General features: G+C 54.7%; 6 protein-coding genes across 10 annotated transcripts in view; 2 read left to right on the top strand and 4 right to left on the bottom strand.

Annotated features, from left to right (window-relative positions):
- Window positions 1-15,578, bottom strand: part of KLHL22 (kelch like family member 22) — a 23,731-nt gene extending 8,153 nt beyond the window's left edge. The window contains exons 1-4 of the mRNA XM_079717197.1: window positions 15,337-15,578; window positions 9,886-10,051; window positions 6,846-7,564; window positions 2,356-2,548 (exon numbers count right to left, since the gene is read on the bottom strand). Of these exons, the coding sequence (XP_079573323.1) occupies window positions 2,356-2,548; window positions 6,846-7,564; window positions 9,886-10,051; window positions 15,337-15,563 (1,305 nt within the window). The 5' untranslated portion in view covers window positions 15,564-15,578. The remainder of the gene's footprint in view (window positions 1-2,355; window positions 2,549-6,845; window positions 7,565-9,885; window positions 10,052-15,336) is intronic.
- Window positions 15,579-30,330: 14,752 nt separating this feature from the next.
- Window positions 30,331-93,265, top strand: MED15 (mediator complex subunit 15). 4 transcript variants are annotated; one of them, XM_079717616.1, is made up of 17 exons: window positions 30,331-30,419; window positions 56,068-56,155; window positions 71,616-71,667; window positions 73,219-73,248; window positions 74,661-74,873; window positions 80,919-81,130; window positions 82,233-82,565; window positions 83,626-83,754; window positions 88,804-88,940; window positions 89,019-89,146; window positions 89,248-89,382; window positions 89,461-89,524; window positions 90,358-90,424; window positions 90,869-91,029; window positions 91,112-91,278; window positions 91,681-91,779; window positions 92,284-93,265. In XM_079717616.1, the coding sequence occupies exons 1-17, from the start codon at window positions 30,352-30,354 to the stop codon at window positions 92,418-92,420; spliced, it is 2,220 nt and encodes a 739-aa protein (XP_079573742.1). In that variant the 5' UTR covers window positions 30,331-30,351; the 3' UTR covers window positions 92,421-93,265. The 4 variants fall into 4 exon arrangements, with proteins under 4 accessions (XP_079573742.1, XP_079573743.1, XP_079573741.1 ...); XM_079717617.1 differs by having other exon boundaries at window positions 82,227-82,565; window positions 88,855-88,940; XM_079717615.1 differs by having other exon boundaries at window positions 82,227-82,565.
- Window positions 93,266-94,114: 849 nt separating this feature from the next.
- Window positions 94,115-98,616, bottom strand: LOC307062253 (coiled-coil domain-containing protein 74A-like; the record flags this gene model as incomplete). The annotated part of the gene is given in 8 exon segments (XM_079717880.1): window positions 94,115-94,253; window positions 94,353-94,424; window positions 94,503-94,622; window positions 94,624-94,842; window positions 95,663-95,825; window positions 96,703-96,759; window positions 97,715-97,759; window positions 98,364-98,616. Coding segments are annotated over 8 exon segments (1,068 nt in total).
- Window positions 98,617-105,296: 6,680 nt separating this feature from the next.
- On the bottom strand, window positions 105,297-123,103 carry SMPD4 (sphingomyelin phosphodiesterase 4). Its single transcript, XM_079718001.1, has 19 exons — window positions 123,050-123,103; window positions 121,317-121,403; window positions 119,446-119,588; window positions 119,239-119,314; window positions 118,594-118,702; window positions 118,437-118,489; window positions 117,818-117,969; window positions 115,919-116,051; window positions 113,998-114,069; window positions 111,330-111,416; window positions 109,563-109,708; window positions 109,001-109,091; window positions 108,623-108,723; window positions 108,087-108,250; window positions 107,587-107,792; window positions 107,133-107,366; window positions 106,874-107,005; window positions 106,654-106,782; window positions 105,297-106,572 (listed from the first exon to the last, which is right to left on the bottom strand). The coding sequence occupies exons 1-19, from the start codon at window positions 123,086-123,088 to the stop codon at window positions 106,243-106,245; spliced, it is 2,484 nt and encodes an 827-aa protein (XP_079574127.1). The 5' UTR covers window positions 123,089-123,103; the 3' UTR covers window positions 105,297-106,242.
- Window positions 123,104-126,551: 3,448 nt separating this feature from the next.
- MZT2B (mitotic spindle organizing protein 2B) lies at window positions 126,552-132,894 on the top strand. 2 transcript variants are annotated; one of them, XM_079717551.1, is made up of 4 exons: window positions 126,552-126,997; window positions 127,099-127,247; window positions 128,107-128,286; window positions 132,635-132,894. In XM_079717551.1, the coding sequence occupies exons 1-4, from the start codon at window positions 126,834-126,836 to the stop codon at window positions 132,790-132,792; spliced, it is 651 nt and encodes a 216-aa protein (XP_079573677.1). In that variant the 5' UTR covers window positions 126,552-126,833; the 3' UTR covers window positions 132,793-132,894. The 2 variants fall into 2 exon arrangements, with proteins under 2 accessions (XP_079573677.1, XP_079573678.1); XM_079717552.1 differs by lacking the exon at window positions 128,107-128,286 and having other exon boundaries at window positions 126,580-126,997.
- Window positions 132,895-133,679: 785 nt separating this feature from the next.
- On the bottom strand, window positions 133,680-137,315 carry LOC307061966 (tubulin alpha-3 chain; the record flags this gene model as incomplete). Its single annotated transcript, XM_079717365.1, has 4 exons — window positions 133,680-133,976; window positions 135,535-136,215; window positions 136,511-136,659; window positions 137,195-137,315. 4 exons carry the CDS (start codon window positions 137,313-137,315, stop codon window positions 133,680-133,682), a joined length of 1,248 nt encoding a protein of 415 aa, XP_079573491.1.
- Window positions 137,316-138,551: the final 1,236 nt, after the last annotated feature.

Genomic DNA, 138,551 nt, shown 5'->3' with positions numbered 1-138,551 from the left:
ATGTTTGTCACTTTCCACATGGAGCCCCTCCTTTCCTGTTCACTCCCGAGCCCACCTGTGCTCTGGGGGAGCAGCCTAGTCACCACCCAGCTGCTCACACGGGTGGCCTGGGAGTCTCCATGGCCTCTCATTCCTAACCCATCAGCAAGTCTGGTCAGTTTACCTCCAAGTGACAGGTCGGATCTGCCTGTCTCCCTCGTCCCCCATAGCCTCCACCACAGCCCACACCATCCTCACCTCTGTCCACATCACCCAAGTGCCCTGGCCCTACTCCCCTAACACCCTCTCTTCACATGTACTCCCCATGCTTCCCCTCTTCCTCCCGGCCTGGAAGGTCCTTCCTGCCTCTCCCAATGGCTGCCTGTCTTCCGTGGACCTGGTCTCACTGACATCTCCTCAGACGGACCCTCCCCAAACAGTCCAGCGAGGTCCATCCTGCCGGAGCCCCTCCTTAAGCACCGCTCAGCTCGGCCCTCAAGGTCCTTTACTCATCTGTTCAGTGGTTGAGAGTGGTCTCTCCCACTAAGTTGCAAACACCATGGGAGGACCCTGGTCACTTTTTATCACCACTGGATCCCCAGGACTTGGTATCCAGAAGGTGCTTAATAAATAGCTGCTGAAGGAACGAATGGATGAAGGAAGTTAGGAACCTGGACACCAGGGAGAAGCTGGCTGAAGGCCGAGGCTGCCCCTCTGTGGCTAGGCTGAGAAGTGCAGCCTCCCCGCTGTCCAAAGAGCCTCTGGAGCCCCTCCCCCACTCCCCTCCAGGACAGAGCTCAGGGTCCACCACCGCCCACTAGGTCTCAAGGACCCCTGGTCTCTCCCAAGAAAAACCTGTCCTCTTCTCCTGAACTGGCAGGGAGTGCCCTCCAGAGGGGCTTCCTCCCCAAAAAGGCCAAGGAGCAGGGGGAAGGCTGGCTTTCCCTGCCTGGGAATAACTGCAGTGGGAGCCCCTGGCCTTCCTTGGAGCCTCGCGGACTGTGGAGAGGAGCTGGGCCCATCAGGGAGACCTCTGGGCTCCCGAAGTTGGAGTCTAAGGCCCTGGGGCTCGGGAAAGGGTGAAAGGTAAGGAGGGGAGAGATGGGGAGGGGAGGGGAGGAAAGAGGGTCAGGGAGGCAGTAGCTCCTGCCAAGGCCTCGGAGCCAGTGCAGTGGAGCCCGGAGGAGAGCCATCCTCTCCTCTGGGGGAGTCAGGGTGCCCAGTGGTGCTCACAGGCACTGGGACCCGAGGTGCAGCAGGGACCAGCAAGGCCACCTCTTGCCCTGGGGTCTAATGTCTGGTTTGGGGGCCAGGGTCTCAGCACTGCAAGCCCATAAGGTGAGAGAGGTACCCCCCTTAAAGCATCACTTTTGCACAATGGACGTATTTTTCACATCTTCAAGCTGGAACAAACCAAAGTATTGTGTAGGAAACACATGATTAAAAAAAAAAAACATGTAAAATATAACTTCTAGGGCTTCCCTGGTGGCGCAGCGGTTGGGAGTCCGCCTGCCGATGCAGGGGACACAGGTTCGTGCTCTGGTCCGGGAAGATCCCACATGCCGTGGAGCGGCCGGGCCCGTGAGCCATGGCCGCTGAGCCTGCGCGTCCGGAGCCTGTGCTCCGCAACGGGAGAGGCCACCAACAGTGAGAGGCCGTGTACCATAAAAAAAAAAAAAAAAAAAAAAAAAATATATATATATATATATATAAAACTTCTAAAGTGTTTCTGGCTTCTTGAAGGCCCCGTCCTTGGTGGGGGGTTGGGGGGGGAGGTCTGAGGCCGCTGGGCCCTGCCTCTCGCATCCCTCAGGTTTGACAACATCTCTGGACTTGTTCCAGCTCATCTCAGCCGTGCTGAGGAAGAGAAGGGAAAGACTTCTGTCCACATTTGACTGCAGGGTTAAAGCAGCTACCCGGGGCCAAGGTGGCGAGACCCAGATGGGGGTGGAATTCTGGGGAAGGGGGTCTCTCCTGAGGCGGCTGGCTCAATCTCAGGAGTCCCCCACCCCAATCTTAGGGCACAGTCCAAGGAGGGAAGAGGGCTCTGATCATCGGCCGGTTTCCCTGGCCGTGCCTCCCACTCCCTCCGCACAGCCCAGGAAGCAATGCGGCCGAAGAAGGGTCCCATGGGAGGGGTTTCCTTACCTCCCTTTTTTTTTTTTTTTTTTTTTTTTTTGTGGTACGCGGGCTTCTCACTGCTGTGGCCTCTCTCGTTGCGGAGCACAGGCTCCGGATGCGCAGGCTCAGCGGCCATGGCGCACAGACCCAGCCGCTCCGCGGCATGTGGGATCTTCCCAAACCGGGGCACGAACCCGTGTCCCCTGCATCGGCAGGCGGACTCTCAACCACTGCGCCACCAGGGAAGCCCCTTACCTCCCTCTTGAGCGGGGCCACGTAGGCCCAGGAGTTGGTGGCAGGGTCGTAGCGTTCCACAGTGGTCAGGTCATTGTGGTAGTCACGGCCGGCCACTGCGTAGATGTACTTGCCCACGACGCACACGCACAGGTCGGCGTGCTCCTGCTGTAGCGACTGAATCTGGAACCATCGGTTGTGCCTCGGGTCGTACCTTGTGGGGACAGAGGACAGCATGTCACCGAGCACCCCCTCCCCCAGCACCCCCTCCCTCAGCCTGGAGGGTGGGGCCCGGAGCCTCCTGGGTTTCCGCCCACAGCGCCAGGCCCTCCAGGTGTGACCTCACGGTGGTTTCTAGACCCTCCACTGTCCACCCCAAGCTGCCCAATGGCTGTTCCTACAGCCACCTCGATCTCACCTGTCTCACCTCAAAATCCCCATAGCCCAGCTCTCAATCAGGAACACCCCCAATTACGGCCTCTCGACTGGACGACTGGGCACAACAGCCTCCAGGCCTCCAGCCAGCACTCCCTCAGGCTGGTCGCCAGGCTCCCATCACAGCCCACCTGACCCCCGCCCCCCACTGCCTGTGCATCTCCTGTGTGCAGTTCCTGCCCTCCCCAGCGGGATTCCAGGACAGACGCCCACGAAGAGGGGAGGGGAGAGAAGCCCACCTCTGCTGAGCCCAGCACCATCACCAAAGCTCGCTCTCCTGACATCGGGCCACCTCCACGCCCCTTTCAAGGGGACGCAGCTCCCTGCCTTCACCTCACCCCATCAACCTTCGTAAAAGAGTCTAATCCCCATGCGACAGCTTCCTCTATGCCCCCAGAATGGAGCTGCTCCTCCCCCCAGCCCTGCCCTCTCCTGCCTCCAGAGGGCTTCACTTTTCAGCTGGGTCTTCTCGGCCACTCCAGGACAGCCCACAGCCACCCCACGTTCTCTTCTCACACTGCTAATGCCTGTTGCCACCTCCAGCCGGCTGCTCACCGGTCCCACGTGGACCCCCGGGCTCCCTACATCCCACCCCTCGCTCACCAGCCAAGCCCCCACTCACACCCAAATCCTCACATGCCCGAGCCCAGCAACTGAGGCCCTTCAAAGCCCAGACTCAGCCCCTGCCCCAGGCTGGCCCCCTGCCCCATCTCTCCAGGCCCCAGGCACCCTGCTGGGCATGAGGCCAGTGTGCTGTTTGAGTGGACACAGGTGACCACAGAGCCTCGAGGGCCAGGGCCCGCGAGCCCGAGGCCCCAAGCCCACTCCTCCCCGACTGCGTCCACCCTTCCCCTGGCTCCCCGCCAACCCGGCCCCCAACTCCGGCACTGGCAGCTAAGGCCAGCCTCTGGAGCCCCCTCACTCCATGCATGGCCCCTGCACACTTACAGCCTCTCTCTGATAAGTGTTTATTTCTCCACCATAAGACCAGCTCTGAAGCAGACAGTTTTCTTTGGCCTGTGCCAGATGCCCCCATTTCAGCTTTCACCCCCAAAACAAGTTAAGTGCACTCAACAGCCGCTTCTTCCCGCCGCAGCCCCTCCCTGCCAGCCAAGAATACAAGAAACGGGCCGAAGGGAGAGAGAGGACAGGCACCTGGGCCACACAGACCCAGGTCTGGGCACATCTGGCCATCAGTTTTACTGTCCCGACGTTCACTCAGCTCCACACCCAACGGGGTTATGCTGCCTGCCTAGAAAAGCTACCATGAGGGATCACGAGGGTCAAGTCATGTGACAAGGGTTCCTTAAAGGACCGTGGTCCATGTCTGTCTTCCCAGACCTGGTGGCGCACCTGGCTCAGGGCAGATCACACACTGTCCGCTCAGGGAATGGAAGGAGGGGCGAGGTCACCAGTGGTGGACTCACTCAACAAACATCACTGCCCCCAACGTGGACCAGCCATGGCTCTTGGCGCTGGCACCCAGGGCCCCCCTTTCCACTGTAGGTTGGGAAACAGGCCAAAGGGAGCAGAGTAGCCAAGTCTCCACATAAGGACAGGTGCCGGGGAGAAGTGACAGAAGGAGAGAGCAGGGCCGGGAGGGCGCCTGAGAACGAGTGACCGGGCCCTGCCAAGTGGAGGTCCAGCTGGGCCAGGCAGCCCAGGGCAGGAAGGCGCCTCCCACAGCCTTTCTGTGCACAAGGCTTGCTCACATTTCACATGCGTCTCTTCTGCCCCATTTTCACCAGGGAGACGAGTCCCTCCAGATGCTTCCTCTGGCCTCCTGCCCTCACAGCTCCCTGGGCTGGGTTCATCTGGATTTGCGGTGTCAGTTAAGGAAACACACACACATACACAAACACATACATACAGACACCACACATCAATAATTCAGACATAACCACAGTTTTGCTGATTTCTTATCTCTCCACCATGTTCTGTATCCCACATTTTCCTCTTTATTGGTTTAATTTTCCACTTTGTCAGAGTAAGTCCTCAAGTAATCTTTTTTACCTAATAGAAATAAACTAAACTATTGCATATAAGGATTCAAATCCTTCAGTCACTTTAATGCTGACTCTGGACCATCCTACTGCAAACTCAGAGGCAAAACCTAGGGTTGGCATGAGAATGTTCTGAGGCCTTATTAAACTTAGTGATTGCTCTCACGTGTTTCCATGACTTAAGCCTTCCCATGATTATTGATTAAGTCCATTACAGTTAGAAACATTTTTTGAAACATACTCTAAAATATTAATAGCCATGAAAATGCCTAAGGACAAAAACAAGTTATCACTCTATGTAGGGTCGGGGCATCTGGCAACATGGACTGGCCACCACCGGGTAGGGGTGCAGAGCTGCAGCTGTGGGAAGGTGCCCTAGCCATGTGGGCGACACAGACGCAATCAAGGAAAGAAAAGAGAAGTGTCACAGCTCAGAGGCAACGTGCTCCGACAGAGCTACCTTTTCACACGCTACAACCTGTTAAGTCCCTAACTCCTCAAAACGGTAATGCTAATTTACTGCAAAATCTTGTTTTCTTATATTCTGACAGCCTGTAGATTCTAAGGGCGGTGAACTGAGAGGAAAGGGCAGAGAACCAGACTCTTAACTCAAATTAAGATCTACCTGGCAGTGTGAAGAGTCCACCAGGAGATGAATGAAACTTTCACTCTGTAGAGATGAGACCCCGGGGTCTCCCCACAGCTCACCAGCCGCTCCGCAGCCTGCCCGGCAGGTCTCCCTGACCCCGCCTCCAACAGTGACCCAACCTCCGACTGGAGTCTGAGGCTGTGGTTGTCAATCACGGAGGCTGACACCAGCACCTTCCAGAGTTCTGGTGGGTCTCACAGCACATGTTCACAAAAGGGAAACAGACCGGGTTTGAGAGACAGATGTCAGCAGCTCATGACAGGACAGACTCTGGAGAGTCTGCTTTGAAGATCTGGCCTTGGCCCTCCAGCTGGAAGTGGCAGCCCTTCGAGGCCTGGCAGGAGGGAGGCCTGAACCTGGGACTGCCACCACCCCCACACCCCCCGAGGACACATCAGGTCAGGGAGACGATGAAGGCATGGTTTCCTCCCTTCTGAACTGGGCCCCCTCCCGTTTGACCACAAAGAGCTGCCAAGCTCTGGGTCTCACCAGTCTGACAAAAGTGATCACTTCCTGGGGTGGGGAGAGCAGAGGTTGACGGACGGGGGTCTCCTCTTGGCTTGGGGTCCCCAGGCTCCCATCCAAGGGGCATGGCCAGGCCTGACCCCACCCCCAAGACGGAGCAGGAACAGGAACGCAGTTGGCTTCAGCTCACCGCTGCCAGAAACAGCTGGCAACCCCTCTCTCTCTGCAGTGCCATCTTTCAGCTTGTGGGGGGCAGAAACTTCCCCCAGGCACCAGACCCTAAGATCAAACCAAAGAACAGGGGAGGGGGCCCTGGAAACCTCTTGGAAGTGGAGGCCGTGGAGATTTGCCCCACTTCCCTTGCTCTGACCAACGAAATGGATTTGTGGGATCCCAGCCTCGCAGACTGACAGAAACCATGGCCTCCCCTGGGGCCTCACACCCAGCACATGGCTGATGACAGGGCCTGGGGGGTGGGGGGTGGGGGGGATTTGGTCTGAGGTTCAGCATTGCCTGTGGGCCTTCCCTGCCCCCCAGGCTGAGGACTGTGCACTCAGGGGAGCAGGGCGACAGGAAGCCACCCTCCACCAGGAGCCTGTGCGGTTACGAGAGCAGAGCTAAGTGGATAGGCGAGGGGAAGCCGGGACCAGGGGTGTGAGAGCAGAGAGAGGCAAGGTGGCCATGGTCCCCTCCTTCCTGCTGCCAACACCCCCTCCCAGCCCCTCAGCCACAAGATGGTGGGGTGTGCTGAGGGGTGAGGGGGTTTCTGAGGAGGGGGGACAAGAGCGGGAGGAGACATCACGGGCCCCCTTCCTCATCTCACCGCCGTCCATGTTCTTCCCATCAACCTGTGCCCACAGAACGGGTGCAGACCTGTTCAAAAGGCTGACAGTGCTGGCCAATGGCACGTGCCTGGCAGAAGCCACCCTCTGGGCAGCCGCCCGGCTGAGGGCCCCTACCTCCAGCATCGGGACTCAGCGCGGAAGCCCTGGACATTGTTGTCCCCTCCAATCAGGTACACGAAGTTGTTGAGCACGGCGATGCCCTGGTTGGACATGCGGGGCGCCAGGGAGGCAGTGAAGTGCTTCCACTCCCCCAGCAGCGGGTTCAGGTACTTGGCCTGGTCGCTGAGGACAGTGGACGGCGTGGAGTGGATGCCCCCGAAGCCCACGACACACTGGAAGTCCGAGCGCAGCTCGGTTTGTGGGCCCTGCAGGCTGGGCTGCAGGCTCTCGTTCCGGTGGTACATGAGGGCTTCAGCCACCGTGTCCCTTAGGGGGCTGGGGTCCAGCTTGTCGTGCAGCCGCTGCAGGACCTCGGCTTCCATGAGGGGGAAGCGCACGGTCTCCAGGAGCTTGGGCGGCTCATGCAGCGGCAGCCGGTCAGCCTGCACCTGCTCTGGAGGGTAGTGGTAGAGCAGGGCGCCCTCATACACCTCCGTCTCGCAGGACACCTCCAGGCGGTTGCTGCTCAGGAGGGCATAGACCTTCTCCAGGGGCAGCTGGCGGTACTTGTCAGTCCGCGAGAAGGCCACAAAGTTCTTGAGGATGTAGGCGTCCAGCTGCTCGGTCAGGCGGCTCAGGTCAAAGAGCTCGGCCAGCCGGTAGACGTCAAGGATGTTGTCCTCATCCACCCAGGGCGTGAGGAAGTCACAGCAAAAGTGGATGATCTCGGGGATCTGTGAACAGAACACACACATTCAAGCCCAGGCAAAGCGTCTGGGTGCGGGACCTAGCGCAGAGGCGTGGGTGGGGCTCACAGGCTCCGCCGGCCCTACTCCCCGCCACACTGGACACGCCCGGGGCTCACAGCATTTCAGGGCTTAAGTCTGGGCTTGGAGGTGGTCTCTGAGCCTCAGCCTCCTCGTCTGTAAAACAGGGATGACGTGGCGAGGAACCACCTGACACAGGGCGGACCCCGACACACACCAGCTGCCTTTTGAATCAAAAGCACGGGATCTCCAAAGAAGTGGAAGCAGCAGGACAGCCACCATGCCGCGGGGCGAGGACACCCTGCGATTAGGTAACCAAAGAACCCAGGAGGCAAGGCAAGGGCCCGGGAAGGCTGCTCAGGGGCTGCTAAGTTCTGCAGGAAAACTGGATTTTAAAATTTCTCAAAATGGGAATCCCTCTCTTATCCAGCACCATCAACAAATTCATTACATGTAGACTAATGCTGCTGGAATTTGAAGCTTATTAATAAATGTTTAAAGTCTTTTTATTTTTTCTGGTTCTAGACATTTGGTGCTTGCCAGGTGACATGCTGAAGGCTGAATGGAAACCTGCGAAGTGCCAGGCGTGTGTCCCCCCACCAGGAACGTCCCCATAGTGCTGCTTCCTTAGGTCCTGAGGGTCTTCACTCGACCATCCATTTCCTCCCAAGCAGGTGCTTCTGCTTGGCCTCTTCTGCCTAAAATATTACCTCTGACCTCTCAGAGACCAAGAGCTGAGCACCAGGCTCTGGGTGGAAGGTGAGGGCTGATAGCCCTGAGTGGGCCTGAGGAGCAGCTCCTGAGAACCAGGGACTGTCTTGCCCTCCCTGGCAAGGTCAAGGTCCCTCATCCTTGTCTCAGCGCAGGGACCTCTGGCAGGGAATCTCACCAAGGAATCGCCCGGCCTGCCCCGTGTAGGAGGCCCACGAGAGGCCCAGAGAAGGGAACTCATTTGCTCGGGGTGACCCAGTGGATACGGTCTCACCAACACTCAGATCCACGTCCCTGGGGATACCACAAAGGGCACAGCACATGGGGGACAGGCCACCAACAGCCACTGGCTACATGAACAAACATGACCTGGTGGGCCTGTGGGCTCCAAACTGTTATGCCAAGTAAAACTTGCTTTAAACACAACATTGCGGGGCTTCCCTGGTGGCACTATGGTTAAGAATCCGCCTGCCGGGGCTTCCCTGGTGGCGCAGTGGTTGAGAGTCCGCCTGCCGATGCAGGGGACACGGGTTTGTGCCCCGGTCTGGGAAGATCCCACATGCCACGGAGCGGCTGGGCCCGTGAGCCATGGCCGCTGAGCCTGCGCGTCCGGAGCCTGTGCTCCGCAACGGGAGAGGCCACAACAGTAAGAGGCCCGCGTACCGCAAAAAAAAAAAAACAACAACATTGCATAGAAGCCCGGTATGTTAAAAATAAAACAAAACCAAGCTGGGCTGCCCCAAGCACCAGCCATGGCTCTGCCCTGAGGTCTGAGGGGAGGCAGCAGGTCTCTGAGCCAGCGGGTGGCAGAGGGAGAGGGGTGGGTTTGGGGAGGTGGTTTGGTGTTGGTGTGCGCGACAGATGCAGCAGAAGGCAAAGTCCAGCTGGGAGGAAGAAACGGAGAGAAGGAGGCCGGGACAGAGGCGAGGGCAGGGAAACAGAGAACACGGTCACATTTACAAGGATGACTCGTCCAGACATGGACCCAGAGGACGAAGGTGGACACAGAGGAGAGCCTGGTGCTGGAAGAGTGGCCGTGGGATACACGGTGCAGGGAGCAAGGCAGTGTGCAGTGTGCTGGGGAGGGGGGGGTGATGCCGACAGCAAGCACCGGGGGAGAGGTTCTGGGGGCGGCTGGCTACTGGAGGTAAGTGTGGTCCCCAGAGCAGCAATGAGGGGACAGGACATGGGGACAGAGGAGCTCTCTGAGTAAAAGAGGGAACTTCTGCGTGAAGGCCGCCCTGGCTCAGCTCCACCTGCCCACCCACCACTGAGGGTAAAGGCACAGGGCTACTAGGGCCCCGCCATGCAGGAAGCCTCCAGACACCCCCAAATAGGCTGCTTTTCCTACTGCCCCAGACGTGCTCTGACCTCATAAAACGTCAGGATAAGGAACTCTGCATAAGACTCCGTTCCAGTTTCAGGACACGAGGGAAAAGCTGTCTTCTGAGCCAAACGAGGAGCCTGCCAACACTCTCGAGAGCAAAGGGCTCACCACCCACCCTCACACCACTGCCTGGCGGGCACCCGGGACCCATCTGGGCCTGGCTCTGCCTGCCTCAGACCAGGAGCCTCACCTGAAGCTGGCAGGCGGCGACCAGCGTCTCCTGGACGTTGCTCAGGCTGAGTTCCAGCTCGGACGTGTAAATGAAATGCAGGATTTGGCACATGGCGTTGTAGGACACGCCGTGGATCAGGACTTCTTCCTGCTCCATCTCCTTCAGCCCCCCAGCAAACATGCCTCTGCAAAGGGAAGAAAGGAGATGGCAGGGTTACACCCATTAGGATGCCAGGCCGCAGAGGAGGGACACCCAGAAGCGCCCACAGCTCCTGACCAAGCTTGGCAGCTGTTCTGGAAACCTCCATCTAATGTGCCCCAGGAGCCGCACGTGAGTCTCTGCGGGCAGGACCACGTCCAGCGTGCTTTCTGCTGCATCCACCCGTGCAATTCCTGGGCCACAGCCGCAGCCCAGGGCACGCGGTGAAAGGATAAATGAATGGGAAACAAATAGTAAAAGTCCTCTGCTCAGCAGCTCCGTACCCAGCAGCCACTAAACGCCAGGAACCGTGCACAGAGCCAATGCGACAACAGTGAAGTGAAGCGGCAGGATCCCTACGTGCATGGAGTTAATGCCAGAGGACAGACACGAAGACACAGGGCACTTCCGGTGGTGGAATCACTGTTAAGGACCACAACAGGGCATCTGACGGAGGAGTGCCCAGCGCGGGAGAAGAGTGGGTGGAGAGTGATGGCAGAAGGGCCCACGATGAGGAAGTGGAGGTGGCAGGCGCCCAGGGCCAGGAAGAGCTTGCAGGCAGGCAGGCAGGCAGGCAGGGCGAGGAGGAAGAGGCAGGAGGTGAGCCTGGGCCAGGTCCTGCTACCCCCGGGGCAGGGTAGGGTCTGGACCAAAATCAAGGCAACTGAGGTGCTGTCAGCGAGTCGTACACAGGCCTGAGCAGAGGAACTTCAGATCTTGGGCTCCTTGGCCAGAGTGGAGAGGCTGGAGCAGAGGCAGGGAGGCTCCTGCAGGGCTGGGGAGGCCACACGACTGGGGAGCTGGAGTAGAGACCACCCTGGGGCCGAGAGGAGAGAACAAGCAATGGAGGGAACCCAGGAGAGCACAGGAGGAACCCAGGCTGGGCAGGAAGGGACTTGGCGGGACCGGAGTGAGAGAGGGCAGTGGGAGTCCCACTGTGGCTCCAACACTGTGGGTGCCCCAGGACATCCCAGCAGGGGTGTCAGTTAGGTGTCTGGAGGGAGGAGGCTGGCAGTCAGGGGAGGAATCTGGGCTGAAATATGACAGCAACACGGAGATGACAGAGTGGCTATTGTTACATTTTATATCACACACACTCACACACACGCACACATACTCTCTCTCCCTCTCCCTCCTTCTCTCTCTCTCTCTCTCTCAAGACCTAAATTACATGAAAGGGTGCTCTGGTCACCAGCCCCCCTCCAAGGGTGGCACTATCCCCAGAGGCAGTGCCCACGCCTTAATCCCCACCTGGTTTCGACTTCACAGGACACCTCGGAAACAGCCCCGATCATCCGTACACACAGCGCTGCCCCTCTCTGTAAAGGCGATCACAACTGATTTAACCGTTCCTGCCGGGGTCCACCTGGGTTACTTCTAATCTCTTGTTATTTCTCCCAGTGGATGGCTTTGCGCCCACGAGCTGTTGCTCATATGAACGCCAGGATTAATTTCAGGAGAGCAACTGCTGGGTCAAAGAGTTTCATACACACGCACTTGGATGGGACTGCCCACAGCCTGTCAGGTAGCGCCACCAGTGTGCGGGGAGCCTGCCCCCCACACCCTCAGAACCAGAGGAAGACGCCGCTCCAACTGCCAGGAGGTGAGGGAGAAATCTTGTAAACAATGGGACAGAGGCTCTCTTGACAGGTTTAACAGCTGTTTCTATATTCTTTTCCAAACAGTCCAGATGCTTTGCCCATTTTCTGTTAGATTCTGTCTTGTCAATTTAAAGAAACTGGAACCTCTGTGCATCGGTGGTGGGCATGTAAATTAGTGCAGCTGCTGTGAACAGTATGGGGTTCCTCAAAAAATGAAAAACAGAATTACAGAGTGCGATCCAGGGAATTCTCTGGTGGCGCAGTAGTTAAGAATCCGCCTGCCAATGCAGGGGACACGGGTTTGAGCCCTGGTCCGGGAAGATCCCACATGCCACGGAGCAACTAAGCCCACGAGTCACAACTACTGAGCCTGCACTCTAAAGCCCGTGTGCCACAATTACTGAAGCCCGCGCATCTAGAGCCCGTGCTCTGCAGCAAGAGAAGCCACAGCAACAAGAAGCCCGCGCACCGCCACAAAGAGGAGCCCCCACTCACTGCAACTAGAGAAAGCCTGCAAGCAGCAACAACGACCCAGCACAACCAAAAACAAACAAACAAATAAATAAATAAATTTATTAAAAAAAAAAAGAACACTACTGATCTGTACACTTAAAAATAGTTAAGATGGTAAATTCTATAGGGTTTTTTTTTTTTTTTTTTAAAGGATGTTCACCAAGTCCCCAGCAGGCGGGCACAGATAGCACAGACCACAAAGAGAACCCGGGCCACCTCTACTGCCAGGATGTCATAATCAGATGTTACAAGGTGCTAATAAGCTGCCTCGGATATGAGGTGGGGAGAACATTTCCTGTGCCAGCTTGTACCAGCCCCCAACCCCTCTTCCAAACCTTTGAGGTCAGGTGTGTTTCAGAATTCAGAACGTTTCACCTGAAGAAACCCTTATCTGTGCCACGTATGATGTCACGCTGCCCCCCATAGGGTCTGAATCAAATCCAAACACCTCAATATTTCCAAACCAAAATGTACAAAGACCCATGCTAAGTAGGACACATATAAAAGTACCCTCATATCAGTTCAGGGCGGGTTTCGTGGTTTAATGAATTTCTGCCAGACTTAGTCTTTTAAAAAGTAGGAGAATCCAACTTCTGCCTCCCCCCTCAAAGATCAACGACTGGACAGATTGGACAGCTATCCACAAACAAAAGAGCTCCAGGAGGGACTTCCCTGGTGGTCCAGTGGGTGAGACTCCACGCTCCCAATGCAGGGAGCCCGGGTTCGAGCCCTGGTTAGGGAACTAGATCCCATGTGCCGCAACTAAGATCCCGCATGCCACAACTAAGATCCGGCACAGCATGCATGCATGCAAGCATGAATGAATGAATGAATGAATAAATAAATAAATAAATAAATAAGAAAAACCAGCTCCGGGAGACTTCCAGAGGACACTTGACAAGTTTTAGCAACACATTAGAACAAAAACAAAACAACTTTGTGTATCAGAGCTTTGCGGTTTGAGTATTATGAACTAGGATTTGCAAGGGAAAACAGCGTGGATGATAAGGAACGTTTATAAATGGTTACCACAAGGCTGAGGTGGGAGGGCAGGGATAAAGTGGTGCTTTCCACGATTTCCTACTCCAGCAGCGTTTCAGCTGTGGCAGTGGATGCTGGATGTGACCACATGCCTGCTGACCTGTCTGTAGATGGCCACACACCAGGTCGCCTCAGGCTGATTAGGGCCTGGCACTGGAAGAGAGGTTTCCTAACACGGAACCAACTGTCCTTCCACAAACAATGCCCAGCAGGCGGGGGTCTACTGCTCCACGTGCCCAGGTCTCACTGAGCATTTCACACACTCTGATTCATAAGGAACTACAGCTTTCCATGTGTTGGCTGGACACCGCTCAGCACCTGGCAGACACCCCACAGGGCGTCCCCTACAGGGCCTAGCCATGGGCCCACTGCCCTCCAAAGCCCTTCCCTCCACCCCTGCCCACATCAGATATCTTCACCAGCCTCACTGGGAAAAACCCTTCATCATTTCAACCTGAGTCAATAACTGAAATGAATAATAAGGAAATAAACCCGCTAAAGCTTGGGAATCATCATTTCATATGCACATACCAGAGATGAGTCTGGGTTCTCCCTGGTCCCAGTGGGAGGGGGTGTCATCCTGCACAGTGACCGGGCCTGAGAGGGGAACACCTCCCAGGACAGGCCCACTGGAAGTGGCTCCAAAGGGCCAGGAATAGCTCCTGGAGGATGTGGGGAGACACAGGAGGTTTCCACCAAGAAGGGAGAGGTGGCGCCAGTAACTGTCCTTTAGGAAGATGACCGTGACTGTGACAGTGACAGGATGGCCTGCGTGGGGAGAGGAGCTCCACCTGAAGGGCTTTGACAGTGTGTCCAGGAGGCCCTAAGCCAGGAGGACTCCAGTGCTTGAACTTCTGGGCCCTGAGGCCTCCCACAACTCTGCCCTGCCCACTGCCCTGTCTTCTCAAGGCTTGTAAAAGCTGAATCCCCATGAACTGAAGGGACACTGTTGTCCCTGGACATGTTTGCTCTAAGGCACCACTAACCACGGGGTCACCCTCTCCATAAACTCCTTCTGGAGAACAGGAAGCACTTAACCATAAAGAAATATTTTGCTCATTAGTTCCTGAAGTTAAAAGATGAGAACTAGGGCTTCCCTGGTGGTGCAGTGGTTGGGGGTCTGCCTGCCGATGCGGGGGGCACGGGTTCGTGCCCGGGTCCGGGAGGATCCCGCGTGCCGCAGAGCAGCTGGGCCCGTGAGCCGTGGCCGTTGGGCCTGCGCGTCCGGAGCCTGTGCTCCGCAGCGGGAGAGGCCGCGGCAGTGAGGCCCGCGTACCGCAAAAAAAAAAAAAAAGATGAGAACTACAAATGAGCCTTGAAGACAAAAGAACCAAACAGAATGGGAGACAGAATAGAGGGTCTCAGGTCTCAAGTGGGATGGTGGCACCAGCTCTGCCCAACGTGCTCAGGGCTGGGCTGGCGTCACATAGGAGGTCATGAGAAACTCAGGGGACACAGAACCCACAGGGAGGGTGGGAGGCCGAGGCCCAAGGGATGAGGAGGTGAGAGCAAGAGGTGGATGGCCAGGTGAGGGTGCAAACGGAGTGACTCCACATCACGTAGCTGTGTGGACGACATGCATATGGTACTGACCACCTGCCTCGGCCCCCACAGAGGTGCCTGGGCCCGTATGGGCTTCCTGACGGTTTTACAAGAACACTGGGTGGGGCTGAAAAGTCTAAGGCATAAAGCATCGTAATGTCTTTTTAAAAAGGCATGTGTTACAAAGGCAGTGAAAGCAAATGCGGCAAAATGGTAACAACTGGTGTCCAGGTGTTTGTGATACTATTCTTTTCAACGTTTCCATAGGTTTGAAATTTTTTTAAATGAGATGATGGGAAGCCAGAGTAAAGTAGAAAGAAAATCTGTTTCACACCAAGATACTGTACTTATAGTAGAAAATTCATTCTAGAAAATACAATATTATAAGTAAAGCCAAGCATACCGCCTTTAAAAGAAAAAAAAAGGGAGCACATGCCCCAGAGATGGGGCAGCTGAGAGAAAAACAGACCCTGAACCCCCTCTGCCTGCACAGCGAGAAGCGGGAGAAGCCCGGGGTGCCAAGGCGTCCACCTGGTGGAGCCAGCATCCCTGCTACCTTACTATGCAGACTCACCTGAAGTAATCGCAGGACGCAGCCAGTAGGATGCGATGGGCCTCGATGTGCCTCCCCTCCACCACCAGGACCACGTCAAAGAGGATGCCGCTGTTCCGCAAAGCCAGCAGCCCCCGGAGCAGCGCCTGAGAGTGCTGTGCGCTCCGGTAGGTGTTGCTGACACAGTGCGGGTGGGAGGGCTGTGCCGGCAACTTGCAGAGCTGGGCGAACTCCTGCTCCTCCGCCATCCTGACCACCGCTCCCAACCTCAGCACCGCGGCTGTCAGCTGCCAAGACACAGGGGCAAGGAATGAGCCTGGGAGGCAGCCCCGGCTGTGCAGGGCTGGCCAGCTGCTCGGGTCCCTCCCTCCTGCTCACCTGTGCTTTCCCCGTGGTCTCAAACCTCTAATTCCCTCTCCCCTCCCACTGCTGTCCAAACCTGGGGCCTTCTTCCTCCTGACCTGTGTCCCTTCATTGCCAAGATTCTCCTTTCCATTTTATCTGCTTCAGCATCGCCATGAAACAAAAGGGTTCTAGAGACAGACCGACCCAGGCAGGAAACCCAGACCCACGGTGGACTCAGTGTGGTGAACCTGAGTGTCAAGCCCCTCAGCTGAGAAAAGGGGACTACAAGCACCCAGCCCCTCGGGGCATTCTCAAATTTCCTAAAGGACGAACACAAAGCACCAGCACAGACCAGGTTCTCAAGGGCTCTTCCTCTCTTCTATTGGGAAAGAACACTGGGTCCCCCCCCACAACAGGAATGGATGCATAAAAAAGACAACAGGCCTAGGTGGTGGTACAGGGGAGGGTTCCAGGCCCTACCTTCTTTTACCGAGATTTTGAGTCAAGCACTGTAACTTCAAGTAAATTTGGTACATTCAAGATTGTCTGCATCGTCTTTTAAATTCAAGCTTAACTTCTAATAATTGAGTCAATATGTTCAAAAAAATGCAAACTGATTTGAACAGGAACCTCAGAAACCCCATGAGTAAAACCAGCTAATGCAAACACATTTTGGCCAAGCACTCCAAGCCAACCACAAGTGACTGTGGACAGCTGGCTGCTCCGGGTCAGGGGGCAGCCAGTCCTACACCGAGCTGTGGGGTCGAGCTGTGCACTCTCCAGGCCACAGCACTGCCAGCCAGCGGACCACTTGCCACATCTTCCTTCCCCACCTCACGTTCCTCCACTATCCCCTCCCAAAATGTGCTTCTTTTTCAATCCCCTACTAGACCCTTGAAAGAAAAAATGAAAAATAGACTCTACTATAAAACAGAAAGGTATACTGTATTATGAAACTTAAATTTCCCTCCCATTCATGCCCCCTAACCAGATCCTCTCCCAGAGGAAGCTATTCTACTTTCCCGTCACCCTTCCAGGTAGCACCTATGCATTTGCAGGCAGAGCTGTAGAACAAAATTTCCCCCTTTTTATTAGCTTTTACACATGATATCCTCGTATCCCACCCACAGTCCGTTGTATGTATAACCATATTTTATTTAACCGATCCTTTTCAGAGAGACATTTGGGTTTCCTTCAATTGTTTGCTGTTGCCAACAGTTTTGCACTGAAATTCACTGAGATCTGCCATATATGTAGCAGTTAAATGAGGAACATTTACTAGATACAGAACTGCTGGATCATCTTAATTTGAATGTGCAGTTGACATTTCAATAGATATTGCCAAATTGCCTTCCGTAGAGGTTGTACCAATTTATTCTCCACCGGCAAAGTATGAGAACCGGATTGCAACCACTGTCTAGCACACCAATAGTGTTTTTTTTTGTAATCTTTGCTGACTTAGATGAAAAACACCATTTCACAGTGTAACTTCGTTTTGCTAATTCATAAAATTTCAAAAAATAAAATATTAAGTGGAATGCTGCACATCTTTTGCGATTGCCTTCCCATGCCTGTTTTTCTGAAATAAAAAATGTTCTTGGGGGCTCACTCTCTGGCACCCTCACCTCCTATTCATTTTACCCAGGTTCCTCTATGATGAAGCCCTTCCCTAGATTAACTACCCTCGGCCCCATAATGTCCCCGATTCTATAGTCATGGCAAGCAAGGCCCTGCGTTCAGTGCTGTTCAGTTCAGAGCTTTGGAGGGAGCAGGAAGGAGGTTTTATGTCCCAAGTAGATACAAACTGAAGGACGTAAAATGAATTTTCATGAATTCATGGATGACAGAGTCGGAAGCATCTCTGAACAATGTTCAACTCAACACAATTTACTGAGTAGGCACCCTCAGTCCTCTGCAGGACCCCAAACAGTGTCTGCCGTCCACGAAGCCCAGTCCCTGGCAGCACGAAGCAAGGTCTGCAGCAAAGGGAAAGGGGGTCCCACTTCCCAGAGGACGGCCCGCGTCGGGTGCGGATGGGATGCATTCTGGACCATCGCGGCGCAGAGGCCGGAGCGCGGCAGGGACGCGCCCGGGCGGAAGGCGCTGGGCTCGGGGCCGGGGTGGGAGTGGGCAGACCAGCGGCCAGCGCTCCGGGCCGAGGCGTCGCACTGACAGCGCGGCCGCCGGGGCCGTCGGGGTCCGTCCAGGTCCGTCCTTGCAGCAAGTGGGAGCCGAACCTGGGCCGGCTGAGGGGCCGAGGCTGGCATGCCGGGGTCCAAGGTCGCGCCCGGGGGACTGCGCCCGACCGGCCGCCTGTTGCAGGGCCGCCGGCGCAGCGCCGGGGCCGCGGCCCCAAAGGACGCGCGCGGACCCGCGGAGGCGAAAGGCCCACCGAGGCCCGGACGCCGGCGTCCTCGCGGTCCCTCAGCTCCGACCCCGCAGCGCCCGGGGGTCCCGCCCGCCGCCCCCGCCACGTCAGGCCGCCGGCTCGCCTCAGGCCGCCGCCCCCACCCCGGCCCCGTCCGCGCCCGGCCCGCGCCCCCGCCCGCGTCCTCCCGCGCCCGCACCCCGCGCGCCCGGCCCGAGCCCGGCCCGAGCCCGGCCCCGGCCCCGCGCCGAGATCCCCGCCGGCCCGCGCTTGCCGCTCACCTGGCGCCGCCGCACGCTGAGGCCGCACTCGTGGAGGCGGGGCGGGGCGCGCGAGGCGGAGCCTCTGGCATCACGTGGCCGCACTGCGCAGGCGCCGGACGAACGCGGGCGGAGGAGAGGCGGGGTGGAGCGGGGGGCGTGGCGCTGGCAGGGGCGGGGCGGGGCGGGGCGGGGCGGAGGGCGGGGCCCGGGCGGAGGCTAGACTCCCTGGAGGCCGAGTCTCCGAGCGCTTCCCGACTCCGACGCAGGGGAGGCAGAACGCAAGAAGAATGAGGACGGGAAGGAGGACGGGAAGGAATGCGTTCTGGCGAGGGTGGGGCCCTGTAAATCTATTTCCTCTTTCCTCCCGTCGGTCCCTCCCTCGCGGTCCCCTGAGTCGCCCGCCCCCTGCTGGATGCTGGCAGGGACATAAAACACCGCCAGTGTGAACAGGTGTTTTCCTGTTTATAGAGGTTGTGGAGTAAATCCGCTCCCCATCCCGCAGCCGGGTCCCACCACTACAACCGGCGGCTCTCGCGTTCATTTTTCTCCGCCTCACCCCCAGAGGACCCCATCCTCCGAGGCTCATGGGTGATGGCCGCGTCCGGAGGGTGGGGAGCTGTGGAGGAGCATGTGGCTGGGGATGGCTCGAGGTTAAAAAGAACGGTGAGCGAACGTGGAAGAGGGAGAAAGTAAGTGAAAGAGAAGCACTGTCCTGGCTGAGCGTAGACAGCTGCGTGTGGCTCCAAAGAGGACTCGGAGACAGAGCCAGCCGAGGAGCGGAGGTTCCCAATGGGAGAGGGCTTCCAGGAGGGCTTTACGGAGCTGGTAACCCTCCCGCTGCGTAACAGATGAGGACTTTTGGGGAGCGGGAAAGCATTCCAGGAAGGGGACAGTGTTAGCAGAGGCATGGAGGACAGATGCAGCCAAGCGAGTGGTTGGCAGGCTGCCAGGAGTTTCTGAGCCTGAAGGGAAAGTTAGAGACCAGACCCGGACCTCTAGAGATGGATGTGGCCCTGAAGGCAGCCTTCAGCCTTCAAGCCTGGGCGGCAGATGCCAGCACCTGTTGCAGAGACTGGACTGGAGGGGGCATCAGGGAAGCTGTGGCCTCAGGTGGACAGGTAGTGAGGTCAAAGGACAGTGCTAGCTGGAAACTTGGGGAGGGAGGCAGGTTCCCCAGTACCACGGAGTGATGGGTGAGGAGGGGTGAGACCAAGACATGGCGGTGGACAGTGGGGCTACCCTTGTCACAAGGAGCCTGGAGCAGGAGCAGGTTTAGGGAAAGACAAGACCCACCATGGCCCCAGGACGATAAGGAGGCTGCGGATGTCCAGCTGAGGGCCTTTCTGGGGGAGTCATGCACTTCTGGAGGTGATACACCGAGTCAGAACAGGTGTGGGGAAAAGGAGGGTGGGCTGAGTGCAGAGCACAGTGGTGTTCTGGGGCACCCAAAGGGGACAGGGGAGGAGTCATCTCAAAGGCCCAATGGGGCCAGGGATAGGGGAGGCCTTTCCTCGGGGTGGCAGAAGCCAGCCTGCAGTGACTGAGGTGTGAAAGGAGGTGAGGACAGAAAGACAGACTTCAGAGTCCCAACCTCTTAGAGGACAGATGGGACGACAGTCTGAGGGGAGAGGCTGAAGGAGGACACCGCCAGGATAGGAGAGAGGAGCTGGCGGGTGGGGAGCATGAGGATGAGTGAGGGGAGGAGGTCAGGAGCAAGGGGGGCCACTGGCCAGGACTCAGGGGCGAGGACATGCCCCAGTCTTCTCTAAGCTGGAGGGACCATTATCTCAAAATCCACCTGGATCAAGTCTGTGGTTCCCCCACAGTAACGTTCACAAGGAGAGGAGTGGCAAGGTGGGGGAGGCCTCAGAAGTGGGGTGTCCTGCCAGGGGTGTGTTTGCTTCCTAGCAAATCCTCCATTCCCCGAGGTTACGAGCTTTATCTGCTCCTTCATATCTGTATTCCTGCACTGCACCGAGAACAGGGCTGGCCTGGTGCTCAGTAGGTGCTAAGTAAATACAAGTTGAGGGAATTGGAGTAGAGAGAAATCAGAAGCAGAGAGACTGGTTAAAGGGCTGATATAGGGACTTCCCTGGTGGCACAGTGGTTAAGAATCCACCTGCCGGGCTTCCCTGGTGGCGCAGTGGTTGAGAATCTGCCTGCTAATGCAGGGGACACGGGTTCGAGCCCTGGTCTGGGAAGATCCCATATGCCGCAGAGCAATTAAGCCCGTGAGCCACAACTACTGAGCCTGCGCGTCTGGAGCCTGTGCTCCTCAACGGGAGAGGCCGCGACGGTGAGAGGCCCCCGCACCGCGATGAAGAGTGGCCCCTGCTTGCCACAACTAGAGAAAGCCCTCACACGGAGGCGAAGACCCAACACAGCCAAAAATAAATAAATACATAAATTTATTAAAAAAAAAAAAAGAATCCACCTGCCAATGCATGCCACGGAGCAACTAAGCCCGTGCACCACAACAACTGAGCCTGTGCTCTAGAGCCCATGAGCCACAACTACTGAAGCCCGCACGCCTAGAGCCTGTGCTCCGCAACAAGAGAAGCCACCCCAGTGAGAAGCCCACGCACCGCAACGAAGAGTAGCCCCCACTCACCGCAACTAGAGAAAGCCCAGGCGCAGAAATGAAGACCCAATGCAGCCAAAAATAAATAAATAAATAAATAAATAAATTATTTATTTATTTAAAAAAAAAAAAGAGTAGCCCCACACACTGCAACTAGAGAAAGCCCAGGTGCAGCAACAAAGACCCAACACAGCCAAAAATAAATAAATTAATTAATTAATTAAAAAAAAAAAGTGGAGCACTGTTGTTTAAAATAAATAAATTTATTTTAAAAAATAAAAGGGCTGGTATAGATAATGGAAGATTTGAAGTCTCAACACAACAGAAACATCTTAAAGGAAAGGACCAATGCATTTGCCTGCACAACAGTTTGATCACAGCCATCCTAAACAAACAGAAAACAATTGAGGAAACTGGCAGCGAAATTGGGAGCAAGTGGCAAATAGTATATAAAAAATCCATACAGCGAACTCCCTGGCGCTCCAGTGGTTAGGACTTGGCGCTTTCACTGCCAGGGCCAGGGTTCAGTCCCTAGTTGGGGAACTAAGATCCCACAAGCTGCGTGGTGCAGCCAAAAAAAAAAAAAGTTTTTTTTCATACAAAACAATAAGAAACGATATTGATTCCATTAATTAAATGGAAATGAACATGAACAGTTAACACTCAAAAGAGGACAAAAACAGGGACTTCCCTGGTGGTCCAGGGGTTAAGATTCGACGCTTCCAATTCGGGGGTCACAAGTTCAGTTCCTGGTTGGGGAACTAAGATCACACATGCTGTGTGGCACTGCCAAAAAAAAAAAAAAAAAGGAGGGACAAATACATAACTTAATACCTGGAGAATCATCAGTATCAGTGAAAGTAAAAAAATGCAAATGACAACATATATCAATGAATGTATTTGCAACATAACCTACAAAATATTATTATTCAAAATGTATAAGGGATTTTTTTAATAAAGAACTTTTAAAAATCAATAATTAGAAAGTCAACCAACCAGAAAAATGGTAAAGGATCTTTACTGCGAACTCACAGAAGAGGAAGTCCCAGAGGGTGTAAACAAAGGAAGTAGAGTTCAATCACATTAATACTCAGGAAATGCAAATGCTACACCACATTTTCCTACATTGTTAAAGAAAATATTATTCTGACATTTGTTAAAACAGTAAGAAAGATTATTCAGGAAGACTATTGCAATCAGGGGTTGTCAGTAGGGGAGAGCTCAGGCTCAACTCTGGATACAGCAAAGATAGCTGGGGATGTAAAGCAAAGGAGCAGGCTGAGGGGGTCGTTGGATGTAAAGTTACTAACATGAGGGACTTCCCTGGCGGTTCAGTGGTTAAGACTCCGCGCTTCCACTGCAGGGGGCACAGGTTCGATCCATGGTCGGGGAACTAAGATCCCGCATGCCGTGCAGTGGGGCCCACCCAAAAATTATTAACTTGAGACATCAAGGGTGGGGGATTCTTACTACACTGGCCCAGTGGGGTTATCCAGAGTGGAGGACGAGGAACTTGATCAGATTTCAGGGGTGGGGGGGGATTCTCCTTGAACTGATTGGACAGAATGGTTTGCCTAGGCTGGGCTAGGCAGGCCAAGAACGGGACAAGTGCCACAGCGGAGGCCTAGTCAAGAGCACTCAAAGGAGCTGACTAAAGTTTGCTCAAGGAGAGTCTTTGTCAACATCAACATGGCAAAATATAAAGTAGGGGGAGATGAAGCAGCAGTTGGTGAGGGTGGGAAAGTACGTACATTGCTGATGGAAATGTAAGTTGGAACAGCCAATTTGGAGCTTAGTAGTGGTTTAAAAACATGCCTGCAGGGCTTCCCTGGTGGCGCAGTGGTTGAGAGTCTGCCTGCCAATGCAGGGGACGCAGGTTCGTGCCCCGGTCCGGGAAGATCCCACATGCCACGGAGCGGCTGGGCCCGTGAGCCATGGCCGCTGAGCCTGCGCATCCGGAGCCTGTGCTCCACAACGGGAGAGGCCACAACAGTGAGAGGCCCGCGTACCGCAAAAAAAAAACAAACAAAAAAACATGCCTGCAAAATCTTTGACTCTCCTCCCTCCAAAAGGTAAAACCCAATCTTCCTTCCTCCCCTTGAATGCGGGCTGGACTTAGTGACTGGTTCTAAGGGACAGAATGAGACAGAAGGAAACATGTGTGACTATAAAAGGCATTGCACCTTGTGTCTTCCTCTATCTGTGGGCCATGAGCCACCATGTCATGAAGACACTCAAGCAGCCCTGAGGAGAGGCCTGCATGGACCCGAGACCTCTGTCAAAATCAGCACCACCTTGCCAGCTAGGAGCAAGCTGCCTTGGGAGCAGATCCTCTACCCCAGCCAGGCTGTCAGAGGACTGTGGTCCTTGGAAGGAATCCAACATCTGCCTGGAACCTCAAGAGAGACTGAGCCAGCACCCGGCTCAACCTCTCCTGAATTCCCCACAGAAAGGGTGGAAGATAATGAATGTTTATTATAGTTGTTTTAAGCTACTTGGCTGTGGTGTAATTTCTTATGCAGCAGCACTAGATAACTGATACCTAGAACAATTGGTAGTAGCTATTAACATTTAAATAAATGTACAGTGGCTCTCTGCAAGCCAACAATGCCACTTCTGGGTATCTACATTGGAGAAATACCCCAGATGGAAGTGAGACAGCGTAGTGGAGGATATTCACTGTGGCATATTTTCAATTGTGAAAAAGCAGAACCAAAGTGGATGTGAGACAGGAGGGAAGGGGGCAGGGCACAACCTTTAAAAGAATGACACAGCCATCGAGGATATAAACTGGTTAGAACCAACTAGGTCCAAAACAGTGGCAAGTGTGTCTTCCAGTGAACCTTGAGCCTCATTATAGGCTCAATATAATACATTAGCTAACTGACACAGCCACCAGGGCCAGGACAGTTCCCAGGCCGACCATAAAAGGCCAAAATGTGGGCAGTGGTCTAATTCCTGGAAATCCCCGCCCCTTCCCCAAAAGAATTGAAATAATCCTCCTACTTAGCCTTTGAAATTACCCAGCCCTAAAAACTAACCACTCCCACAGCCCGGAGCCACTCTCACTTTCTGAGAGGGACACATTCTGTCTATGGAATGTATACCTCTCTAAATAAACTCGCTTTCACTTTACTGTGGCTCACTCCTGAATTCTCTCCTGCATGAAGCCAAGGACTCTCACTTGGCGGCCAGTCCCAGGGACTCGCCCGATTCCTGGGACATGACCATCCTCTCACACCCCCTTCTCCTGCAACATCTGTCCATAAATAAACCGGGCTGCATCGGTTCTGTGGGATGACTTGCAGCAGGTAATCTACGGGCTGTGATGTAGCAATGACTCTTTTTTTTTTTGGCCATGCATTGCAGCTTGTGAGATCTTAGTTCCCTGACCAGGGACCAGGGATTGAACCCTTGCCCCCTGCAGTGGAAGAATGGAGCCTTAACCATTGGACCACCAGGGAAGTCCGGCACCCACCCCCCAGCCTTTTTTTTGGAAGCTCAGGTTCTTTATGTCTTATCACAGAAAGAATTCAGTGAGAGACAAAAAGTGATAGGTAAGAAGTGGATTTATTTAGAGCAATACACACTCCACAGAGTGTGGGCCATCTCAGAAGGTGAGAGGCCCTGAAATATGGGGTGGTTAGTTTTATTTTTTAATATAATTTATTTATTTATTTTTTAAATTTTTGGCTGTGTTGGGTCTTTGCTGCTGCGCACGGGCTTTCTCTAGTTGCAGCGAGCGGGGGCTACTCTTCGTTGCTTCTCATTGCGGTGGCTTCTCATTGCCGAGCACGCGTGGGCTCTAGGCGCGTGGGCTTCAGTAGTTGTGGCTCACAGGCTCTAGAGCACAGGCTCAGTAGTTGTGGCGCACGGGCTTAGTTGCTCTGCAACATGTGGGATCTTCCAGGACCAGGGCTTGAACCCGTGTCCCCTGAATTGGCAGGTGGATTTTCAACCACTGTGCAACCAGGGAAGCCCCTGGGTGGTTAGTTTTTATGGGCTGGGTAATTTCATAGACTAAGGAGTGGGAGGATTATACCAGCTATCTTGAAGAAGGGGCGGAGATTTCCAGGAAGTGGGCCACAGCCCACTTTGTGACCTTTGATGGTCCACCTCAGAACTGTCAAGGTGCCTGTGGGTGTGTCATTTAGATGCTAATGTATTACAATGAGAGTATAATGCGGCTCAAGGTCCACTGGAAGTCAAATCTTCCACCATCTTGTGCCTCGTCGGTTCTAACCAGCTTTTGTCCTGTCCTCAATGGCTATGTCATTCTTTTTTTTTTTTTTTCCCCCCGGACGCGCAGGCTCAGTGGCCATGGCTCACGGGCCCAGCCGCTCCGCGGCATGCAGGATCCTCCCGGACTGGGGCACAAACCCACATCCCCTGCATCGGCAGGCGGACTCTCAACAACTGCACCACCAGGGAAGCCCCCATGTCATTCTTTTAAAGGCTGTGCCCTGCCCCCTTCCCTCCTATTTCAGATTGGCATATGAACTTTTTTCTTCTTTTTAATTTATTTATTTTATTTGTTTATTTTTGGCTGCTTTGGGTCTTTGTTGCTGCGCGTGGGCTTTCTCTAGTTGTGGTGAGCAGGGGCTACTCTTTGTTGCGGTGCGCGGGCTTCTCCTCAGGCTCCAGGTGCCCGGGCTTCAGCAGTTGCGGCTCGTGGGCTGTGGCGCACAAGCTTAGTTGCTCCATGGCATGTGGGATCTTCCTGGACCAGGGTTTGAACCCGTGTCCCCTGCACTGACAGGTGGATTCTTAACAACTGTGCCACCAGGGAAGCCCTTGGCATATGACCTTTTTTTTTTTTTTTGCGGTACGCGGGCCTCTCACTGTTGTGGCCTCTCCCGTTGCGGAGCACAGGCTCCGGATGCGCAGGCTCAGCGGCCATGGCTCATGGGCCCAGCCGCTCCGCGGCATGTGGGATCTTCCCGGACCAGGGCACTAGCCCGTGTCCCCTGCATCAGCAGGCGGACTCTCAACCACTGCGCCACCAGGGAAGCCCTTGCCATATGATCTTGCTGTTAAAATTGTGTGTATTTTACACCCATTACAGTTGTCTGTATATAGATTTGCCCATGATGTAGTTCTGTACTCTAAATTATAATTAAAATTCTGGTTAATAAAGAGTTGTTAATACTTGAGACAATGCTTCTGCTATGATGTAGGTTTCTTTTCTTTTTTTTTTTTTTTGTGGTATGCGGGCCTCTCACTGTTGTGGCCTCTCCCGTTGCGGAGCACAGGCTCCGGATGCGCAGGCTCAGCAGCCATGGCTCACGGGCCCAGCCGCTCCGCGGCATATGGGATCCTCCCAGACCGGGGCACGAACCCGTATCCCCTGCATCGGCAGGCGGACTCTCAACCACTGCGCCACCAGGGAGGCCCTATGATGTAGGTTTAAATACAGGATCCAGATGGCATCCAGCTCATGACTTGTTTTATTTTTTAAACTAATGGTGGGGTAGGGGGAAAATTTATCTAAATATGAACATTGGTTGCCTCAGTGATGGGATTTATAATGTTTGGTCCTTTCTAAAGTTTCTACTGTGTGTTGCTTTTAGAAGCAATAACTTCCCCCCAATACCACACTCATAAATGATTTCAGGCTCCAGGCCAAACACAGAAGAGGGGTTACATCTAGCAGGTGCTGGGATGGAAGTGAAACAGGAGGGAAGTGGGCAGGGCACAACCTTTAAAAAAAAATGACATAGCCATTGAGGACAGGACAAAAACTGATTAGAACCAACGAGGTCTAAGATGGTGGAAGATTCACTTCCAGTGGAACTTGAGCCTCATTATACGCTCATTGTAATACATTAGTATCTAAATGACACACCCACAGGCGCCATGACAGTTCTGAGGCTGACCACGAAAAGCCAACTTCCTGGAAACCTCCGCCCCTTCTTCAAGATAGTTGGAATAACCCTCCTACTCATTAGCCTATGAAATTACCCAGCCCATAAAAGCTAACCACCGCATATTTTGGGGCTGCCCTCACCAGATGGACCACATTCTGCCTATGGAATGTGTATCTCTCTAAATAAATCCACTTCTCACCTATCACTTTGCCTGTTGCTGAATTCCTTCTGCGCTGAGACATAAAGAACCTGAGCTTTGTTAAATCCTCAGACCAGGTGTGCGATATCAATTAAAAGACAGTGGGTTTGAGTCCCAATCTGAGTTTTGGCTGGGTTCAAATCCCATCTGAGGTGTGCAGTTTCAGGAGGGGCAGGTCAGCACCTTCCAGGGACTGAGCACCAAAGTGAGGAGGAGTATCAGAGGGGTCCCTACGTGAGGCTGGAAGGAGAGAGCCAGCGCCTCTGAGAGGGTGTGTGAGGCTCTCTAGGGGGAATATTCCTCCACCTGTGAAGCTTCCAGCTCCTGCCTCCTGCAGGGCCCAGGATGGTGTCCACCAAATGTGTGGCCAGTGACAGGGTCTAGCTATGGCAAGGTAGCCTCAGGAACCAGCAGAACAGAGATTTAGCCCAGCCAGGAGCCCGCCCCAAGTGGTGTGGGATACAGTCACACCTCTGGCCAGCTTCAGCTTCCTCCATCATTTCCTCCCCAGGGTCTAAACCATGCAGGTCCAGTTCAGGATCGACCTTCCTGTGGCCTCCCTCTTTCCCCAAGGCCAAGAGGTCTGTAGCTGTCTCTACGTCTCTTTCCCTAGTCACCATCCAAACTCTAACCAAGGTATCACCACCTCTGGGCCCCAGAGGAAGGGATAAGTAGAAATAGAAGACTGGAGCAAACACCAAAGGGGGTAGCACTTAAGTTTATCCCGATGACAAATTCTTGACAACATTCTGGACCTGTTTGTCTCAGGGCCCAACAGTAAGGACAGGAGAGAATCACTGGATTGGAGACATACAATATCCATAGCCAATATTTAATTCATGAATCACTCAGTTTATTGCACACAATTAGCACACGACACAGGTTAGTTGAAGTAGGGAAAAGAGGGTCACAAACCACTCTGAGGAGAAGTCAGGAAGGAGGTGTCTCTGCACAATCAGGGTCTCCAGTCCAGCAATGGGTCTCTGGATAAGCAGAGTGGGAAGTATCTCTCTGGCAGCCTCCATCTGGAACACTTTGAGTTACTCAGCTTGGTGGTCTCTTTTTAAGGAGCAACGGTTATGCCCAGGGGAGGGGATCTCGCCTTCATCAGTTGCTCCTTCTATTCCAGTGACATAGTTGCCCAACAGCTTTCTTATCTAAAGTAACACTCTCAGTTTATCACAGACACTCCCAGTTCTTTAGTGATGTTTCAAAACAACTAATATGGAAATTCACATTGGCCACTGTGACTCCATTTTGAACTACTAAACTTAGCTTAACATACCTTAAATCCTATAGGTTCCATACACGATGAGTAGGAATCATAACATAAAAGAAATCACATCCTAACAGGGCCTCTGTCTGTCAGTCTGTCTGTGAATCTATGTGCCGTGCTCTCTCCACCTTCCTAGAACCAGAGTGCAGGGACTTCCCTGGTGGCGCAGTGGATAGGACTCCACGCTCCCAATGCAGGGGGCCCGGGTTCGATCCCTGGTCAGGGAACTAGGTCCCACATGTATGCTGCAACTAGGAGTTCGCATGCTACAACTGAAGAGCCCTGGAGCTGCAACAAAGAAGCCTGCCTGCTACAACTAAGACCCCGCGCAACCAAAAAAAAAAAAAAAAAAGAAGAAGAAAAAGAACCAGTGTGCAGAATAGGGAGAGATGTCCTGGGGTCCCCGTTAACAAGCTCACTTGAGTTGGATGTGAGGTCCATCCTCTTCTTCCAAAAGCCCCAAGGGTCTAACAGTGAGGACTGGCTTTGCCAATGGAGTTATAAGACCAAAGTTTTCCATAAATTGGTGAATGGAATCTGCAGGGCTGAGGATTTAAATAACAAAATGCATCTGAAGTCCAAATACAGTATAGGACACACCGCAGTTACACCTTTCCAGTGATTCACAGAGAGACATTTATAGGTCAACTTAAAAATGTTCATGACAGTGGTGATGGTTGCACAACCTTATGAATATGTGAATATAGCAAAAAACACTGAATTGTACATTTTAAAAGGGTGAATCATATGGTATGTGCATTAGATCTCAGTTTTATTAACTGTGCAAGGGGGATAGAGACAGGGTGATGAACCATTCTGGTCAGCCTGGGGGTCGTCAAAACACGGACTTTCAGAGCTAAAATCAGGAGAGTCCTGGGCAAATCAGGACAAGTTGATCACCCTAGGGACAGATTTTTTTTTTTTTTTTGGTGGCCACGTGGCTTGTGGGATCCTAGTTGCCCAACCAGGGATCGAACCCGGGCCCTGGCAGTGAAAGCACGTAGTCCCAACCACTGGACAGCCAGGGAATTCCCAGGAAAGAATTTTTAAAAATTATTTTATAAAGAATGAGAGCAAAAATGTTTGAAGCTGTGAACAGCTCTCCTATCAATGCAAAACCTGAAACCTGAAGGCAAGAGGGGCCCCTTTGGGGAACCTGCTCACTCCTTTCTCTCCCAGTCCCTCCCCCCCACCCCCTACTCCTGCCTGGGGCTCAGGGACACGGGGTGGACACAGCCCCTCCTGGGCCAGGCACTTATTAGGTGTCAGTAGGTGCCAGTTCACTTTCTGTGAGGCCCATCTTGGTGACTGTCTATTTAGCACTTGGGGACCTAAGTTGGGCTTAGGATTTTTGTCACCTGCCTTCCCTCCGCAGGGCCACAGACAAGGACGCATAGGTTCAGTCTGGCAGAACTTTTATCCTCCTAAAAGTATCCTCAGGCTTCACCCCCTGTCCATTCCCGCCTGCCTCCAGCTCCCCTGCCTCCTCCACTCAGCAAGTTTGTGCGCTGTCGGCGAGCATCTGGAAGGTGTTCTCCTGTTGGGCCAAAAAGGAAAGCCTGTGTCTAAAAATTAACAGTGTGGTTTGGGTTCCTCACATCTCCAACCCCTACAAAATATAGCCATTGGTGGGATATGGGATTCCAAAAGTCTAACGGAGAGAAGCATCGTCTGGTCCCTCTTGGGATGCGGCGCTAGAAGGCAGCCTCCGGGAAGTAGGGCCCGGATCGTGCGGGCACAGCAGGGGCACAGCAGGGGCACAGCAGGTGGCTGATAAATCTCTGATAATCTCTCCACGGCATCCGCTTAGGTAGCGGGCGGCCGCGCGCGGCCTCCCCGAGGGTTGCGGATCCCCTGGACTTGCAGGGCCAGCCCACAGTAGGGCCGCACGCTAGGCACTCGACGAGGTGCAGCTGCCGTCATCCTCGGGCGGCTGGGAGCGCGGCGGGGGTGGGGCTCCCGGGCGCCCGCGGACTCCATTTCCCACAGGCCCCCGCTAGCGCCCCAGTTCCCACAATCCCCGCTCCGCTTCCGGCGCGGCCGAGACGCAGCCGACGGCTTCCGGGTTTGGGCCTGGAGTTGCGGTTGAGGCGGCGGCTGCCGAGCAGGGCGCGGGCGGTGGGAGCGGGGCACCGGCATGGACGTTTCGGGGCAGGAGACCGACTGGCGGAGCGCCGCCTTCCGGCAGAAGCTGGTCAGCCAAATGTGAGTAGGGGCCGGGGCGGCGGCGCGACCCCCGGCCTTCCCCTCAGCCTTCACCTCCTCATCCTTCCTCTCAGCCTTCCTCGCGGAGGGGGAGGCGCGGCCGGACCGGGGTATTCCGGGCGCCGGATCGCGGGGTACCGGGGCGCGACCCTCCCCTCTGTCCCCTCCGCTCTCGGCCGCCGCGGTCGCGGGTTAGCGTTCCTGGGCCGAACTCTGCCAGCCGGCGAGCCCCGGCTTCTGAGTCATCGTCCTGAGCTTTCTCATTCGTCATTTGTGTGCTTGGGAGGCAACCTTTCCCCAGCTCTGCGCCCCACTGCGGACGGAGGAGGCCGGGGCCGCCAGTGGCGGCTTCTGCAGGTCTGGGCGCTTTGCGATTCCTCCTCGGAGAAAGCGCCTCGGGGCGAGGGCGGAGGGGGTGGACAGAAGGGGCGGTGGGGGCGAGAATCTACGGGTGGCCCCCTCCCCCACGTGGACTTCGCCGGAGGGTGGCAGGAAGAGGCTGTCAGGAAGCGACCTTCGGTCGGGAGTGGGAGTGAAGAGCTGGGGTTGGTGCCTCCTCTTCAGTCTCAGCTGCTGAGACCATCGATGCAGGGGCTGCCGGGCGCCCTGGGCTTCGCGCGCAGAGCTTCCGCTCCTCCGCACCGGCTGTTTGTTGGTTTACTGTCTTCTACCGGGCTTGCCGGACCGGCGGGCTGTGCTGGCGGGGATCAGCCCCTGACCTTAGGGGACGCGCCGCCGCCAAGGCGCAGTTACAGGGCAGGCTTTCTCCTACTGGAATTGACAGTTTGCTTGAGCAGTTGGGGAGTAGGCGGCGAATAAACTGAGTCCCAGAATGATAAGTAGGAGTGTGAAGGGCCATCACTGCAAGCTGAGGAGTGGGGAGCGTGAGTGCCCGCCGCGTGGAGGACCTCGTGCTAGGCTGAGTTCTGGGGTTTGAGGAGATGATCGTGCAAGGAGGGCCAGCGGGGGCTGACCTGTTAGCGGTGGGAGTGCTGTGCTGGGGAGATGAGCCTCTATTTGGCATGGGGCCTGCTTTGAGGTGGTGAGATGCCAGAGTTGGGAAGATCCCGAGTCCCCGAAGATGGATCAAGAACAGAGGAGAGAGGCCAGTGAGGCCCATTATGAGAGTTTTGAACTGTTGGGGTCTGGGGACCTGTTTTTTTTTTTTTTTTTTTTTTTTGCGGTAGGCGGGCCTCTCACTGTTGTGGCCTCTCCCCTTGCGGAGCACAGGCTCCGGAGCACAGGCTCAGCGGCCACGGCTCACGGGCCCAGCCGCTCCGCGGCATGTGGGATCCTCCCAGACCGGGGCACGAACCCGCGTCCCCTGCATCGGCAGGTGGACTCTCAACCACTGCGCCACCAGGGAAGCCCGGGACCTGTTGTTTTTCATGCCTGTATTCCCCCTGCTAGAGCACTGTGTGTCACATCGCTCCATAAAATGGTTGTGGAATGACCTAGTCAGGCAAGAGATTCTAAAGGCCTGCATTAGGCAGTGGTAGAAACTGAAAGAAGAAGATGATTCCAGAGAAAGCAGATAGCGAGCGCAGATGGTCCTTGATGACTAACTGGATGGAGGGGGTGGGGTACAGCAGTGTGCAAGGAAGGAAGTGGGGCGGAAGGCTGGGAAGCTCTCAGTCCAGTGCAGGCAGTGGGGAGTGGAGAGCTAGGCTCCGGGCCCTGCGGTGGAATCGTCTGGGGACAGTTGTGCCGATATTGCAGAATCAGTGAATGTTGGAGTTACCAATCGATGAAATCTTGAGGATTGACCTACTTAAGGGCTCTTGTAAGAAAGGCCCCCAGGGCAGAGAGTCCTCTTTGAGGGAGCCTGGAATTTAAGGATGGGAAGAATGAGTTGCCACCAGAGGAAACGGGGCAGGTGGGGGAGTGTCAGAGGGCTGGGGGGGCCATTGAAGAGGACCGACTGAGTACTTATTGATTCAGCCTCCTTCTGCTTCTAGAGAAACTGGGTTCTTTTTTTTTTTTTTTTTGCCAGACTGCTGCTATTACTCTTCTGTTGCTGCCAACAAATTGTGTTGCTTAAAAACAACACAGGTGTATTATCTGACAGGTTCTGTAGATCAGAGGTCTAAGTGGGCTCAGCTGAATCTTCTCCTCAGGCTCTTACAGGGCCGAAATCAAGATATTGGCAGGTGCATTTCTTCCTGGAGGCTGTGGGGTAGAATTTGCTTTCAAGCTCATTCAGGTTGTTGGCTAAATTCAGTTCCATGGCGTTGGAAGACTGAGGCGAAATCGTTCCTAACTGGCTGTTAGCCTTTCCGAGGTCAGTCTTTGTTCCCAGGGGCTGCCTCCATTCTCTGTCACACTTTCTATGTGGCCCCCTCCAGCAAGGGTGAGCTCTTCTGCCCCATTTCTCTGCCTTCAACCAGAGAAAATAATTCTCTACTAAAGGCTTGGATTAGATTGAGCCCACCTGGATAATCCAGGATGATGTCCCTACTTTCAAGTCTATAACCTTAATTACATCTGGAAAGGCCCTTCTGCATCTACTGTTGACGTGTTCCCGGGGTTAAGGCCTGGGCACTCTAGGGAGCCCTTCCGCCTGCCACCACTGGGATGAGCAGTTTTAGAGGCTTTCTGCCTGACATCATGTGGGTGTTCTCAGTTCTCAGATATGTGTGTTTTCTCTCCAGGTTTCACTTTGAAAGCTGTGATTCTTGGTGCCTTGATTTATTGTGTTCACAGCATGAAAAAAGAAGGTCAGGATACCTGACATGTTGTTAATTCTGACTTTCTCCAGTGTTTATGCTGTTGTGTAAAGTTGGCCGACTCGGGAAATGTTTTTTTTTTTGGCCGCACCACACGGCATGCGGGGGATCTTAGTTCCCAGACCAGGGATCAAACCCGTGCTCCCCTGCATTGGAAGCACGGGGTCTTAACCACTGGACTGCCAGGGACGTCCCTCGGGAAATGTTTTGAACCGAGGTAATTTACAGTTGAATGAGGGAAGCCAAGCGAAGACCTGGGAAGTTTCAGTGGGAGGGGAAGCATCTGAGAGCTGGCTCCCTGTCCTCACCTGGCTCTTGAGTAGCTCCTGAGAGAATAGGCTGAATAAACGGCTCCTGGCTTCCACTGAGGAAAAGCAGTTTGGAGTTGGGGCTGGTTAGGAGGGCCCTTGAAGGGACTCTAGTGCAGCCTCTTCTTAGCCCTGCACTGCCTCTGCCTCCTCCGGGCCTCCCCGGACTTCTGCCTCCACTCGCTCACCACTGCCCTGCTGACAACCCATCAGTGACTGTCCTCAGAGTCCGAACAGAGCTCCAGATGCCCCACCCCCACCCCAGCCTGGCCTAGCCACCTCCTCTCATACCCCCACCCCGTTCCACCCTCTCTGGTCTTTCAGCTTCTTGAGCATTCCAAATTCTTTCTTGGTTCTCTCCCTTTAAACAATTTGTTATCGAGTATTTAAGATATTCCACAATGGGTAGACTTCCCCTCACTGTATTCATGACTAGTTCCTTTTCCTCGTTGACATGTCTGCTTAAATATCAAATACTCAAAGATCTTTTTCTGCCCACCCTGCCTAAAGTGGGCCACCCCCTGATATCTTGTATCTCAGCCCCTTTGAGTTTCCCTTAAGACTCCAATCCTATGAAGCATGGCACCTGGCGTATAAACCACTTGCTGAAGAGTGCAAGAGTAGACATTTTCCTGGGTGTTGTGTGTGCCACCTTCTCAATGACAGTGGCCTTCATTACGTGTGCCAGCATCCATTGTGAAGCTTGGGAACACCCACTTTCTCCACGTGTGAGCTGAGTGACCTTGCATACGTCACCTTTCTGGGTCATCTCCCTCATCCATGTGAAGGCAGGAGTCCAGTCTGTCTCACAGGGGTGGTGGGAGGGAAAAGGAAGAGACCTCCGCTCGCGCTCTAGCAGAGGGCTCGGGACTCAGTGATGTGTCCCCTGACGCCCCCTCCCCAGTCCCTGGCAGGAGAAGGAGCCTTAGGGAGTGAAGGTGGAACCTCTGAGTCTGGTTAGGGGATTGATGACACGGGAGCCTCTGGGGAGGGTAGTTGTGAAACTCTTGGTGGGTTCAGATGGGCTTTTTGTGGAACATCCACTTTCCCTGCAGGACCACAGGAGCAGCCCCCCTTAGAGCCCCTGAGCTGGTCACTGTGAGCCTTGGGCCTGCCTCCTGGGGTGTTGGGTTAGTGTTGAGCACGCGTGTCTGGTCTGTCAGCTCCCAGAGAACAAGCGTGTGTGAGAAGTGAGCAGCGCCTCGTATGCCATGGGGTTGGCGAATGGTGAATACATGAAAGGACCATTTTGATCATCTCTTCCCATCTTAGTCTTGAGACTTTTGTGCCTCCCACCCCTCAGTACAGCAAATTGCATGTTTAGGCGTGGAGTAAATAAATGTCTGCTGGGCTGAACAAATCGCAAAGGGAGGACACCCTTGGGGAGGGCAGCCCTGATCAGGGTTCCAGTCAGGGGCCACGAAGGGCTGAGGGAGTGTGGAGCAGAGTGAGGGCAGACTGGTCAGCTGCCTCTTCTGCCAAGGCCCCCTAGGGAGGTGTGAGCTCCAGGTCGGGAACCTAGGAGGTGTGGAGATTTCAGCCTAGACCAGAAGGAGAAAGTTGAGTGCTATTTAGCCAGAAACAAAATAAAACAAAGAAAAAAAGCAGAAGAGAACAGACAACCAAACAGCAACTTCCAAGGGTCTGGAGAGGTCTTCAGAAGGACGGGGAGTGTCCTGAAACTTGCATGTCCGGATCCTGCCTGTGGCTTGTGGTCCCTCACACGGGCAGAAGCCACTGAGTCTCGGCCGACCCTTTTCTGTGGCTTAGCCCACCCAGGCCTCCCAGCAGCCGGGTGCCTCCCTGGTGTGACTCTGGCCCTTGTTCTCCAGCAGGGAAGCTGCTGAGCCCACCGCTTTCTTCATAGCCCAGTTGTCATCCACGTGACTGGGCTAATGTCCGTGTACAGCCCACCTCCAGAATGTCCGTGCCCCGAGGCCAGGGGCCCTGTCTGGTCACCACAAGTCCCAGCGAAGAAACTAGAAAGTGATTGGTGAGACACTGACTTCAGAGTCCTGACCCTTGGCTCTACTGCCCCAGGCCAGGAGTGACAGTGACATGAGGGGATGGGAGCCCTCCATCATCCAGGGTTTTCTCAACAGCAGCGACAACAGCAGCTGAAACGTGGGGGTGTGCTGTGCACCCTGCTGCAGGAGTTGTCGTGTTGGCTCACCCACCGCCTCTGTGCTGGCCCTGAGAGTGGGCGGGCGCACTTGTTACTCCCGTGTAGGGTGAGGAAACTGAGGCATGGATGCGTGTCACAGAGGAGTGCTTGCTGAACCGTAGCAGGACTGGAGAGGCAAACCACTTTTTCACCTGAAAGAGTGGTTACGCCTCTTTTGGGGAAGCGGGGAGACGGCCCTGGAAGTTAACCCAAGCCATGTGCACTGAGAGAGCCCATTGGAGGAGCTGCTGCTGGTAGGCATCCTGTTGGCAGTTTTAGCAACTCCCCATGGGTCACTGGGCCCCAAAGGGTGGCAGGCCCCTCTGCTGCAGTTGGCACAACACTGCTGGCACAGCACCGCAAGCCCCGGCTTATCTTTGGCCTCTGCACAGGCTGCAGCCAGTCCCCAGCCACACCAGCATCCTTTCATAGGTGACCCTACCCCCCTACCCTGCTACCAGCTGCATTCCTTACATCCATTCCTGGTCAGAAGTCTTCCAGCTGTTACTGCCATTCCTGACCTGGTGGCTGTGGCTGGTCCAGGACCCATGGTGGGCATTCTGGGGTGGGAAGGACCATGACCACGTGATTATCTTCCTGCCCTGGTCATGAAGGGCAAGGGGTACCTGCCCCTGAAAAGCATTCCTCAGGGCAGTGATATTGGTTATGTACCTAGAGGGTCAATTTTTAAAGGAATTCTGCTGGATTTTTAAAAATTCAGTATGGATCGTAGGACCAAGTAGTTTAAAGACCCCATGCCTGTGTGTTCACCACTCAGCTTCAAGTTGTCAACTCTTGCTTCACGGACTCCATCCTCTTCCTCCAGTCACTTTGATGCCCAGAATGTGTGCATGGCAGCCTATGGATTCAGCTCTGAGCCGGGATCCCTCCTCCAGGGTCTGCGCCTGCCTGCTGCCCCCACCGTGCCAGGCTGCCCCAGATCCTCACAGGAGCCCCGTTCTTGACCTGGTCGCCCTGCCTCCTGCTTGTTCCCCTGCCTGAGAGACCTGTCCTTCCCGTGGCTGAGCGTTTGCAGTCCTATCCCACTTGCCTTCCCAGGACACCCAGCCACCCACCATGCCCCTCTCTTTACCCATGCTTTGTTACCGGTTTGCATCTGAATTGTTTGAACACTTGTTTCCCCCATTCTGAACCCCTCGTGGCAGGGACACTACGAGAGTTTCTGAATCAGAGTTGATTCCTGCCTTTCCAAGAGTGACGGTGGGCCAACCTGATGGGCCCTCACCTCAGAGTTGGAGAAAGTCATAGCACCGCGCATGCAGGGATGCTGGCAAACTGGCATCCTCAGGAGCCGTGGAACATGGGGTACAGGCTGAGTTCATTAAATAGACATCTTTGGCTGGTTACCTGAGTGATTTTAATTTTCTTTGTAATTTTTAGTATATATATGTATGTGTGTCGCTTGTTAACAGTAAACATGTATTTCTTTCATAATCAGAAATCTTTTGAAGGAGAGGTAGACCCTGTCTACAGATAAGGAGGAGGTGAGCCGTGGTCACAGGCAGCTGCCATAAGGTGGAAAGTCACCATGTGCTTTGTGTCACGGTGGGTGTCCTCCGTTGCCTGGGCCAGGTGCCAGCACAGCCGTTCTTTCCACCCCTGCTAAGAAGCATTCTGCTTTCCAGCTGACCCTCCCTCTGTGCTGGTGGGAGAGCCTCAGCCAGACACTCCTGCTGCACGTCAGGCCCTCTGGCTGCAGTCACGGCTGGCTTGCCCTCTGTCGTTCTTTCTCTGCCCTGTCGGAGGTCTGGTCTTGGCCTCTTTCCCTCCTCATGACCCTGATGGCTCAGCCCACAGTGGTCCCTAATTCCTCTTGAGTTTGTAGAGCCCTTGTTGGATGCATCCTGGCATGAACTGAACAGATGAACTCTTTTTTGCTGTTTTTACACTTATTATTTTTTTGCCTTGCCAACAGTATTATAAATTTGTTGAGTGCAGGACCTGGTCGTACACTTCTGCATCCCAGTGAGCTCCTAGCATGGTGCCTTGTCTTAGGTGAGAGATGCAGGGTAATTGCAGGGAGCATTGTGGAAAGCAATGCTGAGCCTTTTTTTTTTTTTTTTGATACATTCATCTAAAGACAGGGGAGTCCAGGGGTTACTAGATGGTTCTGTTTAACAGATAAGCGAATGAGTACCTGATCCCGGAGACAGAGGAGGATGCATTAGGAGCCCAGGCATAATCATCTCGAAACCACAACCCCGTGAGGGAGGGATGTTCCCCTCCACTTTAATAAGGTATCTCTTGGGACTTCTCTGGCAGTCCAGTGGTTATGACTCCGAGCTTTCCCTGCTGAGGGCACAGGTTCAATCCCTGGCCTGGGAACTAAGATCCCTCAAGCTACGGTGGACAAAAAAAAAAAAATGAGTCTCTTGCTAACCTAGGCGGGGCCTGTTAATAACCGTTCCTGATTGAATGAGTTAAGTATCCAGGAGGAGTAACTTATTTGGGACAGTGAGTCCTTGGAGAAGACATTTGACCTTACTTTGAGCTTTTTTTTCTGAGACCGTTTCAGACATACAGAGTTGCAGAGACAGAGCAGAGCGCTCTGGCGTGCTCTCCCTCCGTTCACCGGTTCTCTCACATGGCTCTGTGCTCAGGCTTGGCAAGTAGCAGCTGGGTGCTGTCTGGCTCCCTCCTCTGGACATGGTTTCCTACTCGCCCTGGCCCTGCGGGCTTCTCGCAGCTCTGCCTGGGACTCAGGCGGCGGAGTGGGTCGGGTAGGGACCAGGGCTGAGGTGTGGCCTGGCTGCAGGTCAGCCTTTGTGCTCAGCCACTTGGCATCCAGTCCGGGAGAGGGGTGGCAAGGCGGGGAGGGGAGGAAGGCCCTGCCTGGGGGCTTCTGCTCTCTGAAGCATGTGCATCCCTTGCTTCTTCCAATGCAGGCTCCTGGGGGTGTGGGGGCAGTGCTTGTTGCTTCAGAAATGGCTCATTCCCATCCCCACTGTCTCCTGTTCTCTCCCTCTTTCCAACTTCCTTTCCATCCTCATCAGAGGTGCTGTGAGAGGAAGTGATCTGGCTACTGGGTGTGGGCTGGAGCCCCTGCTATAAAGTGGAGAGAATGCCATCTTTGCTCTGAGAGGCCCTTTTGGGCCACCACAGGCCCTTCACACCCATCGGGTTGCTGTGAGTCATGCCAGGGAGGATTCAGGCCTGAGACTGTGCAGCGGGAAATCCCTGCCAGGGGCTCGGGGTTGGAATTCAGGCCCCAGACCATTGGAGTCCAAACCCGAGGGTGGGGCTGGGGCAGTTCCTGGGGCCGGGCTCAGGGGCCCTCACCAGGCTCCCATAGCGTTTCTTTGTATTGAAGTAAAGCCCACCCATGCAGTGAGCGGCCCGAGGACACGTGAAAATGTCCGCCAGCTGCCCAGACTGCATCCTGAACAGGCCCAGCACCCTGTGCTTCAGCCGTTGCAGCCCCTGCCCCACTCTCCTGACTTCTGGGCCATGGAGACGTTTGTTCCAGAATTTCCTGTCACTGGAATCCCAAGCTCTGCAACCCTGGGTCTGGGCTCTTCCGTTCAGAGTCACGTGTGTGACGTTTGTCCTCGTAGGCAGCAGGGTCTTATTTATGCCATTATTCCACTGCATGACTGCGCCCCCCCACCCCCCCCACCCGCGGTACTGTCCTGTTGTGCATTTGACAGACATTGGGGTTAGTTCCAGTTGTTGGCTGTGTGAACACTGTGCCAAGGCTGCTTTGGGTCCTGTCTCCTGTGAGTACAGTACTCGCTCTCTGTGCTCTGACCCCAGGGCTAGGTGCAGGGGTGGCCTTCAGCTTCAGCACCATCTGGAAAATGATTTTCCCAGGTGATACCAGTTGACATTCCCACCAGCCACGTGGGGGAGTTGCCCTCGTTAGACATCTTTGCCAACACGCAATGTTGTCAAGGAAGCTGCCTTCATAACAAGCACTTTGTTAATTGTTAATGCGCACTCAGATTGACCCACCGGGTGCAGGGACAGTAGGAATGGAAGGGATGGCTTAGGAGGGACAGATCTGTCAGGAAGGAAGCTGCAGAATTGAGTGACCGTGTGAGGGAGGCGAGCCCTGATCCTGTGCTAATTTCTGAGAGGTGAGTGCAGGGTGATGAAGTGCAGGGTGTGTGGGGTGTCAACCCTCTGGAGGAGAGAAGTCCAGCTGCCTGTGGGAGAAGCAGGGAGCAGACCTGGAAGAGCGTCAGCTGCAGGAGCGCCTCACTGGGGCCCTGAGGGGCATGTGGGTGGAGCGGAGGGAGAGGATGTGGGTGCAGGGAAGCCAGTCCCCGCAGCGCCAGCACGTCTCCACCTCCTGTTTCAGTCAGTGTGTTCTGGGCTGGTGGGTGCGGTACTGCAATCTCTTCAGATAATGTTGCAGATGATTTCAAAACAGGAGGGCATTTTCTGTGATCTCTCTGCTCAGAGATGGCTGTTACTGACATTTTGATCACTTTCCTCCAGTCCTGTTTCTTTGGGCATATGACTTGATGTGTATGTATTTTAAATATGCCAACACACACAGACCCATGTTTCTTAAGTGGAATTAGACTCTGAGTTCAAGTTTGAGTGGTGGCTTTCTCACCACCAAGGTTCATCCCCTGGGGGGACTCTGGCTGGGACTTGTGTGCCCATGGCCCAGGTTCACATGAGGCTGGACACAGTGAGTCTTCTGGACCATAGGACTCTTCCACATAGTCTGGCTCTGCCTGGGTGGGGAGGGACTGGACCGACCTCTGGTTATGGGAACAGGTTTTGTGAGACTTGTCAGTTCCCACTTTCCGAGGCCCAAGCTCTCTAGGCCGAGGGAGCCTCGGAGTGCATGGTTGCTCCCCGTGTGACGGCCCAGAGGGCCCCACTGCAGGGCACTCTTGGGAGTGAGCCTCCTTCAGGCATCTCTGCACAGTCATCCTGTGTGCTTGAGATAACCCTTTTATTTCCTATCTTGTTAAAAGTTCCATTATGGACTTTTCCAAACATTCACAGAAGTAGGGATAATGGAAGTATGGTCTCCCAGCTACTTGGAGAGTTAGCATCATGTGGCCAGTGTTTCACCCATCCCTTTCCACCCCGTCCTGTACTATCTTCAGTCACTTCCCAGATACCATATGATTTTCACTGCTGGGACTCGAGTGCAGACCTCTGGAAGAGAGGGCTTTCCTCCCCCCAAATATTTTACAAAGTCACGTGAGATAAGCATTTTAATAAGCTCTTGGGTTGGTAGAGTCTGTCCTTACCACGTGGTTGCCCAGTGGTGAGTGGGACATGCTCAGGGCTGGAACCTGGGGAGCCACAGTGGTCCAAGACCTGGAGGCCAGAGGCTACCGCCTGGATGGATCAAGAGGTCTTTCCAGCATCCTGGTTCTGTTGTGGTCAAACCCGCAGAATGGGGAAAATGATGAAACTTGTGTAGCTTCTGTAGCTCAAATAATGACATATGCTTTAAGAGCAGCGGTAGCTTCTTTAGGTGTCATTCTTTCATTGATCTAATTCGTCGAGGGTTGAGAAATCTTGCAAGCAGAGATTGGAGAGCTTAATTAAACCGATAAGAAAGTGAAGAGAAAGAGAACAGGAAGTGGTAGTAGTCTGGGATGTAGTTTGGCAAACAGGCTTCCAGCTGCAGTGAGGTGAAGCAGGCTCCCTGAGTTAAGGACAGGTAGTTTGCTCTGGTTGCAGTTGGTGACTAAACCATCTGTGTCTCATCATTTCCTGACTCCGAGCTGAAACCACCTGGGTGCTGGGGCAGGCTCAAGAGAAGACCGCCCGTTGGCTGTCTGAGCACCGGGGAAGCTGCCTGTCCCGTGGGGGGCGGTGTGCGATGGCCCCTCTTGGGTTGGTGCCTCTGACCACACTCTGGCCAAGGGGTCCTGGGAGAACTGCAGAATGCTGGGGCAGGTGGGTGGGGGCGCTGCTGATGGAGCGGAGCTTTCTGTCTCTGCGTGGACTGAGTCGGGAAGGCATAAAAAGGCGAGGGAGGCCTTTCTTCATAGCTGGCGTTCCTTGAATATTTCTTTATGGCAGAGTTGGTGGCACACTCTTTAGGTGCATTTTGTCATTTGATTTTTTTAAAATTTATTTATTTTAATTAATTTATTTTTTTTGGCTGTGTTGGGTCTTCGTTGCTGTACGCGGGCTTTCTCTAGTTGCAGCGAGTGGGGGCTACTTTTCTTTGAGGTGTGTGGGCTTCTCATTGCGGTGGCTTCTCTCGTTGCGGAGCATGGGCTTTAGGCGCGCAGGCTTCAGTAGTTGTGGCTCGCGGGCTTAGTTGCTCCGTGGCACGTGGGATCTTCCCAGACCAGGGCTCGAACCCGTGTACCCTGCATTGGCAGGCAGGTTCTTCTTAACTACTGCGCCACCAGGGAAGTCCCTGTCATTTGATTTTTATCAAACTAATATTTGTGCAAAAATTTTAAAAGTCAAGGACTGATAACGACTTACAAGAGACTGCACAAGAGACTGCAGTGGTCCCGACTCACCGACTCACCATGTCCTTCCCTTGACTCGGGACTTTCTTTTCTGGCCGGCGTCTGTGGTTCTAAGTCACGTGCACGGGTCATCACGGTGATGAGTTTATGATTATCTGTTGACTTTCTCTGGGAACACAGCTGTTATCTCTGCCTCTCCCTTGGCCACCAGTGTTTCAGCTTCTGGGTAAATGGGTAATGCGCTGATGTTTAGGGCCACACGGACAGACGCTCACAGCCTAACACAGTGGCAGACTGTGATGGTTTTCACTCCCTGGGAAAAACGTGCCTTCTTAGAAATGTGCCTAGAGTTCTGTGTGCCTGCGGCTGAGTCTTCCTCTGTCTTCAGTCACCTCTCGGTGCAGTTGTCACAAGCTTGGTGCTGCTGGGCTGTCTGTCCTTCTGCACCTCCCTTCTGGAGGCCTCGGGGGTGAGGACCTCTCAGGGGCTTGTCTCCTGCAGGGCTCCAGTGTTGGGGTTCTTGCTTCCTGTATCCTGGGTTTTCTTCTTTTTGGTTCACTGCCATGTTCTACCAGCTTCTAGGAAAGGGGCTCCAGGGAGGCCATGTCAGTTTGGATGCATGTGGACTTCTAGGGCGGAGGTGTTTCCTTAAGGATTGAGAAGCCTCTCCTGCTGCTTTCTTGCCTCCAGGGCTGGCCTGTTGCTTCTCCTCTCAGGTGAGCTTTAGGGCGACTTGCCTTACTCCCAAAACTCACTGCGGTGCTTCAGGGGAAATCCCTTCAGTCATTTCCCAGAGAGTCCTGTTTCCTCCACGCCCTGTATGCACTCTCCCCCCATGTCTTTAAAGCTGGCCCTTTGACCCTCTTTTTTTTTTTTGAATTTTATTTTATTTATTTTTTTATACAGCAGGTTCTTTAATATTAGTTATCCATTTTATACGTATTAGCATATATATGTCAATCACAATCTCCCAATTCATCACACCACCACCATCACCCCCGCCACTTTCCCCCCTTGGTATCCATACATTTGTTCTCTACATCTGTGTCTCTATTTCCGCCCTGTAAACCGGTTCATCTGTACCATTTTTCCAGGTTCCACATATGCATTAATATACGATATTTGTTTTTCTCTTTCTGACTTACTTCACTCTGTATGACAGTCTCTAGATCCATCCACGTCTCTACAGATGACCCAGTTGCGTTCCTTTTTATGGCTAATATTCCACTGTATATAAGTACCACATCTTTTTTTTTTTTTTCTTTTTTTTTTTTTCGGTACGCGGGCCTCTCACTGTTGCGGCCTCTCCCGTTGCGGAGCACAGGCTCCGGATGCGCAGGCTCAGCGGCCATGGCTCACGGGCCCAGCCGCTTCGCGGCATGTGGGATCTTCCCGGACCGGGGCACAAACCTGTATCCCCTGCATCGGCAGGCAAACTCTCAACCACTGCGCCACCAGGGAAGTGCACCACATCTTTTTTTATCCATTTGTCTGTTGATGGGCATTTAGGTTGCTTCCATGACCTGGCTATTGTAAATAGTGCTGCAATGAACATTGGGGTGCATGTGTCTTTTTGAATTATGGTTTTCTCTGGGTATATGCCCAGTAGTGGGATTGCTGGGTCATATGGTAATTCTATTTTTAGTTTTTTAAGGAACCTCCATACTGTTCTCCATAGTGGCTATATCAACTTACATTCCCACCAACAGTGCAAGAGGTTTCCCTTTTCTCCACATCCTCTCCAGCATTTGTTGTTTGTAGATTTTCTGATGATGCCCATTCTAACTGGTGTGAGGTGATAGTTTTTTGTTTTTTTTTTTTGTGGTACACGGGCCTCTCACTGTGGCAGCCTCTCCCGTTGTGGAGCACAGGCTCCGGACGCGCAGGCTCAGCAGCCATGGCTCACTGGCCTAGCCGCTCCGTGGCATGTGGGATCTTCCCAGACTGGGGCACGAACCCATATCCCCTGCATCGGCAGGCGGACTCTCAACACTGCGCCACCAGGGAAGCCCCTCATTGTAGTTTTGATTTGCATTTCTCTAATAATTAGTGATGTTGAGCAGCTTTTTATCTGCTTCTTGGCCATCTGTATGTCTTTGGAGAAATGTCTATTTAGGTCTTCTGCCCATTTTTTGTTTGGGTTGTTTGTTTTTTTAATATTGAGCTGCATGAGCTGTTTATATATTTTAGAGATTAATCTGTTGTCCGTTGGTTCATTTGCAAATATTTTCTCCCATTCTGAGGGTTCTCTTTTTGTCTTGTTTATGTTTTCCTTTGCTGTGTAAAAGCTTTTAAGTTTCAGTAGGTCCCATTTGTTTATTTTTGGTTTTATTTCCATTACTCTAGGAGGTGGATCAAAAAAGGTCTTGCTGTGGTTTATGTCAAAGGGTGTGCTTCCTATGTTTTCCTCTAAGAGTTTTATAGTGTCCGGTCTTACATTTAGGTCTCTAATCCATTTTGAGTTTATTTTTGTGTATGGTGTTAGGGAATGTTCTAATTTCATTCTTTTACATGTAGCTGTCCAGTTTTCCCAGCACCGCTTATTGAAGAGACTGTCTTTTCCCCATTGTATATCCGTGCCTCCTTTGTCATAGATTAGTTGACCATAGGTGCGTGGGTTTATCTCTGGGCTTTCTATCCTGTTCTTTTGATCTATATTTCTGTTTTTGTGCCAGTACCATATTGTCTTGATTACTGTAGCTTTGTAGTATAGTCTGAAGTCAGGGATTCTGATTCCTCCAGCTCCGTTTTTTTCCCTCAAGACTGCTTTGGATATTCGGGGTCTTCTGTGTCTCCATACGAATTTTAAGATGTTTGGGGGCTTCCCTGGTGGCGCAGTGGTTGAGAGTCCGCCTGCCGATGCAGGGGACACGGGTTCGTGCCCCGGTCTGGGATGATCCCACGTGCCGCGGAGCGTCTGGGCCCGTGAGCCATGGCCACTGAGCCTGTGCGTCCGGAGCCTGTGCTCCGCAACGGGAGAGGCCACAGCGGTGAGAGGCCCGCATACCGCAAAAAAAAAAAAAAAGAAGATTTTTTGTTCTAGTTCTGTAAAAATATGCCATTGGTAATTTGATAGGGATTGCATTGAATCTGTAGATTGCTTTGGGTAGTATAGTCATTTTCACAATATTGATTCTTCCAATCCAAGAACATGGTATATCTCTCCATCTGTTTGTATCATCTTTAATTTCTTTCATTGGTGTCTTATAGTTTCCTGCATACAGGTCTTTTGTCTCCTTAGGTAGGTTTATTCCTAGGTATTTTATTCTTTTTGTTGCAGTGGTAAATGGGAGTGTTTTCTTAATTTCTCCTTCAGATTTTTCATCATTAGTGTATGGGAATGCAAGAGATTTCTGTGCATTAATTTTGTATCCTGCAACTTTACCAAATTCATTGATTAGCTCTAGTAGTTTTCTGGTGGCATCTTTAGGATTCTCTATGTATAGTATCGTGTCATCTGCAAAGAGTGACAGTTTTACTTCTTCTTTTCCAATTTGTATTCCTTTTATTTCTTTTTGTTCTCTGATTGCTGTGGCTAGGACTTCCAAAACTGTGTTGAATAATAGTGGTGAGAGTGGACATCCTTGTCTTGTTCCTGATCTTAGAGGAAATGCTTTGTTTTTCACCATTGACAATGATGTTTGCTGTGGGTTTGTCATATATGGCCTTTATTACGTTGAGGTAGGTTCCCTTTATGCCCACCTTCTGGAGAGTTTTTATCATAAATCGGGGTTGAATTTTGTCAAAAGCTTTTTCTGCATCTATTGAGATGATCATATGGTTTTTATTCTTCAGTTTGTTAATGTGGTGTATCACATTGATTGATTTGCATATATTGAAGAATCCTTGCATCCCTGGGATGAATCCCACTTGATCATGGTGTATGATCCTTTTAATGTGTTGTTGGACTCTGTTTGCTAGTATTTTTTGAGGATTTTTGCATTTATAGTCATCAGTGATATGGGTTGGTGATTTTCTTTATTTGTAGTATCTTTGTCTGGTTTTGGTATCAGGGTGATGGTGACCTCATAGAATGAGTTTGGGAGTGTTCCTTCCTCTGCAGTTTTTTGGAAGAGTTTGAGAAGGATGGGTGTTAGCTCTTCTCTAAATGTTTGATGGAATTCACCTGTGAAGCCATATGGTCCTGGACTTCTGTTTGTTGGAAGATTTTTAATCACAGTTTCAATTTCATTACTTGTGATTGGTCTGCTCATATTTTCTGTTTCTTCCTGGTTCAGTCTTGGAAGATTATACCTTTCTAAGAATTTGTCAGTTTCTTCCAGGTTGTCCATTTTATTGGCATAGAGTTGCTTGTAGTCTCTTAGGATGCTTTGTATTTCTGTGGTGTCTGTTGTAACTCCTCCTTTTTCATTTCTAATTTTATTGATTTGAGTCCTCTCCCTCTTTTTCTTGATGAGTCTAGCTAATGGTTTATCAATTTTGTTTATCTTCTCAGAGAACCAGCTTTTAGTTTTATTGATCTTTGCTATTGTTTTCTTTGTTTCTGTTTCATTTTTTTCTGCTCTGATCTTTATGATTTCTTTCCTTCTACTAACTTTGGGTTTTGTTTGTTCTTCTTTCTCTAGTTCCTTTAGGTTAAGGTTAGATTGTTTATTTGAGATTTTTCTTGTTTCTTGAGGTAGGCTTGTATAGCTATAAACTTCCCTCTTAGAACTGCTTTTGCTGCATCCCATAGGTTTCAGATTGTTGTGTTTTCATTGTAATTTGTCTCTAGGTATTTTTTGATTTCCTCTTTGATTTCTTCAGTGATCTCTTGGTTATTTAGTAACGTATTGTTTAACCTCCATATGTTTGTGTTGTTTACATTTTCTTCCCTGTAATTGATTTCTAATCTCATAACGTTGTGGTTGGAAAAGATGCTTGATATGATTTCAATTTTCTTAAATTTACCAAGGCTTGATTTGTGACCCAAGATGTGATCTATCCTGGAGAATGTTCCATGTGCACTTGAGAAGAAAGTGTAATCTGCTGTTTTTGGATAGTACATCCTATAAATATCAATTAAATCTATCTGGTCTATTGTGTCATTTAAAGCTTGTGTTTCCTTATTAATTTTCTGTATGGATCATCTGTCCATTGGTGTAAGTGAGGTGTTAAGAGTCCCCCACTATTATTGTGTTACTGTCGATTTCCTCTTTTATAGCTGTTAGCAGTTGCCTTATGTATTGAGGTGCTCCTGTGTTGGGTGCATATATATTTATAATTGTTATATCTTCTTCTTGGATTGATCCCTTGATCATTATGTAGTGTCCTTCCTTGTCTCTTATAACATTCTTTATTTTAAAGTCTATTTTATCTGATATGAGTATTGCTACTCCAGCCTTCTTTTGATTTACACTTGCATGGAGTCTCTTTTTCCATCCCCTCACTTTCAGTCTGTATGTGTCCCTAGGTCTGAAGTAGGTTCTCTTGTAGACAGCATATATATGGGTCTTGTTTTTGTGTCCATTCAGCGAACCTGTATCTTTTGATTGGAGCATTTAATCCATTCACGTTTAAAGTAATTATTGATATATGTTCCTATTCCCATTTTCTTAATTGTTATGGGTTTGTTTCTGTAGGTCCTTTTCTTGTCTTGTGTTTCCCACTTAGAGAAGTTCCTTTAGCATTTGTTGTAGAGCTGGTTTTGTGGTGCTGAATTCTCTTAGCTTTTGCTTGTCTGTAAAGCTTTTGATTTCTCCATTGAATCTGAATGAGATCCTTGCCAGGTAGAGTAATCTTGGTTGTAGGTTCTTCCCTTTCATCACTTTAAATATATCGTGCCACTCCCTTCTGGCTTGTAGAGTTTCTGCTGAGAAATCAGCTGTTAACCTGGTTTATGAGAGTTCCCTTGTATATTATTTGTTGTTTTTCCCTTGTTGCTTTCAATAATTTTTCTTTGTCTTTAATTTTTGTCAGTTTGATTACTATGTGTCTCGGCATGTTTTTCCTTGGATTTATCCTGCCTGGGACTCTGTGTGCTTCCTGGACCTGGGTGGCTATTTCCTTTCCCATGTTAGGGAAGTTTTCGACTATAATCTCTTCACATATTTTATCAGGCCCTTTCTCTTTCTCTTCTCCTTCTGGGACCCCCTATGTTGTGAATGTTGTTGTGTTTAATGTTGTCCCAGAGGTCTCTTAAGCTGTCTTCATTTCTTTTCATTCTTTTTTCTTTATTCTGTTCCGTGGCAGTGAATTCTACCATTCTGTCTTCCAGGTCACCTGTCTGTTCTTCTGCCTCAGTTATTCTGCTATTGATTCCTTCTAGTGTATTTTTCATTTCAGTTATTGTATTGTTCATCTCTGTTTGTTTGTTCTTTAATTCTTCTAGGTGTTCTTTAATTCTTCTAGGTCTCTGTTAAACATTTCTTGTATCTTCTTTTTTTTTTTTTTTTTTTTTTTTTTCGGTACGCGGGCCTCTCACTGTTGTGGCCTCTCCCGTTGCGGAGCACAGGCTCCGGACGCGCAGGCTCAGCGGCCATGGCTCACGGGCGCAGCCGCTCCGCGGCATGTGGGATTTTCCCGGACCGGGGCACGAACCCACGTCCCCTGCATCGGCAGGCGGACTCTCAACCACTGCGCCACCAGGGAAGCCCTCTTGTATCTTCTTGATCTTTGCCTCCATTCTTTTTCTGAGGTCCTGGATCATCTTCACTATCATTATTCTGCATACTTTTTTCTGGAAGGTTGCCTATGTCCACTTCATTTAGTTGTTTTTCTGGGGTTTTATCTTGTTCCTTCATCTGGTACATAGTCCTCTGCCTTTTCATCTTGTCTATCTTTCTGTGAATGTGGTTTTTGTTGCACAGGCTGCAGGATTGTAGTTCTTCTTGCCTCTGCTGTCTGCTCTCTGGTGGATGAGGCTATCTAAGAGGCTTGTGCAAGTTTCCTGATGGGAGGGACTGGTGGTGGGTAGAGTTGGGTGTTGCTCTGGTGGGCAGAGCTCAGTAAAACTTTAATCCACTTGTCTGCTGATGGGTGGGGCTGGTTTCCCTCCCTGTTGGTTGTTTGGCCTGAGGCAACCCAACAGTGGAGCCTACCCGGCTCTCTGGTGGGACCAGTGGCGGACTCTGGGAGGGCTCACGCCAAGGAGCACGTCCCAGAACTTCTGCTGCCAGTGTCCGTCCTCACGGTGAGCCACAGCCATCCCCCGCCTCTGCAGGAGACCCTCCAACATTAGCAGGTAGGTCTGGTTCAGTCTCCTATGGGGTCACTGCTCCTTCCCCTGGGTCCTGATGTGCACACTACTTTGTGTGTGTCCTCCAAGAGTGGAGTCTCTGTTTCCCCCAGTCCTGTTGAAGTCCTGCAATCAAATCCTGCTAGCCTTCAAAGTCTGATTCTCTAGGAATTTGATTCCTCCTCCCATTGCTGAACCCCCAGGTTGGGGAGCCTGACGTGGGGCTCAGAACCTTCACTCCAGTGTGCGGGCTTCTGTGATATAAGTGTTCTCCAGTTTGTGAGTTACCCACCCAGCAGTCACGGGATTTGATTTTATTGTGATTGTGTCCCTACTACCATCTCATTGTGGCTTCTCCTTTGTATTTGGATGTGTGGTATCCTTTTTGGTGAGTTGCAGTGTCTTCCTGTCGATGATCGTTCAGCAGTTAGTTGTGATTCTGGTGCTCTCGCAAGAGCGAGTGAGCGCAAGTCCTTCTACTCCACCATCTTGAACCAATCTCCTACCTTCTTTTTATTTTATCTTTTATCTCCTGTTTTCCATCTCTTTGTCTTCTAGCTCTGCTGTGTGGGAGATTTCTTCAATTTTATCTCTGACCCTTTGCTGCTAACATCTAATAGGCTTTTATTTGTAAGAACTTTTTTTGTTGTTGTAATCTGACTTTTCTGGTTTTATAGCATCTTGTTCTTGTTAAATGGATGCTATGTCTTATCTACTTGGATACTGAGATAGTTTGTTTTCTTCCTGCTGAGTTTCTTGCAGGGTCTTTATCTGCCATGTTAGGTGTCTGGGAGCCCTTGGTTGGCTGCTCACTCTCATATCGGGGCACTGTGAAGGCAACTGGAAATTAGACACGGCAGATTCAGTCCCCCTTTCCAATCTGGAGGTTCATATCGCGTTTAATTTTATTTTTAAAATGAAATTATTGCAGGGAACGTATTTGGATTATGACTTAAGATAGCACTTCACCCATCATATGGTTCTGTTCTTCTGCAGATGGGTTTCCTCTTTTCAGAGAGCCAGACCTTACATTGGAACCTGTAATTTTTAAAAATTAATTTATTTATTTTTGGCTGTGTTAAGTCTTCATTGCTGCCTACAGGCTTTCTCTAGTTGTGGCGAGTGGCGACTACTCTTCGTTGCAGTGCATGGGCTTCTCATTGCGGTGGCTTCTCTTTTTGCGGAGCACGGGCTCTAGGCACGTGGGCTTCAGTAGTTGTGGCACACAGGCTCAGTAGTTGTGGCTCGCGGGCTCTAGAGTGCAGACTCAGTAGTTATGGCGCATGGGCTTCATTGCTCTGCGGCATATGGGATCTTCCTGGACCAGGGCCTGAACCCATGTCCCCTGCATTGGCAGGCGGATTCTTAACCACTGTGCCACCAGGGGAGTCCTGGAACCTGTATTTTTTTATTCTGACTGATCCTTTATCATCCTCCTCTCCAAATAAATTCCCGATTTTTAAAAAATTTGGTGCCTCAGAGAGTATAGTATTTTGGGGGACAAACCAAAGGAAATATAGGTCCTTTCTCACTTGAAAATATGAAACCCATAGATGTAGTGAGAATTTGTCAAAGTTGTGTTTCCCTCTCAGGGCCAGTGTGGTGATTTGTTTTCCTCTGGTCTGTCTTCCCCTCCTGTCTCGTCTGGAGGCAGGCTCCCAGGATTCCTTGGCGCTGGGCAGGCACAGAAGCTTTGGGCTGGCCACATCTGTGGGATGCATGGGCCCAACTGGCATTTAGGGAGGGTGGGACTGTTCTCTCTTGTGCTGACCTGAGCTGTGCTTTACCAAACAAACAAACATCACCTGGGGCTGTGCCACAAGTGTGGGGAGCTCATCCCCAGACACACAGGCCCTGGCTGAGAGTGGGGTGGGGGCTGCCTTCAGCACCCCTCCTCAGATGTCAGGGCAGGGCTTGAGGTGCTGAGGTTCAGATACCTTTTTCTTATCTCTCTGGTTGGTGGCTGATAAAAATGTGGGAGGAATCTGTTTTCCATCTGGTAAAATCTTTTCCCCTTTTTGGCGTTTACTTTGGGCGATGTGCTTAGGAAAGCCTTCCTCCTCCTGATGTTGGGTATGTAACTGTCCTCCTGTTGTCTTCCAGTACTTTTGTGATTTGGGATCTTATACTAGTTGAAGGGTTGCACACACCAGCTGCAGGCTCCTGTCCCAGTTTGGTGAACAGACTGCACACACAGGCGGTACTTCACCAGGAAGCTTCTCCTCGAGGGTGGGGCAGGGCTGGCAAAAACTTCCATCCATGAGAAGTCATTTGGTTGACGGGTGTCATGGTTCTCAAATCAGGGGAAGATGCCTCTGGGCAGAATGAAAGTCTTTGGGTGGGTGGAGGGCATCCCGTCCACCTGAGGCCAGGAGTTTAGACACCGGCACAGAGCCAAGGATCTTGGGATCCCGGGAACTCAGCCTCCGTTGGACCCGGGGAGGCAGCATTGAGGAGGGTGGGGTCAGGAGAGAAGGGAACATGGGTGGGAGAGTCAGGCGAGACTGTTCTCTGACTGATTTCCTTAACACCCTGGTGCTTCCCGTGCCAGTGTGCCTGACAATGTTACTGCTCTAATCCTCAGGACGACCCCGTGAGGTGGCACTGTCGCTGTTCTCCCTCTGTAGGAGAGGACACACAGGCACCTCAAGGTGGCGCCTCCCTCTGGGATCACTGGTGGGGAGGTGTGGGCAGTGAGGGCAGATGGGAGCCTGAGCGCACGTCGAGCTTATGTCCAGGCGCACCTGCCCAGGGACACACAATGGGCTGGGTGTTTGCCTTTCCTCTGCAGATTCCAATGTCGGGGACGAGGACTGGACTCCAGTTGACAAATTGAGTTTCCCACTTTGGAGACAGGGTGGAGGTGAGGAGGAGCAGGTGTGCTGAGGCTGGACCTGTCCTTGCACCCTTCATCCTGGCCTCAGTCCCTTCTGAGCATCCTTTATGGAGAGGATGTGCCTGGGGGTGGAGTGCCTCTAGGACCCAGAGCTGGCCAGTGGCCAGGGTGGAACTTGATCCCCGGTCTGGTCTGTGTGTTCTGTACAAGTGATCAGAGCCCAGGCCCTCCCTTCTCTGCTTCCTGCCAGGTCCGTCTGCCCAGCACAGGCCTTTCCCCAAGCCCCCTGGCCTCTATCACTGGGACGTGCCTGTGCCAGTCTTGGTGTCCCCCGAGCCTGCCACAGCAGTTCTGGGTTCTGCATGTCGTGTCCATCAAAGTACATGGTGTCGCCATCCCTCATGTTATAAAAAAATTGACATGGATGACCGCCTGCAGCACACAGAGGTGGATGCCACGGTCTGTTCTCCAGGTGTTCGTGGGACATACAGGAAGCCAGCGATTTCCACAGGAGGTGCCATGGGTGTGGTCAGTTTCCGTGAGGCAGAGAGTAGGGGTGCCGCATAAGTACAAGGTCGGAGGGCCCAGCGGGCAGGGCTAGGGAGAAAGCCGCCCTGGGAGAACGAGCAGAGTGGGTGAGGGAGGGGAGGGGGCTCCTCGCTGGATGGGCTGCCTGCCTTGCTGCTGAGGAGGAAGGCCCTTGAGGCAGGCAGGACATGGACTTGGACAGAGGCTTGGGGAGCTGACAGAGGGGGTGGGGATGGGGGTGGGGCCTGGAGACAGAGGCCACCACAGGGATGGCCACGGGTGCGGTGTGACATGCGGTGAGGATTGAACTGCAGGGAATGGCGTTCAGAATCGGGAAGCAAAGAGGAGGCTCCCGGGCATCCCGTCTGGACCATTGGGCGGCACAGAGCTCAGGCTGCTGGGTGTTTTCTTGGTGTGTCACCGCAGGTGGGGTCTGGGCTCCAGGTCGGGACTCACGGGGCCCAGGTGGTGGGTCATGTCTGGACCAGAGACCAGTGGAGCTCTGCCTGGCAGACGGGTGGCTGTGGAGCAGGGGCAGCCCCCACAACCCTCTCCCATCCCCAGGTGCCTTGTGGAGCCTGGGTCTCAGTGGGGGCTGCGTGCTCTCAGCCCCCAATCATCTTGTCAGGGCTGGTCCGCCCAGGCCGTGGCCTGCAGACAGCCCTTCTGTCTCTCATGGTACTGATGCCTCCCTGACGGCCACCAAAATACTGGACCTGTGGCCGGGGTCTCGCCTGTGGGGCAGACCAGGTGCTCACGTTCCTCCCTCCAGGCCTCTGAGACTCTCCCTCTGACCCGGTTGTGCTAGTTTGACTGCGTTTATTGACAGTCATTTATTGACAGTCGCCAGCAGGGGCCTGTTATCTGGGGGCGGAGGCCCAGGAGCCATGGGTCCTGAGTGCGAAGGAGGGAGCCGGCACCTGTGCAGGCGCGTGAGATGCAATACGTTGTGGTCAGAGCCCGGATGGCGGATGGCGCCTCTGACAAAATGCTGAGGTGGCCGAAAATGACAGGATAGGCCCTTTCCTTGGGGGAAAGCAGAGGATTAGAACAGCAGCACTGCCTGCTTCCTTTTTTGTCTCATCTTCTATTTTATGGAGTATGATCTGCAGACTGGAAACAGGAGCAAGAACTTTTTTTTTTGTTTGTTTGTTTTGTGTTTTTAATTTTTGGCCGTGCCGCACGGTATGTGGGATCTTAGTTCCCTGATGGGGGATCAAACCCGTGCCCCCTGCAGTGGAAGCACAGAGTCTTAACCACTGGACTACCAGGGGAGTCCCAAGAGCAAGAACATTTTTAACAGTATGGTTTGCAGAACTGAGAACAGTGTTCAGGGCGCCTGTCGGTTCTTCTGTTCGGGTGGTGCTGCAGGCACAGTGGGGACATGGCTGGTGCTCCTGGCAGAGCCTTCCCCCTGCCCCTGCCGTGAGACCCCTTCCCTGAGCATGATGAGCACGAGCATGCTGAGACCACCAGGCAGAACTGGGTGGTTACCCAGGCCCCGGTGCCTGCTGCTTGTGTTCCATTCTTGCTTGTCCACAGACACCTGTTTCTGGCCTCCTGTGTAGTCAATACTCTTCGGGCTCTGAGTCACTAATAGCCGGTGCCCATGCATCCCCATCGTCTGTGGCGTTGCCCTGACCATGACAGGCCAGGGCTCCCGCACCAGCAGATCCGGTGTCTTTGGGCCTGGAGAGGTCCCTCCACCATGAAGCACAGGTCTGTCTTGTCTCTGCGGACGTCCCAGGGTCTTTGCTGTGGTCAAGATGCAGTGTCTGTGGGGGGCCTGCAAGCCTGCCCCCTTCAAAGTTGTTGCCAGCAGCTCGGAGGACCACTTGTCACCAGGCAGGCGCCTGGCCAAGCCCCCAGGTCTTCTGCTTGTGACGCAGGGCCCTCTGCGCCCCTCTTGGCCTCTCTGCACTTCACCTGGCTCCTGGGGCCTCCTCCCAGCCAGCCGCCAGTCGTCACGGCCCCCTCACGTGTCTACCGCTGTCCTCAGGGTTGCCCCAGTGGTCCGCGGCTCTGTGGCCCTCAGCTTCGGGCAAGCCTCTGTGGCAGGGTTAGCCTCATACGGCTGTTGGAGGAGGTATGGGGACGCTGGGGAGACCCCCCTTGAAGACAGGTCTGCTCAGTCACTTGTCGGAGCTGCTCGAGGACTCAGAACCCACGTTCGCGCGTGGGGCGCCTGCCCCGCTGGCCTCAGCCCCTACGCGCCAGGTCCCCCTGGCTTGTCAGGGTCTCGCCTTGTCCTCCTGCATCCTTCCTTTTGCCTCTCTTTGATCCTGGTCACACGTCCCCTCGTGCAAGCGTCTGCTCCACTCTGGATGCTTCTCCAGTGGGAACCCGTTGCTGCCTCCTGGCCCTGGTGCAGGCTCAGGGAAGCAGGCGGGAGGTGGGAGCTCTGGCCTCACGTGTGGAATCTGGCAGTGTGGTGGCTCAGCAGCATTTTATCTTTCTTTATACGTTAGTACAGATTTGTCCATCTCTTAGCATTTAGCCTCTTGTCTGGGGTTTCTCTCGGGATCACGAACGTGGTCCTGCAGCCCATGTGCACGCTCTTTCAGTACCTGGGGTGTGTGTGTGTTTGGAGCCATCAGAAAGCCTTCCAGCACCGGCTGGACTAGGCTTGTTGGATTCCCTGGGGAGAGGGGGGTCTTTCTCAGTGAGCCCAGCGCTGGGAAGACAGGTCGGGAGACCCATCCTGCAGAGAAGAAGGTGGGCTGTGAGCAGAGGGGCCAGGCTCGGGGACCTGAGTCTGACGTGCTCCTTTCTTTCTAACAAATGCGCACCTATCCTTACCTTCGTCTGGGGGCGGGGTGGGGGTGGGGGAATGTGTGCTACCACCCAGAGGAGCTCGGGCTTAGCCGTGTGCAGCAGAGCATCATGTGATGAAAACCTGGGCTCACATTCCGTCTCTTGCCATGCATGTGTTGGCATTTGTGTGGTCTGTCTCCTGCCCCCAACTGGAAGTTGTTGAGGTCGGGCTCATCTCCTTGGTCCCACTGGTAGGACCTGCGTGTCCAACACAGGGACCTTTGCCTTGGGAGGGACTGAGAGGTGACTGGCATGGCCCCTCTGTTGCACCAGAGGAGGCTTCCAGAGCAAGGGTCCCACTGCTCTTGACGCCAGAGTTGGGTGGGGGCTCAGGTCATGTAGAGGGCAGGAAATGGAGGCCAGCTGGCCGTCCTGTTGTTTAATATGCTGGTTATGAGCAGCCTCTGGGTCTGGCCCCTCTGCCCGCTCAAGCTGGGTGGCTGCTTTGTTTCATGGTGACCGCCTTTCCTGTTTCTTCCTTCTCATGGCACTGCCCGCCTTCTCCTTTGCTCAGCTGCCTTTCATCGCTGTGCTGAGAGCCCCTCCCTTCGTGCTTCTCCTGGGCCTCAACCAGGCTGGTGGGCCAGGCCACACCCGTGGGCCCCAGGCAGCTGCTGTGTGGGCCTGCTGGCCAGGGAGCCTGTGTCAACATCTCTCCTCCTTTGTGTTCCAGAGAGGATGCCATGAGGAAGGCTGGCGTGGCCCACAGTAAATCCAGCAAAGACATGGAGAGCCACGTGTTTCTGAAGGCCAAGACCCGGGTAAGGCCCTGGGGGGTGGCCTCCTGTGGGGACGCTGCTGGAGGGCAGGGTACCAGGCCATGGGGACGGGGTGGCTGCTCACTGTTGGGTGGCACTCTGTGGGAAGATCCTGTGTCTGTGGTACAGGTGCGGGAGGGGATTGGGTGGGCATCCAGGATGCAGGCGCAGCCTCTGACCCCAGACCTTGCTGTTGGCACCCCCATTCATGGTCAGCTCCTGTGAATCCTGTAGGGCGCTCCCTTGGGCCCCGGTGGTTCCTGTGGATGGTGCTCTGAGTAAGAACCGCTCTGTCCTCAGGCTCAGCCCTCCTGGGGGTCAGGGCCCTGACAGGTGGGCCCAGAAGGGTTCCTGTCCCCTTTTGTTAAATGATGCAGGTGATGCTCGTGGAGGGTGAGGCCTTGGTGAGGACGAGGCTTGGGAACGTCACAGGTGGAGTGGTTGGGGCGGGTTTCCTGTGTGAGCTCTCGTGTGAACTGGGCATTGCCATGGGCTTCACGTGACCACCTCCTGTCATCTGCCTTGGGGTAGAGCTGCTCATAGAAATGAAACAGAACAGGCACAAAGAAGCAAGTGGCTTGTCTGGGTTACCTGGCTCGTGCAGGGCGGGCTGTGTCTGCTGCACCAGCTCTGCCGAGCACCTGGTGCCCGAGCATGGTGCTGGAGCTCTAAGACCTACTGTGTGTCAAGAATCAAAAACAGGGACTTCTCTGGTGACGCAGTGGTTAAGAATCCGCCCGCAAATGCAGGGGACGTGGGTTCGAGCCCTGGTCCGGGAAGATCCCACATGCCGTGGAGCAACTAAGCCTGTGTGCCACAACTACTGAGCCTGCGCTCTAGAGCCTGCACACCGCAACTACTGAGCCTGTGTGCTGCAACTGCTGAAGCCCATGCATCTAGAGCCTGTGCTCTGCAACAAGATAAGCCACCACAATGAGAAGCCCATGCATTGCAACGAAGAGTAGCCCCCACTCACCACAACTAGAAAAAACCCACACGCAGCAACGAAAACCCAACGCAGCCAAAAATAAATACATAAATAGATAATTTTTTTAAAAAATAAGAAAAGAAAAAAAAGAATCAAAAGCAGATGCTATTTATGGTTGGATCTGGGTTTAGGTAAACCAACTGTCAAGACGTACAGAGGTCTGTTGGGGAAACTTAGCCTGGTTTGAGTGTTTAGATGAGGTAAACATTTTCTGAAATGGAAAGGTAGAGATGATTGGCCAGAGAGCACAGCTTCCAAAACAGAAACCATGTGTACAGCCTGGGCTTGGAGATCAGAGCACACCAGCATGTGTTTGTGAGCACGAGTAGGTGGAGGATGAGCAGCAGAAGCCTGTGCACTGAGGTGGGCAGGCTCATGCTGTGGACATAGAAAATGGTAAGTGTTATATTCCTTTTTTATAACAACTTTATCGAGCTCTAATTCATATACTGTACAATTCACCCATTTAAAATGTACAGTTCAGTGGTTGGTCTTTTAGGATCTTCACAGAGTTGCGCAACCATCACCACAATCCATTTTAGAGCATTTTCTTTTTTCTTTTTTCTTTTTCTTTTTTTTTTTTTGGCCACACCTTGCAGCTTATGGGATCTCAGTTCCCTGACCAGGGATTGAACATGGGCCATGACAGTGAAAGCCCGGAATCCTAACCACTTAGGCCCCCAAGGTACTCCCTAGAGCACTTTCTAAAGAATCTCTATACCCGTTAGCCAGCACTCCCCGTTTTCCCTCAACCCTCAGTCCTAGGCAACCACTTATCTGCTTTCTGTTGCTATAGATTTGCTTATTTTGTATTTTTCATATAAATGCATCATAAAATATATGTTTCTGTGACTGGCTTCTTTCACTTAGCATAATTTTTTTTTTTTTTTTTTTTTTTTTGCGGTAGGCGGGCCTCTCACTGTTGTGGCCTCTCCCCTTGCGGAGCACAGGCTCCGGAGCACAGGCTCAGTGGCCATGGCTCACGGGCCTAGCCGCTCTGCGGCATGTGGGATCTTCCCAGACCGGGGCACGAACCCGTGTCCCCTGCATCGGCAGGCGGACTCTCAACCACTGCGCCACCAGGGAAGCCCTAGCATAATATTTTTAATGTTCACCCATGAACCATGTTGTAGCATGTACTTTATTCCTTTTTATTGCCAAATAATATTCCATTGTATGGATGTACCATATTTTATTTATCCATCACCAGTTTATGGACATCTGGAGTGTTTCCACTTTTTGGCTATTATAATAATGCTGCTATGAACATTTGTGTGCAAACTTTCCTGGGGACATATGTTTCCATTTCTCTTTCCTGTATACCTAGGAAAGGAACTGCTGAATCAGATGGTAACTCTGTATTTAACCTTTTGAGGAATTGCTAGACTGTTTTCAAAGCAGCTGCACCATTTTACATTCCCACTAGGATTGTATGAGGTTCCAATTTCTCCATTCCTCATCAATACTTGTTACTGTTTTTTTTTTTATTATAGCCATCATAATGAGTGTGAAGTGGCATCTAATTGTAGTTTTGATTTGCATTCCCAGATGACTTACTGTGTTTATTGATCATTTGTATATTTTCTTTGGAGAAATGTTTATTCAGATCCTTTGCCCATTTTAAAATTGAGTTGTTGGTCTTTTTATTGCCAGATTGTAAGAACTCGTTATAAATTTTGGATACAAGTCTCTTATTAGATACATAATTTGAAGATATTTGGGAGATAAGAACCTTGGTGAGGGCTTATTGAATTATTTCAACTTTCAAAATACACAACTTGTTGGTCCAGTATTATTTGTTGTCTATTGCTTTATAAGGAACTACTGCAAAATGTAGTGGCCTAGAGCAATGAGTTGGTATCTGTCCTGATTCTGTGGGTCAGGATTGGGGTGATTGGAGCTGCCTGGCTGGCCATTCTTCTGGTCTCACTGGTGACCTCGGCGCAGCCACATTCAGCTGGCAGCCACCTGGTGTCTCCAGCAGCATAGCCCGGGCTTCGTTACGGCACAGCGGCTGGCTTCCAAGGCAGGGGACGTGGAAGCTGTCAGTCCCCTGAAGTCCTAGAACATCACTGGGTCACAGCAAGTCCTAAGGCCAGCGTGGAGTCTGGGGAGGGAGTCGCCTCCACCTTCTCTGTGTGCTGTGGCCTGTGCATCCAGGGAGGCCAGCGGTTGTTGGCTGCCACCTTGGAGACTGGCCACCACAGAGACCCTCCCAGCAGCTGGAGAATAAGTCTTCCATCCCAAGGGGGCGACTGGCAGCACAACAGCCCCCGTCACTGTCCTCGCTTCTCCTTACTGCAGCACCTGCACACCTTAGCAATTTCAGTTGCATTTCCTTTGGTCAGGCTGGTTCTAAATCCCTAACTTCAAGAGGAGGCCCTGACTATTTGGAAGAGAGGTATTTATAGAGAGGTCTGGGAAGTTTCCTGTCATTTTTAGAGACGGACTTTCTGCTTGGACACTGCTGTCCGATGTCCAGCTTATTAGTCCTGCTCAAGCCCCACATGGAGCCTTGGGCCCCGTCATGCGGCGAGACCTTTCCTCCAGGGTGGGGCTCCGGAGCGACTCTCCAGTCTGGTGGCAGCCGGGCACACTTGTTACCTGCCCCTCCTGCCTGAGAACCCATTAGAATGACTGTGGGACCCAGAGCAAAGAAAAGGATACAGAAGAGTGATTTCTCTGTTTTTAGACTCCAGGAGGTGCTGGGAGGCAGAGGTGGTCTTGGAGAAGGGGCTAACCTTCTCTTGGAATCCTTGCAAGCAGGTGGGTCCAGAGGTGTCCACCCTAAAGGAAACCGGGTCACCCATGGGCGGGCACCTCAGGCTGCCTGGTATACAGCCCGGGCAAGGAAGACCTTGAGCACTCTTGTATAAAAGACCACTAGCTCCAGATTGCCTGGTTGGTGCATGCTTCCAGTGTGGTGTTAGCACCCAGAGTTAAAGCTCTTCCCATTCTGTCAGGGGCTGGCCCTGGGTCTAATGGCCAGGCCCCATTGCTCCCTCTAAAGTGATGTGATGTCCCCTTGCAAGGCCCGTGAAGCAGGTACAGTGCTGCTGTCCCCAGGTTGCAGACGAGGAGGCTCAGGCACACAGATGCCAGGTAACTTGCCCAGGAGGTCACACATCTTGGGGGCCTGGGGTCAGAGCCTACCCTCTTTGCTACTTGTGCTACTTCCCCCCATCTAGCAAAGCAAAAGACACCCAAACACCCACTTTAATTCTTAACATCTGAATTCCTGCAGGTGGGACTGCTCTCTGCCTCAAGGCAGAAACCACTTTCCCTGGGGGTGGTGGGTGGTATAATAATAGCAGCTCTAAGCACTCTGCAGATTCAGGAAGGTTTGGCATCTGCTGGATGAGAGCACAGCCAGGGATCCCGGGACCTCTGCGTCGGCACCCACAGCGGCAGTGCATAGAGAGGCTTATTATAGCTGGGTGCATTGCTGAACATATGCTTATCACTTGGTTGTTTTTAAATTAAGCTTATATGTTAAACACACATCAACTGTTTTGCACGTTGGATAGTATTATGCAGAAGTAGTGCATGTCTCTGGTTTACAGCTGTAAACACTGAGTCCCCACGGTGGGGGCCAAGGTGAAACCTAGGGACCAGGAGGCCGAGAGCATCAGAACTGGGAAGTGACCTGGAGGCTAAGTAGAGGAGGGCTGAGGGGCACAAGCAGCTGCTGGAATAAGAGGGCAAGAGCACAGCCTGGGGAGAGCAGGAAGAGGCCGTTGCACGTCTGATGAAGGAGACACTCTCCTACCTTCAGCCCTTTTTACGGACCTCGCAAGCCCAGGGTTGGCCTTTTGACTGAAACCGAATACATCTTCTGCTATCTTTGTTTAATCAGAGACAGCTATTGGAGGAGAAAAGCACAATTGTGTATAGTGAAAACGGCAAACCGCATGAAAAGACTAGCATTTTCTGAACAACTGCTGAGACCTGCTAGAAAGGCCTGGGTGTGGCCAGTTTTGACAGGTCCAGGGCTGTGCTCCTGCCCTCTGCTGTTTGTGGGGTGACAACCAGGCCTCCTCCTGCACTACCCGGCGTCGGCGTGCTTGCTCAGAGGCCTCCTCAGAAATTCTACTTCTTTGGTTTTCAGTCGTTCCGTTTTCACTAGCATGTACTGAGGAGCTGAGAGAGTACAGATACTCCGTGTAGTCCTCGTGACTTTCTCCAGTTCAGCTGTGAAGAACACGAGGTGTAGGGCAAATCAGCGGTAGCATGGGGAGCTAGCTTGCTTTCTTTCGATCTTATTTTTTAATTTAAACTGGGTAAGGAACCCACTGTCATTTGTTTTATTATTTATTTTTTGTATGTTTAAAATACTTTATAATGTATAAGGGTAAAATTTTAAAATACGTGAATCACAACACAATACTCACCAAAGGTCCCATGTTGCTGAGAACACTGACTCTGGAGCACCTGCTCTGGGAATTGATACATTTTTCAAGTATGAGGAAAAGTTTCTAACAGACTTTGTAGAAACTGACAAAATGATACTAAGGAAACTCAAGGGACCCAGCATAGCCAAAACAATCTTGGAAAAGAACAAATGATGCTAGGACATCTGCTGGATGATATTGTATGATATTGAGGTGGGACCCCAGTCTCATACCATATACCAACATTAACTCAAAATGGATCAAAGACCTAAGAGCTGAAACTGTAAAACTTATTTTTTAATTTTTTATTAATTTATTTTTGGCTGCATTGGGTCTTCGTTACTGTGCACAGGCTTTCTCTAGTTGCGGTGAGCGGGGGCTACTCTTCGTTGGGGTGCACGGGCTTCTCATTGTGGAGGTTTCTCGTAGCAGAGCACGTGCTCTAGGCACGTGGGCTCAGTAGTTGTGGCTCGCAGGCTCTAGAGCACAGGCTCAGTAGTTGTGGCGCACGGGCTTAGTTGCTCCATGGCATGTGGTATCTTCCTGGACCAGGGCTTGAAGCTGTGTCCCCTGCGTTTGCAGGCGGATTCTTAACCACTGCGCTACCAGGGAAGTCCTAAAACTGTAAAATTTTTAGAAGAAAATATAGGCATGAATCTTTGTGACCTCAGATTAGGCAATGGTTTCTTACATATGACACCAAAAGCACAAGCAACAAAAGAAAACATAGATTAATTTGACTTCATCAAAATTAAACACTGTTGTGCATCAAAGGATACCATCAAGAGAGTAAAAAGACAGTCTGTGGAATGGGAGAAAATATTTGCAAATCAAATATCTGATGATATCTGATGAGGGACTGGTATCAGAGTATATAAAGAACTGCAACTCAACAACAACAGCAAAAGAAACCAAACAACCTAATTCAAAAATGGGCAAAGAACTTGAATAGACATTTCTCCAGAGACGATATATTGGGTTGGCTAAAAAAGTTCGTTCATTTTTTTTCCGTAAGATGGCTCTAGTAGCGCTTAGTTGTCTTTAACTTCATTCAAAACAATTTTGTTAGATTGTATTGTGACAGCTGTCATATCAGTGTGCATTTAAAAAAAACTTAACAAAATTGGAGAATTTTTGTGTAGCCATTTTAATATTGAAGATGGAAGAAAAACAACATTTTAAAAATTGTTTTATTATGCTTTATTCAAGAAAGGTAAAAATGCAACTGAAATGCAAAAAAAGATTTGTGCAGTGTATGGAGAAGGTGCTGCGACTGATCAAACGTGTCAAAAGTAGTTTGCGAAGTTTCATGCTGGAGCTTTCCTGCTGGACGATGCTCCACGGTCGGGTAGACCAGTTGAAGTTGATAGCAATCAAACTGAGACATTAATTGAGAACAATCAATGTTATACCATGCAGGAGATAGCTGACATACTCAAAATATCCAAATCAAGCGTGGAAAATCATTTGCATCAGCTTGGTTATGTTAATCGCTTTGATGTTTCAGTTCCACATAAGTTAAGCAAAAAAAACCTTCTTGACCATATTTCCACATGTGATTCTCCATTTAAACGTAGCGAAAACGTGTTTTTTTTTCTTGCGGTACGCGGGCCTCTCACTGCTGTGGCCTTTCCGGCTGCGGAGCACAGGCTCCGGACGCGCAGGCTCAGCGGCCATGGCTCACGGACCCAGCCGCTCCGTGGCACGTGGGATCCCTCCGGACCGGGGCATGAACCCGTGTCCCCTGCATCGGCAGGTGGACTCTCAACCACTGCGCCACCAGGGAAACCCAAACGTTTTGTTTTTAAAACAAATTGCATCGGGATGAAAAGTGGTTACTGTACAGTAATGTAGAATGGAAGAGATCAGTGGGGCAAGTGAAATGAACCACCACCAACCACACCAAAGGCCGGTCTTCATCCAAAGAAGGTGATGTTGTGTATATGGTGGGATTGGAAGGGAGTCCTCTATTATGAGCTACTTCTGGAAAACCAAACGATTAATTCCAACAAGTACTGCTCCCAATTAGACCAACTGAAAGCAGCACTCAATGAAAAGCGTCCAGAATTAGTCAACAGAAAATGCATAATCTTCCATCAGGATAATGCCAGACCACATGTTTCTTTGATGACCAGGTAAAAACTGTTACACCTTGGCTGGGAAGTTCTGATTCATCTGCCATATTCACCAGACATTTGCACCTTTGGATTTACATTTATTTCAGTCTTTACAAAATTCTCTTAATGGAAAAAATTTCACTTCCCTGGAAGATTGTAAAAGACACCTAGAACAGTTCTTTGCTCAAAAAGATAAAAAGTTTTGAGAGACTTCCCTGGTGGTGCAGTGGTTAAGAATCCTCCTGCCAGTGCAGGGGACATGGGTTTGATCTCTGGTCTGGGAAGATCCCACATGCCGCAGAGCAACTAAGTGAATGTGCCACAACTACTGAGCTTGCGCTCTAGAGCCCGTGCGCCAAACTGCTGAGCCTGCGTGCCCTAGAGCCTGCCTGCCGCAACTACTGAGCCCGCCTGCCGCAACTGCTGAGGCCCACGTACCTTGAGCCTGTGCTCCGCAACAAGAGAAGCCACCGCAGTGAGAAGCCCGCTCAACAAAGAGTAGCCCCCGCTTGCCGCAACTAGAGAAAGCCCGCGTGCAGCAACGAAGACCCAATGCAGCCAAAAAAATTTTTTTAAAAAAAGATAAAAAGTTTTGGGAAGATGGAATTATGAAGTTGCCTGAAAAATGGCAGAAGGTAGTGGAACAAAGTGGTGAATACATTGTTCAATAAAGTTCTTGATGAAAGTAAAAAATGTGTCTTTATTTTTACTTAAAAACCAGAGGGCTTCCCTGGTGGCGCAGTGGTTGAGAGTCCGCCTGCCAATGCAGGGGACAAGGGTTCGTGCCCCGGTCTGGGAAGATCCCACATGCCGCGGAGCGGCTAGGCCCGTGAGCCATGGCCGCTGAGCCTGTGCGTCTGGAGCCTGTGCTCCGCAACGGGAGAAGCCACAACAGTGAGAGGCCTGCGTACCGCAAAAAAAAACCCCAAAAACCAAAGGAACTATTTTGGCCAACCCAGTACAAATGGCCAAGAAGCACATGAAAGGATGCTCAATATCACTAGTCCTTAGGGAAAGGCGAATCCAAACCACAGTGAGATACAACGTCACACTCATGATGGCTATAATTAAAAAAAGATAAGTATTGGTGAGAAATTGGCACCTCATCACCTCATACGTTGCTGGAAGGAATGTATAGTGGAGCAGCCACTGTGGAAAACAGTGTAGAGATTCCTCAGAAATTAAACAGAGTTACCATATATGCACAGAACTTGCGCAGAAATACTCATAGCATCACTCATAATAGCCAGAAAGTGGAAACACCCAAATGTTTATCAGCTGATGAGTGGATAAAGAAAATGTGGTGTGTCTGTATAATGGACTGTTATCTGGCCGTATAATGGAATGAAGTACTGATACATGGTACAACACGGATGAACCTTGAAAACATCACGATAAGTGTAGTGAAATAGTCACAAGGGAGCACGTATTGTATGATGCATTTGTATAAAATGCCCAGAATAGGCCAATCCATAGAGGCAGTGTATTAGTTTCCTGTAGCTGCTGGACAAATTCCCACAGACTTGGAGGCTACAGTCTCTGGGCTCATGGCTTTGGCCTCTTGGCCCAAGGCTCTCCCTGGTGGTCATGTTTGCAGCCAGTAGTTTTACCAGCCTGTTTCCTGCCTGTTGACTTTGGGAGTCTGACACCCTTTTAAAATTTCATCCAGTCTCTCCCTTTTAGTCTAAACTGGCAGTGTTTCTGCTGGTATGATGCTCTAGACTGTGAATATGTGACATTCATGCCATTAGACAGGAGGTTTCCCCACAAATGTTTCACCCCTGTAATTTCATCCCTATTCCTGGCGTCTGTGAGACGACTGAGAGGATTCATCACATGCCTGATCTCTTTGGCACTAGCATAGTCTGTGCAACCACACCCTCAGCCTTCTCTCCAGAGCACACATTCCTACAGTGAATCTCCTAATTTTAGTGTTTCTTTGTAATCTGAATAGCCTGGGAATTTCCGAAACCAAGTCCAGGTTCCTTTATGTTTAACGGTTCTTCCCTCAGTTTCTTTCTTTACTCCCAATTTCACTGTAAGCAGCAAGAAGAAAGCAGGCCAGGACCTCCCTGGTGGCGCAGTGGTTAAGAATCTGCCTACAAATGCAGGGGACACGGGTTCGAGCCCTGGTCCGGGAAGATCCCACATGCCGTGGAGCAACTAAGCCCGTGCGCCACAACTACTGAGCCTGTGTTCTAGAGCCTGTGAGCCACAACTACTGAGCCCACGTGCCACAACTACTGAAGCCCGCGCGCTCTAGGGCCCGTGCTCTGCAAAAAAGAGAAGCCACTGCAATGAGAAGCCCGCACACCACAACAAAGAGTAGCCCCTGCTCGCCAAAACTAGAGAAACCCCGTGTGCAGCAACGAAGACCCAATGCAGCCAAAAATAAATAAATAAATAATTTTTTTTAAGAAAGAAGAAAGCAGGCCAGACCTTCCACACTTTGTTTGGAAGTCTACTCAGCCAAATATCCAGGTTCATTGCTTACAAGGTCTGCCTTCCTCTCAACTAGGGTACGATTCAGCTAGACTTCTGGGCACTGTATGACAGGGGTTCTCTGTGTTCTTGTTTCCAATCACACGTTCCTCTTTCCCCTGAGCCCTCACCAGGAACACTTTTTTTTTTTTTTTTTTTTTTTTTTTTGTGGTACGAGGGCCTCTCACTGTTGTGGCCTCTCCCGTTGCGGAGCACAGGCTCCGGACGCGCAGGCTCAGCGGCCATGGCTCACGGGCCCAGACGCTCCGCGGCATGTGGGATCTTCCCAGACCGGGGCACGAACCCATGTCCCCTGCATCAGCAGGTGGACTCTCAACCACTGCGCCACCAGGGAAGCCCCTCCAGGAACACTTTTAACATTCACCTTTTCCCCAGCATTCTGTTCTGATGACATCTGTATTCTCTAAGATGACATGAGCTTTCTGACCAGCTCCTTTTCTTCCTTTGAGTCCTCAGTAGCAGTGTTTACCATGCGTGTTCCCACCAACAGTATTCCCTGTGGCCTGGCTCCCTCTTGCCTGCCCCTTATTTCTTGTGAACCAGGTGTTTGATCAAAAGAGCACAGTATGCAGGGGTCTTGTTAGCAAGAAGGCATTGGAGGTGGTGCCTCATATTTGTATATATTATATATATTTCTGGGTGTCTTGATTTTCCCACAAGGCCACAGTTGATCAGGAGTCGGGAGAGTGACAGTCTGACTCTTTTATGAAGTTGCCCATCCACTTATCAGCTGATGATTCCATCATTTAACTGGGCGTTGCAAACTGGTACTTGTCCTGAATTCTGGCTTTTCTTCCACATTTATTAGATGGAATTGTCTTGCCAGGAAAGGTTTTCTTTCATCCACCAGTGTACTTGGTTGCTTGAAACACAGCCTGTTCGGGACCGTCAGGAGTACTGACTGTCTTGTGGAATTGCTGCCCTTGGTACCCAGGGGCAAGTGCCGGGGCCTGGGGGTGGGGTGAAGCTGCTTCTCTTCCTGTGAGTGATGTTGTGAGCATGGCTCTGCATCAAGCGAGTTTCAGGCCTTGCAGCTGTTCATTTTGATGCATCCCCAGTGGCTGCTCACAGGCACATTCCTGACCCCTTGGGGGCCCTGTCACAACGCCTTAGTCTTTTGTAGGTTGCTTGCATCTTGGCCCAGAATCAGCTTTGCTCTAAGGAGCCCTGGTTCCTTTTCAAGGGTGAAATGGTACTTGGGTCTTGCAGTGTGGGCATGGGGCTGCTCATGGCTTCTGTGCTTTTTTGTGAACAGAGCTAAGGAGTCATATGTTTTTGAAACAACAACCTCAAAACCCCATAATTTCACACTGATATTTCCAATTACAGGGTTTTATTTTAAACATGTATCTGTTCTCTTTTGTGAATATCTTGGCTTCTAATGTCATTGGCATAATTACTGTAAAATACTTTTTATTAGTAGCAAATAACAAAATGTGGAATGAAGTTTAAGATTTCTTTACAGCTCTGTGTGTACTTAAAATGTACCCCTTCCCCTAAGGACATATGGTTTTTTTGTTTTGTTTGCTTTTTGTTTTTTAAAATGATCAATCAAAAGAACTAGGGCTTCACTGGTGGCGCAGTGGTTGGGGGTCCGCCTGCTGATGCAGGGGACGCGGGTTCGTGCCCCGGTCCGGGAGGATCCCACGTGCCGCGGAGCAGCTGGGTCCGTGAGCCGTGGCCGCTGGGCCTGCGCGTCCGGAGCCTGTGCTCCGCGGCGGGAGGGGCCGCAGCGGTGAGAGGCCCGCGTACCGCAAAAAAAAAAAAAAGAACTCTTTTCCCTATGATTCTGACACCAACTTGATATCAGCTCATCTGTTTGGTTGGTTTTGCATTTTTAGGAATTGTACTTTTTTTTTTTTATTATTTTTGGCTGCGTTGGGTCTTCGTTGCTGCACGTGGGCTTTCTCTAGTTGTGGTGAGCAGGAGCTACTCTTCGTTGCGGCGTGCGGGCTTCTCATTGTGGTGGCTTCTCATTGCGGAGCATGGGCTCTAGGCGCGCAGGCTTCAGTAGCTGTGGCTCGCGGGCTCTAGAGTACAGGCTCAGTAGTTGTGGCGCATGGGCTTAGTTGCTCCGCGGCATGTGGGATCTTCCCAGACCAGGGCTCGAACCTGTGTCCCCTGCATTGGCAGGCGGATTCTTAACCACTCTACCACCAGGGAAGTCCCTGTACTTCTTCCTTTTGATTTGGCTTTGTCTTCAATTTGGTAAAAGATTACATACTTCCAATGTGAAAGCTGTATAACAAGGTGGGAAGTTTCATTTCCAGGCCACTTCCTGATACCTCTGGGGATTTAATTGTTGATCTGCGGCATTTCTTTTTGCAGATATAAAGCAAACATACATGTTCAGATTCCCCGAGTCTTATACAAAAGGTATAACAGTGTAGCATCTAGTGTGTGGCCTGTGGCATCTTACCTGGAGCATGTGTGTCCTTCCTACTGCTCCCTCCACATCCGTGAGGGGATTCGTCCTCCACCTTTGCTGTCAGGTCCTCATGCAAGACTTGTACAGGTTAGACAAAGTGTATAAACTGCAGGCAGCTTTTTCCCCACATTTCTGTCTTCTCACCTGCAAACCAGCCCGCTAGTAGTACCTGCCTCACTGGGCAGTTGGAAGAATTGAGTGTGTTAGTTTTTTGTAGAGCATTCAGAGCTGTGTCTGGCCCGGAGTCAGTGCGGCGTGTGATCTGTCACTGCTGTGCTCTGGCTGTACCCAGCCTGGATACTTGTATTTTTGCTGTCAGGAGGGGGAGATGATAAAGGTGGAGTGAAGATAAGGGAGGTACATGCTCCTTGGCCCATTTCTGGAACTGTCCTGGAGCGGGGGTGCCTTGGAGCAGAAGAGGGGTCATAACCTCTCTGTCTGCATGGAGGCTGGGAACTCTCACGCCCAGGGAAGCCAGTCTAGACATAGAGTAAGGCAGCCGCCCTGGGGAGTCAGAGGGGGATCAGATCAGCAGGTCTGAGGCGCTCTACCCTCAACCTGCTGGGTGATGTGTTTACCCACAGGAGCGCCCCTTGGTGGCAGTGTGACTGACCACTCCCTGTGCCCGCTTCTCCTGTCAGGTGGTTGCTGCCCCCCTCCATCCCCTTCAGGCCTCCTCATGCTGGTCTGGTCCCCAGAGCCTCTGCTGCGCCGGGCTGTGGGCAGCCTCAGTGGGCGCAGACCATGGGTGCCTTGTGCCCACCTGGCTCCTGTATCTTGTGTCGGAGTAAATATCTGGTTGCTGGTTTTGTTTTTGTTTTTGGTTTTTTTTTTATAACTGAAGTATAGTTGATTTACAATGTTGTGTTTTTTCCTGTACGGCAAAGTGATTCAGTTATACATATGTATATTTTCTATTATGGTTTATCACAGGATATTGAGTATAGTTCCCTGTGCTATACCTTGTTGTTTATCCATTCTATATATAATAGTTTGCATCTGCTAACCCCAAACTCCCGATCCATCCCTCCCCTAGCACCCCCCCCACCCCTGGCAGCCACAACTCTGTACTCTGTGTCCCTGAGTCTGTTTCTGTTTCATCGATAAGTTCATTTATCATATTTTAGATTCCACATATAAGTAATACCATATGGTATTTGTCTGACTTACTTTGCTTAGTATAACAATCTCTGGGTCCATCCATGTTGCTGCAAATGGCATTATTTCATTCTTTTTTATGACTGAGTAATATTCCATTGTATATATACATACTATATCCTCTTTATCCATTCATCTGTCAGTGGACACTTAGGTGCTTCCATGTCTTGGCTATTGTAAATAGTGCTGATGTGAACGTAGGGGTGCACGTATCTTTTTGAATTAGAGTTTTCTCCGGATACATGCCCAAGAGTGGGATTGCAGGATCATATGTTAATTCTATTTTTAATTTTTTGAGGAACCTCCATACTGTTTGCCATAGTGGCTGCATCAGTTTACATTCCCACTAACAGTGTTGGAAAGTTCCCTTTTCTCCAAACTCTCCAGCATTTGTTGTTTGTGGGCTTTCTAATGATCTGGTTGCTTTTTAAACCTGCTTCCTCTTGCTTCACCTTTTATGGAAGTAGAAAAAGCTCAACAAATTCTTTTAAGATTTCTCCGACCCAAAAGATGGCCAAGGCCTTACTGAGACATCAGCTCTTGACCTGGCAAGCCCCCCGTCCTTGGCCACCTCATTTCAGAGCTTCCTTTAGCCCACTTTCCTTGCACCCCACTCACCACCCTGTCGTCCTTCAAGGACCAGCCTGGTCAGGTGATCTGCGGGATCCTTTTCCTCCCAGAAATTTGTGGGGGGCATTGGGAGGGGGAGTGTTGAACACATCTCCCACGTGTCCTGTCCTTTGGTACTTGCCCCGTGGCCTCCCTGGGCCTTTCCCCCACATTTTCCTCTGCTGATTCCATGGCTGAGAAAACAGTGGTGGGTGAAGTTTGAGATCAGTGAGGGCTGATGGGGGTTACAAAGTGTGCTTATGTTGTTAACATTCGTCTGAGGTCCCCTTCATGTGTTTCCCTTGGAGGTGTTCTTGTGACGGCAGGTTCACTGTCTGTCCCAGGCTCATGGGCTGTCCCCTTTGGTGGGTCCTGGGCTGCAGGGGTCGTCTCCTCTGGCTGCTGTTGAGTGGACTCAGTGTCATGGTGACTTAGGCGGGGGTCAAATGAGCAGGCGGGGTGAAAGCTCTGCCCTTTCTGCCTGCCTTGCCAGAAGGATGGTCCAGGTTCTCTGAAATAAGATTTTAGTTACGAACATCCCTTCTTTGACCCCAAGACAAACTCACAGTAGTGATTTCCCCGGAACCCCTGGAGTGAGTGTCCTTGGTTACAAAGAGGACAAATGGTGGAAGGCAGGCCCTGCTGGGAGGTTCCAGAAACACAGCGAGAACCAAGAGGGCCCTGGGCAGTGACCTTCACCTGCTTCCTTGAGCGGCACTGTGCCCTCTCCCTGGGCAGTGCAGTGAATTCAGATCAGCGGGAGCTGCGGAAAGCACAGCAAGGGCGCCCAGCCAGATTTGCATGCAAATATGACGTCAGCAGTGGAAAAGCAACAGGCCGGTGTGAAAAGCGAAAGTACTTTGGTACAAATGGAGCGAAGACAAAAGCGGCCCTCCTGTGTCTACTTCTGAGATGCCCTGTGACCCTGGGCCAGCCCCTCTGCAGAAAGACGGGTGTCTGAGCCCCCCGTGGCCCTCGCCAGGGTTTACAGCAGGGCGGGGGAGCAGCGTCTTCTAGTGTCTTGGTACCTTCTTGGTTTTCTGTTTCTGTGTGCCTTTTGTTGTTCTGTGGTAGCCGAGCTCTGCCGGCCTTTCCCAGAAGGATGGATTCCAGAGGAGGCCGAGCCAAGCCGGACGAAGACAGACAGACAGACGGGGATGGCTGCCATCCCTGCCTTCAGGAGGAGCACAGCAGGGCCAGGGCGGGAAGGGGCGTCACTCGGCCTCACTTCTGCTTCTGGGATTAAACTGCTTCCTGTTTTTACTTTTAGGATGAATACCTTTCTCTCGTGGCCAGGCTCATTATCCATTTTCGAGACATCCGTAAGTAAAACATCACATCTCTGGGTGGTTGTGGTCGCCACGAGAGGCCGGCCAGTCTCGGCCCCAGTGCCTGAGGCAGGATGTCTGTGGACAGCGCCTGCTTTCCGGGAAGTTCTTCATGGCTTCGCATTTGATTCCATGTTTCCCATCCTCCCAGAGCCTCAGCCTGAAACGTGCTGATTGTGGCCTAATGGAGATGTTAGTGTCCAAGTGGTCTGGGCTGGACTGCTCTTTTTGCTTGTCTGCTTAATCTCCCTTTTTGAAAGACTGCTGCTTTGATCTCTAGGCAGTTCCTGAATAAGCAGAGTCCACCCTGGAATAGACACTTCCTTCCCTGATCCCTGGTTTTTTTGACCCATGGAGGCTGGACCTAACTGTGTTCCTGTCAGGCTGGAAGCTTCTGGGGCCAGCTTTCTCAGCGCCACCCTGTACTCCCTGCCCTGGTGAGGGCCCAGCCCCACAGCATCCCAGGTCCTCTTCGGGTCAGGGCCGCTCAGGGCCGCTGGGGGGTGGTGGTGGTGGTTACAGCCACAGCGCCTCCTGCCGGCCTGCAGTGGTGTGACCACAGGAGGCAGGTTCCTCCCACGCAGCCTGTCCACGGGACGGCTGCTCCCTGTGGCTGTCGAGACACCTGTGGCGTCGGCGTCACTCATCTCAGGGAAACATTGGGGACCCCAGAGTCCTTTCAGGGCCATTGCTTCTTTCCACACTAACTTTTTACCAGACTGGCCAGCAAGATGAACCTCACTTGATTTCACTTTCTTTGCTGTGTTTGGGAAGGTCCCATGGTGTTTGGAACAAGAGGAGCCGCCACTAGAAGCCTGGGGCATGAGCAGCCTGGCCACGACCCCGTCTGTACTGGCAAGGGCTCAGCCTTTCGGGCTGGCTGGTCCATTTGGGAGCTGGCCCTGGCACGGCAGTGCACACAGCCCTTTGGAGGGGGCGCCCACAGCTACCTCACCCCCAGCAGAGGGTGGAACTGTTGTGGCAGTTCCCTGCCCGCCCTGGGGCTGGCTGGATCCGGCCTCTAACCAGCCTTGGACAGACTCAGTTTCCTCATCCAGAAAATGGGGATGCTGCCTCCCTCACCAGAGTGGGCTGAAAATGGAGGTGTTGTGGGCCCACCGTAGATCCCTGAAGCACTCTTGTTTGTGGCTCGGGGCCTGTACTAAGAGCCCCGGCCTGGGAAGGAAGGAACTAGAGGAGACCCAGCATCAGCCTCCACCTGGGGGCTGTTCTCCAGGGCCCAGGTTGACTGTGGAGTGGTTCTGCACCCTCTTGCTCCAGGCCTCCTTGTGTGTCAATGCTGCTGGGGGTGGGACACATACATGTATTCACACATGTTCACACACACACACACACACACACACACTCTCTCTCTCTCTCTCTGAAACTCTGAGGTATGTTTTGTCTAGTTTCTAGGCAGGGTCAGCTCAGTGTTAGCAAATGACCTCTGGGCGAATGCCTTCAGCACTGACTTAGTGTGGAAATATATGGTTACATAAAAACTTTGTTTACTTTGGTTTCTTCTTTTTTTTTCTTTATATATAGATAACAAGAAATCACAAGCTTCTGTCAGTGGTAAGAGTTTCTCCTTTTGGAATTAAAGTTTTTCCCAACCTTGACTGCGGAGTAGCAGGAGTGGGATGGTGGGTGCTGCGTGTGCCTGGGGTTAAGCTGTTACTGGAGGAGGAAGTTCCCGGAGAGACGACCTCGGGTTCCTGAGAACTGCCAGCTCCCGGCCCACCAAGCACCCTCCTCCTGGTGACCGTGGAGTCGGACGATACCACCCCATCCCATTCCTCCCGCAAAAAAGATGATGAAAACTCACACGATTATTGAATATTATCTAAAATTTTGAGCTCTCTGGGAGAGAACTAGTATGGTAAATACTATGCTCAGTATAATAATCTGTAGTATTTAGAGAATAACTATGAATTCACTTTCTTAAGTTACAAAGTTTCTTTGTAAGTTAAGAATTATCATTCTTTTTTATTTTTTAATTTCAAGGTTTTATCTCATGGGAACCCTGTTGATTTAGCCTAGGTCTCACTGAGTGAGCTGCCAGTGAAGGTGTTTAGCAGATCCCAGTAGCCAACTAAACTCCGACTGCCGGGCGGGGAGCCACCCTGGCGGGCTGTTTGTCTTACTGTCGGCGGCACATGCCGCATGCCCAGGCTTGCCTTGGCCGAGCTGGCTGCACCTGCCTGGGGTCTCTTGGCTTGTGCAGCGATTGTTGGCCAGCCAGGGCCGGGGTGTGTGTGTGGGGGGTGGGTATCAAGAGTGCTTGGCCAGGAGAATGTGTGTGTTCACTCGGTTCTGTGGCAGGGTGAGCCAGCCAGGCTGCACCTGCCTGCAGGTGGCTCTTTGCTGTTACAACAAGAGCCTCTGGCTCCTGCCCCAAGCCCTGGCATTACTCACTCAGCTGGCGAGCATCTGCGGACCCCTCCCACACACCCTTGTTCTCAGGGGTCTTTCCTGAGAACAGCTCCTCAGTGGGGTCCTGCCCAGACTTAGCAGAGATGGGCTTCTGGTGCACAAGGGGACTTGTAACCTCCCTGGGAGATCTACTCCTGCCCCCTCTTCTCTGGCCCCAGGCTCGGCTTACTGTGAAGAGCCCTTGACCCTTGTTTTCTCTGGATTCCCAGCTGTGTCTCACCCAGCAGGAGGGGCCTATGGCCAGGAGGGGTGGGGCCACTGCCTGCCACCAAAGGCTTGCTCGTCCCTTGGAGTCTGTCAGGACCTGGCATAGGCTAGGCTAGGGTGTGGGCTGTGTTCCCTTCCCAGGAGGTGTCCCAGCCCCTGGGGTGTGGCAGGCAGCTGGGCCGGGGCTTGGGGGACTCCCGGGACTCCGGCCGCTCACCATTTGGGACTCTGAGGGTGTTGAGCCTGGAGGTGGGAGGAAGCGTGGGCCCGGGAAGGCCTCATGGCCCACAGAGCCTGGCCTGGTTTGGCGGACACTGCCCTGAGACGCTGCACCCTGTGCCCCGCAGACCCTATGAATGCACTGCAGAGCCTGACTGGCGGGCCCGCCGCGGGAGCAGCCGGCATTGGCTTACCTGCTCGGGGCCCCGGCCAGCCCCTGGGCGGGATGGGCGGCCTGGGGGCCATGGGGCAGCCGATGCCACTCTCGGGGCAGCCACCTCCTGGCACCTCAGGGATGGCCCCCCATGGCATGGCTGTCGTGTCCACGGCCGCTCCGCAGAGTGAGTACCACGCTTCTCAGAGAACCTGCCGTGCTTTCCACAGGCGGCGCGTTCTCTTCCCAGCCTGGGGTGGGGGTGGTGAGGGGGCGAGAGGAGCTGGGGAGGCTCCAGCCTGCTCTGCCTCCCAGAGGGCGAGGGACACCGAGGCCCTCTTGCCCAGGCTGAGGGAGGACTTGGAGGAGGATGGGGTGGCCTGGGACTCCATCCAAGGGGCTGTGCTTTGTAGTCAAGATAGAAACAGCTCTGTCTCAGGGTGTCCTCAGCCGCGAAGCCCCGTCTGTCCCTTCCAGGGTTGCCCTGGCCCCAGGCCGCCCGGGCTGTGGCTCGCATCCTGATTCCCCTCCCAAAGGAGGCGCCTGACCCTCCACACAACTGCTCGGGCCAGGAGCAGGGTTGCAGCGCCGGCTGCCTCTGTCCCAGGACCCTCTTTTTTTCTTTTTTTCTTTTTTTTTTTTTTTTTTTTTTTTTGTGGTACGCAGGCCTCTCACTGTTGTGGCCTCTCCCGTCGTGGAGCACAGGCTCCGGATGCACAGGCTCAGTGGCCATGGCTTGCGGGCCTAGCCGCTCCGCGGCATGTGGGATCTTCCCGGACCGGGGCACGAACCCGTGTCCCCTGCATCGGCAGGCGGACTCTCAACCACTGCGCCACCAGGGAAGCCCCAGGACCCTCTTTTTAAAAATATTTATTTATTTATTTTTGGGTGTGTTGGGTCTTCGTTGCTGTGCACAGGCTTTCTCCAGTTGTGGCGAGCGGAGGCTACTCTTTGTTGCGGTGTGCGGGCTTCTCACTGCGGTGGCTTCTCTTGTTGCGGAGCACGGGCTCTAGGCGCGTGGGCTTCAGTAGTTGTGGCACGCGGGCTCAGCGGTTGTGGCGCGCGGGCTCTAGAGCGTAGGCTCGGTAGTTGTGGCGCACGGGCCTAGTTGCTCTGCGGCATGTGGGATCTTCCCAGACCAGGGCTCAAACCCATGTCCCCTGCATTGACAGGCGGATTCCTAACCACTGTATCACTAGGGAAGTCCCCCAGGACCCTCTTGATGGACATTTATGCTTGTAGACTTTTATCTAGTACTGCTAAGTGCTTCAGTACTTTTTCCCCCTATGTAACTTTTTATTTTTGAAATAGTTGAAGAGTCACAGGAAGTTGCAGAATAGCACAGAGCTCCCATGTGCCCTTCCCCCAGCTTCCCCAACGAAAACATCCTAGTGCATCACCAAAACCACGACAGTGCTGTCAACTCAGGCAGACTTTATTCACATGTGACCAGTCTTTGCATGCACTCTTGCGCATGCGCGTGCATGTGTGTGGTTCTGTGAGGTCTTATCACGTGTGGAATGGAGTCAGCACATGGAACCGTCACCACCAACAGGCTGTGCTGGTGCCTCCTAATAATCACACCCTCCCTCCAACCCAAAGCCTGGCAGCTGCTGATCTGTTCTCCGCCTTGGTAATTGTGTCATTTTACGAATGTTACATAAATAGAATCATGCAATATTTGACTTGTTGAGACTGGCTTTTTTTCACTCGGCCTAACGCCCTTGGGAGCCTCCAGGTGGTGTTGGTAATTCCTTCCTGTTCGCTGCTGAGTAATATTCCCTGGACTGGCTGGGCCACGCACAGTTCACGTATCCACTCACCCTTGAAGGACATATGGGTTGTTTCAGTTTGGGCTGTTAAGCTAAAGTTGCTGTGAATGCTTGTGTACATGTTGTGGTGTTCCCATGTATTCTGTCTCGCGTCCCTCTCAGGAACCCTGTGATGAGGGCAGCCGTGGCCTCGAGCACCCTGTTCTTTGTTGGGTTCCCTGTGTCCAGGTCGCCTTGCCCTTCTCAGAGGCCACACGCATCCTCATTCCCACCCGCTCCTGCACTGGCACCTTCTGCCCCCAGACACCCCCTTCCTCCCAGAGCTTCATTTCTCTTCCTTACTGACGTCTTGCCGTCTGACGCTTGGCTCAGTGGTTGGTTCTTCATCTCGAGCTCCCGGGTCCCCTCTTGTCAGCACACCTGTCTCTCTCTCTCCATCTCTCTCTCTCTCTCTCTCACACACACACACACACACACACACGCGCGCCTTTCAGAAGGATGCTCTGGCTCCTTTTCATGTTATACTCGGGTGCGCTGATTGAATTTCTTTTTATCACAAACTTAGATTTTATAATAAAAAATAGTTTTAAGCTGTATGAGTTTAGAATGTTTTGCAGTCTGACTCCTGAGACTGTCAGTTCAGCAGCGAAGCTTTGGTGGGCTGTCTGCACCCTCCCTAGTCCAACCTTGGCCCACATCCTGTCTTCAGCTTCCGAGGGGCTTGGTTTCCTGTGTGGCACCAGGGGAAGTTGAAGTGGTCTCTACTCTCATGTCCTGCTGCTGCCTCTACACAGACCCACCCTCCCTGCCTGTGACCTCTGGTGGCCTGGTCTCCCTGAAATAAGTGTAGTGCTAATGGGTAGTTGCTACCCTTTTCTGACACCTCCAAACGCTACTGTGTGATGAAGGCTGCTTCGACCTTAGTTCCACGCCCCCAGAGTGAGGGTCCTGGGTCAGAGGACTCGCAAAGGGCAGCCCAGAGCCTGCTGTGCATCTCCAGGTGACCTGGGTTAGTCACAGGAAACACACACTGCTGACTGTGGATAAGGCTGGGGCTGAGGTACAGGATACTTTTAAACTCTATACTTTTTTGTTTCCTTGATGAATTTTATATCATGTGCATGTAGAACCTACTTTAAAAATAAGCCGTATTTCTGGCTGTTGCTGAGGAGCCCTCTCTCCTTCTGTGTAGACTGTATTTTGGATTGTTGGGCTGGCAGAAGGTAGGGGCAGCTCTTTGCCCTGCTATGCCTTGGCACGCTGCAAGGTGGGGGAAAGCAATCCTGGGATCCCTCCGTCCAGGATTTGTGCCAGGGCCCTTGGCATCCCCCAGCTCCACCAGAGCCTGGGGCGGATTGGAGGAGGGTGCTCCCAGTTTAGGCCTGTGAGAATTGCAGATCAGGGTCAGTCATTGAGCACACAAAATCAGCAGGCATGGAAGGAAGCAGACACACCTCAAGGAGGAGCAGAAACAATCACCAGATGTGGAGACGCCCCAGGACATAGCCATTGTTAGATATGGCCTTGGGGTGCTTAAAAAAATAAAGGTTGGACTTCCAAATGAATGAACACTGGATACTGTATCAGGAGTGACCAAACAGATTTGAAAAGTAACCAAGTAGAACTTGTAGAGATGAGAAGTAAAGTCATTGAAAGAGCAAAGTGTGGATGAATAAACAGATTAGATACAGCTGAAGAAGGAGTTGGAACTAGAAGCTACATTTGAAGACGTTACCTAGAATGTAGCCTAGAGAAGAGGCCTCAGGAACAGGAGGGTGAGAAACGTGGAGGATGAAATCAGGAAGTCTGACGGGCATCTAAGTGCAGATGGAAGCACAGAGGGTGTGAGGAGACAATGGCTGATGAAAGCCCAGTGGACCACACAGGTTAAATAAGGCATCCATGCCCCAACCTGTTGTGAAACAGCAGGACACCAAAGGCCAGAAGACTATCTCAGAAACAGCCATTTCTGTCAAGGAGCGAGAAGCAGACTCAGCAGACTCGGTGATGGAGTCAAGAAGACAGTAGAGGTTGTTAGAGCCCTGAGCACAGAGCTGCCAACAAAGCCGAGGAGACCTTCACTAAAAGTTTTTAAGGGCATACTTTTTTTTCCCCTCACCATTTCCTCTTACCTCTCAGACCATCCTTCCCAAGATGCCAGGTGTAAATGGGAGAAGAAACATTTTCCATATAAGGGCATAAACATGCACAAATCTAAGCTAGTGATTCTCAGCGATTTTGCACCCTGGTGGGTGTTTGGCAATACGTGGAGACAGTTTGGCTGTTACAGCTGGCGGCGGGGGGCTGCTGCTGGCGGCCTGCGGTGGGCAGAGGCCAGAGATGCTGCTGAGCATCTTCCGTGTACAGGGCAGTCCCCACAGCACGGCGTTGTCTGGCCCAAGGTGTCAGGAGGGGCAAGGCTGGGAATCCTTGGTGTAAACAGAAATGACCTCTGTAAAATAATCCTTAGAGCTACCCTCTACACGTTCCAAGCACTGTTTTGGGTCTGTAATAGATTATTTAATTCTGAGTCCAATGTAGGGGTATGTAGTATAGCTGAGGAAACTGAGGCACAGAGCAGTGACAGAGTTGGGATTTGAGTCCAGGTGTCTGGGTCCGAGGATGTACCCCTGGCCTTTATTCTATCCTGCCTCTTAATATAAGTCTGCTGTGTGGGCATAAGAAGATAAACAGGGACCAAACCAAATGGAGTCAGGAAGGGCGAATATCAAGGATATCAGGTCTATCGTGTGCATGTAAAACCTACTTTAAAAAGTGTTTAGAGAGGATTCTAAGGTCCTCATATTTGGGAAAGAGGTTTAAATGTGGATAAACTTTATACTTTGTTAAATTAAATATGCATGATAAAATTGTAAAAGTCGTTGCTAAAACAGTAGAAATAGTTTGTAAATTCCAAATCCATAGGAAAAAATGGAATGAGACAGAAACAACAAACAAAAATCCAAACGAACAAAAATCAACCCAGTCTTCCAACAAGATAAAATTCAGAAGAGGAGAAAAAAAATGTCCATTATACCTCAGTAAAGCTCAAAAAAAAAAAAAAGAGCAAGAGAAACTTAGAAGCGGAAAGACAGATACAAATAAGTTGAAAACTGTAAGTAATCACAGTAAATGTGGAGGGATAGGCTTTCCTGCTGAGACTGAATGGAAACATAAGGAGAGGGTACAGCTCTTTAATCCTTACAGGAAACACACCTGAAATAGAAGATGCAAAAAGACTTGAAAATAAAAGTTGTGTTGGGCAATTTCCCCTCCCAGTTACTAATAGTTACCAGACAAAAATAATGAATTTAGAGAGGAGTTGAAGGATGTAGTGAGCAGCTTCGTCTAAGCCTGTGGGTGGGAAATGTGCTCACAATGGGTCCTGCATGGATGTACTCCCCACCCTGACGCTCTTCAGAAGTTGTGCTGAAGGAGAGAGCTAGTCCTTCTGTGTGGTTTAAAAATGGCAGAGTCATTAGAAATGGAGGTCACCTTAGTAGCTGCTGAGGCGTGGCACCATAAGGGCTCCTGTGGTGTTGGAACTGTGCCAGGTCTTGACCTCCATGGTGGCTGAATCTTGCCAGGTGAGAAAATTGTATAGAATTTACACACTCAGGCAAATGGGCACACATTCTGATTGTGTTATGGCATTATACAAAGTGCTACTATTGGGGAAAACTGGGCAAAGTGTACAAAGTGTCTCTGTGTTCCTCCTTTTCATCTTTATTGAAATATAGTTTGTACCCATATTCACCCACTGGAAGTGTACTGTGCAGGGGTGGTCAGTGCACTCACAGCATCAATTTTAAAACATTTTCATCACCTGAAGAGACCGGATCACTGAAAATCTTGTGAATGATTGTTAATTTTTATTTATTTGTTTTTAATTTTTTGGCCACGCTGCGCGGCCTGTGGCATCTTATTTCCCCGAGCCCGGATCGAACCCATGCCCCCTGCAGTGGAAGCATGGAGTCTTAACCACTGGACCACCAGGGAAGTCCCTGAATGATTGTTTGTATCAGCATTATTTATAACTACCAAAAAGTGGAAACAACCCAGATGTCCATCAGCTGATGGACAACACAAAATGTGGGAAATCTATATAGTGGAGTATTATATGGCAACAAAAAGAAAGGGAATACTGATCCGTGTCACAGTGTGGGTGAACCTTGTAAACGGGATGCTGAGGGGAAGGAGCCAGTCACAAAAGATCCCAGTTGTGAGATTCTGTTGATACGAAGTGTCCAGAGCAGGTGGTTCCATCGAGACGGGAAGCAGATCACTAGTTGCTGGGTCCCAGGCCTCTTGGCTGGCCTGTTCTTTCCTGTTCATTACTACCGTGATTCACTCTATAGTAAGTTCTGTCCTGTCATCATCACCCTGTCCCTCCCGCACTGGCGGGGGCGGCACCTTCCCCGCTGCACCCAGTGCGAGTTCCCCGACCCCTCTGTCCCCAGCCCAGCTGCAGCTCCAGCAGGTGGCGCTGCAGCAGCAGCAGCAGCAGTTCCAGGCACAGCAGCAGGCGGCGCTGCAGCAGCAGCAGCAGCAGTTCCAGGTGCAGCAGAGTGCCATGCAGCAGCAGTTTCAGGCCGTGGTGCAGCAGCAGCAGCTCCAGCAGCAGCAGCAGCAGCAGCATCTGATCAAGTTGCATCATCAGAACCAGCAGCAGGTACTAGACGCCATTATTCTGGACCCTGGCCTTCTCCAGGGCTCCCGAGCCTGGGACGAGAAGAAGTGGGCCTACTGTGTGCCGGGGGATGGATCAGGTGGCTCCTGGTGCAGGCAGTTCATGTGAGAGTCTGCCCAGGCCAGAGTGAGGCTACCCTCCACTCGTAGCACAGCCTGGACCTCCCCATGGGTGTGCGTCCTCTGAGCACACGCAGGCCTCCTGACCTGTCCCTGAGTGTTCCGGTGTCTGGACGCGGCGCTAATCAAGCCCTGCCTAGTGTCCCACAGGGGTGGCCATGTCACATTAGGAGCCCTGCTTACAAGAATACCTTTTCTCACGCGCATGCTCTGCAGTCAATGCCCTGATGGGTTAAGCGTCTTTTGTCAGGCCTGTTGTGGGTTGAGGGAGGGAAGCCCTGAAGGGCCCCCTGCTCTTTCCCACCTGCTCCAGGCCTTGGCTTATGCCTCCTTTTCCCGAGGCCCCTCCTGGATCTTGGAGGCCCCTCTCCCAGGGCTGACAGTGAATCTTCAGCCCCGCATTTTTTTTTTTTTTTTTTTTGGTGGTACGCGGGCCTCTCACTGTTGTGGCCTCTCCCGCTGTGGAGCACAGGCTCCGGACGCGCAGGCTCAGCGGCCATGGCTCACAGGCCCAGCCACTCCACAGCATGTGGGATTTTCCCAGACCGGGGCACGAACCCATGTCCCCTGCATTGGCAGGCAGACTCTCAACCACTGCGCCACCAGGGAAGCCCCAGACCCGCTTTTCCTCCTCATCCTGAGCCTGGTCCTGTGACCACTCTAGGGACCAAACAAGCATCCCTGGAGAGGCTTTGGAGATCTGCAGTCAGCTGAACCTTGTCCAGCTTCTCTGGTGCTGCGCCTATATGTGACCCCTTACCAAGCCCTCCAGACCCTTCCCTGGACCCTTCCTTTGTCCTCTCAGGCCTAGAGATGGGCCAGCGTCTGGTGGCCAGGGCACAGGTGCACGCTTGTTGCCCTCGGTGTCCCTCTGCCTCCCGGGAGAGCATCCTGGGCAGACTTACCAGTGCAGGATTCCAAGGCCGGAAAGGTGATGGGTGCTGCTTGTTCCACCCCAGATGCAGCAGCAGCAGCAGCAGCAACTACAACGGATGGCACAGCTGCAGCTGCAGCAACAGCAACAGCAGCAGCAGCAGCAGCAGCAGGCTTTGCAGGCCCAGCCGCCAATACAGCAGCCCCCAATGCAGCAGCCACAGCCTCCCCCCTCACAGGCTCTGCCCCAGCAGCTGCAGCAGCTGCATCACCCGCAGCACCACCAGCCACCACCGCAGCCCCAGCCGCCGGTGGCCCAGAACCAGCCATCGCAGCTCCCGCCTCAGTCACAGACGCAGCCTTTGGTGTCGCAGGCTCCGGCCCTCCCCGGACAGATGCTGTACGCCCAGCCGCAGCTGAAACTCGTGAGTACCCAGGGCTCGCACAGCCAGGGCTCTTCTGGCGTCTCCTGTGCTGTCGGCGGTCTCTGGGGCGCCCTGGCTGTAGATGGCAGGTCCTCTTCCAGCACCAGGATTCAGGTGGCCCTGGCCCCTGCCGGCCCGCACATTCAGATCAGCAAGGGTGCGTGCATTCCATCAGCTGCTGCATCCAGTGTGTGATGCCCCTGCTCCCAGGTGGCACCTTGTCTTCCGAGCAGCATGGCTGATTCTGTGGCAGCCACAGGCATTGTAAGATTGTGGATGATTAGATGGACAGCAACACCCATCTTCTTACTATTGGAGGGGGCAGTGTACCACCTCCCCTGGGTGTCCACGGTGGTCTTCTGACCACTCAGTTCTGTTCTGAGCAGAGATCATGACCGTATTTTTGAGGGGGGTATTGATGTAAAATACTGTTATTTTCAGTCTTATGCATCTGTGTAAAAGCAGAACCAGTCAGTGACGTTTACATGAAAGACAAAATATTGTACTGAGTCAGGGGTAGCAGTGTCAAGGGGCCATTTAAATGTTTTTTCAACTCACTTCCTTGGTTTTTGTGGCCTTCTATTTACTGTTCATTGGGTGAAGTGGGGATACGGGCCACACCTGAATCGAGTAGTGGCCGAATAGTAAGCCCCACAGGTGCAGGCTGGAGGTCTGGGGAGGGTCTTGAGGAGGGTCACACCTGTCACCTGGTTTCCTTTGAGGAGTCAGGGCTCAGAGTGGGGTTCTCGTAGACCATCAGCATGCTCTGCTTGCCGCGGTAGCTGGTGGTGATGGCTGTGTGGTGGTGTCCCATCAGGGCAGGCGTCTCGCCAGGAGAGAGAGGGCTCAGCTGTGCTGACTCAGAGCCTGGCTGGCGTGGACACTTTTGATGAGCCATGGGATAAGGGACAGCCAGTAGCGGGACATCAGCCAGGGAAGTGGTGGCAAGCCCATCCCCCTTCTCGAGGAGAGCTTAGAGACTCCGGCTCCCACAGACGAACGTGGAGGTGCTCTGCCCTCTGCCCTGGTGGCTCCAGATTGCTGCTCCCTTCCTCCTCAGGTCCGGGCTCCGATGGTGGTGCAGCAGCCGCAGGTGCAGCCCCAGGTGCCGCAGGTGCAGCCCCAGGTGCCACCGCAGACAGCAGTGCCGACGGCTCAGGCCTCCCAGATAGTGGGTCCCGGAGTCCAGGTGAGGGCCCAGAGCCTCGGCTCTGGAGGCGCCAGCCAGTGCATGTCCCTCGCGCTATGGTGAGGGTCCTGGTTGGATCAGGGCCTGTCCCTGGGGACCTTGGGTGGAAGCCCCGCTCGGCCGTGTCTGGGCCCCCGGCTTCACAGGGCACAGGCTGTTCCCACCTCCCGTGGTGCCCCACATTTTCCCTCTTCCCTTCTCCTCCAAGAGGGCATTGGTGAGAGCATCACGATCTCTTCTTGCCTCAGCTCTGAGCATGGGGCTGGGGGGATAGTAGCTCTCTAGAAACTGGGAAGAGCACGAGGACGGTGGCATCTGGCTCTGGTGGTCAGCACAGACTTGTGCCGTGGCCCCTTGCCCTGCTGACTTGCAGGGCTCACCCCTGTGTGACACATGTGGCCCAGGTCCACCATGCCCACCCTCTGCAAATCGGATGTCGATGGGATGGAGGAGACCTCCCAGCCTTGCCTAGTAGAGGCCACAGCCTCCTTGGTGTCTGGGGTAGGAGGCTGGGCCTCATGACTTCTCCATAGACGCCCCCCTCACCTATGTCCAGTCCCCGGCCTTGGTTCCTCCTGTCTCCACCCAGCAGTGGCAACACTGATAGTCTGGCTCAGAAGAGCGTTGGCTTTAGACAGAGCCAATGTGCTGCTTGATGTGGTGAGACCCCAGGGGCGACCCGGCCACCCCGATGCTGTGCGGCGCTGGGCTGCCATGCCGAGCATCCCTGCCAGCTCCTGCCCTGCTCACTCCCCAAGTCTGTTGAGCTCCCTGTCTGGGGCACCGGGCCATGTGGTAAGCACTGCTGGGATGCTGTGTGTTCCCTTAGCATTGGCGGGAGGCTCAGAAATGGTCCTTCCTGGTCCCTGCCACATGGCTGGAGTCCATGGGAAACACGCCACTGGGGGGACCTGTGGCGTTTGGAGGTAGCTCTGTGGTCACTGCACCACATCACCAGCTTGCCCACGTGTGGTCTTATGTGCAACACACCACGGACATCATGTTTGTAGCTGGGGCAGGGCTGGAGGCCTTGTATGACAATGTTGGCATCCTCCTCTGCCACCACCCTGTGTGTCCCAGCCTTGTCCCCAGGCCTCCTGGGGCTCTCTGCTCTCGGTGTCCTGTGCGGACTGTGGTCAGAGTTGGGATGGCGGCAGTGGCATGGAGTGACCACCCAGCCGGCGGAAGCCGCTGCCCTTGCTGCCTCTCAGGTCTGGTAGGAGAGTGGGAGGCTTGGCCCTCTGGCCTGGTAGCTTCCGTCCTGAAGCAGAACTTCCCTTTTCACCCCAGTTCTTGGTGTTTGGGAAGCGAGCAGCCGAAGAGTTGCCGTCTTCCAATGGTCCAGGCCCCACCTGCTGGTTCGTAGGCTTCTTGCTTGGGTAGGTGGACTCCCTGCAGCTTCCTGGGCGCCCATCGCTCTCCTGCAGTGGCCGCAGGGGATGCGCTCCATACCCCATGCCGACCCCTGGGCTGTGCTTCCCTTCCTGGTAGTCACATGCCTTTACTTCTGCTGGAGGTCCCAGTCCAGCCCGCGTGGGGCTTGGCCGTGGGCTTGATCACCTCGAGGGTAACCTTGATTTGTAACCTTCTGTCCCCTCGTGGAGCACAGAGGGCTGACAGCCGGCAGGGCTGAGGCAGGCATGGGCTCTTCTCCCCAGGTGGGGACTCGGGTAGCTGGGTGGGAGGGAGGCGCCACCACTCATACCTGCGAGCGGGTTTGGTTTTCTGAGGATGCACCTTCAGGGTTTATGGGAGGGGTGTCCACCCCCTCCTGAGTGAGAGGCCAGCCTTGGGCAGAGTGGAAGCGAGGCCTCACCCTGCCTGTGGGGCCGCACTGTGGGTTCCCAGGTCTGGCACAGGTATGTGTGGGGTGCTCGTGCAGGTCCCTGGGGGCCAGTTGGCAGCCTTACTATGTGGTTCTAGCAGCAGTGGGGTTCCCAGGGTGCGAGGAGACCCCTGAGGGAGAATCTCTGGATTCACAGCCTTTTTTTGCAACCTCGGTGGCAACAGTGGACAAGACAAGGCTACAGGTATTCTGACCCCAAAACTAGAAAACAGGTGGTGGCTGTAGAAGGTGGGAAAGGTTGAGGGGAGTATAAGCAAGGGAAGCATTTCAAGCGGGAGAGCCTGCTTGGCTTCTTTTCTTTCCGGTTCTCTAGGATTTTGTGTGTGGCTTCTTTCTTTTTCACGTTACAATAGAAGTAAAAGGTTGTCCTGTAATTAGAGTCCCGTGGCTGTGTGCTGTTCCTCTTTTGAACGTATCCTGCTGTCCTTAATTATTGTCTTGTTCTCGGATCCTGAGGTTACTTCTGGTTTTTTGCTGTTAGCCATGGTGCATGGCAGGTCCTGGACTGTTTGCTCACATTTCCCAGAGTGACTCACGGGGGCACTTTGAGGCTCTCGATCGTACCAGCTGGTCACCTACCAGGGGGTCGACACACAGACTAGAACTGCCGTGCGGGGCCCACGCATTTGACCTCAGAACGCGGGGTCCAGTGTCGCAGTGTGTGAAAGAGGTGCTGGGATGGGGGCCCAAGTGGCGGCCCCCAGGCCTGGTCTCTCAAGTCTGCCCTCTCAGAGCAGAGGAGGGGGGCCTCATTGTGCTCTTGGTGGTGCTGGAGCCTGATGGGTGGCGGGGCTCACAGCCCGGGCTGGAGTTTGGGATTTGGGTGGTTCAGGAAAATCAGTGAACCCTGTTCTGTATGCCTGGCTCTGACATTAACTCGTGTAGATGAGAGAGATGTCCCCGTCACATCCCTGTCCAGCAGGGCGCTGGACTAGGACTCAGCGGGAGAACCACACCCCATGATGGCAGGTGAAAACCAGGACAGGATGCGTCTCCATTTCCCAGCAGCCCCTGTGCTTTGGTCTTCCTGCTTTCTATTCTTCCAGCATTCGGAAGCTTAGCTGTCATTCTCATGTTACAGACCCCGTTCCCTGATATGTGCGTGTGGAACAGTGTGTGGAATGGGCTGAGCACACCCTGCGCCCCCTCCCCTCCCACTGGGCCCTCCAGCATGGCCGCATCCAGCGGGGGCACTCAGGGCCTCCCTGGGCGGGTGTGTGTTGGGAGGAGGAGTCGTGGCCTGGCTCATCCAATACTGTAGACGTCCGGTGTGTCTCGTTAGGATCTGTGGTCAAGAGAAAACCAGCTTTCCACCTCGGGAGCTCTGTGACCAGAAAACCAGTCCGCAGAGATCAGAGTCAAGCTTTTCATTCCTGATGACTTTGTTTCTTCCGGGAAGAAATAGCGCCTCTTTCACACCACCTGATTGCTCCTGGGCCTCTTTTGCTCTGGAAGGAGCACTGTTGAGCTGCCACGGGGCTCACAGCTGGGCACCCCCAAGTACAGGGTGGCACCGGCCAGCCGTGTCCTTTGGGTGCTATCAGCCACACCCCGGGTGCGGGCAGGGGAGCCCAGCACAGCGCGTGCTCCACGCACTGACATCCCACTTAGCATCTGGTGGGGTGGGTGGTGGGCTCTTCAGGCAGCACTCGAGTTTCGACAGACAACAGGAGAATGGCTTCCTGGCCCACACCCTGGAAGTTCTTTTGTTGGTGTGGCTGCAGGACTGTCCACTCCCAGCTCTGCCTGAGGGCTGCCTCGCACCCACAGCCATTGCCGGGGTCATGTTGGCATCTGCTACTGTCTGGGTCACCCCTGGCTTGCAGTGCCTGCTGCATGAGACCCGTTGGTGAGTGTGGGACACGCCTGTAATGGCAGGGGTCTCCCCGCAGACCTTTCTCCTGCCTTGGAGCCCTGCCCCGGCGGACTGCATGGACGTCAGCACCGCCCTAGCCTCACAGATCAGCTCATCCTCCTGGGGTAGATGTTTTGTTTCCCATGGATCACCCTGCCTCCTTTCAGAACCTGCCTGGGTGGTTTTCATTTAGTTTCATCTTCACATTGTGAACACACGCAGGCCCTGCTCCAGTGCCATGTCCAGCCTCGGTGTGCAGAGTGAGGGGGGCAGGCTAGAGTCAGTCTGCAGAATTGGGCAGGCCGGAAATGGAGGTTGGGGTGTGAGCTGGGCTCCAGGAAGCAGGCTCTGGGGGTGATGCTCAGTGCCCAGGAGGTTGCTGGGGTGTGGGGGAAGCTCTGAGTGAAGCTGGCAGGGCCTTTGGGGTGGTCCCCGTGTGACGAGCGGCCAGGCCTTTGTGCACTGTCCGCAGGCTCTGGGCAAGGCTGCTCTGCAGGGCTCATTCCGGGGCCGCTGGGCACAGGGCTGGCGGGCAGCTGTCTCCCCGAGCCGTCTGCACTGCCAGAACTGGCATCTTGTGCCTCTCAGGTGGAAAGTAGTTACTTCCACACACCGTTGATCTTAGTCCTGGGTGTGTGATTTCCCCCCTCCGCGTTCTCGGACGAATATGGCGTTGTCCTAGTGATGACAGCGGGGTGGGGACCCTGCTCTGTCCGCCCTGACGAGGACTGCAGGGAGAGCCTGCCGTGCAGAGAAGGGAGCACGATGCCAAGCCGCTCCCCTCCACCAGTGGGCTCTGCTGGTCCCACAGGGGCTGCTCGACTGCCAGACCGCAGAACCCCAGGCCAGGTGTGCTGGCAGGGGTGACAGGGGAGGCTTTGCTCCTGTCAGGCAGGCACAGGTAGGACACAGAACAAGATGGTGGCATCCCCACTGCCCTGCAGCTGGGCTTGACCTTGGTGCTGTCAGAGCTGGGGCTGCCTGTGGCCTGAGGGGTCTTGTGGAGGTTTGCGGGACAGTCCTGCCTGTCACAGAGCCCAGCCCTCACTGGCCTCCCATGCCTACAGGCTCCCACACTCAGGAGGCAGGGACCTGGGGGTGTCCCATCGCAGCCCAGAAGCCCCCGCCAGGAGCAGAGGGCCACCCAGCCTGGCCTTACTGCCAGCGTGTGCTTGCGTGGGCACCCATGGGTGGGGGCGTGTGCCCGTGTTTGTATTTGAGAGGTGGGGCATCAGAGGAAGACCAGGGTGTGTGGCGAGGCTGTGAGAGAGAAGGGGCTCGTGAGTGGGGAGTGGTGGTGGTGGGGGGGCATGGGGCGGGTGAGCAGGCTGAGCTCCTCCCCCTCCAGGTCAGCCAGAGTGGCCTCACCATGCTGTCGTCACCGTCGCCAGGCCAGCAGGTGCAGACCCCGCAGTCGATGCCCCCTCCCCCCCAGCCGTCCCCGCAGCCCGGCCCGCCCAGCTCACAGCCCAACTCCAACGTCAGGTAGGCCCGGCCCGTGCCCCTCCCCACTTGGCTTGCAGGCCCAGGCTCATGGCCGGCGCTCCCTTTCGCTCTGCACAGCTCCGGCCCTGCCCCGTCCCCCAGCAGCTTCCTGCCCAGCCCTTCGCCGCAGCCCTCCCAGAGTCCAGTGACGGCACGCACCCCGCAGAACTTCAGCGTCCCCTCCCCAGGACCTTTGAACACGCCTGGTAAGTCGGACCCAAGGCGGGCACAGTCCGGGGCCCTGCGAGGTGAGGGGCTGACGACCCTTCGTGGGCTGGGGCCGTGCTCACTGGGCCGTGTCCCGCAGTGAACCCCAGCTCCGTCATGAGCCCCGCGGGCTCGAGCCAGGCCGAGGAGCAGCAGTACCTGGACAAGCTGAAGCAGCTGTCCAAGTACATCGAGCCCCTGCGCCGTATGATCAACAAGATCGACAAGAACGAAGGTGGGGGCCGGGCGGGCGGGCCGGGGGCAGGGCCTGCAGACGCCCAGGCCCTTGTCTGAGTGCCTCCTTCTGCCCCAGACAGAAAAAAGGACCTGAGTAAGATGAAGAGCCTTCTGGACATCCTGACAGACCCCTCCAAGCGGTGAGCTTTGCCCCTAGGCCCATGGTGGGAGGATGGTGCTGCGCCCACACCTCACAGAGGGTCCCCAGCTGCTTGGCTGGCCTACCCTGTGGCCCTCACAGCCCTGCCTCACTGGGCTTCTGGCCTTGATGGGCTTCAGTCTGACCTGCAGCCCTGCCCCTGATTTGCTGGTGGCCTTGGGCAAGTGACTGGTTCTTAGTTATCCCGTCTGCAAAAGGGGCAGCTGAGCTCACACACACTGACTGTGGGAGGGAACTGGGACGGCGTCCGAGAAGCACTTGGAAGGCAGAGGACACGCACTCATGTCCTTTCCCTTGCCCACCGGCCGTGGTAGCTGCTGAGCACCAGAGCTCAGCCAGCGCCACCTCCTGTGCGTGGACTGGCCTTGGGATTCCTGCCGTCTCCCCAGGCCTTGGCTCAGGCCAGCCTCCCCTTCTGGAACATCCTCCCTGTTCTGCTCATCTGGGCAGAATGCTGGGCACTGAGGAGTGGGCCTGTTGGCGGTGGATGGCCCCCCAGGCCCTCACTGGGGTCATCGGGATGGGGGGCAGGGGCCTGGCCTCTGTCCTTCCCCTTGATCCATCACATGCGTGCCTTGTTCTGCCAGCCAGGACCAGCAGCTCCTGGGTGCGGGGCCATCTTGCCTTAGACTCTGGGTCTGGGAATAGTGGGTGGGCTGGCTGGGGTCCCTGGGGAGGGTTCTGGTGGCCCAGGCCTCAGGTCTCGCTCCATCCAGAGGAGGCCAGATGGTCAGTGGTTGGGATGAGAACGTGAGAGCTGCCAGCTCCCCTGTCCTCCCACGTGGAGGGTCAGCCACATCTTTTCCCCTATAGGTGCCCTCTGAAAACGCTGCAGAAGTGTGAGATCGCCCTGGAGAAACTCAAGAATGACATGGCAGTGGTGCGTAGGGTGCCGTGGCCTGGTGGTGTTGGTAGGGTCGCAGGCATCTCCGGGGAGGTCAGGGCTCACCCCACAGTGACTCGGAACCATGAGCTAGAAGGAGCCTGCAGTCAGAGGTGGGCAGGGGACCGTGCCGCTCAGTCTGGGGACCCTGCCCAGGAGTCCTCTTCCAGGTCAGGTCTGCAGTGTGGGTGGGGTGAGAACATGGGGGAAATCAGCCTCTGGGTGCGGGCCCATGGGTGCTTCCTTCCCCCACAGGTGTGAGGGTTCTCATGCCCAAGGCCAGGCCCAGGGGGAGCAGAGTGTGTCCAGGATCAGCCGTCCTTGTCTGCAGGGGTGGAGGTGGTGGGGGAGCCAGGAGGTCTGGCTGTGAGTGAGGATGAGGACCTGGGGTCTGGAAAGCCTCCCCAAGAGTGGGCTGCTGACCCTGCTGTCCTGTCCCAGCCCACGCCCCCACCACCCCCGGTGCCGCCAACCAAGCAGCAGTACCTGTGCCAGCCACTCCTGGATGCCGTCCTGGCCAATATCCGCTCACCTGTCTTCAACCATTCCCTGTACCGCACGTTCGTGCCTGCCATGACGGCCATACACGGCCCCCCCATCACGTGCGTACCGCCCAGGGCTTGGTGGGCGGTGGGTCCTGGGCCATGGCCTGGCCAGGGTGGTCAACACGGCTACCTCCCCCAGGGCCCCGGTGGTGTGCACCCGGAAGCGTAGGTTTGAAGAGGACGAACGGCAGAGCATCCCCAATGTGCTCCAGGGGGAGGTGGCCCGGCTAGACCCCAAGTTCCTGGTGAACTTGGACCCTTCTCACTGCAGTAACAACGGCACCGTCCACCTGATATGCAAGCTGGGTGAGTGCCGGGGGTGGGGTGGATCAAGAACGAACCCTGACTGGCAGCCCCAGGCTCTGCCACTGCCCAGGACCACCTGCTCATCCCCCAGCCCCGGGCCCTCTCCGGAGCCTGCCCGCTGTCCTTGGTCCCCACACGCTCCTGGCCCAGGACTTGCACTGGGGGCTGGGCCCTGAGCCTGCACACTTTCACCTCTCCCCCACGTGCAGGGAAGCCCCCTCCCTCCTGTCCAGCTGCGACTCTGCTCACCTGAGGCCCTGGGGAGACGGGGAATCCCGGGAGTCAGGGGCCTCGGCTCTGCAGCAGCCTCACCAGAACCTCTGGGGGCTGGAGGGTGCTGTTGGGGAGCAGGGCTATGAGGAGGGGCAAGCCGGATCACAGGTGCGGCCTTGTGTGTTGCAGATGACAAGGACCTCCCCAGCGTGCCACCGCTGGAGCTCAGTGTGCCTGCCGACTACCCTGCCCAGAGCCCGCTGTGGATCGACCGGCATTGGCAGTACGGTGGGTGACTGAGAGGACGGGCCACCAGGCTTTCCTCCACGTGCCCCTGCCCTGCTGAGGCCCCCCTCTTCCCCTTCCTCCTTGGTGGGCAGGAGCAGGTTGCCCCTCAGTCACATGCAAAGAGAAGTGTCTCTGACCCCATGGTGTTCCTGCAGCTCCAGGGCAGCCGTGTTCCGGGAATGAGGGGTGAGCAGGCCCAGTGGCTCCTGTGGGCCTCTTCAAGGCTGACCTGGGGGCACACATGGGAGCTTGGGCTCATGGGGACCCATCTGAGTGACAGGCCCAGAGAGAGCCTTGGTGATGGGAGACAGTCCCCCCGAGGCTCAGAGCTGGCATGTAGAGGACCAGGACAGGGGCCCCCAGGCCATCCCTGAGGCTCCAGACCATTTTGTTCCAGCTCTCCACTGGCACACGGGAGCTGGCACACCCGGTCCCTAGGCTGGGTGGGGCGGGCCAGGGTCCTGGCAGAGAACACAGCACTCATGGCCCGCCGCTCTGCTGCAGACGCCAACCCCTTCCTGCAGTCGGTGCACCGGTGCATGACCTCGCGGCTGCTGCAGCTCCCTGACAAGCACTCGGTCACGGCCCTGCTCAACACCTGGGCCCAGAGCATCCACCAGGCCTGCCTCTCGGCCGCCTAGCCGCCACCGCCACTGCATCTCCGGCTGCCTGCCCTCCAGGGACCGTGGGGCAGCCGGCAGCCTCGTCGGGGCCCCGTGTCGGACATTTCTAGATGCTGGCTTCCTTAGAGAGCTTGGGCTTAGGTTAGCTTTCCTGCTTTTATCCTCTGCCTTGGGGACCCGCCAAACATTTCCCACACTTGGACAGGACTGGGACAGGCGGCTGGCTGCTTCCTCCAGGAGCCAGGCACGCCCCCGGCCCTGTGCTCCTCGGGCTACTATCCCCGCAGCCTCTGCAGGGCCCGTGTCCTTCTTTGGGAACTCAGGGTCCTGTGTGAGCCTCTCGCGTGTGCGCCAGAAAGCTCTTCTACCGTTTCTATAGGGGAACGTGCAGGACATAGGAAACCCTTAAAACATGCAGAATTCCCTGATCACGGTTTTGGGTTGAGATCGTGCCACCGTTGGCATGTGGGGCACGCCACAGGGAAGCTCCAGGATCCGGGGGCGCTGACTGCAGCTTGAGGGAAGGTCTGTTTGTGGCTGTGGGTCCCCGGCCACCGGCTGGGCCTCATACCTCATGATCCTTCTCATTCTAGCCCTGGGAGTCTGCTCAGCACTGTGGAGGCACCCGGGGAGCAGGGGTGTCTGGGTGGATCTTGTTCCTGGCGCCGTGCCCACTGGTTAGGCACTTAGGCCCACTCGGGTTAGGATGTTGTCCTCGGGACCCAGCGTCTTAAGAACCCTCCAGACAGTTGAGGGCTCCTGACGGGGCGCCAGCCGGCCCTCTGGCGATGAGAGGTTCCCCCCTTTTGTATGTGCATTACCGTGTCTTCTGTGGTTCTTATAATAAATTTATTATTCCTGTGTTTGTCATGAATTTGTCACTGTGTCCCCCCCTCTCTGCAAGTCAGGGGCCCTCTGTCCAGTGAGGGGCACTGTCGGGGCTGAGCCAGGTCCCCCACCTCGGGGATGGCCACCGATGCCCAGACGTGCCTGTCCTGGTTCACCCCCAGGTTCCCTACTCCCCAAAGCAGAAGCGGCAGAGATCGGCACTGAGGACATGGCCGGTTGGGCCAGGAGGACTGTCCTGCCAGGCAAGGGTCTGCGCTGAAGCTGCTGTTCTGGCGATTGAGGGGGTGGTGTGAGGCCATTGCAGGGTGGGGCCCAGTGTACAGGAGAGGACCTTCTCCCGTGGCTGTGGCTCTAGCCGTCCATGGAGGAAGGCAGGCTGGGTGGGGCTGCTTACTAGCTGTGTTCATCAGTGGACACAGGACAGTGTCTTGCCCACATGCCGGGAAGGCAGCCCCCTGCACTCCAGGAAGAGTGTGCAGGCTGTCCCAGAGCTTGTTTTCTTACAGGGCAGCCGCAAGGCCCTAGCAAGCAGGGTGACTGCCCAGCAGGCCCCGCCCATGGCAGGGAGCAGAGCTAGGGGCGCTCAGGGCAGCAGTGCCTGATGGCCAGTGAGGAACAAGACTCACAACAGGGAGAAACGAGCTTTATTTCCAGTCTTCGACAGGTAGGCTCATGCTTATTTCATAATGCACACGTGTGTGTAAGTGCCGAAATACCAAGCAAAGAAATAAACAGTTCCTCAGCCCTGAGACCACGTACTTTATCTGCCGTGGGTTTGGCTGGTCTGGAAGTTAGGCTGGCGTAAATGTACTAGGATTCTTTGGAAGTGCTACCTAGAGGGTGAGCGGTCGTGGGCCTGGCACTCAGAGCACCGAGTAGTGCAGCCGCCGGCTCTGCACCGCCTGCAGCCGGCTCTGCCGCTCGGCGAAGTTGCTCTTGAGGCTCTGCTTCAGTGCGGGCAGGATGGCGCACTCCGCCACGGGCGCCCGGCTCGGGATCAGGCTGGGGGGCGGGGGTGGGGGTGGTCACTGCGGACGCCCTCCCCGGCCCTGTGGCCCCTGGGCTCAGAGGCTGCCTACCTCCCATGCCAGTAAGACTCACCATTTCTTAGAGACGCCCTTGGTGGCGACCTTGGGGAGCTGCGTGGCCCCCGGGTGCAGAGCCTCCTGGTCCCTGGGGAGGGACGAGTCAGCTGTGAGCCCCAGACAAGCAGGCCCTGTTGTGACCCAGTGGGCCGCGTGGGGTACTTACTTGGGAGAACCGGGCCTGGCCTCCTCGGGGGCAGCCCTGGGTCTCTGGCTCCCTTCTAGGAGGGACTTGAGGTGCTGCAGCTGGAAGGCAGGGAGAAGAGACGCGGTGGTTGGGGCTGCGGGGGCCCCAGGGCGCCCTGCAGCCGAGCCTCACCTCTTGGGCCTGCAGGAGGTTGGCATTCCACAGCTGGCGGATGACCACTTCGCACTGCTGGAGTGTGGCGGGCTTGCACAGGTGCGGGGGCAGCCTTATCGAGGGGGACATCCCTGGCACCTGCTTGCCCTTGTGCAGGCTGCCGGCCACCAAGGTGGCTGCTGGATTAGAGCTCTCCACTTTATCTCTGAAACAGCCATTAGAGCAGACCAGAGGCGGCCTGCCGGAGGTGATCTCTCACACCCCCTCTCGGGGCAGCACCTGCTCCAGCTTGAGTAGAGGGTCGTCTCCACGGCCTCCTGGGGGCCTGGCTCCCTTCTGCCTACCAGGGTGCAACAGGCACCAGGTGGCGGGGGTGGGTCCCTGGGGCCGGCCATGACCGGGCCCGTCACTTCCTCCCCCTTCAAGGTACACTGAGGAGTCAGATGTGGTTTGAGCTGCCTGGCTGCCCTCAGTCCTGACCACAAACCCAGGGTGCTGGTGGAGGGGGGAGCCTAAAGACTGCAGAGAAGCAGGAGCCTGGCCTGCTGGTGGCACTACCCAGGAGACAACAGGGTCCCCTCTTCGGATGCAAAGTCCAGGCTCACTGCTGCTTCCCAGGAAGTCCCAGGAACCCGGGTGTCACCCAGGACTGGTCCTGCTCTGGTCTGCTGGCCCTGTGCCTTCCAGAGGCCAGCACAGCTCCCAGGGTAGAGCCCAAACCTGACTCAGGGTTGTCTTGGCGAAAAGCAAGCTAATGTGGAGGCCAAGTTACTTTGTTTCTGTGCTTTGAGAGAATGCTTTAGGGGCTGCTGCTGGCCCCTCTTGCGGGCTCAGGTCAGTGCAGGGACTGTGCAGGACCCCCAGGGGAGGGGAGAAGGCAGGGTCCACCAGATGGGCAAGCCCGGCTTTCACAAGCTTGCTTCCCTCTGAAGACCTGCCTGTTTGGAAGGACAAAGCAATTGGCTGGTTCCAGGGTGTGAACCTGCTGAATGCAACCCTGTCCCGTGGGGCTCACGGAGCCTTACTTGGCCAGCCCCTGTGCCCCGAGGGCTTTGTCCACCCTGCTGCTGTGAAGCAGGGCAGCAACCAAGGGCTCCTCCTCCAGGTCCGACTTCTGGGGAACGTCAGCTTTCGAGTCTTGCTTCTTAGAGGAGGTGGGCTGGGGCCTGGCCTTGCCTTGCGAGTTGGCTGCGGGTCAGACCCAGACAGGGCCAGTCACTGGGCATCTGTCGGCTGTATGCACCCAAGGGGCCCCGCCCCTGCATCAGTTTCATCTTTGTAAAGGGGAGATGGTAATGGCCTCCCTCCGAGGGCTGCTGGGAGGCACAGATGTGGGAGTAGGGTGAAGCCTGTGGGTGCCTGAATGTTCTGAAGCGGACATAGTGGTGGAGGTGGCTCCCCGAGCAGCCGAAGTGGGGAGAGCCCCACACACCCCGTGGGGCAGTCTCCTCACGGGCCTCGGTAAAGGCCGGGGTGGGGTAGCCAGCAGCTGTTCCCTGACTCTGAACCCCATTTCGGGCAAAATGAAACGGAAGGAAAGGTCTGGTCCCAGCCTGTGCAGGTCTGCTTTCCCAGGATGAGGCCCCTCACTCAGCAAAAATGCCACAAATCCAGGCTCTGTAGGAGGGCCAGCCCACCCGCGTCCTGTCTGCTCTGAGGGACACAGCAGCAGTGAAGACTACTCGGGGCTCCTCTGTCACACGCTCTGCCTGACTCATGCCCCACACTGACCATCTTGCCTCGGCAGCCAAGCCTGTCCTGCTTTTGTGGCCTGTCCTCAGGCCTCCCTCCAGCCGACCCACTAACCTGTCCCCTGGCCTCAGCTCCCTCCTGGAGGTTTCAGCTCACAGGGCACCTGGGGACCCTCCTTGGTCCCACAGCTACCCCTTAACCCCCAAGTCCATGGGGACTGGCAGAGGCACTCCCCCGAGGTCTGCCCCACAGAGGACCACCGTGGGCTTTCAGCATTCGGCTCAGCACCCCACTTGCTGTTTCAGACCCGGGCGCCCCGAGGTCTGTACCTGCTCTTACCCGACCCTGAGCACAGAGGTGCTGGTGTGCTCACCTGACACCACTGTATTCGAGATGGACTTGGACTGAAAGCTGGAACTGGAGATGCTGCCTGTGGGGGCTGCTTGGGGTCAGCAGAAGGTGGCAGCAGCGAGGCTCCCATCCCTGCAGGTCCCAGCACTTCTGCACGGCCAGGTCCACCTGTGCCCGCCTCCTGGCTCTGCAGGTCCCAGCCCTCCCCCACACTCTGGTGAGGCAGCCCCAGACACCGCCAGTGCCAGAGGGAGCCAGGGCCGCGGGGCTGGGGACGGAAGAAGCAGTGGGACCTGAATGGGAGCACGTCCTCTCTCGAGGTCCCATCGGGGGACCCCTGCCACTACGTGCCCACATCAGCTCGCTGGAGCTGTGCTGCCCCACTGGAGAAGGGCCCTCACCACCCCATCCTCTGCGTATCTCCCAGGAAGAGAGCCCTGGGCACACCCCAGACTGGGGCATTCCAGGCGGGCACCACTCACCACTCAGACCACCTCCCGATGTCAGACCTGTTCCCAAAAGTAAGAGGGGAGGGGAGCCCAAGACTCGACCTGGTCGTCCCCAGGCTGGGCTAGGGGACAGGCAAGGTGAGTGGGCCACAGTTGAGGACATGCCCCCATGATTGCTGTGGAGATGATAGGGAGGGCCCTGGAAGGAGTGTGCCCAGAGCTTCCTGCCCCAAGGCCAAAGGGACCAGGGTTGGGGCTGGGGCTGTGCCGGGGAAGCCTGGGGCAGCAGTCCAAGTGAAAGCGCACCAGGAGAGTGAGGCCAGGGCTGGGGAGGGGGGAACCTGGGCAGCCCCCTGCCCCCAGCTGCTCTGTCCACTGCCCCTGCTACACAGAAATCAGGCTTTGGGGTCCCCAAGAGTGGCACTTGCTGTGCTTGGGTGCATGAAGTCACCCAGACCATGGCTGGGAGCGGTCTGTCTGTCCAGGCCCCCTCCCCACTGGGATAGTTCGCGTGGGCATAAGCAGTCTGGGGGCTTGCTCTTGAGGGCAGTAGCTTCCCATCAGGCACCTGTGGGCCTGTCTTACCTTTCTTCTGCGGCTTCTGATTCATGATTAGCTTGTAGTGGAGATCTGAAAACAAGCACGGGCTCTCCTCGTGGCTACTCTGAGAAAAGAAGCTTCGCTTCCCCTGCCCACTCCTCCTTGCTTAGCCCCTGAGAGACCCTGCTCCATGGACCAAGCCTTTGCCTTGGCACCCTCGGGTCGGTGATGCCTCTGGCTGCTCCCTGAGCCAGAACCCCTGTGTGAGAGCCTCCCCCGGAGCCCATTCCTCCATCCGTGACGTCTACAGAGCAGTCTCTGCCATGCGGGGCCTGGGCTCTAGGGGGACAGAGGCGAGTCAGGATGACCCAGGTGTCAGGGATCGTTCTGGGGCCCCGGATCTGGGTGTGCTTAGTTTGTGAAAATTCATTGAGCTATATACGCGTACTTTGGGGGTGTGTTTCACTTCTACAAAAGTTTTTCAAAGGAGGCCGCCTGACCCTGCCTGGAGAGGAGAGGTGGGCCGGGTTACCTTCGGGAGTGGCGCGGCCGGACCCGCCCCCCGCAGTTGGCTTTGGTGCTGGGGCGGGGAGCCGAACCCCGAGTGGCCGGGGTGGGACTTGCGGCCCTGCGTCCTCCCTCAGCCTTCGTGCGCCGTCTGGGCGCGGCAGCCCCGGCCCGCCGCCCGCCTCACCCTTGTTCTCCCGCTTCAGGTGCTCGATTTCCTCATGGAGCTTGACCAGCGTCTCCGAGTGCTGCTGCTGCAGGAACTGCAGCGTCTTCTCCAGGTCCAGCGCCCGCTTCTGCGCCTCGCTGAGTCCGACCGGCGCGCCGTGCTGCCTGGGGTACGGAGGGACCGCGGGCAGGCGCGGGCGCAACGCGCCCCGGGAGCCCAGGATCCCCGAGCTGGGGGGCCGCAGCCCGGCCGCCACCCCCGCCGCGCTCATGTAACCGCCTCCGCCGCGGACGCACGCCCACTCGGTGGCCCGGCTACCGACGCTCAGCTCGGCGTCGCCATGGAAACGGGCGCGCCCGCAGGGGGGTCTTTGCGTGCTACGGGGCGGGGCATGGGCGGGGCTGAGTAGTGGGCGGGGCCTGGGCGCCAGGGGCGGGGCTGCGGCGGGGCGGGGCCTGGGTGATACACCTGACTTAATTGGATGGCATCCTCTGACTTAAACCACAGAGAATCGTCTACCTTTACAGGTCTTAATATTTAGTTTTGTTCACTGCTTGTGGGTTTTTTGGCTTTTTATATTTTTTGATGGGGACCATTTTTAAAGTCTTTGTTGAATTTGTTACAATATTGTCTCTGTTTTATGTTTTTTGGCCCCGAGGCATGTGGGCTTTTAGCTCCCCAACGAGGGATTGAACCCGCACCCCCCGCATTGGAAGGAGAAGTCTTAACCGCTAGACTGCCAGGAAAGTCCCACTGGTTGTGTTTTAATAGTTCACTTTTTGAATAGATGATACGATTACAGGATGATACGACTTTAGATGGTAAGATTTTGATTCAAAAATCAAAAGGTAGAATTTCCACTTCCAATAATCGCAGAACCCTCGTGCTTTATGAAATGTGGACAAAATACATGAAACAGCTGTCTGAAAGCACTGGAGAAGAGCAAAAAGCAGGCGGAAACTGGAGGAAGGCAGCTCTTGAAAGACAGCTGTTTTCTTCTGAGGGCTCCTGATCAGCCAGACCCGAACAGGAAGCCAGAGCCTTATCGGCTGGAGAGGGCGAAGGATGCAAACTGAGGGGCGCTGGGAAGTTTGGGGCCATAAAACCCCCTTCAAGTACGTGGCTGGCCTGAAATGCACATGTAGGGGTAAGATTCCAAAGGTCCCAGGGCAAGACAGAGCTGGAGGGCGAAATGGCCTAACTCCAGGGGAGACCGAGTTTGGAAACTGACAGAGAAGCTTGGTAAACGCCTCAGTTTTCCATTTAAACCCCAAAAGGGCCACAGCTTAGGAATAAAGACTGTGTTCTAGAAATAAGGGATTTGCACTAAGACTAAGGAAGAAATCAAAATACATTTGCCCTAATAGAACTTAAAGCCCAGTCTCCACAAGTCCATGGTGATCTTCCCATAATTAAACTGCCTAAAGAACAGAATTCAACACTCTTCAGAGAATGATAACAGAACCCAGAGTCTCAATGACACATCATCTGCAAGGTCTGAATTACACTAGTAAATACCAGACATGCAGAGAAACAGACAAACGGTGATGGAGTCAAGGACAGAAGTATATCCTCCTCAGTAGAAATGATTCGAACAATGCAGATAAATCCAAGTCCACCCTGCCCCCTGTCACGAGCGAGGCATGGCCACTGCCTGAGCCTTCTCTGTGTTTACATACTTACACTCGTACACTTATGGGTAGGACTCATTTGTCTGCAGTGGCCTTCAACTGTTTCTGTGTAATGGGATCATGACAGACATATTGCTTTGCAACTTGGTTTATGTTTTTGTTTTTTTTAAATTTATTTTTGGCTGCTTTGGGTCTTTGTTGCTGCACGCAAGCTTTCTCTAGTTGCGGCGAGCAGGGGCTACTCTTCGTTGTGGTGCACGGGTTTCTGATTGCAGTGGCTTCTCTTGTTGTGGACCCCGGGCTCTAGGCGCGCAGGCTTCAGTAGTTGTGGCACACGGGCTCAGTAGTTGTGGCTCGTGGGCTCTAGAGTCCGGGCTCAGTTGTTGTGGCTCGTGGGCTCTAGAGTCCAGGCTCAGTAGTTGTGGCACACGGGCTTAGTTGTTCCACGGCATGTGGGATCTTCCCAGATCAGGGATTGAACCTGTGTCCCCTGCATTGGCAGGCGGATTCTTAACCACTGCACCACCAGGGAAGTCTCTGGTTTATGTTTTAACAGCAGGTCTTAGAGAACATTCCAGGGAGTTCATGAGTTCCTGCCTTTTTTATTTTATTTTATTATTTTGGGCATTTTATTTTTATTTTTTTGAATTTTATTTATTTATTTTTTTATACAGCAGGTTCTTCTTATTCATCAGTTTTATACACATCAGTGTATACATGTCAGTCCCAATCGCCCAATTCATCACACCCCCACCCCCACCCCCCCGCCACTTTCCCTGCTTGGTGTCCATACATTTGTTCTCTACATCTGTGTCTCAGTTTCTGCCCTGCAAACCAGTTCATCTGTACCATTTTTCTGGGTTCCACATATATGCATTAATACACGATATTTGTTTTTCTCTTTCTGACTTACTTCATTCTGTATGACAGTCTCTAGATCCATCCACGTCTCAGCAAATGACCCAATTTCGTTCCTTTTTATGGCTGAGTAATATTCCATTGTATATATGTACCACATCTTTTTTTTTTTTTTTAAGATGTTGGAGGTAGGAGTTTATTAAATTATTTATTTATTTTTGCTGTGTTAGGTCTTCGTTTCTGTGCGAGGGCTTTCCCTAGTTGTGGCAAGCGGGGGCCACTCTTCATCGCGGTGCGCGGGCCTCTCACTATTGCAGCCTCTCTTGTTGCGGAGCACAGGCTCCAGACACAAAGGCTCAGTAGTTGTGGCTCACGGGCCTAGTTGCTCCGCGGCATGTGGGATCCTCCCAGATCAGGGCTCGAACCCGTGTTCCCTGCGTTAGCAGGCAGACTCTCAACCACTGCGCCACCAGGGAAGCCCCGTACCACATCTTCTTTATCCATTCATCTGTCGATGGGCATTTAGGTTGCTTCCATGACCTGCCTGCCTTTGTTTTTTATTGCTACACAGTATTCTCTGGGCTCATCCTATTTTTGCTCTCCTGGGCCATCCTAACCCTCCAGGGCAAAGTCAAGGACAGGCTGACTGTTCCCGTGACAGTAAGGGCCAGGTGTGCAGTCTGAGAGGAGGCTCCTGCTGCTACACCAATTGTCAGCACTGTAAGATGAGCTTCAATTAACAGGGAGAAAACGTTTTCACCTACTGACTCTCAGGGGGAATATGTTTAGAATTGGAATTACCTGCTGATTTAAGTAAACAAGTGTCACATGGGAAATGATGACTATCTTTTCAGCCACAGCTGAGGGCTGCGATGTGGCACCCTCCACTCCTTTGCAGTCACATAAGAGCCTAGAGTTCCTGTGCATTATCTCATTTCATCCTTGAAATACATTCGTCAAGGCAAGTGTTATTACATTTCCAATTTATGAACAGGGAAAGCAATGTGCAGAAAAGGGTTTTTAAAAAAAGTAATATGATGGGAGAACATGTATATTGTTGTACATATTTTCATTTCTCTGAATTTTTGTCACTTGCGCTTGTGGTGTCATATCTGAAAAACTATTGAGTACTTCACAGTTATGAATATTTACTCCTGTGTTTTCTCTTGACAGTTATAGTTTTAGCCCTTTCTTATACATCTGTCTGTGATCTGAATGTTGGACAGGTCCCTTCAATGCAGTGACCACGCATTTCCTCGTTGATTTTTGTTCAACGTTAGACTGAAGAGCCCCTTTTCTTATCCTAATCCTTTTCTGCTCATGTACAAATTAATTTATCCAATAGTTCATATTTTGATTCCCGAGATGTGAGAAGCTGGATGTGTATATAATAGGTAAAATTGGTTATTTATTGGGCAGCTACTATGTGCTTGCTCAGTGCTGGAGAGAAAAAGTACAATACTTGTGCACAAGGAGCAAACATACACATCAGAGAATCAGTCACAAGTATTTATTCAGCATCTTGAAGTGCCCAGCATCACACAAGTAACAAGAAGCATCTCTGCTTTTATTTGTGGACCAGGGCAGGTGAGTACAGAAGGGGCTCTTAGTCCAGCCTGGGAGGTGGAGGGAGGTGGGGGTTGGGGGGGGAGGAGGTCCCCTGGTGGGGAGGGAGGGGGTGCAGACCCTCAGAGACCACCTGAGAGCGCAGCAGAAACCCCTGGCCTCCCGGAAGGGGAGGTCAGAGGCCACTTCCGGGTGGTGGGGCCAGCTGAGTCAGCAGCTCCCTCTTGACTGGCTGCCCCAAGCTCAGGTCTTGTTGGAGGAGATTTCAGATACCTAAACCCTAAGCTTTCCGGAGGACGTTCTGTAGGACACAGACGCTTGGATGTTACTGGATGCCTCATGGGAAACAGGTCATGAAGGACAGTGAGTCCAGCGTGGGCTGCGGGGCTGGGAGGTGCCGCCAGGAGGCCAGAGCCGGGAGCTCTGAGAGGCAACCGGGTTTGACCCTTTGGCAGCGGTTGGGGTGGTGGCCAGAGGGTGAAAGTCAGGGTGTGGGGGGAGTTGAGGGGGTGGGCAGTTGGCATAAACCACCGGAGGCTTCGGTGAGGTGAGGGGAAACACAGAGAGAACCCCCATCTTCAGCCTGACCTCCGGGAGCCGGGCCAGCAGCCTCTCCTCGGGTGTTTTCCCCCCTAGATGTGCCCCATCCCCCAGCACCATCCCTGCAGCTGAGAGCACCCCCCCCCCTTTCCATTGCTGCAGCTCTGAAACCAAGGGCCCTGAGGATTAGCATCAGCTAGATCCACTCCACCTATGATCTGCCTTCCCCCACCAAGTTCACTTCAATTTTTTAACAACAGCTGCTTTTTTTTTTTTTAATTAATTAATTTTTTTGGCTGCGTTGGGTCTTCGTTGCTGTGTGCGGGCTTTCTCTAGTTGCAGCATCGCTTAAATTGTTTTTATGAAAATTTGCATATCCTCTGAGTGGCACGGAGCCTAAACGGTAAGACGTTTGCCCGAGTTGTTGCTTCAGGAACTTGGTATCAGCTGTGACCAGTTCTAGCTGAGCTGGTGAGTGGTTAGGACCACCGACCCTCCAACTGAAACCGAGCACTGGGCTCATGGGCCTGCGGGCAGAAAGTCAACCTCTGACAGCGGGCTTTGCAGCAAACTAAGGATGTTGTTTGCAGGGTGCCGAGCAAAGGAGTGGGGGGCAGGCCTCAGACCCACTGCAACGTGGCCTCTGAGTTAGTGGTTTTTAAAGGGGAAGAATAGAGGGGCTGGGGTTCATCACCTTAATTGTCTGTGACCTGGGCGTCTCTGTCTCTGTAACCTGTACAGGCCATCTTGCCCCGGAAGATGACTCAGAATGGCACGTGAACATGATGCTTATTGGGAAGTTGAGGCTTCAGGCACCTGACCTGCATTGCTTATTGATGAGGCAAACGTGACCATGTAGGTGCAGCCAGGAAGGAAGGGAACCAGAATTTAATTGTAAACTAGTCATGGGACTTAGTTTCCACCTATATGCCATCAGGCCAGGCACTGCCCCTCAGAACCTGTGTCCCTCACAGAACGGCTGCTTCACCATTTTCTTATTTCCAGTCACCTTTCCCCACCTCCTGTGCCTCAGCCTCATCCGGTAAATACCCATCCTCGGCCCTTGGGTAGGCAGCCTCTTCTCTCTGCTGTGAACCTCGGCGCCTCGGCATCTGGTTCAGTGACACTTCTGCCTCTGCTCCATCCATGCCTTTCTCTACTCTGCAGCTAGAGCCCCGCAAACTAACTCGAGAGGGTCCCCATCGCCCTCACCCGCTCAGCTCCCTGGGCGCAAGCCACTGAGCACCATGGGCCCCAAACCACCCTCCCCAAAACCAGGCCGCAGGCCCAACCAATGGCAGCCTGGCCCCTCCTTTTTTTTTGGCTGCATTGGGTCTTCGTTGCTGCGTGCGGGCTTTCTGTAGTTCCAGCGAGCGGGCGCTACTCTTCATCGCGGTGTGCAGGCTTCTTATTGCGGTGGCTTCTCTTGTTGCAGAGCATGGGTTCTAGGCACACTGGTTTCAGTAGCTGCGGCTTGTGAGCTCTAGAGCACAGGCTCAGTACTTGGGGCACATGGGCTTAGTTGCTCCACGGCATGTGGGATCTTCCCGGACCAGGGCTCGAACCTGTGTCCCCTGCATTAGCAGGCAGATTCTTAACCAGTGCACCACCAGGGAAGTCCGCTGGCCCCTCCTTGACCTTAGTGTCTGCTTCGATCTTTGACTTCTGGACTTTGCACCATGAGGTCCCCCATGTGTCCCAGCACAGCTGAGGGTGGCACGCAGTAGGTGGCTGTTCTATGGTTAATGGGTGTGTAGGTGAAGTGAGGCTTGGGGGAGAGCACAACCCTGGAGAGATTGTGGAGGGGGGCAGGTCCCACCCTCGCAGGCAGGCGGATGTCCATCAGGGGAGGCCAAGAAGAGGCGTCATCAGGGACCAGTGCCATGGATGGTGGACCCCAGACCATCATCTCACAAAGTTAACAAAAACCAGTAATCTATCAATGTGAACTTGTAGAAACTGTCTTACTTCCTATTTCCATAGAATTTGACCAAAGCAGTTGCCTGCCAGGGAAAGGGGGACATTTAACACTCGGGCTAGGCCATGTGGGTTGGTGAGTGCATTTCGGTTCCCCGGTCACAGGCAACCCTGCAGAAGCCACAGAAAGTGGGTCGCAGGATCCTAGCTCTTAGTATGAAGGCCATGTCTGCCCCACCGAGTCGCAGGCAGTGTTCTCGCATCTCAGACCTGCCAGTGGCTGCCCTGTCCCATCACAGCCATGTCCATGTTTGCATCTGCCCAAGGGAATCCCATGGTGAGGGACGCTGGGTGCCCAGCAGCATCTCCGCAGCCCCTGAGTGTGCAGAGGACCCCATGTAGGAGGCCACCCTGGGGGCGGGGCCAGGCACCACAAGACTCAGGACCGAGCACAGGTTTATTCAGATCCATGGTCGGTTACAAGTTTGGTTTGGTTACTGGTCACAGGCCCCAAACGCCACTACTCTGAGTTTATATCAAAATACAAAGCCCAATACTTACAGTTTGAAAACTTAAAAAAATACACCAAACACTAAGGCTTTTTAAAATCTCAGTTGAAAAGTTCTCCCTGGTGCGTCATCTGTAGAATGAAACGCGTGAGATGCTGTGGATTTCTGACAGTGAACTCGCATTCGTCATATACTTTGGATATTTAAAGTTACCAAAAAATCACTGTCTTTGAGCGCTTGATTTGATGATTGAAGATACAAACGATGCTTTTGACCATCTTTGGTTGTAGACCACCCACAGGGAACAAGGTGGTGACAGCCCTGACGACCAGCTCTGTGGCCTGGGGGCATCTGTGTTCTTGGAGGGTCTCTCCTCCAAAGCAGGCATATGGCCCAGACTTGGAACTACTGGGAAAATACAGTGGCCCTAGCTTTGCCAAACGCGGCAGCAAAATCAGGTTTAAAATCATGAAACAGAGGAGAACCATTGTCTAATTTTCTTAGGGCTCTCTTTTAGGGCCTGATTCTTCTCTGGAGCCAGAGGCTGGGTTCCCATCTTGGGGTCTCACCGCCCACCTCCAGGGCGGCAAAGGCAGAGGCTGCAGGCCATCCGGGGAGGCCCAACTCCTGAGCTTCACACGCTGAGAAAGAGAAAGGCGTCGCCCTGCAGGCCCTCCGGCTGAGGAAAGGGGGAGGCCCAGAGCCGGCAGGCTGCCCGCCCCGCGTGGCTACCTCTGCCTGGCCCTGCCCTCGCTTTTCAGGTTCTCTTCAGATGGTTCCAGGGCTGCAAGAAAATGCCCCCTGGAAGCACGAAGGTGACAGGTGTTGGGTGCAGAGTGGCCTCCCTGGTGCCTGGGGGCGGTGGCTGGCCCACAGTCAGAGCTGGTGCAGCTTGCCCTGCTCGGTTAGCAGCGTCATGGCCATGGCGTAGAGGACATAGCCCAGCACGAGGAGCAGGGCACAGAGCAGGGGCCCGATGCAGAACAGAGAGGCCACGAAGAAGGCCAGCAGCAGGGCCAGCAGCGTCCGGTAGCTGCCCAGGAAGCGCAGGCTGAGCCGGGGGCCCCGGGCAAGGCTGGCCGCACGCCCCCGCCCCACGGGGCTCAGCAGGCGCCTGTCCGACAGCCCAGGCTCCAGGAGGTGGTAGCGACAGAAGCTGCCGAGGAAGTCGGCCCGCGAACACAGGGCCACCATCTGACCTGCGAACTAGAGCACAGACAGGCCCCACTCTCACCTGCCGCTCGCGGGGCGGAGGGGCGGCGGGGCGGCCCTCCCTCCCACACTCACCCTGCGGTTGATGGCGGAGGACAGTCGGAAGAGCACTCGGACCAGGCTGGCAATCTCGTAGCTCCGGATGGGCTGGAGCTCTGAGTCCCCTTGGTACTCAATGTCAAAGCGCCGAAGCCCGTTGATGATCTGGAAGCAGCAGGAGGTGAGCCCCTGGGAGCCATGGCCACACTGCCCAGAGGGCCCCGGAGAGCTTGACCCCTCGGGATGTGGGCCTCACCTGATACCGGCCCAGGGGCGTGAGGATGAGTCCGTCCTCGCCCACGATGCAGTCTGGGAGCTGCTTCTTCCCGTTCTCATCCTGCGTGGTCCCCAGGGCGAGTGTGAGCTGGGCAAGCTGGGCCTCGCTGAGCTGTCGGGGAGACGCCTGCCGTCACTTCCAAGGTGGAGGGAGGCCTTCCCCCCGGCTGGGCCTCAAACGGCAACGAGGGGCCCAGGCACATGACACCTGGGGGAGATGAGCAGGGCCAAGGGCGTACCCGGAACACTTGGCACAGGTACTCCAGGGCCTTCTCCAGGTACTCGTCTGTCTTGCGGACACTGTCCTGCCCCATCTCGTCCAGGTCATTGCCCGGGTAGGAGCCATTGGTGTCCGCAGGGTAGAAGCCCAGCCACGACAGGAAGGGACGGGCGGCTGTGCTCTCCCCATACTGGTCAGAGATGGACTTGGCCGTCTGCTTGGCCTGTGTGATGAGCTGAGCCAGACGCAAGACCTGTGGGTGGGCGGGTGGGTGGTCAGCTGGTTCAGGGCCGCCTCATGGCACCGACAGCCCAGGGGTGGCTTCCACACAATGGAAAACTTAAAATGAGTTTTAAGGACTAAGATGCACTTTCCAAGACGGTACGTCTATCATCAGAAAAAAACTAGACTCCACTGAACAAGACAGGGAAGGGGTGTGAAATGCCAGAGCCCAGAGGGCCCCAACTACTCACCAGTGCCCGGATCTCGGGCCCGAACATTGGGGTGTACTTGCAGTCCTGGCCTTCCAGGCTGTATACGTGGCTCTTCACCTTGAAGGAGGCGTCGGTGATGGCTGGTGGCCATGACGACAGGAAGCTGCCGGTGAACGTGGGCACCGTGAAGAGCCGGTGCTGGCGGTGGGGGATGACCAGCTCAGGCTCCAGGAACAGCTGCTCGCCTGGAAGGCAGGAAGCGAGCCGGGCTGCGGCTCCAAGAGCACGGACATTGGGTCCCACCGTAGGTCCCTGAGGGCAGTGACTGCACGGCGCAGGCCCAGCTCCCCGAAGTCCCTCCACCCCCACCCATCTCCGCAGGGGAGTGGCTATGAGGAGAGCCCAACAGCAGCCCACAGCCTCCCAAAGCCACCACTACGAGCCACCAGGGGACACGGCTCAGAGCTCCGTTCCCCTCCTGTGGGGCACACACACAACCCCCGCAAGTGCACGGGTGACAGGGCTGGCAGGGGCCTCACCCCGCTGGATCATCTCAGCCAGGTTTGGCTGCGCGAAGACCTTGGCCACGCGGAACACCATGAGTGCGTTCTTGGGGCTGACGAGGTCCGTGCGCAGTGCGCGGCTCAGGAAGCCCAGGAAGAGCTTGGTGTAGACAAGCAGGTTCTCTTGCACGAAGGGCGCCCTGCGGGCGGATGGACATCAGGGCTCCTCCCCAGCTTCCGGTCTCCCCCAGGTATCACGAATGGTGGCAGAGGGGCCGGTGGTGACACGAGGGGGCAGGACAAGTGGGCAAAGGTGTGGCCCCAAGGACAGAATCCTCCACGGACGAGGCCCATTCCCAGGACCAAGGCCATTGGGGGCGGGGCAGCCACGCTGCAGGGCTGGCGAGGAAGGGCTATGGGGAGTTTTATGTGAGTCGATGTGGGAAAGGGACAGAAGGACAGGGGCCGCCCATTGTCCCCAAGAGAGCAATCCTGGAGCCTGGGCAAGTCCCAGCAGGGGACGAGGGGGTGGCCTGGGCCCCCTGCCTGCAGGACCTCGGGGCTGGGCTCACCATCTCTCTGACACACTCCGGGCCTGACAGTCGCTGCTCGGGGCCTGCTTCTCAGGCGCGTACCTCCAGGGCTGCAGGTAGCTCAGCCACATCTCCAGGACCTGGGTAAACGCGTGCAGCTAGGGCAGGTGGCTGGCGCTCAGGCGGGCAGGGGCGCAGGGGGAGCCCGTGCCCCCTCAAGATGCCTGGCCCCTCAGAACAGTTCACCCAGCAGGCTTTCCCCCGAGTGCAGCGGAGGGCAGCTGCGTGAAGCTGGGAACCCCCCCTGCGTGGACAGCTGGGTTCAAGGTCGCGGCTGGCGGAACAGCACCTGAGACCCCTAAGGCCTCCCCTCCCTCATCCGCAAACGCAGGGCAAAGGCCGTAGGGCAACACTCACAGCTCTGAACGAGGCGTCCAGGGGCCAGTGGCCAAAGCAGTGCTGCAGAAAGAGGTAGAGCTTCTGCTGGACAAACCTCGGGACGGCGGCCCTGTGGGGGAGGGGGTGTCACCTCACAGGGGAGCCCGGCACCCCCTGGGGGCAAAGCCTCCTATTTTTAGCCCCATTCCTCAGAGGAAATTCCAAAGTTCAGAGAAGTTAGAGAACATTCCAGGGACACACAACACACGTGGCCGATCCAGTGTGGCTCCTCAGCTCAGCACAGCCCACACGTCGCCAGCTCTGCTGGCCCCGTTGGCCTGGGAGTCAGGCCACGGCCCTTGCCCTGCTGGGGTGGTGTGGGGTGGGGGTGAGGTGCAGCACCGAGCAGCCAGCTGTTCTCCTGCCACAGGGGAAGAAGGGGGAAGAAGGGGGAAGAGGGGGCAGCAAGACAGGGCCTCTCCCGGGCCAGCCTGAGAAGCAGCCAGGCGTCCCACCCCCACCTCTGGGCCAGGGTGGCAGTGAGGAGACAGTCCCAGGAGGGCTCGAGGTGACTGCCCCCCTGCCCACAGCCCATACCCACCGTTTGAACTCCTCCAGGGGGCTGGCAGCGTGGGAGTGGGCGGAGGGCGAGGCCTGCTCAGGCCGCAGGCTGTTGGCGAAGGCGTGCAGGTGTTTCAGCAGCAGCCGCACCACCAGCACATGCTCCTCGGTGGGCATGAAGGACTCCTGGGGGGAGGCCCCTCGTCAGTACCTCGTGCTGGGCTGTGCCCACCTCTCCCCCCATGGATGCACCGTACATGGCGCCCTGGGATGGCCACCGGGGCAGAAGCTCTGCCATGTGCTTCCCTGCACTTCAATCCCCTTCATGGAGCCTCCAAGACAAACGCCCTCAGTCCTGCGAGCTCAGCTTTCGGTTCACAAAGGCCAGGAGGGTCTCTGAGACCCCCACACATGGGGAAAGCCTGGGGGCCGGCCGCCTGCTCCCCACGCCCACCCCCCAGTCCTCGGGCCTCGACAGACTTGTTGGAAGTGCTCTTGGCAGCTTCACCCCAAGGTGAGCAACGCCAAGTGGGGTGCACACGGCTCCCGGCCCTACGTGCAGGAAGCCGGGCACCGACCGGCAGCCCCCCACGCTGCCCAGGGCACGGTCTGCACAGACCTCCCTGGCACGGAAATGCCTCCACGGGCCCATGCAACACACCCCAAGGCTGCTATCCCTGGGGTGGGAGGCGGAGGGTAATGTCCTTTTTGCATGTGTCTATTTTTAGGTCCTTATATGGTAGATTTGCAGCATTTTGGCCAAAAAAAAAAGGGATACTTTAACAGTAATAAAAAACCACAGAGCATCCTCTGTGCCAGGCCGTGACTCTGCCTAGGGAGCTATCCCCTTTATTGTTCCCAGGAACTGAAACCCCCACTGCATCTCACCCCCACCCTCCACGTTTCTAGGGGCAACTCCCTGCCCCACGCCTGGCAACCACACTGGACACTGCTGGGCTACTTTCTCTCTACATTTGTCAGTCAAAGTGCTTTCTTCCAGTGCCTCCCTTCCCTGAGCCAAATGCCCACAGGAGCCCCTGGTCACAGCTGCACGTGGACACTTACGGGGCCAGGCCTCCCGCCGTGGAGGTGAAGGCAGGGGCCCTGCTCTTTGCCAGGTGAGGCCCTCCCCAGCCCAGGCCTGAGTGGCACCCACTTCTGCACGTGGCCCGCCCTCGGCACCCCTTCTGGAACATTCTCTCCGTCCCCAGTGCAGCTGCCGCATCTGCTCAAATTCAAGTTCAGTGGTGTGTGGCCCCACCTAGGGTGAGGGGGACAGAGCCCTGGCCGTGAGCAAAGCTCCAGACACACGTCTCTGCCCAGACTTCCCAGCGGTCGTGTCGTGGAGCAGCAAACTTCACGACCCCGTTGGCCCCAAACACTCAGCTCGCTGATCACAGTCCATCCCTGGTCACTCCTGCCTAAGCAGACGGCAGTCCCCACAAGGTCACCGCCCATGACCCCCAGGGCCTCCACATCCTTGGTCAGTCCCCAGCACCAGGCCTGTACTGCAAAGGCCACACTACTTTGCCCCCACGAACCGGGGCTGAGCACGGAGCCCTATGACACCCGAGGACTCGACACCTTGGCTGGCCTGGGGCTTGGCCAGGTGGGTTCGGTGACCTCCCCCACAGCCAGTGGGGTCCTGTGCATCACTCCCAGGCCGAAGGGCCTGGCTGTGCTTGGAACTGGTCTCTGGTCACCCCAGCCGGCCCCCAGCCATACCCTGGCTACTGCGTGGGACATGAGCTCTGGGGTTAAACCATGGGGTGGGAGTGAAAGGGAACAAAACGAAGGCGGCCAGTACTTGGTGGGCGTGGAGGGCCTGGAGGCTGGGTTGGGCAGGGCTGTGGAGGGCGCTGCAGACACTGAGTCGGTAGTGCAGGACCTCCAGCTGAGAGACAACAGCAGAGAAGCCGAGAGACGAGAGGGCGGGGGAGGGGAGAGAAAGAAATAGTGAGAAAGAGCCCAGAAGTAAGGACAAGAAAAACAAAAACAAAAGCACAAGTCAGTGACAATCCAAACAATCACAGCCCAGCAGCATCAGGCCAATGAGACGCCAACCACCCGCTCCGGGCGTGATCCTCCAGCTGCCAGGCAGAGGGAGGACAGACCCACAAGGTCACCTTGGAGGCCCCTCCAGCCCCTGAGGTCAGCCCGACCCCATTGCACTGGGTGCAGCACGTGTCAGTAGCCCAGCGGAGCCCAGGCACCTCCCTGGGACACGCTGCTGCTCACCAAGGCCCGAAGACCCAGGCTCAGTAAAGAAACTTGAGAAGCCAGTTCTAGACGGAGGCTTCTGCCCAGAAGAGAAAAATATGTAATTTATTGGACTTCCTGGGTTGTCCGGAAAAGAAATTTATCAGCACATGATGGAATCAATTCCTAGGTGTTAAAGACCCAATCAGAGTCCCATCCTGAAAGGTTCTGTGCACGGGGCTGGTTCCCAGCCCACCAGGCCCCACATCCTGGAAATGGTTAACGTGGTGCTAACACTTACTGGTTCTAATTTTGGGAAGACCAACCTCTACCTCCCTCTACCTCACCAGGAGCCCCCAGACACTGAGCCACACACACCCAGAGGCAGCTGGAACCCTGAGGCCAGGGGTGACAGCTGAGCTGGCACACCGTCTGCCCCCAACCCCAGAACCTCCGCCCTATCTCCCTGCAGCTAAGCACAGCCAGAGCCGGCCCAGCACACCTCCTGCCCCAAGAGGGTCCGCCTCCCGCCCCAGCGCCATGCTTCACACAGAAGAGGCCTGAAGGAACGTGCCAGACGCTGGGGAGACGGGCACAGCCAGAGTCACGCAGGGCTGGGGCGGGAAGGGGCACGGCCGCACTCAGCAAGGAAATGGGGAGCCCACGGTCCCCCTTCAGGCCCCAGCCCGGGCCCACAGCAGCCTGCAGGGAGCGTGTGTGCGCCTGGACCCAGCCCGGCCGCAGCCGCGCCGAGGGAGCTCCAGGAGCTGCACTTCCTGCACCCAGAAAACCTGGCAAACTGACCCCAGGGTTACGTGGGGCCAGCAAGGACTTCCACGTGGTGCGGGGCAGGCCTGGACAGACGGCAGGGGCCTTGGATGAAGCAGACCCCGTGGTTTCCCACACACCCCGCCTCCTCAGGTTTTGTTTTTCTGCCTCAACAGGTGGCAAAGGGCAGAAGGTTTCTTGGCACCTGGTGGGGCCTTCATGGTGCCCCCCCCGCACCGACCCAAGTCAACCTGGGCAGCCCTCGCCCTCCTGTGACCGTGGGGAGGAGCGGGAAGGCCCCTCCCCGTATGGACTCGGTGTTCCCCCAGGTGACCGGCAGCTCGGAAGGGCCCTCTGGCCGGCAGAGCTACGGCTAAGACCTGAAGCGGGTGGGCTGCCCCGGGCTCCCGACACAGACGTGCAGACAGAAAGGTGACACCGCGAAGCAGCCTCTGCGAGACCAAGCCCCATGTGCCCCGCAGGGGAGCTAGCCCTGCCGGCCAGGCAGCGGCAGGAACCAGCAAGTGCGCTCTGGAAGCAGGCGGGGGCATGGTGAGCGCTTTGCGATGCGAGAGGCCCAGGATGGATTCCCGGCCCCACCCCTGTTCTCCTCCTCCTCCTCCTCCTCCTCCTGTGCGGGGCCAAGGACGGAGGCTGGGACACCCTGCGCTCTAAGAGGAGTGTGGGGGCTGCGTCCCAGTCCTCTGTGCGGCAGAACCCTGGGCTGGGGAGCAGGACCACCGAGGGAAGGGCACAGGCCACTGTTCCAATGTGACCCACAGATTCTTAATTCCTAAGGAAGCCCTGAGGACTCTGACTGGCAGTGGCAAAAGCAAAGTCTAAGGAGCAAACTGCTGCATGGAAGCGGCACACTGCAGTCCTGCGCGCGGGCTGTGGACCTGAGCACCTCTCCCTAACTCAACAGAACTGTTCTACCCCGACCAGCCCTGTGGCCACAACCCCGGGAGGGGGCCAGGGACTCCAGGCCTCTGCACACATGTGAGCTGCCCAGCAAGGGAAGGAGGAAAAGGAGAAGAGGAGGAGGAGACAGCCCAGGCCACATGCAGGAGGGCGTCAGACCCCACCCACCGCCAGGAGGGCTGCTGCCGCTGCTCTGGAGGACGTGGAGGGCAGCAGGGCCACCAAAGTGGGCAGAGTCTGCTGGGCATCACTGCAGCAGGACAGCAGGAGGCGCTGTGACTCCCAAAGGCACCCACGGCTCCCACGCCCCAGAACACGAGCACCACAACCACATCTGTTCCTGCTGCCAGGGAGAGGGCTCTGCAAGTAGCATGGGGAGGCCCAGAGAGGATGGGCCTCAGCCGCCAGGGTGCAAGCCCAGCACAGAAGACAACCTGCCTGCTGCTCAGCACTTGAGGGAGGCAAGATGGCAGGTTGCTGGGTCCCACTAGCCAGTCCTTGAAACTAACTGAAATCAAGGACAAGCAGCAGCAGGCTGACAAGGGCCAGCGGGGGAGGCGAGAAGAGAAACCGCGGCAGCAACATACCTTGGCGTGAGGGGACTGCATTTTTTGGTACATCTCCAAAGAATAATGATGAAGCCACATTTCAACAAAAACCTGCAAAAGAGCATAGCTGGTCAAAAGGTCTCTGACAAGGCCATCAAGACCATTCAATGAGGGGAAGAACAGCCTCTTCAACATGTGCTGCTGAGAAAACAGGCCCACATGCAAATGAGCACAGTCAGACCCTCACTCTACATTGTAAACAAGAAACAACTCAAAATGGATCAAAGACCTAGAATATAAGAGCTAAAACTGTAGAACCTTAAAAGAAAGTGTGGGGGAATGCTTCACAACAATGGATTTGACAGTAATTTCTTAGATGTAAGTGCAAAACCACAAGCAACAAAGGAAAAAACTGGACTTCATGAAAATTAAAAGCTTTTGTGCATCAAAAGACACAACATACATAGTAAAAAAGTAGCCCACAGAATGGGGGAAAATATTTGCAAATCATATATCTGAAAACGGATTAACATCCAGACTCCATAGAGAACGCCTAGAAGTCAACAACAAAAAAGATCCCAATTCAAAAATGGGAAAGGACTTGAATAGACGTTTCTCCAAAGAAGGTACACACGTGGCCAACAAGGACGTGAAACGCTGCTCAGCACCACACGTCACCAGGGCAGAGCAGACCAGTCACGACAATTAGGGTAGCCACAGTCAGAAACCCAGAAAACAACAAGTGTTCCGAGGGTGTGGGGAAACTGGACCCCTTGTGCACTGCTGGTGGGGATGAAAAATGGTGCAGCCACCATGGAAAACAGCATGGCAGGTCCTCAAAAAACTAAACAGAATTACCGTACAGCCCAGTAATCCCATTTCAGAACAGATAATCAAGAGGACGGAAAGCAGGGTCTTAAAGAGAGAACTGCACACTCATGTTCACCACAGCCAAGAGGTGGAAGCAGCCCAAGTGTCCATCAGATGGACAGATAAACAAAACATGGTTACATACACACAGCAGAATTTAACTCAGCTTTAAAAAGGAAATTCTGACACAAACTACAATGTGGATGAGCCTTGAAGACACTATGCTGAGTGAAGCCAGTGAGTCATTAAAAAGAAAAATACTGTGTGATTCCACTGACAGAGGCAGCGAGGAGAGTCAGATTCACAGAAACAAAGCAGGGTGGTGGGTGTGGGAGCTGGTGGGAGGGGGACTGAGGAGCTGCTGTTTGACAGGTATAGACTTTCAGTCTTACAGGATAGGAAGGTTCTGGAAACCCATTACAACAATGTAAACATACTTAGCGCTACTCAACTATATGCTTTAAAATGGTTAAGACTTAGATTTTACATTATGTGTATTTTACCTCAGTTCCCAAATAAAATCAGAACCCCATCTCATCCACACTCCAGGCTCTCAACAAGCCATGCTTGTGGTGACCCACTCAGCCCCGGAGTCCAGCAAGGTGGCGCTGAAGAGACAGGTCTGGGGTCTGCTGGAGCCGCACAAGGTCACACACAGGGCTGCCGTCCCCACTAGGGCCCCCTGGCATGGAGGGGACGGGGTCCTGCTGAGCAAGGGTAGGCCCCCCCATTCAGTGCCCTAAACACGCTGCTGCAGCAGGGCTTACTATCCACCCCTCCCAAACCACGGTAGCGGTCAGAGAGGGTGACCCAAGCCACTGGAAACTGAAAGGCTGGGCAGCCATCGTGTCACCACAATAAAATAGGACTCTGTGGACAGGGGGTCCCAGGGTGAAAACACTACCAGTGACACAGAGGTGAGACAGGTGGGCAAATTCTTTCTCATCTGTGTTAAACATCACAGCAGAGACACTAACAATTGACAGCCACCCTCAGACCAAGGGGCAGTCTTTGGGCCCTTGCACCCTGGGGTGGGTGGTGCTGAGCAGTTTATCTGAAACAGAAGCAGAGAAGGCACCCAGGCTCTCACCTGGAGCAGCGTCTCCGACCTCCAGATCTCATGGGAGGCGGGGTCTGCATTCACGGATGTCTGATGAGAGATGTGTCGCTTCAGGAGGCTGGTGTGGTGCAGGCCATAGGACGCAAAAGGCACGGCTGGCGTCCTGAGGGAGACACAGAAGCAGATCTCTGTCGGTGGGCTCCCATGGGTGTGACCCGGGCAATCTGGGCCTCAAACCCAGGATAGCAGCGACAAGTACAACCCGTGGAAGTGTCCAACGACCCTCAAGCCCACGTTGCTATGTGTGAATAAACAAACAGAAGAGTGAATTTTCCATCCACGTCTGCCCACTGATAAATGCAGGACGGGTGAGATCAGAAAAGCGTCGTTTGCCAACCACCCTATTCACAATGGATCTGGCTGAAATGAAGACCATGAGGGATGCCGACACTGCCGACAAGAGCGGGGCTCGGTGGATCTTCCCGCTAAGTCCCCCGTTCACTAATAGAGGCCCAAAGACCTTCGTTAACTTTACAGGAGGAAAACCTGGCATGACCCTCAGCCCAGCAAGCGGGCTCATGGGCACCACGGCAGCTGCTGCGGTGCCCCCGCCAACAATGCCCAACCTGGGCCTAATCATGGGAAACACCCGAGGACCCACTGTGCACACACCAGCTGTCAAGGTCAGGAAAGGCTGTGGGACCTTCTGGACAACAGAGAGACAGCCGCGTGCGGGAAATGACCCTGCATGGAACCCAGCTGCGTGACAGCCACGAGTGGGGCAGCTGGTGAAACCCAAGTGGGGTCTGGGGATGAGACGCTGGCCTGGCAGCAACACTGCCTCCTGATTTGAATGGAATGGCCACGGTTACAGAGATGCACACACTTTCAGAAAACACACCCTGAAATGTTAAGAGGTAATGGCGTCGTGTCTATAACTTACTCAAATGGCCCAGGAAAAAACACACACAGATTAAACAGAATAAAACAACTCGGAAATCAACAGGCATGAAGGGCCTGTGAAAGTTCTTTGTTACACGTAGCAACGTGTAAAATCTGAAATTATTTTGTGAAAACAAATCAAATCCAGCCCAGAAAACTACCTAGCAAGCTGAAGTCTGCCTTTGAGGGGGTGTGAATCCAGGCCACACCTGGGTCCTCCCCCGAGCCCAGATCCCTGGCCCCCGCTCCCCAGGCCGCAGCATCAGCAACACCTGCGCAGCCCCTCCCCCCGCACTCCTCCTCCCCATCCCCTTCCCTCGGGAGCATCTGTCCACACCAGTTTGGGGTAACGGCACAGCACGTGCCAGCAGATGTGGGGGGACAGCACCTGCAGGAAAGAGCTGCAGCCTCCAGGGAAGGAGCGGGGGCTAGTGAGGCAAGGGCCAGAGGAGCACAGGCTCCTCACCCCCGGACAGGCCGGCCTCACGCTCCCCCTCCTGCTCTGCCCGTGCCAGCGGCTCTTTACCGCAGGCCCCGGCTCAGCAAAGGCCTGGTCCCCGAGTCCACAGGTCCCTGCTAGTCTCCCTTGGCCACAGCTCAGCACTGCCCACAAGCCCCTCCTCTCCAGGACCAATCACCCAGCACTGCCAATCAGCTCTCGGCTTTGAGTCCCTCACCACCCTGCTCACCGCTGGGCATGCGGCTTGGGTGCCGCATATGGAGAGGGCGGCCACAAGCAGAACACGGCCCGTTCCCATACCAGAGCCAGGCCCCGTCCACAGGGCCACAGAACCTGCCCGCTTCAGAGACGTCCCCCTCACCCCGCCCTCCAGCCGGTGCTCAGCTGGGGCTGCAGAATCTCAGGCCTAAAAATAAAGCGAGTGCTCCAGACAAGGAGTGGCACCACTGTCCCCGTGAGCAATGCCCTCCAACGAGGAAGGGCCAGGCCTTACCTAGTGGTGGGCTCAGGCCATCTCAGCCACTCACCTGGGAGCCGGTGAGGGGCTGGGCCCCCCCGGGCTGGAGGAGAGAGGGGGGAGCACGCTGCCTTCTGTGGGCAGGAACCACGCCAGGTACCTGTCCACCAGGATGAAGTAGGCGCAGTCTGAAGTGCGGACGTGGAGGGCCCCAGGGGGCGGCTGGAAAGCAAAGCTCCTGTGAACGCGTGGCTGTGGGCATCGCCCCAGGCTGCTGACCCAGCAATCACAGGGCGGTGCCAGGAGAAAAGCCCCCACCACAAAGGGCCTGACTAGACCCCTCAGTCCTGCCCAGCCCACACCCCCCCATCCCCACCCCCTGCCCACACCAGTAGCCACCTCCTACAGGAAGCCTCCCTGACCACCACTCAGGGCACCAGCCCACCCCACATGGCCCATCAAGCCTGCCCCCAGCCTGTCAACCTCACTAAGTGAGGGTGGCCTGAGGGGCAAAGGCTGGAGGGAGGGGGACCCGGGGAAAGGAGGTAGAAAAGGGAGGAGAAATGGAGGAAGGCAGGCCGACGGCTGACCCAGCCCTGCTTTGTGTGGACGCAAGCCCTGGGCCTCAGCCCCTCCCTGCACAGGGGCTTCAGTAAAGCAAACCCGGCTCAGAGGCACCCCTTCTGTACCTTTTGAGTGATGAGGCTCAAAGCAAAGAAGAACATGTAATATTCAAATGGATCTGAGGGCCATGTCAGGGGGCAAATGACAGGGCTGTTGGCCGCCCCCCGCCCAGCTCTGTGCTGGCCGCCCAGCCTCCCCCACCGCGGGGCCGACAAAGGATACTGAGGGCCAGGTGCAGGCCAAGGCCCCCGGCTGGGGGGAGCTGGACCTTGTTGTGGTACAGAGGGCTGTCGGGGAGCACGCACTCCTGGATGGACGCCTTCACGGGGCCCTGTGGACAGACAGAGGTGGCCCTTGGGAAGGCTGCCGAGGAGCCCAGCACACAGACCCCCCTGGGGAACAGTGCTGTCCTCTGCGCTGTGCTTGTGCAAAAAAGCTTCACGCAGACTCTGTCCCTTCGTCCTCACACAGACCCACCACAGCGGGGCTGCAGTTGTGTGCATCTCTGACCCAGCCAGGCACTTGATGGGTCCTGTCTGCTTTGTTTCTCATACCCATGAGTGAGCCACCCCTTAATTCTCCCCCACAGGACTGGAAACTCAGAAAGACAAAGCTACCAGTCACGTGGCCCCGCCACTCAGCCAGGAGCCAACCAGGCCCTCCCACTGACAGAGTTCAGATGCCCTTTGAAAAAAAAAAAAAGGCCACTGAAGTTCCAATCTGTGATGGCTTCTGGGCCCTGAACAGATACCATGATGTTCTGGCCACTGTCACAGCCCTGCAGGCCCCTGTCCACCCACCAGCACCGCAGCCACCGCGTGGGGCACCCGGCCCCAAGCCTGGCTCTCACCACCACAGCTTACTTACAGGCAGGTAAGAGACAGGAAAGTCAAATTTATAGTCTTCAGCTTGAAGCTTATAAACCAACTTCATCATTGGGCCCCTGAACACGAACAACAAAAACAGGGCAAATGAACCGTCAACCATCTTGCTTTGACTGTTCCTTAACAGTGACTGCAAACAAGATCACTGTGAGAGAAAGTCCAGTCCCTCTGGGGTAACAGACCAACGTACCCGGGGTCTAGGAATTCCATGGCGATGCTGTACTCCACAGGGCTCACGCGGCCCTGCAAGCAGCGGAGGTTCCACCCAGCCAGGACGCCATCCAAGCTGCCAAAAATGCTCTCAACCAGCCACGGGAAGATGGCATGCAGCTCCTGCAACAGCGCAGGGAGATTTTGGGCAAGCTCCTGGGGACCACTGCCTGCCTCCCTTGCTGGCCCTGGGCCAAGGACGTCACTCCCTGGCCCGGAGACCAGCAGGACCAGTGGTGCCCACAGGAGCAGCTGTGGATCCTTTTGTTGTGCTTGCGTGGCTGCTTCATGTCTGACCCCGTTACATAAGCCAGCATATGATTAAAAGGTTTATTTAAAAATTCTGGGGTGGGGGGGGCAGTTCAAATTTCCGGATCCACAAGGTTCAAAATGCTCTGGGTGGTGGGACTTCCCTGGTGGCACAGTGGTTGAGAGTCCGCTGGCCGATGCAGGGGATGCGGGTTCGTGTCCCGGTCCAGGAGGATCCCACGTGCCACAGAGCGGCTGGGCCCATGAGCCATGGCTGCTGGGCCTGCGCGTCCGGAGCCTGTGCTCCGCGACGGGAGAGGCCACAACAGTGAGAGGCCCGCGTACCGCAAAAAAAAAAAAAAAAGCTCTGGGTGATTCTTGCCACTTGCTTCCAGGCCTCTACCCGCCCTCACCCCCCACTACTGCAGGGAGCAAGCAGAAGGGTCGGGCAGGGCAAGAGGAGGAGACCCCACAATGGGGATGTCCCTGGTGGCGCAGTGGTTAAGAATCCGCCTGCCAATGCAGGGGACACAGGTTCAAGCCCTGGTCCAGGAAGATCCCACATGCCGCGGAGCAACTAAGCCCATGCGCCACAACTACTGAGCCTGCGCTCTAGAGCCTGCGAGTCACAACTAGTGAAGCTCGCGTGCCTAGAGCCTGTGCTCCGCAACAAGAGAAGCCACCGCAGTGAGAAGCCTGCGCACCAAAAGGAAGAGTAGCCCCCGCTCGCTGCAACTACAGAAAGCCCACGCGCAGCAATGAAAACCCAACGCAGCCAATAAATCAATCAATATATTAAAGAAATAAATAAATAATAAAAATGCCAGAAGCTTCTGACCCGAAGAGAGCTTTATTAAAAAGGGTGGGGCCTCCCTGGTGGCGCAGTGGTTGAGAGTCCGCCTGCTGATGCAGGGGATACGGGTTCGTGCCCCGGTCTGGGAGGATCCCATATGCCGCGGAGCGGCTGGGCCCGTGAGCCATGGCTGCTGAGCCTGCGCATCCGGAGCCTGTGCTCCGCAACGGGAGAGGCCACAACAGTGAGAGGCCCGCGTACCACAAAAAAAAAAAAAAAAAAAAAAAAAAGGGTGGAACTGTCCGTTCTTCCTCAGGGCAAGCCCTTCCTGTCATCTGGTGGCAACTCCTGGTCCAGGCGGGCCTCCTGAACTGACTCGCACTTACTCTGTGCCGATTCGGGGTATCGCGTAAACACATACTTTCAGTACTTACAGCAGGGCTCAACCTTGGCACTGCTGACATTTGGGGGTGGACGCGTCTTTGTCCTGGAGGCTGTGCTGTGCCCTGGGGGACGGATGCCAGCATGCCTAGCCTCCACCCACTCAGGGCCAGCAGCACCACCCCACGTGGCAACTAAAAATGCCTCCAGACACTGCTAAGTGTCCCATGTGGGACAGAAGGCCCACGGCTGAGAAAGCCTGGTCTACGTGGTCGTGGTCACATGTTTACACGTGTCACAAACGTGAGAGTCGCAATACAGGGCCAGGCCTCCACAGGGCAGCGCTCGGAGGTGGGAGGCAGGGGCTGCGAGAACGCTTTTCCAGGAGTGTGTAAGACACGCCCCCAAGAGACGCTGCAGAACTGTACCTTTGCTGGAAAGTCCTCGATGACTTTAACCAAGTCTTGGCACCGCTGTGCAAACGGTTTATTTATAGAGTCGGCTTTCAGGCTAGCCTAGGAGACACAAGAACCAAAATAAAGCAAGCACATTTGCTTTGCAGCTTTTGCTGATATTCTGGTGCGAGTCAAAACAGAAATCCAGGGACTTCCCTGGTGGTCCAGTGGTAAAGAATCTGCCGTACAATGCAGGGGATGCGGGTTCGATCCCTGGTCAGGGAACTAAGATCCCACATGCTGCAGGGCAACTAAGCTGGCATGCCACAACTACTGAGCTCGTGCGCCTCAACTAGAGAGACCACGCGCCCTGGAGCCTGTGCGCCACAACTAGAGAAGAGAAAACCTGCAAGCCACAATTAGAGAGAAGCCCGCACACTGCAACAAAAGATCCCGCATGCCTCAACGAAGATCCTACATGCTGCAACTAAGACCCGACAGCCAAAAATAAATTAAATAAATAAATGATAAATAAATCTTTAAAAACAAATAAACAAACAGTAATCCAAGTGATGGGCAGGAGTCAGACACATCACTGGCCTGACTGCCCAGCACCTCACACATCAGGTCGTGCGTGTGTCCAGGGCCTACAGGACACCCCTAGGCGAGGCCAGGGTCCTGTGCTCTCTAGGCCAGGACTTTCCAGGCTGGCTCCCAGCTCCCTCTGTCAGGCACCCCAGCTATCTCAGAGAGCTGCACATCATGAGGGATCCAATCCACAAGCAGGGGGTTGGCTCCTGGGTCAGCCCCGCAGCCGGGGGGGACCCCATACAGATCAGAGCACTCACCGAGTGTGTGCATGTGAATGGGAAGTTTCCCCCGGGGCTAACCACCCACAATTTATAGCCCTGTGATTGTGAGCTACCGCTTGTTGTCACTGGCCCTCTGACCCAAGACGTCCTTTATCTGTTACCTTCAGAGACGCAGCAGGCCAAAAACCACAGACAGCTTCAGCCAAATGCCAACACTCCGGTGACGGAGAAGCCAGAAAACATTCAGGACAATAAGTAAGGAAATGTACCCCAGATCAGGGGCGAGGGAAAGCTCTCGTCTATTCTGACCACAAAGGGAAGAAGGCCCTGTGCACATGGATGAACATCAGGAGGAAAGGCCAGGTTTCTAACCACAAAGCCTTTGCCCAGGGTATCCAAGGCCCTGGCCACCTCCACACGAGGATGGGGTCCACAGTGTCTCGGTCAGAGGCAGACACCTGGCTGTGCAGGCCTGGGTCGGATCTGCTGGCTCTAGAGGAGCACCAAAGAAGAACATCCTTCCAAATACAGGTTTATAAAAAGTGCAGGCCTAGTGCCCCAGCACAGCAGCCTCCTTCCGTTTTTCACCAATGACAGTTACGGTCGTCAAAACACCTTGCTTTCGTGTAAGGATTTACAAGACGTGAAAATGTGGGTGTACATCCTTCTCCCTTGCTCCTCCCCACACCCCAGGAGACTGAGGAAACGGCATTTCAATCAACTCCTCTTGTAGATGAGAAAACCAGGGCTCAGCAGCTGCATAAACCCAAGGTCCTGCACCAACAGAGGGCAGAGTCGAGCCTGAGGGTTCTCACCCGAGTCCAGTGTCATTTCCAGCACATCCCCCCAAAACATCACCACTGGACAGTTCTTCAAGTCAGTGGCAAAACCCTCAAGTCCCTCCGCTGCAGAGCGACCATCACCCTGGCACGCGGGCAGGCAGCTGACACTTACCAGCAGGAAGCTGGGCTGCTGCAGGTGGGGGAATGCCATGGCAGCCTCCTGGGCAGGGTCCAGACCAGGCGTCTTAGAGGACCACTGCAGAGAGACAAAGACAAAACCTCAAACTCTGCCACACAACAAGACACACAGGCCAGGAGAATATCTGCACAGCTCAGCACCACTGCACTGCCAAGGCCCACGCTTTACAGAAATGCTGCTTACGTGCCTGCCGTCCACAGGGTCCAGCCCCGGAGCCAGGTCTGTGGCGGGGAACCCTTGTGAACACTTGGTTAAGCTTGTGTGGCACTTGCCACATGCCAGGCCTGGTTCTGAGGGTTCTCCATACATTTCTCATTTAATCCTCGGTGGCAGGCAGGCAGGATTCTAAAGACAGCCGTCCAAGATTCCTGTCTCTGGTCAAACACTCTTCTAGGTGCTGCTGTGAAGGGGTTTTGCAGACACGAAGTCTCAAGTGTGAGAACCGTAAGATACAGGGCAGTCCTGACTCACAGCCAGCAACGAAATGGGGACCTTAGTTCTACCACTGCAAAGAGCTGGATCCTGCCAGCAACCTGAATAAGCTTGAAAGCAGATTCTTCCCAAGAGCCTCCAGATAAGAGCAAAGCTGGCCAACAGGTCGATCTCAGCTTTGAGAGACCCTAAGCAGAGAACCCAGCTGAGCCTGCATTTCTGACACAAAGCCATGAGATAACCAACAGATGCAACTTTAAGCTGCAAAGTTTGTTAAGCAAGAATAGAAAATACATCCTCATAACAAACCTACGAGGTCTGTACAGATAAGGAAATGGAGGCAGAGAGAAAAATCACTTGCCCTCCGCCAGCTGGGGAATGGCAGAGCCAAGACTCAAACCCACAGACCTCCTCACTACTCTCTCATAGAGACAGGTGGACACATCTCCTCTGTCTTACTTGTGTTGTCTGAGAAGGAAGGGAGGGGACGAGCCAGCTTTGCCAATGGAGCCTTTGAATGGCCACCAGAAAATCAGGGGTAGCTCTCCAGAATCCTACCTCTCTGTGCCCCCAATCAGAAACTGAAAATATCCAGACTCGGACTGAGCAGAGAGGGAGTACGCAAGTCCCACTGATGGGCTACTGATGGCTTTCCTGGCACAGCTCTGCCCATGGCCTGAGGAACGGTGCTGATGCGGCAACTGGCAGTGTATGTGGATGGAGAGGCTGGGTGGGCAGCTGAGGGGCTGACAGGAGACATGTATCTCTGCCACTGGGCATTATGAACACCTTCCCATGAAACCGAGCAGAAACCTGCATACTCCCCACCCCTGTACAAAGGCCCCTCTATGTCCCCTGCCTCTTGTTTGTAGAAAAGCTGAAGTTTCCCAGGTCTCCCTGAGTCACAAAAGAGCAGGCTCAAACAGCTAACGATTAGGACAAGAGAGTCACAGAATCTTTCAGTGTCTGATGCACACTCCTGAGTTGTTTTACAGATACTATAACTGCCACCAGAGGGAAAAAGTCAAATGCATGATGACCAGACAGTAGCCATGACATAAGCTGCTCCATCTGTGGCTAGCACGATTCCAAAAACTGGCCTCAAGACAATGAGATTAACGTTATTGCTCATAATAATCTATATCTTTGTGGGCATCAAAATAATTGTAGCTTGCTCTGCCCAATTTTTAGTGAGCAGGCAACTAAAATTGTCAGCAAAGAGATGCCACAGACTCATGTCGACATCTCCCACTCTAAGAATATGGCACGCTATGTCAGCATGAAGAAGTTACAGAAGATGAGCCTTTGCCCCTAATCCCACAGAAATGGAATGATATCAGACAGTGGGGATCTGTAAGCAGCTCCTTTGCCCCGTTCCTGTTTGCCCATTTCTGTTCGCCTCAAAACTTACAGAAATGAGGTCACCAGGCAACACTTAACCTAACTCCTGACATATGCTCTACTGAATGCACACAATACCTTGCTTAACCTATTCTTTCCCTAGATTAAAAGAAGGAGGAATGAAAAATTAAGTAGTTAAAGAATGACTAGCTCTCTCCCCCAGCTTCTCCCTGTGCAATCCGGCAGGAGATCACGCAGGCAAGATAACATCTGAAGAAAGCTCATGAGGAGTCAGCCAGTCCACACCCAATGGAAAATGACGCAGAGCTTGACCTTCTGCTTCGATTCTGAGATTGTTTCCCCTTCTTCCCTTTAAAAACTGTCACGGCTGAGCAGAATCTTTGGAGTGCGTTCTGGGACACCAGTCCACCTTCTCCCCGGTTGCTGGCCTTCTGAGTAAAGCAACCTTTCCTTTGTACCAACACTTGTCTCTGGAGTATTGGCTTTTGAGCTGGGAGGAGCTGAGTCTGAGTTCAGTAACAATGAGACTGTTTAACTCCTAATTAAACTAGCTATGGGTTTCAGTTTTAAGGATGACTTAAATAAAACGCTTCAGTCCCGAACCAAGTAGTCCAGGGAACACTGCACTACTCCAAAACGACCAAAGCGGCATAAAACCCTGAACTGTTTGCTAAGGGCAGAGCTTTAGAGATGATGAATTAAATGCTGCTCCTTGCTCAGAGCACGTTTGCAGAGGTAGCGGCTGAAGGAATGAGCCCGAGGCGCCCAAGCAGGGTGTTTCGGGGAGAGGGCAGCGTCTCCCGGCCCCGGTTCTCCCCGCCGCGCCGCCTGCGCTGTGCGCCCAGCCTCCGCTTCATCCCGCCACCTCCACACCCGCTGCCTTCAGGAGCGGCTTCCGATCCGCTTTCGGGGTCCCTCCCGTGAGCCGCAGCCCCGTCAACGCCAATCTCGCCAGGGCCTCCCTCTGGCCGCGCTGCGAGCGGGGCGTGCTCCCGCCTGCCGCTCACTACTGTCCCGTGAAGGGAGCACCGGGGCCCCCGTGTCACAGACGCGGAAACTGAGGCTCCGCAAAGACGGCCCACACCGAGGGAGGCGAGGAAGGATCGGGTCGGGCCGGGGCCGAGACCCACCCCGCTCCCTCCACACCACTCGCTGAGCCCCAGACTCCCCCTCCTCCACCGCGCGCAGCGAACGTTAACCCGGGGCCCACCGGGGTGGGGCGTGCGAGGTGCGCGGGAAGGCGACGGGAGGGCACAGCCCGGCCCTCGGCGCCCTGCCGGCCCGGCCCGAGGCCCGGGGCTCGCGTGGGAACAGAGCTGATTTCGGCGGAAGTTCGGGGTGGCCGCCGGGACGCGGGGCCGGACCGCGCGCGATTCCCACCATTCACCTGAAGGAACCACAGCGTCTCCGGCTTCATGAACCGCGGCCGCCATTCGGCGACCCGGCGCCGAAATGTCGTCATCAAGCTGCGCGTGGCGTCACGTTCCCCCGGCCTGGCAGGAAATGGCGCCGCCGCCTCCTCTGGCGGACACAGTAAAAGGCGCGTGCGCAAAGCGAAGGCCCGCCGCGGAACGCGCGTGCGCAGCGGGGAAATCCGCCGTAAGGAGCGCGCGTGCGCGAAGATGCGTCGGTGCGTTAGGGCCTCGAGGCGCGCCCCCTACCGGGGAGTCGGCGCGGAACAGTTACGTTCTGGGCCCGACGGGCATTTATTGAGCGCCCACAGAATGCCCGCGCTGCACTGGGTGCCGCCACCTCGGCTAGCGCGCGGGGAAGCCCCGTCTCCAAGGGTCCGGTCTTACGCACGCCTGCAGCCGCCCGGGCCCGGGTCTGAGCGCCGGATGGCGTGGGCGCTGCGGGGAGAGGGGCGCGCGGCGGGCCGGTAGAGGGCGCGGCGGGCCGGACCGGGCGGGGTCGGTCGGAGCGGGGACCCGACCCAGCGACGCACACCCTCCGCGGTCCGCAGATGGCGGCGCCGGGCGCGGGGCCCGGGCCGGGGCCGCCACCGGGGTTGGAGGCGGCCCTGCAGAAGCTGGCGCTGCGGCGGAAGAAGGTGCTGAGCGCCGAGGAGATGGAGCTGTTCGAGCTGGCGCAGGCGGCGGGTGGCGCCATGGACCCCGACGTGTTCAAGTGAGCGCCCGGAGGAGGCGGGGTCCCGGGGGAGTCGGGGTCCCCGGGGACGGCCGGACCGGGCGAGTAGGGCTCACTGCCGCAGCGTGTGTTCTCGCCAGGATCCTGGTGGACTTGCTGAAGCTAAACGTGGCGCCCCTCGCAGTCTTCCAGATGCTCAAGTCCATGTGCGCCGGGCACAGGCTGGCGAGCGAGCCCCAGGACCCCGCGGCGGCGCCCCTGCCCACGCCCAGCGTGCCTGAGACCCGAGGTCAGAGCCGGGCCCGGGCGGCGGGGAGGGGGACGGGGGCAGAAGGGGAGCAGCGCCTGGCACCGCGCGGGCTTGGCCGTGAGTGGCCAGGCCTTTCTGTTCCTCTTGTCCCAGGACAGGCTGGGCCCATCCAAGGTCTGGCCCCTTGGGCTCCCATCCCTAGCTTCGACTTTGCTGCCACCTTTGAGGGTGCACCTCCAGATCGGGAGGACACAGGGTGGGAGACCCAGGCAGGCTAGACCTCGTCTGGGACTTTTGCGACCCCAGTTCCTCCCCACCTCTGCTCTCAACGTTTTTATCCCTCAAACATGGGAACAAGGCAGCTTTGGTCCCTGTCCTCATGGCCTGTATAGCCTCTACGGAAGTCCTCAGGGAGCAGGGCGGGGCAGAGGCTTTCCTGCGTGCCCTTCTTGGCACCCCACCCGGCCCAGGTCCTGCCCAGGAATCTGGACAGCGAAGCTTCCATCCTTGGGCTGTGGGTGGGCGCAGCCTGGAAGCCGTGGCTGGCAGGGTATAGAGGCCCGAGGGGCTTCCTCAGTCTGGAGAGTCATGGCTGGGGGATGAGCAGGTGCTGGTGACCAGGGTGTCATGATGGAGCTCTAATCCGCTTCGGGTGTCACTTATGCTCCCCATTCCAGAAACCCTCTGAAAGGCAGCAGAACCTCCAGGTTGGCTCCTTAGCCAGAAACATCCTGAGAAGGGGCTGACGTTGGGGCGGAGGGCAGCTAGGCCCTGTGGGTGGGTGTGCCTGGGCCCTGGGCACCTGTGACCCCGTCCTGAGAGGCCCTGGGCACTTGAGTGCAGGCCTCCTCACTGATGCACACTGTCTGCTCTCTTTGTGTCTCTCTCTGACCTCCAGCGGCCTCCTTTCTCTCTGCCGAGAACTGTACCCCCCCCGCAAGGCCCTCCTTTTCCTCGGCCCTGCAGCCTGCGGCCTCTCCAGTTCTGCTCCACGGCCCAGCTGCCTCGCACTCGCCTCTTTCTCTGGGGCCCCCCGGTTCCCTCCGGTTCTCTTGCTGCCTGTTCTCTCCTTTTGCAGGTTGCGTTTATTGGTTTATCTCTGGGGGTTGGTTCTCTCTCCTGTTTCCGTAGAAACTGCTGTGGCCCCCAGAAAGCCAGAGCAGCTTTGAGCTGCAAGGGCAGGGCCCAGTGGGCCATCGCTGCCCCGCAGCTTAGGGACTGAGGGCGTGATTTCACAGCTCCGCTCATTAGAGACAAGTGCAGTGCTCACAGGACAGGCCCACACCCCGTCCCCAAAGGCTAACTCTGCTGGTGAGACTTGCGCTCTGTAGAGCTGCCCCCAGCCCAGAGGAGGACACCCAAGGGGCGGGGAAGGGACAGCGTGGAGTGCTGTGGAGAGCAAAGCCTGAGGTGTGACAGGCACCTGGGCCTCTTAGATGCCATCACCCCCCTGGACTGGCTGCCTGGAGGATCAGACCATGGGTCCCCTCAACTGCCTGGTTCCTGAGCTGGGGGTGCCTTCCAGGCACTGCCAGGCACGATGAGGCTGGTGTGTTAGAGTGTGAAATCCCATGGGAGCTCTAGCTGCACCCTCCCACGTGCCCCTCCCTGCATCACCCACCTTGCTGTTCCAGGTGTGCCTGGAGCTTGGACAGGGGGCCTGAGGAGTGTGGGGACTAAAGGAGAGATCCCCTCACTCGGGGGTTTTGCCACTCCCTCCCTTGCTCAGTGCCAGGCCTGCTCTCAGTGTTGAGGGCACAGTGGGGCTGCAGGGTGGACACGCTGTCTGTCCAGTGGCTAGACATACCGACAGTGACGGGCGTCCAGTCTCGAAGGACAGCACCGGCCTTGCTGGAGCAGCAGGCGTTTAACAAACTGGGGGCAGGGCCGTTGCACCAGCCGCAGAGTCCGGTGCGCTGCTGCAGCGCCTGGGAGGGGGCTGACCTGGGGTGTGGGGGGAGGGAGGGAGAGGGTGCCGTCAAGGGTGGATTGGGGTGCGGGGCTGGGAGCACCGCATAGAGGGATGGGAGGTGGGGAGGAAGCCCCGGGCCAGGGACTGGAGAGGCATGGGGCACTGGGCCCCACAGGGTCGTTTCCCCTTGAGTGCTCAGGCCATAGGTCCTGCTGGGTTGGGCAGCCACCAGCCAGGGTACAAGGGCACTGAGGCCCTGGGGAGATGCCCAGTGGAGGTAGAGGGCAGATGAGGGGCCGTGCCAGGAGTACACTGAGGCCGAGAAGCAGAGGCCGCCAATGAGATAGATCTCTGAGGCTGCACGTCAAAGCATCTGTCCACACAGATCTCTGGTCACCTGGTTAATGGCAGGATCTGGGTAGAGAAAATAAGGAGCATTGTCACAGAGTAAGCAGTGGGGGACCTTGATGGTCTAGGCTGGTGGTGGGGGTCTGGGAACGTTGGAGCCAGCTGGCCTTAGCTTTCCCTCAGAATCGGAGTGAGGTTGACCCAGACCAAGGGCTGGAGCCCCACTCAAGGGCTTGGCTCTCTGGGTTCCTGTCCCCTGGCCATCCAGGTGCCCCGTGGGGCCTGTCAGGCTCACCATTTCTGTCCTGAGAGCTCAGGGGGGTTAGGCTTGTCTTGGTAAGGATGCGGAGTTAGGTTCAGTTGTGTACTGTTGAAGTTTAGGGAAACCACACATTCTAAAAAGATGTCCCCCCCAGAAAGCATAAGGTGGAGTCTGCTGTGCGGAGCCATGAGAACAGGTACCCGAGCGTTGGCACCAGAAGGGAATGGACACCTCACGGATAACTTTTATACTGATTACCCGCTAAAATGACATACTGGATGTTTGGGTTAATTCAAACATTTAAGTCAATTTCCTGTTTCTTTTACTTTTTAACATGGCTCTTAAAAAAGCTAAAGACCACGCAGGTGGCTCACAGCCCATCTCTGGGGGCAGCGCAGCTGCAGAGCACTCAGGCCGAGCTTCTCCCCAACACGGCATCGGGCTGTGTGCCTGGAGGGGTCACAGGCACGTCCATGTGGGGATCACCTCCCCAGAAGTGTGGGCTGAGTTAAGGGTTAAAGCGCACATGTGCAGTCCGTGTTGTGCATTGTTCTGTCTGTATCTGTTCTGGAAGCACCAGTCAAGCCCCTGCTGTGTGCTCTGCACACCCCTGGCCGCCCACTCATCCTGGCCACCAGACCCCACCAGCCGGCCTTGCAGATAGCAGGGCTGTGGTGTATTCTTTCCCTCTCATTTCTCACCCACCCGTCCCCCCACCCCTCCACACACAATATGCCTTCAGTGTTGGCTCACAGCCGGTCACTGACATTTGGCCTCAGCAGCCATCTGGCCTGTAACTCCATAAGGGGGTGCGCCACCACCCAGGAGAAAGCGCTCTGGGGCTTTCTATAATTCTCGTTCCCGCCCAGCTCTGCAGCAGAGCTCTCAGGGTGGGTGATCAGGGGTCCCGGGGGCCACTCCAAAGGTCAATGGTAGAGTGGGTCCTACCGGGTCTGGGTGGTTCCCCAGCTTCAGGGCCCCCCTGAGTCACGGGTGGCAATGGGCTGGTGAATTTGGGACATTTGCTTCATTAGGGGGCATCCAACACTGAGTGGCCACAGCTGGTTTCAGAGGTAGGAGGGTAAACCAGACTGTTTTTAACAGACACCCTTGTCTGTCTTTGACCCTTAAGAGGGCCCCACAGGAACCAGGCCTGGGAGCATGTCCCCACCACCCCCACCGCAGCTTGTGGTCACCCTTGGCTCAGCCCCAGTCCTCACTGCATTCCATTGGACCCTAATAACCCTGTCAGGAGGGAGCTGGAGCAGGCCTGATGAGCTCCCAGATGCCCCCTGCTGGGTCCACTGGGCCCTGCAAACCTTCTTGACCTCCACAGCCGCGTGTAAAATGAGGCCCGAGTGGGTCTCCCCACGAATGTCCAAAGCATGTGATTCCTTTAGGGTTCTAAGAATCACACTGAGCTGGATAAATGGGCTTTCATCCTTAAATAGTTTTCTTGACACCTTCTATGACTCAGTTACACTGGTTTCTTATTTCCAAAGTTTATCGGCCTCGTCAGATTTAAAGATGAACATTACTTGCTCTTTTCTAGTTTCCTCTCATCCTTGAGTGTCCAGAGGGACCCTGGTCATTACACTGAGGGGGAGAGGAAACTCACACATGTGCAAGCCAAAGCAAAGCTGGCTTCAAAGTGAGGCCTGCAGCTGGGACCCGCCCTGCTGCTTGCGGTGGAGCTACGCCTGAGCTGTGCTTTGGGAGCACCCGGCACCTGGGGCTAGGCCACGGGCTCCACGGACCTGATTTGGCCTGGCTCAGCCTTGGTGGGGAGGGGGAAGCATGGCCTGAGCAGGGCACTGGCACATTGGGAAACCCTGCAGGGTGGTGGGGCCCATGCACTCACAGGACCAGTCACTGGGGACCAGAGATTAGCATTTGTACCAGAGATGAGGGGTGATGTTTCTCTTTGCTTCTGTCTCTGGGAGTCACTGGGACAGGGTTGGCCCGGCTTCACCCTACCACACGCTCCTGTCTACTCCACCCGGCACTGGGGAACCCATTACTACTACACTTTTGTCAAGTCGAGTACACACAGGCTCTCGAGGGAGAAGCAACGCCAGGGAAACCCAAGCTTTCAGGGTTACAAGCTGATGCCACTTCAACCCACCCCTCCGTGCCAGGCAGCACAGACCTCCTGCTCTCTGAGGGAGAACTTTCCCAGAAAGTGTCTTGAGGAGGGCCATCCTATCCCTGCAGGAGTCCTGGGGAGAAGCTAGGTGTGAGGATTAGAGCACCGACTTGAGTCTCAAATGCAGGTCCCTCCCCTTGCCCAAGGTGACAGCCGGTGAGCAGAAACAACTTAACAAGCCCCTAGGAAACTGTCATGTCTTCTGTCCAAGAGCCCCCGGTTCCCCACTGCAGGCTGTTGGACTACACCGGGATGGAGGCTGGGGGTCAGAGCTGCGGGCCGAAGGAGAGCCCAGGTTGAGGCAGGCCCAGCGGGGAGGGACTGTGACCCAGGCACGCTTGTCCCCCGGGGTCCTCTCTGTTGCTGATGCCACAGGCACTGGCCCAGGCATGACTGCAGACCTTCCTGGCTGTCGGCACAAGACAGACTAAAGCTGGCAGGTTACCAGTGGGGGAGCGGCCGGAGCTGTGCTCTGCACCTGAGCGTGACCGCCCCATGGACAGGGCGCGTCCTCAGCAGGAGCCCAGTCATAGGACCCAGTGAACCTGAATATTGAAAATGTATGAGGAAGAGCTTCCAAGATCCAAATCCAGAAGACTGACTAACATGCTTCCTGCGTCACCATGTCTGACGGGGAGGGCAGGTGCTGGGGGTCGACACGCCGATCTGCCCCTGGCACGGCTCTCGGGACACAGACAATAGGTGTTGCGAGGTGGCCTCTGCCCGGTTGCTAATGCCTGTGTTCTGTGTCTGCTCAGGGAGAAACAAAGGCAGCGGTGCCCTTGGCGGAGGCCCGACGCTGCCAGAACGCGGCGTCCGGGAAGGATCCAGCCAGAGGATGCCCCGCCAGCCCAGCGCCACCAGGCTGCCCAAGGGGGGCGGGCCGGGGAAGAGCCCCACGCGGAGCAACACCTGAGCAAGAGGATTTGCATGGGCCCACCGCGGGCCGCCAGCCTCTCAGACAGGCTGCTCCTCCTGTCGGTAATAAACCTCTTTGAAAACCTGAGGGTCTGTTCAAGATGTCTTCTGTTACCTTTTGAATATATTAAGGCACAGAGATTTAGAATTAGTTCTGTGTGCTGGTCCTCGTCATGCTTCAGCTGAACCAACAAGTGACTTCAACCAGTGACCCCACCTTCCCGACCTCATTTTTGAGCCTGTGAGAAAATGCGCATATTACCAGGTCTGCGTTTTCACTGAGGCCCTCCCAGGGCGCTCAGGTGCAGGGCGCTCAGGTGCAGCACAGGTTTGAGCACAGAAGGGCTGTGACCTAGAGCTTTTAACCCTCTGTGGGTCATGCATGCCACAGAGAATCCAGTAAAACCCTTTCCCCCAAAATGTCTTGACCTTCCACATTTGCCCCAGTTTTACAGGTTTACATGGACCTCAGGTTTTCAAACTCCAATTCTAAGCTTTTACACCTTAGTCCACTTGTCCCGTCAATAAAGAAGCCTGAAAAATGGCAAATTCAATTGAAAAAACCTAACTCAGTTTTCCTAGCACTATTTGTTTTTTGTGTGTGTTTTTAAACCTTGGATTGGAAACACTGACTTTTTGCCCTTGGTTCACATCACATAAGCAGAGGCTCCTCACCGATGTAGGTCCACCCACCCCAGCAGCACAGCCCAAGCAGCTGGACAGCCGTCCACATGGCCCAGCAGAGGGGTCCTCCCTGCTCCTGTGGACAGATGAGCATGTTCCAGGTGAGCACAAGAGACAGAGGTTTAATTCAGAAACTGTAGATAAACATCTGTAACATGACAGTTGGCGGGGGACAGGGGGCCACTAGCCGCGCCCTCGCATTCAGTACTCTTCCCCTTCCTCGGCCTCCGCTTCCACCGAGTCCACGCCCACCTCTTCATAATCTTTCTCCAGTGCTGCCAGGTCCTCCCGGGCCTCCGAGAACTCGCCCTCCTCCATGCCCTCCCCCACGTACCAGTGCACGAAGGCACGCTTGGCGTACATGAGGTCGAACTTGTGGTCTAGGCGGGCCCAGGCCTCGGCGATGGCCGTGGTGTTGCTCAGCATGCACACGGCCCGCTGCACCTTGGCCAGGTCTCCCCCTGGGACCACTGTGGGGGGCTGGTAGTTGATGCCCACCTGCCAAAGAAGGGGAGAAAGCACTGCATGAAGCTTCCGTCAATCCAGGAATGGTGGCTGCGTTCGTGGAAACAAGGCATGGAGGTGCCCTCTGGCGACCCGGGGAGGCTGGGGCCACCCTGTACTCTGGGCCCAGCTGTGTGCCAGGCAAGGTGCCAGGAAAGCAGGGTTCTGGTTGCCAGACAAGGAAAACAGAAAGAGGAGCCCCAGAGCCTGCCACCCTGGCTCACACCCAAGCTGCTGGAGGGCCTGTGTCCCAGCAACTGTGACATGTGATAGGTACCCAGGTGATAGGACTATCTTCCCTCTAAGAAGGGACACTGCTTGGGATTCTTCATATGTTATTTTCTCCAGAGGGTTCAACAAGATGGGGATTAATGTCTGCAGCTGAGCCTTTTCCACCCAGGCAGATTCAGAGAACACAACTGTGGCAGAATCGTGAGGGCAGGTCACACCCCCTGCTTTACCAACAAACAGTGTATACATAGCAGAGTGACAAGCACACTGTTAGAGGTCCCTGACGCTGTGACCACTGCCGTGGACGCGGCCCACATGAACGCTAAGAGGGAGGGAATGAGATCCCAGCACTGGGACCAAGGGAGAGGCAGTCCAAGCTTCAGACCAGGGATCACGTGACCAGAGGTTTTAGCAGGAGATACAGGGCCTGTCAAGGGGTCTACGGCACACGTTCTAGGCTGCTGGGCCACAGGGGCTCTGTCACAGATACTCAACCCTGTCTCTGCAGCATAAGGCCTGCCACAGCAATGAGACAATAAGTGGGGACGGCTGTGCTCACATGAAACCATTCACAAAACCAGGTGATGGGTCGGCCAGCTGTGCTGAGCCCTGGACCAGAGGAAGAAACCCAGACTCCTAGGTAAGAACCCACCGCAGCAGTGAGGGTCTGAGCCAGCGGAGGCCCTAAGAGCAGGGCTCAGGGAAGCACAGTTCCATTCCCAGAGGGAAGGTTGGGAATCAAGTAAGGAACAAGGTTTCTGTCCTGTGTCCAGTGGAAGGTCGGAGCAAGCTGGGTCTGAGGACAACCCAGGACATACTGTATAGGCTCCCCAATCTCCACTTCTCCACAAAAGGATTCATGACAGTGCTGTAAACCAAACGTTCCATACGACACTTAAATTGGATGTAATTTTTACATGACGATGGAATCAAGTGGAATTCAGAGACAACAGTTTACAGTAGTGCCCCAAGTTCAAAGATCCCCACAAGTTACCAAAACGCCCAGAAAATTCCTATATTTCTATTCTAAGAAAACTTACTGTAAGAAAAAACATCTTATTTCTAAATCAACCTATGTTTTCCACCCAAGAACTCCTCCAGGTAATTTCTGTAAAAAATACACTCACAGAGCTGTATCATGTGATGACTCAGGAAGGAAGTTCTAGAGACACCAGTGAAGGAATGAAAACTGTCCCGCAGCTCACTAATCCATGACCCAGCCTGGCTTCCCTGTATCAGGGTACCCTCCACAAAGGAGCAGCACCCCATCCCAGGATCTGCCGCGGGCGGAAAGGTGAACACGTCTTACCGCCCAGCCTACCTTGAACCCAGTCGGGCACCAGTCCACAAACTGGATGGTGCGCTTGGTCTTGATGGTGGCGATGGCCGCATTGACGTCTTTGGGGACCACGTCCCCCCTGTACAGCATGCAGCAGGCCATGTACTTGCCGTGGCGAGGGTCACACTTGACCATCTGGTTGGCTGGCTCGAAGCAGGCGTTGGTGATCTCGGCCACGGACAGCTGCTCATGGTAGGCCTTCTCGGCCGAGATGACCGGGGCGTACGTGGCCAGGGGGAAGTGGATGCGGGGGTAGGGCACCAGGTTGGTCTGGAACTCCGTCAGGTCCACGTTGAGGGCGCCGTCAAAGCGCAGGGAGGCCGTGATGGAGGACACGATCTGCCCGATCAGACGGTTAAGGTTGGTGTACGTGGGCCGCTCGATGTCCAGGTTGCGCCGGCAGATGTCGTAGATGGCCTCGTTGTCCACCATGAAGGCACAGTCCGAGTGCTCCAGGGTCGTGTGCGTGGTCAGGATGGAGTTGTAGGGCTCCACCACAGCTGTGGACACCTGGGGGGCCGGGTAGATGGCGAACTCCAGCTTGGACTTCTTGCCGTAGTCCACCGAGAGTCGCTCCATGAGCAGAGACGCAAAGCCCGAGCCGGTGCCGCCCCCGAAGCTGTGGAAGATGAGGAAGCCCTGCAGGCCCGTGCACAGGTCCGCCTGTGGGAGAGCAGAGGCCATGAGGCCACGCCCGCACGAGCCATGCCACCACCCCCACGGGCCCCCACGGGCCCCGGTCACGGCACACTCTTCCTCTGCAGGTTCACTATACGGGTTCAACCCATCCACAGGGAACACGCGTCACACTTAGCAGTTACAGACGTGGACGCACTGCGGCCACACCGGAAAGGAAGACCCTGCACTCATGGTTCTGCTGGGTTTTGCCAAAGTGATGTCCCGGGGAGATCCCGGGCCTCCCCTCCTGTCCAGGAGGCCTTCCCAGGGCCCTTCTCACCAGTTTGCGGATCCGGTCCAGGACCAGATCGACGATCTCCTTGCCGATGGTGTAATGGCCTCTGGCGTAGTTATTGGCCGCGTCCTCCTTCCCGGTGATCAGCTGCTCCGGGTGGAAGAGCTGCCTGTAGGTCCCCGTGCGCACTTCATCTGCAGAGAGGACAGCGTGCCCGAGACTCTAAGGACGGTCGCTGACTCACCGGGATGGCCAGGTCCGGGGAAACCTTCAATTCTACAGGCACGTGCTGCGCCTCGCAGGCCAGCAGCGTCAGCGTCTCACAGAAAAGGTCTCCGTGTGATACACATGCCTCATCTGCCGTTTATGGCTCCGGGAAGGTCCAGTCAACCCGGGGAACAAATGCCAGTGTGGCCAGTTCCCAAAGGCGGGGGAGTGCTCACACCGCACAGGCGGTTCTGCGTGTGCATGTTTCGTTCACACCCACAGCTACACCCAGGGCGTTGCTGAAATGGCCCTGATGTACTAGACATCAGCGTGACTTTTGCCGGGCGCTCTCTGTGGCCTGGGTCTAACGGGCTCTAGGGTGACATTCTGTTGTCTCCTGGGTGGCCGCCACTGAAAGGTGCTCTCTCCTGGCAGCTCCCCTTGGAAACTACCTCGGGCTTCTGATCTGGAGGAACCCAGCAAAGGTTCTGTGCTTCCCCTTCTAAGTCTAAGGGTACCTACCGACCACAGTGGGCTCCAGGTCCACGAACACGGCTCTGGGCACATGCTTGCCAGCCCCGGTCTCACTGAAGAACGTGTTGAACGAGTCATCCCCACCGCCGATGGTTTTGTCACTTGGCATCTGGCCGTCGGGCTGAATTCCATGTTCAAGGCAGTACAGCTCCCAGCAGGCATTGCCGATCTGGACCCCCGCCTGCCCCACGTGGATAGAGATGCACTCACGCTGGGAACGAAAGTATACACGTGAGGACCCTCAGCTTCAAGGCGGTTGTCACTATGTGGCACGCAAATGAGACCCAACGTCTTAAATTAATCTCTAAAATCTTTTGGTTTCTTAAGGTCTTATCAGACATTATTGTCCCATGAGCTTCCAATGGTCATTTTATGTCTGAGCATGGATGGAGACACACTTGAACTGTGAATAGGAATACAGCCATTATAAACATCTTCCCAGCGAGACTTCCCTGGTGGCACAGCAGTTAAGACTCCACACTCCCAATGCAGGGGGCCCGGGTTTGATTCCTGGCCAGGGAACTAGAACCCGCATGCATGCCACAACTAAGAGTTCGCATACCACACCTAAGGAGCCCACCTGCCACAACTAAGGAGCCAGCGAGCCGCCACTAAGGAGTCTGTCTGCCACAACGAAGACACAGCACAACCAAATAAATAAATAAATAAACAAATAAATAAAACCTCTTCCTAGCAATCAATAAAAAAGGTTAAAAATTTATACAAGGGCTGCCCTGGTGGCGCAGTAGTTAGGAATCCGCCTGCCAATGCAGGGGACACGGGTCCGAACCCTGGTCTGGGAAGATCCCACATGCCGTGGAGCACTAAGCCCGTGCACCACAACTACTGAGCCTGCGCTCTAGAGCCCGTGAGCCACAACTACTGAACCTGTGTGCCACAACTACTGAAGCCCGTGCGCCTAGAGCCTGTGCTCTGCGACAAGAGAGGCCACAGCAATGAGAAGCCGACGCACCGCAACGAAGAGCAGCCCCCGCTCGCCGCAATTAAAGAGAAGCCTGCGTGCAGCAACAAAGACCCAATGCAGCCAAAAATAAAATAAATTAATTAAAAAATAATTTATACAAAATAAGCAGTCAGGCCATTTTATTTCCACCTTAGGCTGTATTTACCAACCTGATATAAGCAACGGCTTAGAAAAAAAACATGAAGTAACACTTTTCAGTCATTAGACAATAGGCAGCAGAAGACAGTAAGTGATTCCTTAGAGCATGGAAACAAGGCAAGCCCTACAGATTCCCCAGAAGGCTACTGGGGAGTGTCCAGGCTGCAGCCGAGACAGGAGAAACCCAGGGATCTCCCTGAGGTGAGCAGAGAGAATCCTGTG

Source organism: Hyperoodon ampullatus (genome assembly GCF_949752795.1).
Source record: "Hyperoodon ampullatus genome assembly, chromosome: 13".
Lineage (NCBI taxonomy): Eukaryota > Metazoa > Chordata > Mammalia > Artiodactyla > Ziphiidae > Hyperoodon > Hyperoodon ampullatus.
Note: the sequence above shows the minus strand (reverse complement) of the source record. Positions and strands in the feature narration are given on the sequence as shown.

Coding starts and splice junctions, on each gene's coding strand:
- MED15 (XM_079717615.1), top strand. CDS start 30,352: ATGGACGTTTCGGGGCAGGAGACCGACTGGCGGAGCGCCGCCTTCCGG. Junction 71,668..73,218: donor TATCCATTTTCGAGACATCC/GTAAGTAAAACA, acceptor CTTTATATATAG/ATAACAAGAAATCACAAGCT. Junction 82,566..83,625: donor CCCAGCCGCAGCTGAAACTC/GTGAGTACCCAG, acceptor CTTCCTCCTCAG/GTCCGGGCTCCGATGGTGGT.
- SMPD4 (XM_079718001.1), bottom strand. CDS start 123,088: ATGGCATTCCCCCACCTGCAGCAGCCCAGCTTCCTGCTG. Junction 119,589..121,316: donor TCGAGGACTTTCCAGCAAAG/GTACAGTTCTGC, acceptor GCGCTGTTGCAG/GAGCTGCATGCCATCTTCCC. Junction 106,783..106,873: donor CGCCCCTGGGCCGGTATCAG/GTGAGGCCCACA, acceptor TGCTGCTTCCAG/ATCATCAACGGGCTTCGGCG.
- MZT2B (XM_079717551.1), top strand. CDS start 126,834: ATGGCGGCGCCGGGCGCGGGGCCCGGGCCGGGGCCGCCACCGGGGTTG. Junction 126,998..127,098: donor ATGGACCCCGACGTGTTCAA/GTGAGCGCCCGG, acceptor TGTTCTCGCCAG/GATCCTGGTGGACTTGCTGA. Junction 128,287..132,634: donor CCTGTTCTCTCCTTTTGCAG/GTTGCGTTTATT, acceptor GTGTCTGCTCAG/GGAGAAACAAAGGCAGCGGT.